The sequence below is a fragment of the Synchiropus splendidus genome, chromosome 18 (genome assembly GCF_027744825.2).
Source record: "Synchiropus splendidus isolate RoL2022-P1 chromosome 18, RoL_Sspl_1.0, whole genome shotgun sequence".
NCBI classification, from domain to species: Eukaryota; Metazoa; Chordata; class Actinopteri; order Syngnathiformes; family Callionymidae; genus Synchiropus; species Synchiropus splendidus.
This window is the reverse complement of record NC_071351.1, coordinates 9,773,760-9,917,938: the sequence shown is the minus strand read 5'-3', so window position 1 is coordinate 9,917,938 and position 144,179 is coordinate 9,773,760. Positions and strand designations below refer to the sequence as shown.

The following is a 144,179-nucleotide window of genomic DNA, read 5'->3' as shown; positions in this document are numbered from 1 at the left end:
TTGTCCACCAAATTTCCATCTGTTGTAATGCGCAGTTAAAGGCAGCCGAGCGCCGCTAATGCGGATTTTGATTGGATTTTTTATTTGTTCTGCTGCGCGGCGTAATTGTGGTGCCAACATTGGCGGAATAACGTCGAGCTCACACGTAAAGGTGAAATATGATTATACTTCAATTATTGACTTCATTATAAGTTGAGCTTCACACAGGAAAACATTAGTGAACTATACAATTTCACCCACTGATATTGGAAGTTATTAGGCAACGCTACGTCTGCGCCAATACGCCGGAAAAGGCATATGCTGTTTAATGCATTATTCACAGTGAGCTGTCGGCAAAGACTTCTCTCCTCCTCCCTCTGATTCATGATCTTCATTGTCAAGATTTCAACATGAATTTGCATGTTTAAGCTGAATATTATTAGCTGGATCACAGATGCAGAAGTCGACTGCTTAGCCACAGAGCTTTGTAATCCTGGCTCCAGATGTTGGAACCATCGATTCTCCAGCTCTCCATTGAATGTTTAAGCACTAACCGGAGTTACTATGTTGAAATAATGAGTGCTTCACAAGAGCAGGAGGAAGAAACTTGGCGGTAAAAACTTTGACCAACTGAATGGCAGCCACTCACTTTGTACTGGACCTTGGGATTTTCAGTGGACGTTGCCAGAATCCCAGCCCAGTGAAAAGGTTCAAATCAATCCACAGACAAATTGGGAGCCAGTAAAGTCCTCATGTCTTGTTAAAACCTGAGCGGTGGCTCTTCGAATGAGCTGAGGGCAGGGGACTGATGGGAGGTTTGGGTCCACGTATAGGGTCCAATTAAAATGGCCCTGTCTGACGGAAAGTTTGACGTTACTCCTGCGCTGTGCTGCAAATCTTCCCCTCGCACAGCTTTGATAAATAAAGGAGGTGATCATCAGCATCTACAAGAGAACAGACAAGAGAGTCCCAGTCTTCCCCATATCTATAGGCTGACACGGCTGTGTGTGTGTTAAAGGGCTCCGTGCGCTGTGCTCTTGCAGCAGCAGCAGTGGAACTCCCAGTGCTGCCTCAGTGAAAAGCTTTGAGTTGTGTGTCGAGCTTTTGAGGCGCAGCTTTGATACCGATAGACCACCTCGTGGGTGGCACCAGAGGAGTCCTCCTACTAGCCCGAACAAACAAACCAACCAAAGCATCACGCACGTCAGAAGTGACATAATGAGGACAATGAGAGAGGTTCTTCAGCAAGTGTACTAGAGGGTGCTGCCGGCGACCAGTACTGGAGAATAGAAAACAAGATACACCGACAAACAAGGCCAAAGATCGGCTTCCATCCAGGAGCATCCTCAGCCTGAAGACCATGGACCTTCCCTTGAGTTAGTTATCTCTTAACCTGGCGTCCAAAAGATGAATAAATCCACCAATAAATGTTTACTTCTGCAGAGAATTATGTAGCAAACACACTGATAGAAGCGTAAAATTTTAGTTCAGCTAGTCCAACTAAAGGCCTCGGGGGCAAACCAAGTCAATTTGAAGGTCCAGAGTGGCTAAAAATACCAAAAACAATTTGATAATAATTTGTCAAAGTTCACCAACAAGATGCGTCAGTATTATGGTGCTCACCACGCTGCGTGGATTGGGCTGAGTTTGACGCCTCTCAGGTACAGGGCACTAAAATTATCATCATAATAAAAGGATTTACAGTATAATAGAGAGCAGCAGCTTTTACTTGAAGCTGAAGATTCTCAGCAGAAATGGAGACTGGGCTTTCCAGCTATACAGGTGAGCAATTTCCCACCAAGGCTGACGGTGGATCTTTGTTTACTGTAATGAGGAAGACCGAAATGATCAGGACCATTCTTTCTTTGGCAGAGAAACGTTATTGGTGCAAAATGTGATTTTTTTTTTTTTTTTGCTGGAAATGATTTTCTGACTTGGATTACAGTTTTTTTTTTTTATTTTGTTTCATTATAAGGAGTCATATTTTTGACTATCTTCATCTGTATGTTCGCATTACAAATTTTAGAAAATATTGGGAAAAGTATTGAAGCTTCATCTGCATTGCAGAAAACCCTATTTAATTCAAAATCGAGCGCATGTTTATGCAGAACCAAAATTTGCTCCTGTTAGCTGCCACAGAACTCTCAGAAGGATCTCTCGCTTGGGAAAAAAAACAATCTCAGATTCAGTAAAAACTGCTTCTTTTCAGAGACCTTGCACTCCCCAGGGCTCTGTAGTTCATCTCCAAATTCCAAAATCATAAATTTACAGTAGGTGCGGAGGGAAGAATTGGAGTGAGAGGTTGTCTGCGGTGGTGTGCTCAACAATTCCCTCACGTCCTGACACGTGGAAGCCAGCCAGTTGCTGAGTGACTCTCACCACGCATCAGCCAGAAGAAAAGCATTTTGTGGAACGTGTCGGAGCAAACAGTCCTCCTCCAGCAAGCTATATATGTTTATGTGGAGAAAGATGTCTACGACCTATATACGGCAACAGCTGCAGCTGGACTAACCTGGGCGCTGGATCACGTGGAACACGCCAGAAATTGAAGTCAGGAATAGAGCAAATCTTTGGGGGAGGCAAAAGGGTCTCATGACGCATGCTTAAGTGCCAGAGAGTGGACTAGCATCTATTATTTATCGCCCCTACCCCCCATTAAGCCTGTAATGAGCTGGTTTAATTCACTGTGCAAACAGGCTTACAGCAGTCATGTATCAATAAATGTTCATTATCCGGGCTCCTGGTCGCCGCTCCCACTGCCACGGCACAGAAGTCCTGGCTGGGTTGCTCCGGCATGGAATTCAATATGCGAGATGTCAATGTAGCATCAAGTGAGGAATGTGGAGGGTGTCGTTTCGACAATTAGGGCCGCCCCCCTTCAGTCTTAGGTTCACCATAATGGAACTAGCCATCTATTGCTACAGCAATGCTGGCTCATCGAGATGCTCTGTCAACAAGACCATCGATCAGGCAACGGATCCCTGTCAAATCATTGTCTTCGGCCGGTGAATTATGGATCAGGCTCTTTTGGATGAAGGTCGTGACCACCTTCCAGGTGTGAGTGCACTTGTTCTCAAATCAGATGGGATGGATAAATTAGGATACTGAAACCTTCATATATTCTTAAACACATCCGTCAGAACTCAGTGGTGGACACTCCCTGCGTTCTACTCGGAGCAAATTTGATTTCAGTTTCACATTTTTGTGATTTGTTTCTGACCAAAACTAAATGTTGAGAACTGACATTTTGAAAAAAAAAAAAAATAAATAATGTATGCAGGATGCAGCTATACCTTTTGGAACACGTGTGTCAAATTTTATGTTGTCTGATGACTGTTTCTGCTGAAATATTGAAGGCAAAGCTGGTCAAACTGCAACCCTGTCTCAACACTTCGTTCATTGCATCGTGCATGGGGCATGAGAAATGACTTTTTTGTTCCGAGGAAACTGGGGGAAAAAAATGAATGGTGCTCCAATTGTGGCACATTCACATGTTATTACATCAAACTGCCGCAATTTATTTGCGCTTCTCCAACCACTGTTACAGCCACATAAGGTACCAATTTCACCACCTGGGTTTGATTTTGGTTCTTTATTCACAGACTCCTGTTCCCATAAACTGCCATCAATCAGTTGCGTCAAATGGAGCCAGCTCTAGCTTGACCTCAGTGACCTTCTTCATCGTGTACTGAATCCGATCAACAAGAGACAAGACGTCTTGCCACTGGTGGGTTGCCAATGGAAAGCCATGTCACTTTGATTTCCACTCCAACAGTTGGAAAGTAGTCTGCCGTCACAGGGGACTCAAACACATCAAATGAGCGCAAAATGAAATGTGGAGCGAAGGAGCCACAGGTGGTAGAGTCATAGGAAATTTGGAACAACAAACCTTTTAGGACGGAGATGAAAGAAGGAAATGTAAAAATAGAAAATAATGATTCAGACAAACACTATTTTGCTCGGCTCAACCTTCAATAAATACACTCCCTGCTTCCATGAACACCGCTAGATAAAGGTCAGTATGTTTTGAAAGATGAACATAAACAGAAATATATATTGGTCTTCATGACTATATTTCAGCAGCTGAATGAGGACGTCCAGGGAATAGTAAAGAATCTGTGCGAGGTCGTGGTTTCAATGTTGCACACCAAATAGTTTGAAAGCCAAAAAAAAAAAAAAAAAAAAGGAGTGCACGACTTTTCCAGCTATTCGATGAGCACTGACATGTTTTCTCGCTCCTCAGGCTGCCAAACAATACTTCCCTCTATAATTATGGCAGCGCTGTATCTGTCTATCTATTCTGAGATGAGTGCGGAGTGGAAGGCAATTAATCATCGTCAAACGCTGGAGACTGGAGGTGTTCATTACATGAACAAATGAATCTTTAATACGGGATCTTGAAAACGGACGCGGCTACACTGAGTCAACATCGACGGGAATCAGTGGGATTTGGCATCAGTGTTTAGCGATGGCAGTAAACAAGAGTTTCAGCTCCGAGGACGGTGAGAGTCAGCGACTTTGGAGCAATGTTTTCAGTCCTGCTCCAAAAAGCTGGAAAATAAACACACACTCAGTATGTAGCCAACTCATGGGTGGTGGGCCATGTCTGGCCGGCCAGTTATTTTTATGTGGCCCACGACATCACGAAGGGCCATTAACTCAACACAGAGTCGTGAGAATTGAAGACTGAATTGATGATTCAAATTGTGTTCTGCGCGGCACTAAACATCAACATTTTGGGCCCTTATGTGATTGAGTGTGATGAATACGAGACTTCAAATGCAGGTAATGGAGACACTGTATGCACTGTAATTCTTATATATTTAAGACTACATGCTTTATTGAACACTTTTGCAGTCAAAGACTTTCACATCTTTCAGTGAACTTGAATGTATTTTAACCACACAGATGTTGACATGCTGGGATCCATGTTAATGTTGCCTTTTAGTGGTCGACTGCTTGAAGGTTTGCAACCATACATATTAAAACTGTGCAGAGAAGCAACAGATAGATTCGCTGTCTGAGAAGATCGCGTCTACGTCACTTCATAAACAACATGGTTCCAATGACTAGGGCTGCAGTTCTTCCTTAGAACCAACTCACTCTTATTTCAAGCTTTGCTTCACTGTACTCAGCCTGGTCACGTGACAAGATGTGTATGACCCAACTGCAACGACCTGACACCTCAGTCATCGGCATCACAATGTAACTTATTTCTTTATCCACACATTGGTCGTCTTTTGCTTTCACCAGGTGCGACGTACAGTATGAGTCCCAACCATCTGGCCTCCTTGACCCGGTAGCTTTGCTATGAGAGTATCTTCATCCTCATCTCTGACTCTTCTGACTCCGCCCCTTGTCTTCATTTCATTCAGCAAACAGAAAATATTCAGTCTCAGATGTGAGCCATTTGGAATGTCTCCACACTCACGACAAAACTGCGGAGTCAATGGCACCCAAAAGTTCAGCAACAAAAGCAAACAAGAAACCAAAGTTGCTGAGACAATAAGGGACCTCGGCCAGGAGGCTCCTGATTTTGCGATCCTTTCCTTCGCACCCTCACCTCTTGCTATGATCTCATTACTCCTCCGACCGTTGTCTTTGCCAGTGGCTGACCGGGTTAATTTTGGAGCAGGTGCTCCGGTTCCGTGACAGGAGCTGCAGCCCCAAAGCTTCGTCAGTGAGGTTTACATAATCTTGCTTTCCAAAAGAATTCCAAAGACTCGCATACATCATCCTCCGCCAGGAGGAGAACACAATCATCAGATCTGCAGGACCAGTCTGGGCCCACTTCCCAGAAACGATACTCCATCAGAGATGCCAAGTCCACACACCATCTGATCACGTTCTAAGCTCCAGATTGACTCTTTAGAAGCTGCTATGCTCATGCACTCGGAACTTTGGATGTTCCAGTGCTGAACATGAGCATGGAAGCAGCTCATCGCTGCGAAACATCCACCACACATTTATCTGCTTCCCTCAATCGAAATCTGCCCATTAATCGTTTCATTTGCATGTCAGTACAGCATCCTGACCTTGTAAGTTTCCAACAGTGAGACAGGAGAACTGAGATAGGAGAGTTTGTCAGGAAGATCGAAAAAGAGACATATAGCCATTGAATCGCAGGAATACTTTTACCTTTTAGATGAACTAAAAATAAAGACCATGAGGGCAGATGTTTGAACCAGGGGAAACAAGAAAGAGAAGAATTGTTTTTACAGTCGTAGAAGGTACAGGTAGTTGAGTGGCAGAACTTGAAGTAGCAATACTAGATTCAAGTACCGTTTTGAGGTTGTACTGCACTAGTCATAACAGTTGAATTTCAATGTGTCGAAAGTAGTAAATCATAGGGGCAGTTGCAGTCGTAACAATACAGCACACTTATTTAGAAGTAGAGTAGTGAGTATAAAAAGCCATAGCCGTATCAGAATATTGTGTAGTTGTAGTAGTAACCACACCTGTACGACCACTAATACCATGGAGTAGTGGTAGTACAGGTGGTAGTACAATGTAGCCTTGGTAGTAGTCAGGATGAAAGTATTTGCCACATGTGGAAGTAGAAATATTAGAGTAGTAGTTGTCAACATCTTAGTCGACCAAAAAATACTGTGAACATATGAACAATAGTAGTGGTAGCTGTTGTAGTAATTCTAAGAAAAGAAGTCACACAGATCTTCATAGTAGCAGCAGTAGTCGTGGTAGTAGTAGTAATTTATTTCAATCCCGCATCTAGCATACAATAACTCTTTCATCTCAAAGGGATCAAAAAGGAGCAGAGAGACGAACTGTTCTCATCATTTCTGCCCTTTTGTTTATGTATGACAGATTCCCACTCATCTTTTCATGATTCTCTCTGCAGTAGCAGTGGTAAAATACAGCCTTGAATTAGTGACAACTAAGCTTCTGATCAAAAAAGAGTTCTCATAACTGCTTTCAGTCTCTCAGCTGGAGTTGTGCGCCTCACCAGGAAAGTTAGCGGACACTAACCTGATGGGACTGAGGTGTCAAACATGCCCCCCCCCCACCCAGCTCGCTCGCCCCCACAGATCTCACGCCTCACTCTTGTTCAGTCAGTACTAGTACAATGTCTTCTGCAATTTTTCGGCAGCTGAAGGCGAGCCGCTCAGAAAAGCCTGATGCGTCTGCACCCACCTTGCCTCTGTCGGATTGATTCAGCAGCATGGGAGGTGATGAGCGGAGGGAGAGGAAGGTTTTACACTGAGAAGGTGAGCTGGGTTTGCTGCCATCTCATCTCTCTATACTCACAGCCACGTCGTCGTCATCTGCACCGGTCTGTTCCTCTAGTTCAAGTGGAGTTCAGCGTGCGACCCCCTGGGCGCCCCCCGCGGTTTCGTCCACTGAAAGATGCACGGCATGATTAGTGGCTCGCAGAGGTGGCTGATGGGAAGACGTGGCGGTGCGGAGTAAACAAGAGGGGGAGAAGTCAGTCGAGGTGAAAATGGGCCGTGAAATGAATCCACTCCTAAATCTGCCTAATTATTTGTTCACAGCACAAAAATATCCCATAATATTTGGAGCAGTGCAATGTCATGGCTGGTGCACCCTTAAACAACAATGTCAAAATCCAAGTCTAATGTTGCGTCGCATCGCGAACCTTGCGGGGTTTGGACGAGTGCTGTATGTGAGTGAGGGTCTGAAGCGTTATATCATTCGTATGAGATTAGGTGTGTAAAATTATTTTCCATCACCAGTGTTTCTGACCTTTCCTCTATATACTGCATGGTTTTCTGTTTGTTTTTTGTTCTTTTTTTTAGCTCAATAACGCAGCAAATTTCACTCTATCACATGATTACATTTCCAGTTTTCCTATTATTTTTGGTGAAAAAAAAAAAGATAGTCCACTTTCCTGGAAAGTCTTTGAGACGTGGCAGAGGAGGAGGAAGATGCTATCTCTTCTGCACTTCATCTTCACTGTACTGAGTGTATTTAGACACTGCCTTCCTTTTCAAAGAGCCAGTGATCAAGTCAACATTCTGGAATTAGCTCTGAGATTTGGACCCAAGGACAGTCGAGGGACGTTCACCGAACAAAAAGTGAGGTCACAAAAGGAACAAGAAGAGAGAAGAGACAATGCTTATAATGGGTTTTTACTTGAGATTAGGCTGCTCTAAAAGCATCTGTGACACAAACATGACATTTTAAAGCGAAATATCACTGTTTTCCTTCAGTAAATATTTATCCTTTTTCATGAATCCCTTTTCAGTGAGACATTTTGTCCCCTTCAGGCCACCGTAGATCAAGCTACTTGCTGTGGGTGTTTATTCCATGTACATCAGGGTCAGGTGTGTGACATTATTAACAATAACAACAATAATATTAAAAATAACTATAGCATGAACACTCTTGATTCCCGTCATGACTCCAACTGCAGCCATAATAAGTTCCTCTTTTACACTCCAATACGAATAGTTTGATGAAAGCCCTGCTCCTTTCACGACAGTAGAATCCCGCTCCCCCGAGGAAAACAAACCTCAGTAACTCAGTAGCTTTACAAAGCTAACAAATCAGTCTGCGTTAGCACATCAGCAGTCGCTCTCCCCTCTTCAAAATAACATTAAATGTTCTATTATACTTGCCGTTTCCTGCTGAGCGCTGCCACCAAACCAGAGGCTATTTGTCACATTTCACAAGCTTTCAACAGGCGACAATTTGAACGTATCGTGAAATCTGCTACCGCCCTGCTGCTGCCGAACAAAAAAAAGCAAACAACAAGCAGCAGGGCTTAATGGTGCAACCCGAGTTAATGTGAGCGTCTACCTGTGGACGCGCCGGTCACACTGACTTGTCCCTGCTGCTGCATTATAGGCCTGTGTTTGTGCATCTGAGTGCAGGTGAACGTTTTAGACGACAGAGAGAGAGAGAGCGCGGCGAGGGGGGGATGAATGCGCCCCTCTAGCCTTTGTAATTATCTGCCAATTTTCCCTCCGTCACTCGCCTTTATCATCCCTTTCAGATCTCACCCAGGGGTCGGAGACTGTCTCTGGGCCGCACCTCTGTCTGTGTGTGCCGGATGAAATGTAGAAGTCCTCACGCTGACCTCTGCCTGCCAGCTCCCGCTTCCCTTCTCCCTCCTCTTCCTTACTCCGTAACAGGAGACATTCGGGAGATAAGGATAATTATCAATCAGCCATCTCAGCGGCTATTTATGCAGACACTGAGGAGGAGGCAACGGATAGGCCTTACATTCTGACACCAGCTCCAGATGGAGTGATAGATTGATGCTTTTCTCGTGGAGTGGAAAACAGGCATCAGATTTGGGTGCGAGCGTCTCAAGGTTGGACTTGCTTTCATGCATGAATTACTTATCAGCAAAATCAAATTGAAAATATATACATTGGTCTTTCCTGATCAGCAGCTTTGAATGAGCTTCCCATTATTGGTATCAGGTCCAATCCTGGCCCAAATGACTGGATGGGGAATCTGAGCTTTTCAATGCATGCAACATGCAAAATGTCTTTTTGATTTTACAATGGTTTCTCAAACAAGGTGCATTTTTGTTTTGCTTCATAAATGAAACCAGTTAGGCCAGGTGCATTATTCACGAATGTAAAACACATACAGCAATACAGTTAAATAAATAAAATAAGGCTGTTTTCAAAAATGTAATACAAATACAGCGATTCAGTTAAATAAATAAAATACTGAAATAAAATCAGGCTGTCTCAAATAGGCACTTAAGCTCAATATAGCAATTCAACAATGAATAATAGAAGTATAACTAAACTATAAACTGTCTACCGTCAAAATCCAACATGATCATTTTTATATTTTTTACTCACAGTCAAGGAGGGTCACATAAATACAAAAGGCCACATTTGGGCCCCCACGCCGGACTTCGCTCAGGTTTGCATTTAAATCTTTTAATAAAGTCAAAACAGCTGTTCACATCCTTGGACGCCTTCTTTTAATACTTCTGAATTTTCTGGCTAGCGCATTCGGCTTGTGTTGAGCGGCAAACACAAATATGAAGCAACAAGTCTGGGAATAGTCAAAACAAACACCGACCAAGAGAGAACCAGAACAGTGCACTGCTTCAGCCCAGCAAGAAAGAGACGACTGTGAAACTAAGGTTCCCAAATCCAAACCCAAACAGTGACACTTCAATGTGTCCGTGAATCTTCAATATGGCTGGTGAAGTCAAAGATGTAGCAAAAGATGATGCAGAGCATTCATTCATGGGCCTGTAATTGACTTGCAGTGATGCCGATCTCAAAGACAAACAAGCCTTTTTAACCCTCCAAAGTAGAACACTGTCATAAATAACACCATAAAAACTTTTTTTTTTTTTTCTCCAGTCAAATCCATTTCATTCAACCATGTCGCCCCCGTTTTCCTCCGGATTGTTTTTGAAGACTCTGAGCAGAAAGGCACTTTAGTTGGGATGAAAGACAAACCTGGTTGGAGAATCGTGCGTCTCCCTTTTGCCCTGGCAGTGTTTGAATCCAGCTCACTTTGTTGGTGTGTTTCTCTGCTCAGCAAGGTCAAAACCGCTGCCAGAGATTTCCGTCTCCTCTATTTATGTGTTTGTATTTTTGTCAGGTCTTTGAGAGCGGATGACTAACGACATGGAGGGATCGACAAGACGCAGCCTCAAGCTGTGAGGAAGATATGATTTATCCCTGTTATTAACCTGCGTCATTTCCCTGCACACTTATTCAAATTCAGGACTAAATCCATCTCCTCACCGCACCTTCCTTCATGTGCCTGATTTCGTACTTGCTGTGATTTGATCCATTTTGCAGGATAAAGATTTGCTGTTTATACAAAGGAGCAGTTTATATGACAGCAGCGAGTGGATATGAATCTCATACGATGATATCTCGATTAAAAGCGGCATGATATGTGAGGCTGTGACCAATATGGAACGAATATGTGGGAGCCTGTTGTGATATGTGATCCTCAGGCTCGGTGCACTGAAAGTGAAATGCTTTGGATCCCTTAACATTCTTATTCGTTCAGTCCCATCTATGCTCAACGTTACATACGGAGATGGATACGGACGGATTCCGGTTTGTTCTCTGCCTTCAATTCCTCCGTATTTTTGCACGTTTCCACAAAACTTAGGGATGCAGGCTGAACAGAGCAGTAACACTGGAAACTTGGGGGCAGTGGTGCTGTTACTACCTGATACGCAGCTCTACTGAGACACGAAAAAAGGCATAATGGCGGAAATTCTCCGTCCTCCAGTGACGACATCTTTAACGGTTAAGTGCAAGAGATACATCATCAACATGGTTGCCATTTTTGTTTTAGAGTTTGTCATGGCCATAAACTTTTGACTCAGGGCTCCTCCCCCTGGTGGATATAATGGTGAACAGCAATACCAATGTAAAGAACGCATGGAAGCATCAGTGTTTGAAACGGACAGCTACAATTTCCTACATAAAGGGAGCATAAATGAGCCTTTATGAGGCTTCATGAAACAGTGTCTTCAATCTCAGAGCCCACTAGAGAGCAATCTCTACTCTAAAATCTTTAGGATTTTAACATTTTTAAACCAACAGCACCATCTACTGAGCACTGAAAATGTGGACACTGTTTCATGAAGCCTCATCAGCCCATCACTACCCGGAACACTTGACAGTGTCACGTGGTCATCCTTCCTCTGAGACATTCAGACTGAACACTAAACATAGCATCTATAAGAATGAGGTCACAAACAGACTCAGAGGGTTTGACGTCGGTAAACTGAAGACTTCTAGAAACTCAAGCCAACAATGTTTGTTGTGCTTGATTGTTTATGAGAGGGCCATTTAACTTCTGTCTGATTCTAAAGTCCACAACTGGGAGGAGGACAATCTCACTTCATCTTGGCTCACAAAAAAATAAGTGTTTGGATCCATTATTCATTTGCAAACCAAAAAAGAAATTCTCAAAAATAATCCAGTCGCAGCAGGCCTTGATGAAATAATAAAAAAGACAACACAAAGGAAAGCATGTCCTTGACACAGTTATATTTATAAACGATGTCTCTCTGCGGAAAACACTGCTTCTTTGTAATCAGAGTACACAGGAGCTGTTAATAAATGAGGCCCGAAATACGGCACGTGACTTGAATATTTCATAAGAGGTAGACAAGCGGCGCTCACAGTCAGAGCGCCACACACATCCCAAATCGATGGAGCGAGGCGACCAGGACACCTCCCGGATCAACTGTGTCGAAGAGAGGAAGAGCGTCTCAGAAGGAGTCGATCGGCTTGACATCCGTTACGCTAGCTGGTGAGGCTAATGCTAATGAACCTGATTCTCAGGTTCAGTGAAATGATCTTGCGAGAAAAACAAACAGGCGATCGTCGCTTCCGCATGATCCGAGTAATTATTCCGAACTCTCGGGCGTCACCAGGCTTCAAGGGTGTTTTGGCGGTCACGGCCACGTTTACCAGGAAAGGCTAATTAACTTGTGGCACCTAATTAATTCAAAGGTTGGGAGGTTTCGATAACGGTGTAATGAGGGAAGGGAGTGTCAACACCAGTTGATACGACTTGGGCTAAATATAGACAAGATAGTGTTCGACAGCTTTACCGCGGGGAACGCAGGAGCCAGATGTAAAAACAGGTGGCGTGACAGGCGGAGAGACGGCGGATTGTTCAACAGTTGATTCTCTGATGTCAAAGTTGTTACAGTAAATACGTCCTCCACTGATGATCATCTTTCAAACCACCTCTTCCCAAACTTCGCGGGCACAACGCTAAAATATTTGCTTTATTAACCAACTCCAAGATGTGGAAAAATGTTTTCGTTTTATTGGAGTTGCTTATGTGCGCACTATACGCCGTTCAGGTTCTTCTGATACGAGATCACGCTTATAAAGGTCTTGGATTTTTCATTAGTTTTTATTTAGTTTTGAAATATTAGAGTTTTTAGAGTGGGTTGGCTAGTTTTAGGGTTTTTTTTCTCCAATATGGGATGTTAGAACCAGAGTGAAGATTGAAATCGGTCACAAAAAAAATCCAGTAATAAAAACAACGTAAGACACCAAGTAAAAAAAAATGTATTAAGTTTGAAAAGATGATACTTTTACTCAATGCCCACCATCACGCCTATCGGTGTTGTCGGGTGACAGCTCACATGACGCCTCACTTCCACTTTGATACTCATGGACTGTCAAAGTTTGCTTTGTGGTTTAGAAGAAGAGAAAGAATAATTGTTTATATGAAGCAAGTTCATGCACAGAATGCTACGGATTTGTGTGGAAACTCAAAACTACACTAAAACAAAAGAGAAGTGATAAAATTATTATTATTATTAGTTATTTAAAGCAAGTAAATGGATAAATCATGACATATTTTGCCATATTGCCCACCCCTTTCTGGACACATTTGAAACAAATGTACCTTAGATGTGGGATTGAAATTAACTGCTACTACTGTTGTAGCTTCAGAGACGAGGAAGAACGTCATCAGTGGATCAGATGAACGTCTGTATAGGATGTAAGGACGTCATAAAACACAAACTAGACGAGTGAATTTACTCCCATCCCAAGTTTTATCTGTCATCATTTTTCAGTTAGAGCGTTTTGAAATAGTGACATCAAGGTTGAATATCATTTGAAAATCTCAAAGCTGGTTTTGAAGAGCCTGTGATCGAGTTGCGCATATGTGGCAATATCAGAGCAACAGCTCCAGATCAGCTGGCACCAGCAGCACTCCTGAATAAATGTTTGATGACCATGGTTCCACAGGTAGCAGGGCTCGCAGTTCATCATCACCAAGCTTGTGTTTCAAACACAAATGAGCTGGGAACTGGAGAGAAGCGACGGGACTTGATCTGCTCTCGGGTAGATTGAGGTTAATAACCGTGAAGTCCACCAACTACCCCGGGTCTTGAGGTCAGACCTCGCCGGCTGGAGCTCCCCGGAATCAGACGGTTCAAGTGTCGATCCCTTTCCTTCCAAACAAAGCCCTTCATTCTCAGCCTCTTGTTTCCGCGGACTTAATGAACAGCTTCCGCGGTTTCCGTGGCGAGGAGCATGTCAGTCGCATGAATGACGTGTCACACGCACGACACGTGGCTGAGTGAACGAGTCACTAATACCCGAGCCAATTAACTCCAGGTCAGATGCAGCCAGACGAGCAGCCTCTTACGCCAAGATTTGAAAAGCATCAACGGTTGAATAATAAGAAGCAGCATTGTTTGTTTACCAGGTATTCAATCTCAGAGGCGATAAACTCTTCCTGACTTGACATGAATTTGTCAGAGTAATTAAAGAGGCTGAGATAGCCATGTGAATTATAGGGTTTGAAACGTAATGAGAAATGTAGAAAACAGAACGCTGCTCTCATCGACAACGCTCATCAACGTGCTCTGCAAACCCCTGGAATTTAGCATTCAATATCGGAATCCAAGCTCTCCACAATGGTTCTGTGTGACACACCTGCACCAGTGATGGCAGCAACACATTAGCACGTCCCACAACCTTCAATTCCATCAATACAACCATCAAACGATACAAAGCTCTTTTGGATTTCATCTGACACAGAAGCCTATCACAGAGGACTGGACAACACAGGTCTCCCTTATCTTTATCTTCACAGGAGCCACATGACTGGAGCCCTCCAAGGGTTAAAAAAAAAATAATCATACATATATATATATATATATATATATAAATATTCCAACAAAACACACAAAGTTAATTCACATATTGGCAGATAAGAACGGTCCATTTGCTTGGTCAAACACAGAAGAGCTTGTGTGTTTGAAGTCATGGTGAGATGTTTCCACTCACGGATACGGACCGCTCTGACTCAATGACCCTGGGATCTCTTTTCGTCTCTCAATCACACGTGCTCTGGCATTTAAAATAAAAGGTGTCTGTGGAGGTTCTGCTTGGGAGCAGGAGGAAATGCCAGGCTCATTGATTGAGGGGGGGAGAAGACTTGTGGAGATCAGGCGCAAAAGAAGCAAAAACTTTTAACAAGCGTGGCGTATGATCAGATGTGACTCCAGCGACGGTTCCTGCCATGACACTGGGAATGTTTCACTCACTCAGTTTCCATGGCAACACTTCTTTCTTGTGCTACTAGGATGTATTTTTTATTTTTGGGCTGCGACTGACATGAAAACTATGGGCAACCTTAATTTCAAGTCCGGACTAACTTTGCTGTGATCAGGCAGGCACCTCACAGCAATAATTCTAGGTCTAATTGACTCACCCTTGACTCAAAAGAGGCACCCCGCCTCCACCACAAAAGCAGATGAAAAACACTGAGCTCCACAAGTCCACAGCCTTTAGGGGCCATTGTTTCTGACCACTTCTCTTGACCGTACCAACAGCATGGACTCAGGATGTGCCCCACATTGAACTGTCTTTCCAGGTTTAGAAGAATATTAAGAGCAAAATGTGGTAGTCAGTGGTCTGACTACTGCGCTCTGAATGGTGAGCATCAGATTTTTCATCTTGAGCGTCTGATGCTGATGAAAGGTGAAACTTAGCTCACCTAATTGAGGGCCGGCTCACCAAGTCTAATCCCTCATTTTTCAATTCCACAGGCTGCAACACAGTCTGAACTGAAGAAGCAGGTGGCCATGACGTTGAGTGCGATTTGGGATTTGTTAGCCTTCGGCTGCGTATGAGTTTTCCAGATCAAAAGCCCAAACAGTCGAGCACATCTGCACCCTGATATAAAGTCTAAACACTGGCACCCAGCCGTACAACCTTCCCCTCACGTGTGGAAGAAGTATTGATAATGTACCGCTTGCACAAAAGTAGGAAAACGGAGGCGGTGATGGGTGAGGCCGTCGGATATATTGCAACTGGAGAATTTACACCGTTGTTTTGTCTTCTTTGTGTCTTATTACGACTAGTTATCAGGTAGTTACACCAACACTGCCCCCAATGTTTCCGGTGCGACTGCTCTGTTTGGCCCGTATCGGTAACCTTTGTGGAAACGTACAGAAACACGGAGGAAATTAACACTGAGCACGGACAGAAGGCTCCGGGATCTGGACGCAACGTTGGACCTTTTAAACATCAATAAAGTGCTCACCTCTCGAGAGGACAAATGTGTGCACTTCCTGCTGCAACCTGCAGCCAATGATTCGTCAACTGTGGGTACGCTGATGTGGCGCAGGAACAAATGGGCGACAAAGTGAGATAAAGTCTCTGCTGTGATGTTTGATTAAACAAATGAGACGAATCGCTGTGAAAACACCGCCTTTTCTTTGCCCTGCTCCAGTTTCACGTGGAGAATGTCAATGAGAAGTCAGTAAAAGAGCTGGCTGTTATTTATAGTTGAGATTGAATGGAGGGTCTATCCCCTCTCTGATCGTAACTCCCCCATCACGGAGATGTTTACGCTCACAGCTACAGAGCTCTGCACCCAGCCACCTCACACAGACAGAGGCAGAGAGGCTGAGGAGGGAGATGAGAAGCAGAAAGACAAAGAGCTTGAGTTATATTTGAAGGGAGCGCCTGTAGCAGGGCCACATCGCCGCAAACAAACAAAGGCAGATCCAAAGTGCGTGTCAGAGCTGGCCAGTGCGTGGGCCAAACTCTTCTTGCGACTGCAGCTCAATGGACAAACCGGATGCAAGAGTCATCGGTGCCTGCCATGGGTAATTACCATAATGAATGTAAAGGTCTGGACACACAGAAGCAGGCACAAGAATAGCACCACTAGCAGAAACCAACATCAGACAAGTCAGGTTTTGATATGTGGCTGCGAGATTCCGGCCCCAGCCTTATTACCAATGACATCTTGTTGATCTGCCAGGCTAATGGCATCCGAGCTCGGAGTTTGGAAACTTGTATCTTCTCCTCCGATATTACCTCTGGGCCCTGCAGGACACCTCTGCAATTGCACCGTCAGTGTTTTTCCAAATGATCTGGGGAGCTTCACGGCTCTTACAGAGGTGCTGAATAATGCATGCTTGAAATTACAGTGGCTGTGATAACTGCCTCTGTTGTATGAGGACATCTCCGCTCCCCGACTGATCGCAGCCGATAATTCCCTGTGTCTAAAGAGGCAAAGGCTCCAATAAGTGATTCTTCTCTGTCTCCCTTCGGGGATAGATTTGTGGCCGCATCTGTGGTCACGCTGCAAGCGCAAATGACTAGCAATCGGAAGGTGTGAGGCTGCGAATAATACCTGTGGAAAGCTCAGACATGAGCACTCAGGATGAATCCAGGCTCCGGGTGAAGGGCTTTAGCTCTCGCACGGATTCAGCCACTGGGGATGTTGCAGGTTTTTCCTCTTTCTGTAAACATGATTTAATAACATGTCGGGACCAAATATTCATGGGGGGCTGGGGACACATGTACGGTCCCAAACGTGGGCCTGATTTCACCTGCTTGTGTTCGTCCTGGTTGAAGACCAGCTGGAGACCATTAACCTTTTCCCTGAACGGTACAGACGAGCCACACATTCGGTCACTCTGGAGAGATTTGCTCATTTTCGTTCACGGGAATCTGCTGCTGTTGCAGTAGCAAACAAGTAAAACTACACAATGAAGTATTTTTGACAGATTTTTGCTAATCTTCCTGTTCTTGGTATGTTTAGCCGTTCAAACATGGGCGGAACCTGTCTCACTGCCATCACAGAAGAGAAGTCAAGATCTTAAATCGTGTCTGAAAAAAGCAGCCATGTTGGTCGCAAGTTTTCAGTCAGACTGTTGTCAGAGCCGGTGATCTGCACAAACTAGTCTCTCAACCAGTAACTTTTTGAAACCTGGCAGCCTGGAGTTCTGGAGGGAGGAGCCCGTCCAAGCCAGACGTATCAGCAAGTTCCATGACCCGTTGGATGGTGTTCCACTCTGGACCAGACCAGATATGCTGCCACCATCAATGGTGATTCAACTTCCTCGTCTTTGAGAGAACACGTCAAAGACCAAACCTGGACCGCTCACTAATACTTCTCTCACACATGATTAAAGAAGTAAATCAACTTCCTGGAGTGTGATCTGCTGCTCACATATGCCACGCTGCTGTGATCAATGCCACCGACAGCACCCCCAAAACAAACACCTCCGTATTTCCTCGAAAACCGATCCGCACGGTGGCAGAGAGCAGAGCCATGGCAGCCCTGCAGCAGTGAGCTGCCAGACAGGAGGAAATTGGTCTCAGAGGACTAGCACAGCATTAATGCACTTTTACTTAAAAATAGGTGTGAAGTACTCCCAACACTTTTCTGAAGACATGACCCAGTTGTGTATGACAAGAGTGTCACATGATTGGCACTGCTGTGTGTTGGATGCTGCGTTTCCCCGTGAATAAATGACCACAAATTAGAGTATCAGCCGTCGTAGTTGGCATGTGTATCGGTGAGGTGAGCACCCGCCCCACCTGCGGGGGTCGCACTCACTGACCTCAGCTTAAGTGATCAGAGTTGTGAAACTGCAACAAGCTCTTCTTCAGGTGGAGGACTGGCAGCATTCTCTTCATTCACCCAGACTTCTTCCAACATATTTTATGAGGGGAAGAAGGAACTGCAAAAAGGAACAAAGGAAAACCTGGAGTGTATTGCGGGCGAGGAAGGTGACTGGGGTGAAACAAGAAGTTCATGCACCACTGTGAGACAAAGAATGACGGATATTGCTATACAATAAATCTAAAAGACAATTGCTGGACTATTGCCAAAACAATAGAAAAATCATCAAACACGCTGCACAGGTGACAACAGAGTGTAGAAATTATCTTTACAACTACAGACAGGAAGAAAAAAATATCTTCTCAACCCAAGTCGAAACAAATACTTTGGATCAGGTCTTAAAATCGCTTCAAGCCAGGATCTGGTTCTGTTTTCTTTGATGAGCCTCACGTGGCCTCATGTGTGTCATTTAACTGGACACTCAAGGTCAAAGCACCATCAACTTGGAACGTCTCTGGACGTCATGCTATGTCCACGGATGGCGCTTCAGATTTTTGTGATGAATCATTGAAGGCCAGGCAGGAATAGCTGAGTTAAGCTCAAACCAGCAGCAACAGTGACATGAGTACATCGTAGTAAAACCTTCTGAAAACCTCACAGATCTGGATCAGCCCTAAAATCAATCCTTCCCGTCATGTTGTAAACATTAATGCAGCCAGGCGGAGGTAATAAATGCTTAGTTCTGTGATGAAACAGCGCAACAGTAAAAACTACAGACCAACAAAAGCTTGATTTGTCTCCCGCCATGTTTATATAAATCGTTATTTGTTTGCCAACAACCTTTATTTCTGAGCCACGATGTCACCAACAAAGGAAGCTGATGCCTTAGGCCAACGTTTGTGGGACAATTCCTTCCTGTGTAACAAGGAACGCAAATTGCAGCCTTTAAAAAAGAAAATACAGCCATCCCTGTGGAGGAAATGACATACAGGGAAAGCTTGATTTCACACTTCGCCTTCTGTAGACTACAATTAGGCTCCATCACAGCAGAAGAAGGATGATGGCGGAGGACAGTGAGATGCTCTCTCGTAATTGTCCATGTCAGGAAATTTCTCTTTGGTGGCAAATGTGCAGGATAAACGGGAAAGCCAAACCTTGATGGATTCCGAAGGAGAATAGGTGACCGCTAATTGAGGAAGTGGCACCCCTGTTGTGTCGCGCTGCATGTCGCAGAGACGATGGAGGGCAAATTGGGTTCCTTGAAGTCATGCGGAAGGAATAAGGAGAGCAATGGAGGCAAATGAAAGGAGGTGATTTCGACAGAGCGATGCAGAGAGCAGAGATCCTCAGGGAGCTGGCAGGCACCAGAGTGAGGAAAGTTAGACGTAGTTTGGTGTTATGAGTCGGAGTCTGTGTCCCCAACTTCTCTGTTCATGGACTGTCAAATCTCCCACTCCAGGTTGTGTTTGACGCTGCAGTGGCAGCAGAGTGGGTGGGAGTCATGGATGTGTCATTGAACCAGTGAGTGAAAGTCAAGCTTGTGTCCAAATAACTAAGACAACTGAGCCAGAGGGCTTTTTCATACTGAGGCATTGAAGTGAGGCGAGCTCTGATAGAGGTGCTCACAATGAAACACAAAAAAAAAAAAAAAAAAAAAAAAAAATCACTGCTCCAAAATGGCGTCAAAGATGGGCGCGACCTGTGCTGTAAGCTAATTAATAAAAAGTCCTCACCAGACGACAATCTGGCACAGATGAATGGCGGCTGAGGAAATCTGTTCACTGTCTGTTGGGGAAACTGCAAAGTGACAGCAGCAGGTTGCTTTTTTCTTAAGTGGACAATCTCGTCGGGATGACGGGAGGAAGGCAGTCGGAGCGTTGGAAGGAAATGAAAAACACTTTTCGTCAGAGAGTCTGAGAAGAGGACAACTGCTCTCATGAGCATTCATTCAGTCATTTAGCTCCAGCGATCATCCAAATGTGCTCAACAAGAGAGGAAGTTAGGAGTATTGCTGCCAAGTCTACAGGCATTTTAAGATGCCGGAGAAGGTTAAGGAGCTACTGCCCCTTTGAGAAGCTGGAAGAGCTTCCACTGAAGTAAGGATGCCGTAAGATGGGACTTCTTTTATCATAGATGTTTACCAGGGCAACAATGACTGTTAGACTCTTAAATGAGTCAGACAGATTCATGAGTTGACAAGTCGTGACATCTGTAACGTATCAAGAGAAGGGACGTGGAGCGGAACCCAGACGCAAGTGGTGAAAGCCACAGCGAGGCAGGAGCAAATTAGAAATAATATTTAAAAACACACAACGGAAAACATCACCGAACTGGGAGAAACAGAGCAAACACAGTAACCAAACTAACAAAGTCCAAACCGAAAGCGTCACCGAACCGGGAGTTAAATGAGCTAACTAGCATGAGAGACCGAAACAATGAGAACCGGGAGTTAAATGAGTTAGCTAGCATGAGAAAACAAGAAGCCGAACAGAGAGGGAGAGACACACGAACCAGCTAGCTAGCATGAGAGAGCGAAACAATGAGAACCGGGAGTTAAATGAGCTAGCTAGCATGAGAAAACAAGAAGCCGAACAGAGAGGGAGAGACACGCGAACCAGCTAGCTAGCATGAGAGACCGAAACAATGAGAACCGGGAGTTAAATGAGCTAGCTAGCATGAGAAAACAAGAAGCCGGACAGAGAGGGAGAGACACGCGACTCGGGACTTACCACGGGGGAATGAGAAGTCCAAAATCCCAAGAAAAGGAAACAACGGGTGAGTCCAAGGAACTGGAAGTGACGATCCTGGGGAACAGAGAGAAGGTGACGATCTGGCACCTGTTGCTAGAGTCCAGGTGCTTAAGTACTCAGTTGATTAGGGGTTAATCGGCTCCAGCCGTGTGCCAAAGGAACAGAGGGAAAAAAGCAAAACATGGCTCAGGGACACTGAGCCAGGAAGCGGAGTCATGACAACATCACAGAAAGCAGAAATGTCCCCAGAGCCATTGCGACAATCAAAGCACACAAACGACACACACTATTCACACCACATTTGCGCAATTAAAATTAAAATATTACGTTTCAGGTAGTTGCCGACCATTCAGCGATCAAAATACTTGTTAGTTGCAGCCCTACTGCTTTGAATACACTCACATTAAATATTAGGAGGTTCATCATAAAATATTTTACGAAGTTCAGCAGATTTTTTCCACTGTGGTTTTCACGACAGCATGGTGTGCGGCATGTGCGGCATGGTGGCATGAGAGGGGAGCAGTGAAATCCTGTGTTTCAACCTGGGTGTGTGTGTGTGTGTGTGAGAGCCCGCAGCTGCTTTCAAGTGTCACTGAAACTGTAAATCAAACTTGATGTCGCTCATCCCTTTAAGAAGTCATGCGGTTTTGCTTTCAACCAACAGTAAGTGCCGTCAGTCACCGCACCAAAGCCAGGCTGAGAATTGATAACGGCGAATCAAACAGATGCAGAAAAGCATCATTTGGCCTCAGATAATCGCACAGTCGGCACTGGAAGGGACTTCTGAACATGAAAGCCCGTATATATTTATTTCTTTCAATTCCACTCAGCAGAAACTGATTACAGTAATGGCCTTGTCCTGCGCTCCAGTATGAAAACACTTGATCCCTTTACCATCGCCGAACATTATCCACCGCCGCGCACACGCTGGAGCAATAAGCACAGATGGGTGTGATGTGTTTACTGGGGGTTTCCAGCCCTGTGTCTCGCTTTATTACGGTTTTTATTACAATCACGTGACACAACCCGCAGGATCACTTGGAACAGTGCAGCCGGAGAAGTGTTGGTGAGATGCTGTCTCCGACAAGGGAGTCTGATTTATCGTTCCTCAAAGCGACATCGGCTCGGATCGGCTAATTCTGTTGTTGCTCCCGTGGTCCCTCCCAATCCCCCCCACTCCACCCCTCTGCATTGAAGGGGGTAATTGCTTCACATTACTGGCTTAAATTCAAAAACAGATTGAGCTTGTCTTATGAACAGAGGAATATGCGTTTGCTCTCAGCGGAACCGCGTGCTATTATAGCCGAGGAAATCAGAGCTCATAAAGACGTTTGGCCGCAACAATCGCGCTTTACAAGGAAAAAGCAAAAAACTTGTTCTTACAGTACTGAAGGGAGTCGCTACAGAAGTTTGGCTGTTATGATGAACACATTTCAGATATTGCATTTTTACTCCCAGCCGCTGAGTTTACTGTGAATTAGAGAAACAGTGTGTCCAATAATGAGATGACACTGCTGCCCAGCAGGGGGCCATCTAGTTCTGATCATGACAAGGAGCAAACTAGTCACCAAAAAACTGCTCAACAGAAAGGGAACATTTTTCAGAATCAGATAAAGCTTTGTTGCCAATTCCAAACTAAAATTCATCAGTCTGGCGGCCGAGGGGAAAGAGCTGTTCCTGTGACGGGAGGTTCTGGTCTGGGTGGACCGTAGCCTCCTGCCAGTCCAACAGTCCTTGACCAGGGTGAGAAGGGTCGGCTCTGATCCGCCCTGCACGTCTCTGGGTCCTGGAGACGAAGGCCATGAAGAGGTGGCAGTCTGCCACCGATGACCTTCTCAGCAGAGCGCACAATGCGCTGTAGTCTGCCCTTGTCGCTGGAGGTGGCGCTGCTGTACCACACAGCGATAGAGAAGGTGAGGATGGGCTTGATGATGGCAGTGTAGAATTGTACCAGCATCTTTGTCAGCAGTTGTAGTTCCCTCAGTTGCCACAAGAACATTTTCCGCCGGGCTTCTTGGTGAGGAAACTGATGGTCGGCTCCCATTTGAGGTTCTTCGTGATGGCAGTTCCCAGGAATCGGAAGTAGTCTGCAATAAAAATGGGCATCTCAGGCATCATGAGGGGGGATGAGGAACTCTGACTCCTCTGAAGTCCACGATCATCTCCAGTCTTCTGGGCGTTCAGCAACAAGTTGATGTGGCTGCACCAGGACACCAGCCGCTCCACCGGATGGAGAACTGCTGCCCAAGTTTATCTGAATATACGGCCTGAGCTCTCATCAGCTCCCTCTCAAACCGATTCTTCAGCTCTTTGTATCAGTTTTGCCGTGAACCAAGGTTCTTTCATTTGCACAACTGCATTCTCGTCCAGATTATTTGTGGCAGCCCTGAAGTCTGAGGACTCCATACAAGTCTGCAGCTCCTCTACAGCGTCAGGATCTTCATGCTCTTCACAACAGGCTTCACAAGCTTCAATCTCTGCTTGTATGTGGGAACAAGATGAGCCATCAAGTGGTCAGAGAGTCCCAGTGCGGCTCGAGGGAGGGCGTTGTAAGCGTGTAACAGTGATCCCTCTGTCCTCTAGTGGGGTATTTTACCAGCTCCTCGCTCAGACTAGCCTTGTTGAAGTCACCAAGCACAATAACAGGGGAGTCTGAGCAACTTCGCTGCACATGCTGGACCTGGTCTGGTAACGCGCTGAGCCCCATAAACGTCCACGCTCGGTGGGCTATAGCCAGAATGGATGAAACGAACTCATGCGGGGAGTAGAATAGCCTACAGTTCACTACAAGACGTTCCAGAGAGGGAGAGCAGTGATGAAAATCCACCGACACGTCCGTACACCAGCGGTGGTTGATGCAGAAACACACTCCTCCACCTTTGGTTCATTCATTTTGTGGTTCATCCAGACGCTTCAGAGTTACTCTCCTCAACCAAACTGACTCCAGTGTTCTAGCAATGGCTCTCCAGTGCCACCAATTGCTTGGTTTAGCTGGGACCGACTCATGTACCGGACATCACGGGAAAGTAAGTGAATGAATAAATGGACTGATTCACAGGTTTATACAGACTATTAGATGTTATTTATCATCTTCATCATCGTCATTTTCATCATCAGCGTGTACAGTGGAGGAAAAATCTTTTCAGAAACCCTTAAAATTTGACTCACAGTCATGAAAAACATGGGACAAATATTTTAGAATTTCAAAAGATGTGGCTATATTATATGGACACATTGTTTATAAGAAGAAACTAGATGAGGCACTGCCTGCTGTAAAATGTCTGGACTGGAACAATGAAGCCAAAGACACCTCACATCATTCTAAATCAAAAGCGCCATCTAGTGGCCTCTGAAAATTGGGACACTGTCTCATGATACCTCATCTACCCATCACGAATCAAAACTTCTGTCACTGTGTCAGTTCTCACCATCATCAGTATCTAAATCAAGTCCTGCCACTAGATGAATGGATGGGTCTCAGAACTGCTTTCCACCACTGTATATCATGTAGTGTGTAGCCAGTAAAGCCAGTTTCGAACCACATCTTTCAAGGAAAGCAAGTCACGACTCACCAGTCTGGACCTCCTGCTTGAGTTCTTGAGTCGCGTGTGAAGTGAGCTCTGTCTCCAGAACCGCCTGACAGGAGAGACCCACACAGATGTTTATCATGGGCAAGTAACAATGCTTACACAGAAAACAGCAAAAATATTTATTTGCGATCTTTAACCTCTGGTTTTGCTTGAGCCTCCACAAATATATGAGCTCATTTATGACACACCACCACAACAAAAAAAAATTCACTCATAATGAAATCAAAAACCATATTTACAGACTTTGTAATCATTAAAAAGAAAAATAATGATAATTTCACAGAGTTTTCTCCTCCCTTCTCCGTCACCAGGAGACATTCCAGTCCTCCACATCCAGATTACTTCATCATCCTTTATTACCTCAAGTGGGTTTCCTCACCAGAGGGGGTCCACTGTGACCCACTTCCACCTCATCTGGATCATTCCTCACTTCCACACATTAAAAGCTCCACAAAAGCTTTGTCATCTGCAGACACTCCGGCTCTTCTCATTTGGGTTTGGTACAAAACTGTTTGACAGGTAGGTCCAGCTCAGAAGGATCCACAAAAGCTTTGTCATCTGCAGACACTTCGGCTCCTCTCATTTGGGTTTGGTACGATTTTTTAACAAATTTTTTATTATTATTTGTTTAATTTTTGCATTATTATGTGTTTCTTGAAAAATAACATTTGTAGGTGGAATATTTTCTTCTTCATATTTTCTTTTAAAAATCTATTTTTTTTGCATCGTTTTGAAAGAAGAAGTAACGTCAATGGACGTCAACAAATTAAACGTATTTGAAACGTAGCGAACTAGGAAGTGGGGTTATATATATATATATATATATAATTTATTTATTTTTTTGCATTATTATGTGTTTCTTGAAAAATAACCTTTGCAGGTCGAATATTTTCTTCTACATATTTTCTTTAAAAAAACATTTTTGCATGGTTTTGAAAGATTTTTTTTCTGCATTAATCTTTATTAAATAGTTTATGAATTCTTCTCAAATTGTTTCATCACGATGGTGCAAATGAGGCGAGAGGTAATTTGTGGATATAATCTACTGAACTCTACAGACCCCAGTTGGCTCTGTTGATCAGACTCGAGTGTGCTGTGTATTAAATTGTTGCTTTGACAGCCGCGGGCCACGAAAAGGAAGGTGAGAATTACTCACCGCCCACTCAGCACTTACAAGTCTCTTATCTAATCCTGCAGCAGCAGTCGGAGATGAAATCCTCGTCTGGATCAAACTCCAGACGTGTTGACCTAACAGGCTCAAAAGGTTTCGTGTGAGTCAGAGTCACATGACGGTGGAAATGAGGCGCCGAATATTTCATAAACCAGACGTGGCCGTGTGATCATGTTAGCGTAGCGTGTCTCATTAGTTTCAGCCACGGCTGGTTGTCCACGCTCCTCTTGCATCTGAGGCACTTTAGTGAAGAAATAATGGCCCCCTAACAGAACATGTGCTGTTTCAGCAGGAGGTGAGAGTGGAGCCGACAAAAGAGGCAGGTCATCCTCAGTGACCGGGATCAGACAGTGTTGGACACATCTTTTTAACCTCGACAGCTTCTGAGTCTGACTCTGTTGAGGCTTCTTCCTCAAACATCCCTGTCAAGTAATACTTTGAGCTATAACACTGGTATTACACGCTATAACTATAACTAGCGTGTAATACCAGATTCAAAAGAGTTAAAGGTAGGCAGCATGCGAAAGAAACTGCCATCCGTGTCTTCGCCAACGTGACAGTGAAGCAACCTCCGCCTTCTCCTCAGTCGCTTTAACCGGTCTCACTGCTGAGAGGCTTCAAAACTCATCCTTCAGTGTTTATCAATGTTATTTTGTGTTTGTCAGATCTTCACTTCAGTGCTGAAAGCCCTTTATTCATGGTTTATTCCAGTGTTTATCAGCTGCCAGGAATAAGGCTGACACCGGGGACAACACCTTTCTTTGAACGCACTTCGGCGGACAGAGAATGAAAGGCCGTGAACGCATCATCATCGTCACAAAACGCGGTTCCATCTGAGCGCACCTCCAGCGAGGTGCCCTCAACGTCGGCTGGTCTGAGCTCTTGATGCACCAGCCACACTTGCCCTCCTGGTGAACCAGAGCGCTCTCCATTATTGATGAAGACGCTCAGGGTCGCAGAGCTGCACTTTTCTTTCCAGGACATTTCCATGGTGAACTCTCACAGTCTGCTGCACAGTCCGCTGTTTCTCCGTGGGAGCGTCCCCGTGGGAGGTGAGAGGAACCGGACCGCGTTACCACCGTGTTCCCCACCCATCAGGGGATTTTCGCTCCGGTTGATTGTTCTGACCGGACGACGCTCTTTGGCTGAGCGAACACCGAGAACCAGGACCGGCGTGTTCGACTGTACACATCAAGGTCGGCTGTGTGAGTCAACACCAAAGTTGTTAAAAAAACACTCAGCTGCTCCCTTAAAGCACAAGAACATTATGAGTCCTGACTTACCTTGTGCATCCTTGCCTGCATTCAAGACATACACGGGCAGTTTCAGGAAACCCTTCACTGAAACATCCTTTATTTAAATATTTATTTTTGTAATGCAGAAATAAATATTTCTATATCTCTATACTTTTAAGTGCAGCACTCCTGAATGTAACAGGTTCCTTCACTCACACCCATGGCAGTGTGCCATTGCATCAGATACATGGAACTCGTAAGAATATATTTAACACATTAAAAAAATAAATAAAAATAAATAAATAATCTTAATACTTTCATTCAGATGTATGGTCACCGTCTCCCTCAAAATCCTATGTTCAGATTGTATAATTATAATTATTATGAATAGTAGTATAGTTGTAGTAACAGTAGTAGTAGTTTTAATTATAATAAATTCTCACTTTTTTACAACTGTATGAGTCAAACAAAGCAAAGGAAATTAATAATTAAAAAAATAATAATAAGAAGAAGTTTTAAGAAAATGAAAATGTTTTTTTTTAACTATATAGAGTGAAGAAAAGTATCGAAGAAAGAAACAGTTGCACCAATTGAAAGACACAATATTAATATGTAACAAGATGAAAAGTAAAATGAGCAGCAAGTAGTAAGTAAAAAGTAGTAAGTAAAATAAAATGAATCAAAAAAATGCTGATAAAGAGTGAAATGAAAAGTTAATTGTGAGGAAAGAAAATGCGCTTGAGATCCAGAGAAATTACAATCCCAGGTCACTATCAACTGTGCAGATTGTCAAGTACAGCGCTTTAAAATTGGGAAAGTGAATCAGAAATCCAGTGCAGGTTGAACGGTAATTCAGGGCATGAATTCAGCATTTACTTGACAAACGCTGAAAGTTCTTGACAGGGGGAAGGGGGCGCTCCCACCGAGGAGTCCGGCTCATGCTGTTTATTTCGGTGAATAGAGGTATCATGTCTCCACAAAAGGTCATGCACATGTCCTCGGAGCAGATTTCAGTGGCAGGCGGTGACGGCGGTAATCTTTCGCTTTTGTTTAGAGGTTTTAACCGGGATGCAATTTTGAAACGGATGAGTGTAATCCCAGACAATACAGGGATTATCTCTCCAAATGACCTTTATCTTGCCATGAGGAAGAGCGGGCGCCTCCGTCCCGCCATGCTTTGATTCCCAGCAGTGTTCAGAAACACCAGGCTGCTGACAGAGTCCGGCACTCGAGAAGCGCTTTTCACTCGCGGCTCTTAAACAAACAACGGAGATGATGGAAGTTTCTCGTGGTGGAAACTGTCAGGGAAATGGAAAGGTTACCTCAGAGGAGATTCACGCACGGCGGTGATGGAGGAGAAGATTATCTGCCATCTTCATTAGTGCAGATTTTTGCCTCATCAAAAGTGGCGTATTTGCCCTCAGATATTGCAGAGAGGGAGCGCGGCTTTGGTTTGGGATAATTGGCGCCATGGGAGCTGGGAGAGGAACAGGAAGTGGGATTGACGGCGATGTCGTCTATATTTCGTGAAACCTTTCCCGGCATGACCAGTTTTTATTGAATGTAAAGTGAAGACCAATTATTTTTGGGGCTGCCGTACACTGCCGTGTTTCATCCGCGCTGGTTTGGCTGCTCCTGGGAAGCTACGTTAACATTTTAATAAGCTTTCGCTGGCTGCATAGCCTCCACTCTGTTAAAACTGAATGCTTAATTGGAACCCAAAGAACTGGCAGTTGAAGATCAATGAAGGTCGTCGGTGGAGCAGTGTTTAGTAGCATGTAGAAAAACATTTATTTCCATTAATAAAATCTGTAAAAAGTCAACAATTCATTCTCTCATAGTATTTACAGACTCACAGGTGGCTCCATTGCTGTCAAAACCCCCCCCACATTTTTTTCCTTTCAAGACTCTCATCTGTTCTGAGTTCTCATGTTGCCACCTGAATCCAGAGTGAAGGTCTTGAAGTCAACTCGGATGACGGGTTGGTTCATGTGATCACTTCTGAGTGTCCGTTGGGCTCGCTGACTGAGCCTCGCTGCTTGTGCCCGGAATATTCGCCGATAAATGAGCCGTCCTCGCTGAATTCGCCACCGTCGCCGGCATATTCCACCAGGCTGTCTCTGCTGATGCCGTCGCCCAGCGTGGCATCACCGTTCAGGGAGCCCTTCAGCGGCTTCTCCTCGCCATCACTGGCAACACAGGAGACAGCAGGCGGGTCAGTAACAAAGGTCTAAAGCTGCTTCCTCACTTTCAACTGAACTATAAATAGTTACATTGCAGTTATTTTTTTAAATACAAATATATATATATATATATATATATATATATATTTTTTTTTTTTTTTTTTTTGTTTTGTTTTATTTTGTTTTTGTTTTTCTTTTTTTTCCAGCAATGTTTGAAAACAATGTTTTTTATTTTAATACTTTTTTTCCCTAAATTTCCATTTAGTTGCATATACATAAAGTAAGGTAAAATAAATGATGATGCTTTTGCATTAAGGAGGAAATCTACTGTTTTAGAAAGTAGATGAGGTCATGGCATTGTGATGAAATCAGCTAAGAAAAATATGTTTATTTTTCAGATTTTAGAGTGAGCTGGGACACTCTCCAGCTTTCTTTCAATATGCTGAGAGAAACACGCAATTTGTCTCCATTGTCGCTCAACGCTCCTAAAAGCTTGCCGGGACGGCACAAGTGTCATTTAGCCGCGGCCTGTTTGAAAAAGGAGCCACCACATTGAGTGTGGTCGAGCAAGTACAGTCAAATACAGACACAACTCATCCGTAGTTAGGCACTCCGACCCCGCAATAACCACTATACTCAACCCAAAGGCAGAGGAGAACCGAACAAGGCAGGACAGGTTAGCCTGACCGGCACGCTTCCTCTAGCTTCTGAGGCGGGAAAAAAGGTCAAGAAAGAAAAAGAAGCCAAAAATTCTTGATCCCATAGGCAGCACTTCCCAGTACTGCTCAAAACAAAAATAATAAAAGAGGTGAGGGGTGTATGGCTTAAGCCACTCCTTACATGTCCAATGTCACAACCAGATGACAAGCTCCAAAAGGAGCTACTGTATATCGTGTATACCACGTGACCTCACAAAGATCCTAGCAAAGATCCTAGCTGGGATCATCAACCCCTTATGTCCTCGCCCTCATCCCAGCCATCCTTTCTGAATGCTGGGCCTGAGGAGTGACACTGTGAGTCATTCAACGGCATCAGAATGGAAGAGAACTAGCTATTGTGAGTTAGGTCTCAGTACAAGGTCAGAGCAGCGGGGAGGCCAAGGAGTTGCTCTGCTCATTACTAATTGCCAGTTTAGTATCGCTGCTGATCATGTGGTGGGTTGCAGGAGAAGGGGGCGGTCGCTGGGGGGACGTGGGGAATATACAATCCCAGACAAACAGCCTGTCATTCCCAGCATTCCCCAGGGCTCCACACACCAGCAGAGGAGATGAGATGCCAATTTGAGGTCAGGCAACTGGCCAGCGTGCAGGTGACTCCACACAAGACGGGGGGTCACCTCGAAGAACACCCGGGATCTTTCTCCACCACCTCCTGTTTACTAATTCTCTCAACCCCCCATGTTAATATTCACGACGGCAGCGCTCTGGAAGGCGACGCTCTGATCCGGTGTACGGAAGGTGTCAAAACTCCATTTTCCCCAAGAGTTTTGTCTGAGATTGCAAATAGGGTCTCCTTCATGTGGACTTTTAATAACCAATCTTATCGCGCCCATTTCAGGCCGTTTGCCATGCACGCCACATAAGGTCCGCATTTCGAGTCTTATCAAGCTCCTTTCTCTGACGACTGGAGAGCGGCGGAGATAAGTGGCTGTTATCACGAGCGGCGGAATGCCACTGACTTGGCGGCCCGCCCACTGTGACTTTGAATACGGCGATAAAAAAGAGGCTGAGTGCTGTTGAGCTGCGACTCTTTCAAGACCTTTTCACGGGGATCCTGCTCTGTTTCAGAGGATGGGGTGTGGGGGGGGGGTTTGCTTTGGAGCGGTGGCTCATCACCTGCTGGAGCGTAATCACATTTGTCTTGCCACTGACCCGTGCTGACTTGGTTTGGGGGCAGGTGCGAGGAGGACTCCTGATGCCCCGCCTGAAGCTGCTTTTATTTTCATCCACTGCTACCAGACTCACCAAGACACGGCAGGACCTTCTTTTTAAACATAGCTGAGTTTCGATGAGAGAGTGTTATATTTGACTCAGCCAGCCTGGACATGTGATGTGGCCTGGAATTATTCACGTAAAAACATTGTATTGGTTACAAATGTATTGGAAAATCAATTGAAGAAAGGAACAAGGAGCACCATTCGCGCTCAAAGTTTTCACTGGCCACAAGAAACGACCGTGGGCCGGAATTGGCCCCCAAGCCTCAGATATATTGATCGTCATAACAAAGAAACTAAAGGGAACACCACATCCATTCGAGTCAGCAGGAAAACTGTTTTCGTGAACTTAATAGAAGCACGTTTTCCAGAAGTCTCCACTGAGTCGTGAACATTTAAAGCGGCGCTCGTAACGAGTCAGGGAAATGCCGCTTCAACCGTCCACACAGCCTGGAAAACTGTGTTTCGATTGCGGTGTTGTGAAATTCGGCGCCTCCTGTGTGCCGTTTTTGGCACAAAATGAGTTCTTCCCAGAATTTACATACTTCCATTAAGCATATTTCCATTTTTTAAGAGCGCGCAAATCCGAGGGTAATGGAACTCACCTCGCGCCGCGGTATTTTAATAGCAGTCATTATGCCGAATATTTCCTGAGGTTGTGCTCAGCTGAAGTGCTCTGACCAGCCTCTGCCGGCGTTGTTAGAAAGTGGAGTTACAAAGAAACGCTGCTTCTACTGTACCGTCTACTTTAAATCATTCAAAGAAGAGAAAAACAAACTTGGATAATTGCATCATAGCTCCAGCCCTGACCCTCCTGCTGTTCCCACCGTGGTCTGAGGGCTGAGGGAGCAGAGAGTGGCCTCAGTGGAGACCCATCTGAGGCTGAATTACCGCTTGTCAGATGCCAAACACATGGAGCAACAGTAGGTGGCCAATTGCCTTCTGGATTCAAAGGGGGGACTCAGCCCTGACTGGGGTCTCTGATGGAGAATAGAAGGCAGAGGGGTCACTTGGGGGATCGTCGACTACTGCAATAAAATGATCTTGGAAGAGGCCGGTACGAATCCACTTCACTACAGCAAAGATACAGGCTCAAATATACCACTACAGACTACTACAGCTTGTTTACATAGGTAGACAACAAGGCTGATAGGTGGTTAAAAAAATGGAACTAATATTTCAACCATAAATTTAATACACAGAGGCAACCTCTGATGTCATCTGGCCTGCACTCTCTTCTTCACCTCCCTTGACCACTGGAGAAGCCTCCCAAAATCTTTTCCACTGCCGTTACTCCCAAATAAAACAAACGTTTCAACTTGTGAATTCCCTTAATAAATCGCGGTGTAATTTGGTGACGCTTTGTTTTTGCGAGTCATCATCCCCATCCCCTCTGACGTCGACACCATCCAGAAAACTATTATGATCACTCATTCACAAAAGAAAAAGGAGCTGGGGAAACAGGAGATTGTTTGTGGCAGGAGCACAACACCATTGTCAGAGCGGCGCTGTCATGCAAACGTATAATTCCGCTGACTTCACTTCCTTGTGCTCGACAATAGAAACAATGCAAATCCACCAGCTATTGTGAATTACAGCAGATGCCTGCTCCCAGCCGAAAAAGCGCTGCTTCCCCCCACACCTCTCCAATCCATTTGTCACGCTCCGTTTATTCCCCTCCGTAAATGTGAGTTATGCTAAGCAAGTGAACGTCTGGAATCAATTTGTCTTAAGTGGGAGTTTTTACTCTGGTAATTGAAAGAGTGGTTTTGTCAGTGCATTTTTCACACTCCGTCGTGGGAATGCATGTCTATCAAGTCTATCTCCCTCCAGTCCGTTTTACGAATTCTACCCACCTGTTGCCTGCGATTGATGAGTCAAAACTGCAGGCGGTTTGATTGACATGTTACCTGTGAACAGTATCACTGATCACTGAAATTAAAAGTCTGTCCATGAGGCTGAATAATCTACAGATATAATCCTTCCTTCTGTTCCAGACTGGTCAAAAAGAAGGGATGTTGCTCTGTTAATGTGGGGTCAAACCCTTGCCCCGCAGGATAGTTGCTTATGGCCCATCAGCAGCTGCATTTATGACGACCATAAACACAATATTTCAACAACACTCGGTTACTTTTGGGAGGGAAGTGAACACACGAGGGCTGACTCTGGCGCACCTTCAGCTTCCACTGCCTGGCGTTCAATGATTAAACAGCAACAATGTAGCAGCCCTGAATATGAAAAATGCATTGGTCTGAAGTGAGCTTGACCTGATTGTGTAGCAGACACACAACTGGATTCATTCACAAACGCTTCCAGTGCTCTGGAACAACTCCACGTCTTGTGTGTGGTTCTGCTGCTAATGTACTAGAAGCAAAACAAACACTGACTCTAGCACACACACAACAAAGCCGTGTGACACACAGAAATGTAGAGCCCGACTGATGAAAGACGACAGTCCCTGTCATGTTTGTAGTTTAATGATGACAACACTGAATACAGGTTGTAGTTACAACACAAACACTAGAAATGGAACTGTGATAATTCCACTTTCATTGGAAGATGTACCACTGGCTAAAAATGGCTAAGAAATTAAAATGATCAATTATTTTAATTTCTTCCACCAGATTTGTCGGTGAAGTTTCAGCATTACAACGCGACATCAGTCGGACTCTAGATCTGTGAGTCTGACCCACAGCTACGTCTAGATGACATGGTTACCTAGCCCCTTAAGTGACGTGTGTACTGGGGTCCAGGCTGAAGCTCATGAATCTGAGCTTTGCTTTTGAGATGGAAGAGAAAACAATTATGATCACATTCACCTGGTTGCGGCTCAGCAACCGTTCCCTGCCGCGCAGCTTACCTGTATTCACACAAGGTGTCCTCGTGAATGGCCTGCGACTCCTCGTCTGTTTGGGGTTCTTCCTTCTCTTTCACTGCAGATGAAGCAGAAGGTTCACTTCAGCAACATCGTGAGCACTTTCATTCATTACTCCTCATTACATAATAAAAGGCTCTGTCGGGGTTTAACTATGCAAGGCTTCACTTCTGACACCAGCGACGGGTCCTGTCAGCGCTGCTCTCCAAAACGGAAACAGTGACATCCGCCTTTTGTTGCTTTTAATCAACCTTAGTGATTTCCTATCAGCGGTGTCTCGGCGACGAGCACTGCAGATTCAGGATTCAAAGTCAGAAAAGCTTTTAAGAATGACTCCATATGACTCGGCAGCAAACACACACTGACAGCTTCTTTGTGTCAGAAGCTAATGCTACACTTCACGGCGCTGCTTGGAACTCAGGCGGCTGAACCAAGAAGGAAGGGGTCATTTCGGATTTCAGGCTATTCTTGGAGGGAAATGATTTGGAAATGGCTCCTCAAACCTGTCACCAATTCCTTAAAAAATGACCCTGGATTTGTTCGGTGTATCGTCAGAGTAACGGTTTCAAATACATTAGCAAAAATAATCTTTAGTTATACTGCATTTGTCACCCTAAAAACAGTTTTGGTATTCACAACTGGTTGAAAGTTTCAGATCTAGTGTTAGAAAACCGGATCCCTTCCCGACCACATGAAAAGACTCGGGGGTCCAGGATAGGACCGCGGACCTTCCATTTGACACCTATTAAAACTATTAAAACTATTTGTTTTGGTGATAAAATCCTCAAATACTGTGCAGCATGAGCACACGCAGGCATTTTTTTTCAAAGCCTAAAAAAGAGGAGCTCCACGAAAAGCAGGAATCAAAAGGGCTGATGAAATATTCAGCGCTGCGTTTAGAAGGCAACCGCAGGAAAGGTCGAGGATTGGCACAGAGTGGAAGCAGAAGAGAAAAAAATGCACGTGGGCAGCAAACAGCACAGGTGAGGGTTGGAGGGGGTCGGGACAGTGTCACTCATCCGGATATAAAAGGAAGGCACTCCGTCATTACGGATGAGTTTCCATGCAAGGAAGCCACATTCACTTCAACTTGGTGGCGCTAGCATGCAGCATCCCCAGAAGGGTGGCGCTCACGGCACACTCGCTCTTGAGGTCAACCTGGTTACAGCCCAGTGGTGACAGGAAACAGAAAAAGGATTGCGACTTTGCAAGAAAATTGAAGCAAACCTATTAAAAAAAACATTTTTGACCCTAAATAAATCTATGGATTAATAATATAGATCAATAAATGTCTAATACATTCCCTTTAAATTTGTTTTTTATTCTGTACACCTTAAATTAATATTTAAACCATATCTTTTTTTTCCTCATCGTTGTAATTCACTCTGCATTATGTTGTCCTACAAAGATGAATCACCCGCCTTTAGTCCCCAAAAACGCCTGTTTATACCTCAGTGGAATGATATTTTGGTTGCCCTCCTTGAGCGAATGCACGGTGAGACCCAACCTTTGTGAAAGATTAACTGACCTTTCTCCATGGAGAACATGTCTGGTCGTCTGGGTGGCGGCGTACCTGCATACTTGCCGCCTTTGTTTCGCCGCAGAAAGCAGACCACGAGGACAATCAGAGTGAGGAGCGCCACCACACACATGGATCCGATGAACCAGCCCTCCGTGGAGATGTTGCTCTGATGGCCGGCGACCCCTGAGAGCAACCGGAAATGAAGTTGAGCAAGTCTCAGGGAGTGCGACTCACAAACTGAAGGGCTTGAGGGATGGTGAGGAATTAGAATATTCAGACAAAAACTCCAGGAGTCAATGGTGTGCATGAGCTGGGCAACAATCTGTTCGCTCACCTCTGACTTTGGTCCGGATAACATCTTCGTATATGCTAGCGTTATCGAACAGCCCTTTGGCCATCAGGCGCACCGTGTACACCGTTCCGGGTAAGAGGCCATCAATAATGTGGAAACTTTGAGAAGCATTAATGGCCTCAGAAATCCGCCAGAAACCATCACCTACACAGCCAAGTGCAGAAGTAGCAAGTGGAGATTAGCAGGACTTGAGAGAGAAAACCCAAGTGTTCGACCTTAAATATCAGTCGGGCTAACTCATATGACCCGTCAACACACTGTAGCTCAATAACATCTGAAGAGTGATGGTGGGAAACACGCAGTTTAGTTGGACTCAGGAATCTCCACAGATAGTGTTTGCTGATGATATAGTGATTTGGAGGGAGAGTAGGATGGAGCTGGAGTCTGAGTGGAAGTGAGACGGAATGAAAGTGAGTAATAGGAAGATAGAATTCACGTAAATGAAAGGGAGGAAGGCGTAAGAGTGAAGATGTAGGGAGTGTGTGGAGATCAAGGGAGGTGAAGGAAAGAGGGATGGTGGAACAGGAGGAGGCAACTGGCGGGGGGTGACCAGTGGGAGGAACTCGGGAGGAAGGGAAGCTTTGTCGGAGAGTCAGAGATGAAGATACAGATACACAGTTTCATTGTGAGTGACTAGAAAGGATCAGGGGGGAAAGAATGGAGACAAATTAGGGAGCCCAGATGGTTTGGACACATGGAGCGGATGATCAAGACCGGCTGAGGAGGTGGCAAGTGTTAGATGTTGTGTTCCCACCCCTAATCTCTACTGATATTTAAGGATGAACACGTCTACAATGTGCTTGAAGAAAAGATGTACACATGCATAGACACAATGTCACCAAAACTGCTATCAGGTTTTGGCAACGCAGAGATGGAAAAGGAGCTTACTGTTATTCATATAAGCCACATAAAGCTGTGAGTCCTGTGGCTCCTCTCTGGCAGTCCAGCTGATTTTGGCAAAGGTGTCACTCGCATAAGAGCTTATGTTCAACAGGGCTGGAACTGATAAAGAGAGAAGAAATAGGAGGCAGGGAAATTGGGAGGAAGGGGAAAACACAGACATGCACAGAGAAGAAGGCAAAAGAAGGCAGGAAAAGCGGATTAACGGAGGCAAATAGGATCCACCCGCCGCCTGAAAACTGTTCAGCTAGCAGAAACCCTTCAAGACGACAGTTCAAAAGGCAACTGTGGGCCTCAGACTTAATTGAGTGGAGCTGGATTTTGGCTCATAACGGGAAGAGAGATCGTGGGCGGGAGTGACATCTAGTCTTCACTCGCTCTTAAGCAAAGCTGGCGGCTCCTGACACCCCCCCCCACAACCCTCGAGCAGCGCAAATCAAAATAGATTGAAGCTGCGCTGGAATCCTATTGTTAGTTGAAAGTTTAGCGACATCAAGACGATAGATCACAACAGCATGTGTTATGATGTACCTGAAGGAGTGGAAGTGCCGGGGAGAGGGGAGGGAGGAGAGCAGTTGCAGTCTGGAAGGAAAGAAAAGCCTCAGATGCGACTGCTCTCACGAGTGAACTATCGAATCGAATTATATCTATTTGGAAACAAACCGGCCCTATAGACGACACAGAGGCAGGATTATAGAACTGCAGGGAGGAATCCTGCTGCTGGAGTCAGGCATACACAGAAGATGGAAATTACCTCAATAAACCAGCAAAGACAGTGGACAGCTACTCATAAAAAACATCACAAACCTGACAGAGACAATGAAGGTTATTATAGTGTTACCTCACTAAATACATTCACAGAACTTTGTTCCCATTTCAAGTTGGGGCTTCAACCTAAAATGACAACCTTGTTTTCGTGAAGCAAAACTACGACGACCAGTCACATCTCTACATCTGCATCTAGCTAGCGAGCGGCTGCGGGTGGAGATACGTACTGCTCTGAACGGGCGGCCCAGCTGGAGTCGGGGACAAGCCTTCCGAGGGAGGAAGAGGGAAATGGAGAACAACAGAAATTTACAACGGGGACATAATGAGGACCAGACACAAGTCGGCAGCTGCAGGTTTTTAGAAGTGACACAACACGTGGGCAGCAAATCCTCATGAGTGCCCACAGGTGGACAGCTGCCAGTGGAATGTCCTTGTTAGCAGGGTTTTTGTGGTCCTCGCTTGTCAGGAGTCGCAGTGACTGATGCTCCAGAGTTTACAATGCAAGAAAACATTTTAGAATACCCCAGCGCAAACTCAAATGAGGTCGCTATATATATATAGCTAAAACAGTAAAAAGTTTGCTGCTCAACTATTGGCCTTGAATGATGCTACTGATAAGGTTTTGTTACGCGGGATGAACCTAACAAATGATCCTTCACCTTCACCACCACGCAAGCAACATCAGTCAGTACTGCTCTCAATCTTTATACGTTATTTATCGGCCGTCTTGTCTTGTCAAGTTAAGCAAGTCTCCACATCAAGTCAAGATACTGTCTGGGTGAGTCTAGTCAAGTTGTCATCTTGTCAAGTCGAGCTTGGCATCAAGTCATCGCCTGGTCAAGTGAAGTCAAGTCTCCATGTCAAGTCAAGATACTGTCTGGTCAAGACTAGTCAAGTCATCATCACTTCAACTCAAGTCTCCATGTCAAGTCAAGAAGTAGTCGCGTCAAGTCGACTTGCACGTCAAGACAAGTCTCTGCGTCAAAGTAACCGTCTAGTTGAGTCCCATCTTGGTAAAATTGTCATCAAGTCAAGTCCTTGTCAAGTTAAGCAAGTCTCCACATCAAGTCAAGATACTGTCTGGGTGAGTCTAGTCAAGTTGTCATCTTGTCAAGTCGAGCTCGGCATCAAGTCAAGGAACAGTATGATTGAGTCTTGTCGAGTCATAGTCTCGTCTTGATCATCAAGCCAAGTCTCCGCAGTCAAAAAAAGTAAGCGTCTAGTTGACTCCCACCTCAAGTCGTCATCAAGTCAAGTCCTTAAGTCAAGTCTCCACATTAAGTCAAGATACCATCTGGTCGACTTCAATCAAATCATCATCTCATAAAGTCCAGTGTCCACATCAAGTCAAGTAACAGCATAATGAAGTCTCAGCATGATGAAGTCATTGTTTCGTTTTGCCCGTCAAGTCAAGTTTCCAGGTCATATCAAGTAACCGCCTAGTCGAGTCCTGTCAAGTCGTGGTCCACTCAAGCCTCATCTAGTCACCATCAAATCAAATCTTGTCTCGTCAAGTGATTTCCCAGTCAAGTCATCGCCAAGTCCTTTCAACATCTAGTCTGTTCTCGACTTGTCAAGTTTTGCCTTTCCCTTTTCTATGTCGCCCCTCATTCTGTTTTGGATTACACCATGGTTGAACTGGTGGGTCAAGAACCAAAAGTGGGTTGCAAACCTACTTTCAGTGGGTCAAAGCCTTTTCTTGGGGAAAAATAATCTGGTTTTGGTTTATAAAACTATGATGAAAGAGTTATATTTCACCACATGTGCAGTCAAACTGCTTATTAAAGAGCTTCATCTCCTCGTCTTTTTACTCTTTCAACACCATCATAACACATTTTTCTATGTTCAATAGCACTGCATTCTTCCGTTTCTTTAACATTCAAACTGATCAGAACCATCCATCCATCCGTCCCTCGCCTCTACCAACAAGGTCACAGCGATAAGGCCACTTGACATTGAGCGAGTGCACCCAAGAACACCGGAGCACAAGCAGTCAATCATTTCTATCTTCAGCATTGCTGACCACCGGCTGGATTTAAAATGAACACATGCTTTTCCTTCAAAGTTATCATGTCACTCTTCCGCGTCCTCGGTCGCAGGGCTCCTCCTCACCTGTCCAGCTCATGCTACTGCTGCCCAAATCACTGCCAAGCCAAACAAGTCCAGGATAACAACTCTGATGTTCCTTCACTAGAAAGCAAATCACTTAGTCTCCGGAGAAGCTGGTTATTGTTCAGTGACTTTAGACGTATTTGCTTCTGCCTTTGTGTAGTTTGCAATCTGCTTCATCTCTGCCTCCTCTGAGACCTGGCGGAGGGAAATAGATATTTTTATCTCCATCTGCCACACTTTTCTGCGCCGGCTATTATCTGTGGCAGGCGTCCCTCTTTTCCACAGATGTTTCACCTCCGCGGCCCGCAGAGGTTTTTATTATTATTTTTCCGCAGCCATCAACCACTCCGGCTCCATTAAAGTCTGGAATCAGCTTTTTGTTCTCGTCAGCTCGTCTTTAATTTGTCCTACTTTGGCCCTGAGTGAATGTCGCGCTGCATTAGAAGGTCAGAGGTGAACATTTGGAAGAGCACATCAATGTGTTCCCTTTTCTTTACCAGGCTGTTTGCCCGTTGTTGGGGTCTAAACATGACTTTGCAGCATTGTGACGCTCACCAAGGACACGACTTCTGAAACAAAACAATTTTATCTGCCTGCTCAGCCTCTGCTGCCTCATGACTCCAGTAGTTCTGCGACATATACAGACTCACTCAGCGATAATAAGGAGCCCAGTTTATGTTTAAATGACGAAAATATCTTGCAGCAGAAGGAGAGGCTCCAATATCAGAAGCCAAAATCCTCCCCTCTCTTTTTCATTTCTTCTTTGTAAACCATTCCTGGGCGAATATAGAAACTGTTGTAGAACAAGCCGAGTGCAATAAACAATCAATTTCAGATCTGACATTTCAGAATCCAGACAAAAAAGTCAATAAACGCACCCACTCCGGCTTATAAATCCCACTCAAACGAGAAGTTTTTCAGCGGCTGCCAGATGATTCACGAGCTGCGAGCCCAAGGTTTCAGTGGAACTACTTTGTCTCCTGTTATCGCCCAGAACAACACATTTGTAACCGCCCGTGACCCGTGCCGCTCCTGGAATTCATCAATTAAAAATATGGCTTTTTATTTTACATGAGAACGCACATATCTGTGAGCTCAAACTCCACAATAGAAGAATTCCATCACGTCTTCTAGTAATGGTCTGAAGGACGGACAAAATATTCATTTTCCTGATGTATAATGTCTTAAAATGAAGCTCACTCCAGAAAGTATGCTTCAAGTTTTTCATGAATTTGAATTACAAATATACAAGAAAAGCCATGCGAAGCTGACCTTCAATTTCCAAACAAACACACATATTAATTCGACATTAATGACACTTTTAAGAGAGCGAAGTAAAAGATCTACAGCGGGAATCAAACCAACTATTATTACAATAGAGAAAACAACATCTGTTGTTCACTTGGCAACACTTCTTAGGTGCAACCATGAAGACCACTGGAATGATGAGGTTTCAAGAGTCGCATTTTCCCAGGCTCAGTAGGTGGCACTCTTCTTTAAAGGATGATAGGAGGTTTCATTGAGATTGTTGTTCAAAGCAAAAGATTGTGCAGCGCACACTGGTGATGGATAAATGAAGTTTCATGAAACATTGCGCTGCGTTCCAGGGGCCACCAGATGGCACTGTCTGCTGGAAAATGCTTGGAACAATGAATTCAATGAAACCTCACATCATTTCGAAACCAAAAGAACCACCTAGTGGCCTCTGAAAATGAGGTCACTGTTTCATAAAACCTCATCTACCCATTGTGAGGCGACACTGACATCTAGTGGCCTCTGAAAACAAGGACACGGTTTCATGAAACATAATTCCAGAATCATGGAAGTTTGATTGTATGCTTCGGTTTCATGAAGTCATGAGGTCTTGCATTTCTAGTTTTGAGTCTCAGATTTCTGTTAAACAAAGCTGGACATTGCATGACGCTAGGATCTTTCAGTCGTCTTCATGACTCCCGCAGGAACAGATTAATTGACTGACTCTGTTATTTCCTCTGGGTTTTGTATGTATATATTAAATATGTTGTTTCAATAAACAACGCATGTTTTGTTCCTGTTAAGGGCAGTTGGAGGAGAGGCACTGGATGTGAGTCTGGATTTCATCAACATCTTCAGTCCCCACCCTCTGACACAACAGCGCTGAGGGCCGTGAGTTTGATTTGCATGAGAAGCGTGTGTTTCTAATGATGTTGCAGCCGCAGCTGTCTATGATTGACATAAGATGTATGAAGGCTTGCCAAGTGAGCCATGCTTGCGAGGGTCACCTACCCCACCGTGCTGAGCAACATGTAAACCTGGATTATCCTCCAATGAGTTTCGCCACAAATCAAACACAAGCGGAGAAGCAAAGGACAGAAGACTCAGCCGTCTGGCTTTCAGTTTTGCTTTACCCAGAAAACTAAATCCCAAATGTTGGAAGAATAATGTGAGAGCTGCTCACACACGCATCGTCCAAGGTGTAGACGGGCTTTCACCCAAAATCCACAAACCCACGCAGAAACTGTCAGAGGATTAGGCTATTAGTCAGTTTCATTGAATTATAAACCCTGGTTTGCCAGATTTAATCCCTATAGGAGGCATTTCTTGACACGTGATGAGGCCTTGGACGTGAAAAAAATATAAACCAGTCTTCAATTGCATCGACAGCGTGTCTTCGATTTAGATTTGAAATGAATAGATGAAGATAAAGATGTAAAACGTTCAAACACACCCACTGTTGTGATGCTTGTTAAAATAAATCATTCAATATTAATTCCAGAAGTGGAAAAAGGAAAAACAGACATTAGTATCCAGATTAAAATTGAGTTGCATCTTAAAAGAGAAATCAATCGGACCGGATTAAAGCTGTTCCCAGTGGCAAAAACATGATCGTCACTACGATAATATATCGTGGTGTTGACTGTTTAGTCTGTGTGCTGTGTTTGCAGCTGAACCGAGTGAGGAAACCTACCTTCATTCCTCACAGTCATTCCAACATAAAGAATTGAGAAGTGACTTCATGGACTCACGTGCTTGAGTGATGGTCTTGCTTTCCCGCACTTGTGGTGGTCCACACCCCGTCAGGGTACAGGCGCTGAGATGGAAGCGGTAAAGGCTGTCGGCCTCCAGGCCCTGCAGCTGCCACTGGGTGGTGTCGGCCCCGGTGATGTTCGTCTCTTGGGAGTCCAACACCTCCAGTGTGGTCTCATTAACTATTAAAACAGTAGAGTGCTGTCATGAAGTGGCCACGCTGCGAAAGAAGTCATCAGCACTAGAACATGTTACGTGTTAAAAGTCCGCAGCAATAATGAGGGTCACTGGGGGGTATAAGATGAAGAGACGCCACGGCAGCTCATACAGCAACTTAATGTTCCAGATTCATGTCATGACAGGTGCGCTCCATTATGATGAGAGGCAAGCAAAGATGAAAGCAAGTCAAGAGCAGAGTGGGAGAGAATAAACACGTGGGGATAAATGAAAGTGAAAGACGAGGAGGAGGAGAGAGAAAATATTCAATAGCAAATTCTAGTAAGTGGAGGGTGCTCGCCCAAGATGCAAGCATTGGAGTTCATCATCCCTGACACATCAATGATTTGATCTATTGTTCAACCACACACACAGTTGTACAGCCCACTCCTGGTGACCCTTCGCACGACTGACACACACTACCTGACCCGATGGTCTTGATCTGAGGAGGGCATTAGTTCACAAAGCTACATCCAGATGGCCAAAAGTTGCTATTGAGGTGCCATCTATGTTTGATAGCCCATGTTCTGCTGACAACTCGCAGTGTTGGGGAACATCAAATTCAACTATTCAAGTATTTGCGAAGAATAAAAAAAAAAAAAGAAAAAAAAAGAATATATATATATATATATATATGCATAAAAAAGTCACGAAGCGAACATAAATGTCTTAATTTTCATATGGAATACTGAAAAGTAGTTAATTAAAAATACAATTATTTAAAAAATGAATGACTGATATATATTTTATCTATCGCTATACAATACAGCCAGAAGTGGAGCTAGCGTTCTAATGATCAGGAGGGAAACAGTAAAAACAAGCAGAGCAGATCACCCAACATGCATAATACATCAAAGTACACTATGTGTGTAGGCAGCATATCCTGAGCTCGACTTTCCTCCCATGTCATTTTTAGGTAAATATGAAAAGGCAAGTCAAGGGAAGATGTGCCAGGCTCTTCGTGTCACTTTAGCACAGTGACATTCATTAAATAATGTTTAATAAGCAGCATTCTGGTGCTGGCTATTGAATCATGGAGGAGTGTGCCATCCAGGGATGGAGCGTGACAAGAGCAGAAGACGGAGGACGCGGCGTGTCGTGCTGCATCCAGACTACGTGGGTGCCAGTGGAGGCGGCGAAGGGCTGGCTCTGCCCTGCCAGCTCACACAAAAGACATCAGAAATGTCAGCCAAGGAGAGAGGAAAAAAGGCAGAGGACATAGTGAACGCCTTGCACGCACATGTTCACCGTTTTTCCCTGTCATTTAACAGAGATGTTTGGAGTGTGAATACAGAGCAAATTTGTTGTTGATCGTTTTGGGAAAATAACCTGCAGAGGAGAGGCGATAAGGAACAAAATATATTTTCTCAAGCGGCAGCTGAGGCGGTGGCGGCTGTCAAGACTGCCATCTAGTGGTAGACTCGAAAGAAGGCCAATACAATCCTGCCTCCAACGTTGGAAAACTCAACAGTAAGTCACGAAAAAGCCTGATAATACGACTTACTGAGGAGGCACTGGAGAAGGTAGCCAATCAGGAAACCGTTTGCTTGCAATGGTGGACCCCACACGAGCAGGATGGAATCTTTCTGGGCATTAGACGCAGTCAGAATGGGCACCTGGTCAGGAACTGTGAAATATACGATGAATTTACACCTCGCATTACATTTACATCACAAGCATAGTCATCAAACATATTTAACCACTTACTGTTCTTGCACTATTCACAAAGAAATATTATTAGGAGTATGTTACCATACCATGAATGAATAAAATAAATCCCCTCACATAATGATTAAAATAAATATATAATAAATAATAAAATAAGATATTGTCAGGTGTCTGTTTTCAGTGATTTTTGTTCACCTCCTTCTGTGGTGTTGAAGTTGACAGGATCACTGTTAGGCCCGTTTCCTTTCTTGTTGAACACATTGACGGTGAGTCTGTACTCCGAAAAAGCTTCGAGGCCCGGAACAAAAGCGTGGCTGCGTTTTCCAGGGAAGGACAGTGACTGGCGTTCATTCAAAAGCTTCTCTGGATTCATCAGACTCCGTTTCCGGACCCAGTGGACCTTTGGAAAATATGAAAGAGTCCAACCAATTCGTCCACATCAACAACAACAAAGTTCACTTATCGTGGTTTGCGAGTGACTGTATTGCTATATGAGCAAATGACATGTGACGTACTTGGTATCCTCGCAGATGGCCTCTCAGAGTGGCAGGCGGAACTGGGGTCCAGCTCACCCTCAGGACGGTGCTGTTGACAACCTCCACGGCAACGTCCCGTGGAGCAGCGGAGGGAACTAGAAAGCACAGGCAAGGATGACCAGGCGAAAATGCGGATGAAGATGGAGGCACAACAATACACAGTTTAACAATCTGCACAACTGACAGTTATCTCAAAGCATTTTTGTAAATTGGGGAAAACATGAAATGCTTTAGGGCTGCACGATGCTACTTTATTGTGTGAAGAATAAATGAGACTATCCCATTGAACCCACTTCTATCAGTGATATTTCAGCGAATATTTTTGCCCTGACAGTGCTGAGGTAAAGCCATACATTTGTCGTCCGACTGCGACAGAAACAGAACCCGAGTGTGCCAACGGAGGTACATGCAGTGAGCCGCAGAAGACAAGCAATCGGTGGATACTGCCACTTACACAGTCTATCTCCTTGCGATAGGCGGATGATTCATGAAACAGTGTCCTGTTTTCCAGAGGCCACCAGATGGCACTGTCCGCTGTGCAATGTTTAGATTTGAACAACTAACTCAACATCATATCATTTCTAAACTAGGACACTGTTTCATCAACCCAGTTATACTGTTTCATGATACCTCAATCTAATATGTCCTGCTGCACCACCCAGTTTTTCTTATAAATGCTTAGATCAAAAATATTCCAAAATATTAAGCAGTTTAAACAGTTACCTTACATACAATCAACTCAACGGGAAGAAGAAAAACGGCATTCATAACGATATTCTATTTGATAAAGCGATTGAACTGACAATGTGACTCGCAAGTGCCTGTCATTGTGCAGCCCTAAACACACTTGAACTCTTCGGTGCAGTGGAAACAGGAGAGGACAGAAGCACAGCAGGCACTAGACAGAAGCAGCCATTGTTTCCATCTATCTAGCACATCAGCGTCTTGTTATCTTTCAAATGCCTTACACCGTCTGAGGCACAAAATGGAAGTCTCACATATCTCAGCTCTACCAAAGGTTATCTGCCACTGCCGGATTCCCGGCTTCAGCGTGTGTGGAGGACAGCACATGTCACTACAGCACAGCGACACAGGGTTGGCGCGGAGGAGGAGGAAGAAAGGAAAGAACTTAACCTGACACATTTTCCCGCAGACAATGCCAAAAGATAACTGAAGATGCGATAACACAAGAAAGTTCATAGACGTTCATGTTAAGAAACTGCAACAATGGGGGGGGGGTCGACGGGACCGGAACTCACCGTCCTCCCCGGAGTAACCCGTGACGATGTTCGGCTCCGGGCCCCAGCCGTAGCTGTTCCTGCTCTGAATCTTCACCTCGAAGGGGATGAATGTGGATGTGTTCTTCACCACGAAGGAGTGTCGTTTCACCAAGTGCTCCTTCCAGGCGCCTTCCACCGCCAGCTGACGGTAGCTCACCTTGTACTCCAGCCCGGGGCCGTTGTGTTCCACCGGCACTAGCGGCTTCAGAAAGAACTCGGATGACTATGGCATATTTTTAATCGGGCGGCGAACTGCACGGCGGTCTCTCACCTCCCAGCTGATGTCCAGCTGACCTGGAAGATGTCCTTGAACCTTGATGTTCTCCGGATTTTTTTCAGGCGCTTCAAACAGATTGGTAACATTTAACATGCGATACAAACGTGGTGGCTCACTGTCAGATATAGAGAGGCAACATGTCCCTGTGTTAACTGAATATTATATGTCACTGTTGGGTCACAAACTAGTGTCCAACAACAGAGTGATGTTCCTGGCTGCCTTCTTCTTCTCACAGTACCTTGGCACAAGTGTTAATCAAAGTCAGCGAGGCTCACCAGCAGGGGGTGTTTTGTATCTCTCTGTGGTCTCACTGGGGGGTCCTGGTCCAATGACATTGACGGCGTACACTCTAAACTGGTAGTTCAGATGTCCGTGAAGCGCCAGCAGGGCTGTTGCCTGGTTACCGGGAACCTTTTGAAGCTCCCTCCATCTACCTGGCTCCCACTGGCTCTCCTCGTACTCCACAATGAATTCTGTTCGAGTGAGAGCAGCAGATTCTTTCACATGCAGGCGACTTCGCTACCAACCCATTACTTCACCCCCCCCCAGAAAAGCAACTGTTTTGTGCATTTGCATAGAAGAAACAAACAAACCTATGATTTCATGCAAGACGGCCCGCACAAATGAGGCAATTAGAATAAGCATAAGCTGACAAAAAGAAAGTGGGACTTTTGTGTTTGTGTGTGGATTAAGCAAATGAGGTAAGACATGTAATTTGGCTTAAGAGGTTCTGGTCTGCAGAGTAAACAGGAGTGTTGAGTCCAAGACAATATTTTGGCTGCTGAAGGCCGTCACAGTGGTCACAAGAACAGGGAACGGTTCGGTCTGTCACAAGACATTTCCGCATGCCAGGTGGGCTTCTGGGGTCGAGACTTCAGGACCTTGTACTGACTTTAAGCAGCTGAGTGACTCAGGTGGGATGAGGATCAGCACCTCTGAGTCAGGGAGCATTAGAGCCTTCAACTATCGGCACTGAGAGAGCTCAACCATGGCAGCCAGAGACAAGATCACAGCTGCCGAAGCAGGAATGAAAGAAAAGCATCACAGTCAGTGTGGACACTCACCCAACACAGAACTGTTGTGATCACTTCCTGGTACCCAGGACAAGCTGATGTTCCTCGGATCGCTCAGCTCTGTGATTTGTAGTTTTCTCGGGGCATCTGGAACATCTGAAAACAGAGCCATTCGTTCAGGGCCCTCCATTATGACCAACTAGCAATGTTGTTTACTGTAAACTTGTGTCCTACCCAGAACTGTGAGCACAGCAGTCGCGTTGTCCTGGTCCAGACTGGTTCTGGCCACACACGTGTATCTCCCCTGATCGCTCAAGTTCACGTTCATGATCTGCAGCATCACATCATCCACCAGGTATCTAGACACAGATTACGTGTTGAACTGAGGACGGAGACATGGTCTATTGAAGACTTCTTTCTGTGACCTTCTCCTGGCTGAGTCATCGCCGCAGTCAACAATAACACAATAAATACCAGTTAGTCACCTGAGCTATTGAAACGAGAAGGTATTCAAAATATCCAAGAGGAATGAAGCCACTGAATGCAACACCTGTCTTGAGTACTAAACTGATTTTGCTTCTTATTGTCTGACACTGTCTGAATTCCATTACCTCTGAACGGCTTTGGACAGTGGGAGGAAACCAGAGTGCAAACAGACCCACAGAGGAGCAAAAAAAACAAATCCAGTTCTAACTTGCCAGTGACTCAGGCCACAGCGCCAACCACTTCTCCCCCGTGAACACACTGTTCTCATGACTGTTTAGAAACCATCATCCAACTGCATGGACTTGACAGATTTATTTTAGATACTTGGTGAATGCGGGGAGAGAATCTCCAAACTTCCTGCAGTTAAACCTGGATGTGTCCGGCATACAAACGAAGCAGGGAAATAATACGGCAAATCTTACACGGACATTTAATAATTCATCACCCAGGAGACGAGGGGAAGTGAAATCCATTTAAACCTCTGCTGCTGATGATGATGAAAAAACAAATCTCCGGTGACTTTTTTTTTCCTGAGCGGAGTGGATAGAAAAATGGAATGGACACATCCAAATAATCGAATAAAACAGGAGCACTTCACCTGCACACACCTGGAATTCTGACTGGAGGAAAGTGGGATCACCTCGCCGTCCTTCCACCACAGCAGCTCAAAGCTTCCCTGCAGGCTTCGGTCGTAATTTGCCTGACAGGTCAACTGGGCCGTGGTTCCGCTGGAGACCTCTGCATTCTGAGGTGCCTTGATGATTTTCGTGGCATCTTAAAACACATTCATACAGTAAATCCTCAGCCGTTTTCACAGGCTTAAAATGTCTACTTTAGTTGTAAGTTCAAACGGAAAAAGAGCAGATGAATAAAAAATTTAAATGAATAAAATTTAGGAAAAAAATATATAAAAAGTTCAAATAAATTCAACATAAGAAATACATTCATTTTTAAAAGTAAGGCGTAAAATGAAAAATAAAAAACTAAACTGAGTCAGAAATAAATTTGGATTTTAAATTAGTGGACAAATATATAGATATGACAGACTGTTTTAAATATTTGCCTGTGATTTCAATTTATTTATCTTTTCTTTTCTTTCTCCAAGGAAGACATTTCTAAACCAAGGTGGTAAAGAAAATTAGGACACGGTTTCATCAACCCTGCAGGACGACTTCCCCTCACAAGTCAAAGGTCTCTGAGTGGCCCCTGGTCTTATGACCACTTGGAATTGATTATTTTAATACTTCAGTGGCTTGACTGCGCCTCAAGAGGATTTTAGGATGATTGTTTTATTTCCTGTTTCAGAAATGAGATGCGATCGTCCCTGAGGGAAGTGAAGAGTCCAATTTGTTCCGACTGTGCAATAAAGCTGTAATCTTTTTTTCATTTGGCTAAAAGCATTGAAATTGACACTAACTGGTTTACCCACCACTGGTCCGACCTCCTAATCATAATCCCGGCCGCTAACCAGGTTTAATGGTTCTTAGGCAGCAAAGCACTTTACATGCTGTCAGGATACCTTTCACACTGAGCACCGCCGTGATGGTACTGCGGCCCTCCGAGTTCACCGCAACACACAGGTAATCCTGGCTGTCCTCTTTCTCCACTCGCAGGACTTGTAAGGAGCCATTCTTCAGCATGGAGAACCTGTCCGGCATCTGCTCTGGGTTTTCATCTCGGGACCTAGAAGAGCGCAATGAAATATATGTTTACTTTTTAACATTCCACAAAATCTGGGCCTGTGGTCACCATGTGGGAGTATATACTGCAGTAGCTCTATTCTGAGTCTCCAGTGGACGACTGAGCTTTGATGACTAAGTTAAATAAAAAACATTTCTTCATGTGTTTGTCACCAGGCAATTTACAAAAACACGGGTTTAAAAAACCTTGAGGTGTTTCTCTTTCATGCTCCAAAAAGTGACCAGTGAACTCTACTTTGGGTTATGCTCAGCAGAACTTGAATTCATTCAGGTTTTCAGGGTGAGGTGACCATCGCTCAGGCGTAACTCACCAAGAGATGGTGGGAGGTGGGGAACCAAAAACGCTGCAGTTCATGGTGAGGTCACCTCCAGTGACCACGGCATACTCAAGATAGTCCTTGGTGAGCATCAGAGGAGCCAAATCTACAGAGAAATGTTTAGGAAACAATGTTAACATTCCACAATCGAGTGCGCTAGCTTGACACACTCACTCATGACCACGATGTTGATGTTGGCCAGAATGGTTCCGTGTCTGTTGGACGCCTCACACTGGTAGACGGCGTTGTCCTCTGGCTTGGTGTCGTGGATCACCACAGTGTCGTCCAACACCCGCCTGTTGCTCAGAGGGTCGTCTGCGATCAGAGTGAATCGAGTGAAAAAAATTGTCGCTGAATCTAAACAGGAATTGAGGAACAGCAAACCTAATAATGATCAGAATTAATGCAGATGTTTGTTTGCTCTCTGAAAAGTAGGACACTGTTCCATCAACCCCGCAGTTCCACAACGAAACATGTATTAATGATTACCTTCCAGAATCTCCCCGTTCCTCCGCCACACTATGCGTGGCTGAGGTGTCCCACTGACTGAACACTTGATGCTGACATCAGCGTGAATCACTGTCAGCTGACTCTGGGGTGGTTCAGGAAGCCACTGAGGAGGTTCTGAAAAAGGAAATAAATTATTCCAAGCTTGGATTTATGAGGTAACATCTTCTGCACAAACCTTCAACAATCACGTCAAAGTAGTGGACGGCCTGCCCTGCGGAGTTTTTGGCACTACACATGTACTTCCCCGCGTCCTTCTCCTCCACAGCAGGGATGGTGAGCAGCTTGCCGAAGTTGTTCATCTTCGCTCGCAGAGACATTTGCTCGCCCATCTTTATCCATTCTACCTTTGGAGTTGGACTGCAGAACACAAGTCAGATACTTCAACACCACATTCAGTGACAGGTGAAGCGTTTGCAGCCGTCGATGCTTACAATCCCTGTGGAATACACTCAAGCTGCAGTTCTTCACCCTTCACCAGCACTTTCTCCGTCTGAACACCAGAGGGCAGCAGAAGCCGCGGTGTTCTCGTCACCGGGAGTTCTAATGAGAAGACGTTGATTTATATTTAAATAAACAACTGTGGTCCTAAAAAGAAGCATTTGTTTAATTAGAACAAACAAAATGACTATAAAGCAATTAAGATTCCACTCTGATACGTACATTTTTAATTACATTTGCAATCAATCTTAAATTATGAATCCAATGAAAAGTTTTCTGTATTTTTGTTCTGGTTTACTGACATTACTGTATTCACTCGGATGATGTAGTAGCTCACGTCAGCATGACACAACCTGTATTAAAGCTGTTATTCTTCATCTTAAAAAGTCATCATCAGTAGCAACTTCAATTCCCTGAAATGAGGTCACTTGCACTGTTTAAATCATAATACAATGATTTATCTTCCAGCATCAATAGAAGTGACTGCACACCTTGCACTAACATGACTCCTGAATTGGACGAGTCATCACTTACCAGAACCGGCGTCGCCAGACTCGTTCCCAGCTGTCAGGGTGACAAAAGCAAAGGTTCTGTGAGAACGATATCAGCAGCCAAGTCCTTTCACCAGGTGCATTTCTCATCAGTTTCACTTCCCAACACTGCAAACGTGACCCGACAAGCCTTGCGACTCGGTATGCAAAGATGGTTTAGAGAGAAACAGGGAGAGAGGACTCTTGAACTCCTCTGCTCTGAGGTTAACTACATACAAGCACTCAACAGTTGGTTTAGATTACTGATAATCACATCAAAATTATGCAACCAAATAAAAGATTCATCACAACAAGAGCCATGAGTTTTTATCTAACCAGTAAAAGTTTATCCCCTTTTTTTTTACTAAACATGTTCCATTCTTGCATCTGCAAAAGACAAACAACCTCTAAGAGAAAGGTCCCGGGCACGCATGTTGGCAACACCGCCACAAGCTCCGTTTCCAAACATGTTGAAGTCACATAAACTCACGTGTCTTGACCACGACAGCCATGGCCGTCTTCTGGACGATGGTGCGTATTCTGGTGAAGTCAGCGAAGCAGCAGTAGTCATGACGACTGTCCTTGGGTAAGGCGTTGGAGAAGTAGAGGTTCCCATCAGTGCCCATGGAAACCCGCTCGTCCTGCGTGATGTGCTGGAGACCTGGGAATGGAATGGCTTGCAAATCAATGACAAGCTTTCATCTCACTTGGCGAACGATCGATACACTTCACGCCACTTCAGCCCATACCCCTCTCTTCATCGCCAACCTGACATTCTGCAAAATATATAGCGCATGGTGTCGAATTAAGACGAACATAAACCACAAGATAATATACCCTCATTAGTTTTTTGTTCAGCCTGTCAAACTGAAATGTTTTAAATAGTAACTACATGCGCAGTTATGGCATTGATTGATGGCTACATATTTGATTTATTCCTTCATTCTCTGCACCTTCAGAGTCTCATGAAGATCTACGAAGCATCTGCAGATGCATGCAAGCATGTGCTCCGTAGGTTTAAAGAACACGATTTAAAAAGTCTTATTCCAGACGGTCCAACATAGAATGCGACTCAGTTTCATCTTTAACAACAATATATTAAGAAACACTGAAGACTCCAGACAACTTGGAGCCAGCAGAGCCACGAGCAAACTGGAATAGCTTGTTTGCATTGCGTAGACCTGTTAATGAAGTCCCAGGTCACTCCACTTCATTTGCGGCATCTTATAAGACATCGCCTCCTGGCATCGCTTGTTAAGTCTTTGCTCGGAGCGAAGATGAAGCTCACATTTGTTTCTGACTTTTCTTAAATGAGCAAAAATCGGGTCACTTTTGCAAAATCCTACTGAAACCACTGTCAGACTTCTATTGGGATAATTCACCGGATTTAATAGGAATCTCACCATGTTGCACTCGCATAGCAACTCAGTCATGGGACACGAGTGAACCTTTCTTTTGATCACACGCAGGATTTTATGAGAGCTCAACATTTAAGAGCCCACAAGGTGAGGTCCGGGCCCCATAAAAACCTGACGTCCTTATATGGTGCTCAAGTTTTCAATTGGTCCAACACTCACACCTGCATCATGGCGCCGCTTGTGTGCCAAGTCATGAGAACTAATCCTTCACACCTTCACTTATCAACATTCATGCACCAGAGCGCCTCACATATCTGCGACGAGGAGCCTGCTCACAGATAGCCATAATTATATCCCACAGAGTTGAACCCTAAATCCTCCAGTCTTCATTTCTAAATTGGAGGACGAGGCGAGGACAAAGTTGGGAAAACAACCTCAATACCTCAATACAGGGCCATGGACTTGTCCTGGCTCAGACCTACCGATGGACATCCAGTGGATCTTGCGTGGACCGACACCGGTGGGGGGGTTACACTGGAGGATGATTGGCTGCCCCACCTCCACAACTACTGGTTCAATGTTCTCTTTTGGAAACTTGGGCATGCCTGGTTCAAAAATGACACACGCTCAAAAGTCGATTCCAGTTTGTGACGTAGGAAAAAAGGAACTTACTGGAGGCCACTACTTCGATTTCCTCTGTCATCGCTGTTCCTAAATAGTTGAAGGCGTAGCACCGATATTTGCCCTGGAATTGAGCAAGTTTCTTGTCGGAGAGCACAATAGTACCATCTGCGTGGTCGGCTTTGAAAGACGTAAGGTGAGGAGGTACAAAGTCAAGGCCATCTTTTGTCCACCTGTACCTGCAAGATTGAAAGAGGACTTCAGTGTTTTTTGAGCCAAAAAATGGATTTCTAATCAAGTTGGTGAGGTCACTCACTCTGGAGGAGGGTTGCCCTTGGCTTCACATCGAATGGTGAGAGTGGTGTCGTAAGGTAGAGCAATAATCGGACCTGATGTGTGTGAAACGATGGTTGGAAGCTGCTCCACTGTGAGAAAGAAAATCAAGGAATAAGGTGAAGATGGTTCCTGAGTGAAAGGGATGAGCACTGTATTACATACTTTTCCACTCATCTATTTATTTGTTTCACCATTTCGCTTTGCTCGTGCTCTCAAGTCGTGTTAAAAAAGTAGGTCAAACTGCTGGGGGTGGGTTTATAGCCAGTGGAAAGTCAAAATAGAGGCTTCAACAGGCAAAACTGCAGTCCTTTATCTGATGGGGAAGTATATTAAGAGCAAAAAATAATAATAATAACAATAAATAAAAGATTTGGTTCCTCCAGAGGGGCACGGTGAGTCTCATTTTTCTATTTCACTTCTTCACAATGACCTTTTCCCTCATTGCGTGTTACACTGGGCTGGGGGTTAATGTGCACTAACAATCTTCTCTTGCCCAGCCATTGAGTTTATATTTCAACTGTCAATTTGAGTGAAGTCCCTGATACACCCGCATAAAGGGAGCACTGGCACATGGCACACTTACCTTCAAGTGGGATCTCCAGTCCTGAGACAGTGGAGGTCAAGGCCAACAGCAGAGCGAGCTGTAGGCTCCGTGTTAACCTCATTACACTCCTCTGGATAACAAAGAGCAGACCAGAAGAATGTTCCGATGCTCAACTGATGTCAGTGGAGGACTGTAAGGCACACAGGACCTGAGAAAACCAAGAGTCAATAAATGCAGGCTAAATCTGAGCCGACAACTGAGCAACAGTTGATGTTAGGCACCAACATATATGGGAGTTGTTCCGCCAGACAGAAAGTTTCCAGGCATGATTTAAACACGCTCTTACAAGGAACTTATTTTATCACTTCCCAACGACCCGCCAGCCCCTTCACCTCACTTAACTTAGACAAGCCACCCCTGAGTCTGGAAGCCTTGGTGCGAGCATAAAAGCACTGACCAAGAGAAACACATAAATAAGACATCAAAGAGGGTCTCACTAAAGGTATATGCAGGGTTGCTAAATATTTAGAATAGATCCTGCGCTCATTCATTCTAAATGTGTCAGTGACTAAACTTTGTTTTACCTTGAAGCAGGATTTGCTATGTTGAAGACAAGAGGGGCGCGGAGTCATGGAAATGTTATGCAAAAAGACTTGACTTCATGTCCAAGGACTTCAAAAAGCTTTGCTCCATTGTTTAGCCATTGCTGTGCTGCGCTCAGTTTTCTCATGTGTTGCACAGTCCAAAATTCTATGCTACAAGCCACTTCCATTCACAACCTAAATGACTTGGCTGCTAACTCCTTTGTGTTGACCTCAGCTTGAGAAGAAGAACGTTTCAGTTTCCTGACTGCGCAATGCTCTCAATGACAGCTCAAATCTCGCCGTCTTAATTAATGCAACATTTCCGTCCGACTGCAGCGACTTAGTGTCAGCGGTATCTAATTGTCGTGGTCATGTAGAACAACGCAGCAGCACGCTTGTCTGGAGATTACCCTTTGAACCGTTGAGCCTGAATGTTGGCACGGCGCGGCGTGCCTACAGTAACGCTGACTGGCACAAACGCGGAGCTGCCCGCTGGAAGAATTGCCAGATCCAAGATGGCAGACAATAAATTGGCCTAAGCCATCAGTATTTCACAGCTTAGTTCTCAACAGAGCAGAGAGTGTGGCTCGGCCAGAAGGGTTCGCCCTCTTGCTAATCCGGCCTGCAGCAGAAAGAACACAGGGAGCCCCAACAGAGCTCAACACTCAGAGGTCTTTCCAGGACATGCGCCTCCTTATAGAGATAGGTAATTGTTGAAGACTAGATTCCAACATAATCTGCTTGAAGTTAGAATCAATTAAACAAATGGTGAGATTGTGGAGAGTCGAATTTGCATTAGGGATTTTATTGTGATTATCTCCGCCGGATTAAATGGTTAACAAAGCTGACCAGTTTGTTCCTGCAGAGTTAACAGACATTTTACTCTTGTTATAGAGACGCAAGCTTGTTGATCTCCTTAGCCTGATGGTATTATACACCGGTGATTCATTCACATGCACGCAATCGCAAACAAGCTTGCATTCCTTGATGCATATCTGACTCTGATCAGGCTTTGGTATCGAAGTACAACCTCAGATCCGATCTGCTTGGAATGATTAGCCGCATCAAACAGATGTTTTCCCCAAAAACTGGAGTGGAGGGCAAGAATCAGCATGGATGCCACCTAGCATGGCACAGAACTGTCTGGGTCGAAGTGTGAACTGCCACAGGACTGTTGATGTTAACTACCTGCACCACCTTTATTGAGCAACAGAGAAACAGAATCTGATGTCATGTATTGTTGGCAAATTCTAGTATGAAGCTCTTCTGTTTTCAGCCTCAAAATACATGAATTGACATCATCCTTCGCCACAGTCTTACAACCCAGGAGACGCCTTGGAGTGCAACTTGCTAGCCAGTCGAAGCTTGAAGACTAATCCTGACATCACTCAGCGGAATAGATTTGACACTTGAAACTTGAGTTTGACACAAAAATCTACTGATCAATTTTTAGTTATAAGGAGTTCATGTTCGAGGAAACTACATTTAAAGGTGTGTTACTGAAAGAATTTGGTCCGGGAAGTGTAAATTCACAACCTTTCCAGTCAAAATGGAAGAGACCACACAGTAGCTCCACCATAAACCAGCATAGTCTTACGACTACAATTAAATCACTCTGAATTTAAATGTGTAAACCATAGTATCTGCACAAATAGTACTGAATACCAGCCAAGTCTCTTCTGTAGAATCAGCTCACTAGCTACCATTCAACGAACACCTCTACTTATTGCTGTTCAGTCAGCCTTTGACTGTTAACTTACTCTATATGCCTCAGACTAGCATATTTAGAAGCAGCAACCTACAGCATCTTTGCTACAAAAAGCATTAGACAGATGCAATGTCTACTCACTTACACTTATGTTTTGCAATGAAATTGAGCCAGGAATCTTGACTTGTTCATCCAAATCAACAAAGTCGAGATAGAGGGAACTGGACTCAATTGTCATGGCGAAACTAACCTTTCCATAATAATGCAGAATTTATCCTTGCATTCAATCCAGTGCAGGTGTAACCCTCCTCACTCATGTCCCCTCCAAAATACCAACACACATTTTGATCAGAGGTCAAACAGGCAGATATAAATGCTGTTAGCTTTTGTGATCATCCGACTCTGCAGTGAGTCCAACCAGAACAAGTCCCACTCTAATGCAAGTCAAACAGATTAAGCCTGACTCTCACATTCACTCTTCAGGTCAAATTACAGTAGTGGGAAGAAAGCCACGGGATGAATGCAGGCCACGACAAGACAATAACGGCAACAACAATAGATGAGATTCTTGTCTTTGCCCATAAATTACAGGTGGTATTGGAAGCTGACTTGCTACATTATTTAAAATGCATTTGATTTGACTGCCTCCTCTGTGCGACCTCTGACCTCTTCATGTGACCTTCACGTTTCATAGGTGATGTGATGATGATGATGGTCTTCACTGACCTCTACAGTTGCAACAGCAGCTGAAAGTGTGAACAAATGTTTGCTCACAACTAGTAAATAGAGCGAGCTCCATTCACAGTCAGACAAGTTTTCTTGTCATTTGCTTGTATTGTGAGGCCACAAATAAGGAAAAGTAGCTACATGAAGAAAAGGTTTGGACGTTGACGTGACAATCTGCGCGTGTGGGCAGATACCTTCTCTGTTCTCATAACTAGTGTTGAAAGGTTTAGTCACTTGGTATTCCATTTGGCTCAAGATGTGTCGTATATTAAACTACATGTGTAATTATCACCTTTTTTTATTTCCTTTTCAATCCAATCCAAACTTCATTTAATCTTTGTGTGTTGGGCTGATGACTCAAAGCGCGTCTGTACGTGAAAAACTACAAAGCTGCCATGACTCAGAGCTGTCATGCATCTCACCTATGTAGCATAACAAGGGTGTGTTTCAGTGTAAACACAAAGGTTTGCTTGGGGAGCTGAAAGATCTAGTACCTCGACACATGGCGGGTCGCAGGAACAAATCCTGGGGGATTGAGTTTACTAAGCCAATGCATGAAAAGTGTGACTACAACAGACCTAATCCCTGTCGTGTAAACACCCCCTCCCCGAAAAACTTGCACGCTCTATTTCATCCAAAATTAAAGTATCTTTTCAAGGACGTTCATCGAAACCATAAGAAACAAACATCATCATATTGCATTATATAATTTATGCTTCAGCATTGGACAAAAAAAAACAGTGAACCCTTTGCATATAAGCACAAATACTTACAGGTTTCTGAGTCATTCTACATCCCAGTTCTCCTCTAGTGGAGGACAGAGACAGCTGCGCTAGTAGTCCATTTAAAAAAGTTGGGGCCCGTCAGGAGATCATGCTAGCGACTGTCTGTGCACTAAAACCTCTGACATGTCCTTCCAGTTCCGCCCAGCTCCGGGTGCACGCCCCACTGCCCGCCCCTCCACTCAAGCGGCTAAAGGAGCGACAGGAGACTCACTGAAGTGACATATGTCGCCAAAGCCTCTCACTTGGCAAAGAAGCTCTAAGCCAGTGACAATGACCGGGACAAAGCCAGCACTGCAGGGCTACTCACCAGCATTCAAGAATGAAGAGAAGAAGTACAGGCATATCTGCCTCTCTTTCTTTCTCTTTTCTCCCAGTTTGTCATCCCGCCTTCCACAAACTACGCCTGCCCATTCACACCCAGCTCCCTGTCCATGATTTTAATGCAAAGTGTCTCCATTGAAGAGAGTCATCTTCTCTCTCAGGCTTTTGAGGGAGCATAATTCCACACACTGCTCCAGGGTATTGACAGATGGACTCAAGAGAGAACCTGCCTGAGACGAACATGAAGCAGTTGAAAACAGACTCCAGGGAGTCGCCGAAAATATGAATTTTGCAAGCAGATTTCAATGGAATGAAATGATAGCAGTAAGCTAGTCAAACTCAAGGCCTGGGGGCCGAGACCTTACCATGTGGCTTCCAGCTGGGACAGCTTGCTTCAAATGTGCAGCAAGACCTTGTGTTTGGAGCTGGAGTGATTTTTAATTTTGAAAGCCCAGACTTTTGACCCCTTGTTTGATCAGGTTTGACGCCCCAGTAAGGGACTTGAGTGGAGCAACTGTATCACAAATACATACGCGAAAATACATTTTGAAAAAGGGTCATTATGAAAACATTCATGGAGTCGTACATCAATAATTAAAAGCTGGCAGCGAAGAATGGGTTTAATTAAGTAGTCTGTGCCATTTTGTTAATTTTACTTTTTTCTCTTTCTTATTTTTCTCCTCACTTCTTCACCTGGGTTTGAACAGATCCACTCTGCTGAAATCCCTGGAGGCGCCTTATTATTAAGTTAAAAAAAACGGCCGAGCTGTTGGACTCTGGCCCTGGTGGTTACTTTTACTGAGATTCCGAAAACCCCACGTGCCATTCTCCAGTCATCTTGTTGACATCTGCTCGAGATAATTCGGATATCTCATAATTTGGATCTTAATTAAAAACGGTCTCGAGATTCCACATCATAGGGGAGGTTTTCTGTGATCAAACACCGCCTCAGATGACCTGAGGTCCAAGGACCTTAAACGGCTCACAGTCTACAAAGCTATTGACATAGCTTAAATTAGAATGACTCGAGTGGTAGTTTAACATGTATATTTAACCTCGCTGCTTCACTCGTTTTTGGTTCAACTTTTCACCATGAAAACACACTCCACAGATATTCACTAAAAACTTTGAGCTCGTGATAAACTACTTAACAAGACAACACTGTTGATATTTCTTAGTATGCTTGATAAAAAAAGCAAACTTCCTCTTCCATGACTCCATGAGAACTGGCGTGACCAGGGAGGTGAGACATAACTGCACATTTCTGTTTGTTTTTCCTTAAAACTGGGGGGTGCATCTCTTCAAAAGGACATATTGCATATTTAACAGATTATGAAGGCAAACACAAGGAAAGCCTAGAAAGGCAGAGCAGCCCAACAAGCCTGTACGGCCTGTCGGAGCCTTAAATGCATCCCAGACATGAGGCCATGTGCACAGCAGATGAATGTAAATATACGGGACAATAGCTGGAACACGGCAGCTTTGTTGGATCTAAGCAAACACACTCCGAGTCAATACAGTTTAGCTGCTCTCTTTTCAGCGATGGGTGTAGAAAATGAACATTTATTGCAATGTTTATTTGATTCTCAATAAATATATCCGGTGGTGTGTGTTTAATCGCCAGCAGAGTTGTGTAGAATCATGAAGAACCTGAGGCCAGAGTGTTGAGCTCGCCAACTCATTTAAAAACCCATTAAAAATGAGTAAGACCACTGGGCTGCCTTTGAACCCCGGAACAGTCCTTGTCTTGATTCAAGTACGGCACAATCCACTATCTTCTCAGACCTGATACCACACTCACATGTCACTTGACACATGTATCACTAACAGACCACAGATAAGAGCCTTCAATTGTTTCAGGATTCTCTGCACCAGCCAACATCAGAAGAGTTGGAAGGCATGACTTGTTTCACCTGCCGGATTTGTCGAATGTCCCCACATCACATGCTGGCCATGTTGACAGAGGCCCTCAAAGTGTTTATGATGATGAAGTAATAGAATCTAATCTGATAAAATAATTATGGACATAAAGAAAGATAAACTGGCGTAAATGAAAATGAGATCATTATTTTGTGAGAAAGATTCACAATAAATCATGTTACTATAATTTCTATTATAATATGTTTAGAATCTATAAACAAAGAAGGAGGAGATTTTCACCTTATGACTTTGAATATTCAATAATAGAAGAAGTCGTAAAAGTTGATAGATTACAATAAAAACAAGAAGAAGACAATATTTGGATAAACAATAAAAAAGGAGCAGAAACAACAGAGTGAAAATAAATATTTGTGTACATTTCATTTGATTAATTGAATTTATTTAAAAAGCTTCTTGTAGTAAATTGGGTCATGAAAACAAAATTAAATTATAATAGAATAATATGAACCGATCGAGTGCCGGACTCTTTGAATATTGCGACAGGAACTTCCAGAACAGGAAACATATGTACCAGTGGTTGAACAAATCAATGCCAGGCCGAGGGCTGGGGCATATGAGAGGGCTGTTGATACCCAGAATGCACCAGGGAACGCGTCGGCCTCTTTGGGAAAGTGAGATATGACTACTACAGGAGGAAAAAAGCCACAATGGGTCTCCATCAAGAGGCTGAAATCAGATCCCGGGTTAGAGTTTCAAATAGGAGTCGCTTCATTTACTGTCTAGACTGAACTGGAAAGGTGAAATTGTGGAATACGCTTTCCATCCAGGAAAAAATAACAATAAAATATGGCAAGATTTCATTTATATTGAATTCAATCATTATTTTAAACTTTAATGAAGCTGGGAAGACCATACACAACAACAATGATGGTCACTTGTTTTGACACGGCAGCACCAGTGTCATTTTCTGATCTATGGGCTCATGCGTTTCTGATATCTGTTCATGTGACAGCTGCATGAACAACATAAATGTAGCCAGATTTAGGGAGCTTTAACGTGAGCTTCGACCGGTTTTATTGTCCTTGTAATTCATGGAAATGTCACGACGAACAAAACCACAACAAAACTCCAACATCACGTGTCCACTTACATATCGAATCACCTGCGGGGACAAGATGAAATAGCTGCACAGCCCCATGTCTTCGACATGATGCATTTCCTCCCCAACAGTCTTCGCCTCTGGTGTTTTTGATAATTACAAGTCTGAAGCTTCATGCGAAACTCTGACGTGCACATTATGAAATTCCTTGGGCGAGGAAAGCAGAATAAAGATTTTTACAGGGGCTTGATAATAGTTAAGAATATGAGTGTTTGCACAATGACAGGTCATGCAAACACAGGATGGAAGGCACACCTTCTTTCGTGAAGCAGAGTGAGTGATCGCGAGTCACGGCTATTGTTAAACACGCTTCAGAAACACAATGTCATTAAGATCTGTCGGCGACAACTGTAGTCACCGAACAAACATGTCGCTTCAGGAATAGAACTACACACCATGATAACAGGGTGTAACGTCATCATGGTCGCTTCTAAAAATGAGGTAAGAGGTTTCAGATGACCACTACCATCTGTTGAGGCTCACAGTGTCAGCGGAACTATGCATTTGTGTTGCTTCTCATTGCTCCAGGTCATCGCCCTTATAGGATATACATAAGAACACTGGACTTCTGAGACTTATTACCTACGTTTAAAAAGAGTTTCTTCACAACAACTGAATTTACATCTGTTTCTACATGCATTGTTATCAGAGGTAAATACATAATAAAAATAAGTAAAAAATAATATGACACAATTTCTAAAACATCAAACGTCAAAACTATATATATATATATATATATATATATATGGTTTCTCTTCCCACAGATGGAAACTTCACATTCACACACTAACTACTGAAACAAATGTGAAGTAAAAGTTTGAATGAAACTCACGAGACAACATGACCTGATGATCACAACACACAGCTGATTGCTGTCTTGACTCAGTAGGGAGCTAAACAAGCCAGACCGAGCTAAAAATGCTGCACATGCTGCATGTCCATCTCTACGATGGCCAGTGTCTCACGTTTCAGAGTCTTAACCACAAACCCTTCAGTCACTTCAACATCCTGAGCCAACTGCTGACACTATAAGTGGACCTCTTCACTTTCAACACTTCACATTTATTGTCTTTCGTTTGAATAACGTGTCAGACTCAAGGCCTTAGGGCCCTTCCAGTCATTTTAAGCTATAAAAACATGGGAATAGTACATTCAGTTGTGTTCTTAAAACCTGATCCCCGCCCAACTGAGTGCCTCATGTGCTATGAGTCAATGGTGAGACCGCTCAGATGCTTTCCACTGAATGTCTTGCAGTCAAAGGTTGGGTCACATTCCCACCAGACACTTTCAAGGTACAAGATACATTCATACGTCTTCAGTTAACCACCGCTTACTCCTGTGAGGTCACTGGGCGAGAGTGTCCAGTTAACCTAGTGAGCATGTCTTCGGGCTGTGGCGTCTTGGACTGAGTTTAATATTTGACCGTAATGATGTCGGTTCTCAAAACCTCAACAGGTCCTTCTCAGAAATCCTTTCAAGTCCGTTAAAAAGAGAATTATCAGAGCAGAGCTGCTAATTCATCTCAGGGCTGCCTATGCGAACAACGACAAGACACCTGATAGAAGCAGGATATTCTAACGCAGATGGTTTGAAAGTGAAATTTCAGAGAGACGGCAGGACCACTGTAAAAACAGTCACAACCAGCTAATAAGAGCGGCACCTGGAGCTTCTGAAGCCTTTTGCGCTGCAAGTGACACACGCTTGAAACACTCACACAAGAGACAAACTGAAAACAGTCAAGGCTGTTTCATGATGCCATTCTTTCGTCTGTTCAAAACACAAAAAACATACTAGTTCCACCAATAAATTGAAACTGTAAACCCTCTTCTCTTTCAAAGGAATTTCAGCATTCACATTCCGTTTGGGTGTTGGTATGAAGTGATGACAATAAGAAGTGGCCACTTAGGTTCACAGCAACACCGCTGCGTTTACCGAGTTATCTATCAATTGAACGGCATCATGGTGTTGTGTGGAAAGAGTCTAAGATGTAATCAAAAGACTCACCTTATCTCCGAGGTCAGTTTGCCTTGTAGTCATTCCTCTTCAGTACAGTGGTGTGTGTTTGTCCCCCGGGCGCTTCCACAGACTAGTAATCATCACTGGAATTCACAAACAGTGCAGTGACACACATCAAAACCTGTGCTTCCAGTATTATGTAAAGAGGCTGGCCTTCGCTCTATTCCATAGTAAAAACAACATGTGGTGGCAGACGCATCATCTAAGGCAACTCTAACCACGTGCCAACTTAAGTATGAAGTGGACCAGAACAGCGGTTTCCTCGTCCTTCATTGTAGACACTGACACATGTTCAACTGCAAACTCTCTGCTGGCGCTCAACTAGTTTCTTACTTGGAACAAGGCAAGGAGATCCTTGAAACGTTGCACGCAAAGAGTTGGCAATCGTTCAAACACTTATTACACCCTCACACTCCTGTCACCTAAAAACACAGGAGCTTCTTGTCACACGCACATGGCAGTGGGAGTTCAACCGCAGCCTGAGATGAAGAGAAGAGTGGCAACACAAAGTCTGCTCCATCTCTTCAACAAGACTCGCACACCTCACGCTGACTTCTCGTGCATCACAGAAGCATAACCACCAAGTCACAACCAAACAGGTAATGACTTCATCTGAAAGGCTTTATGTGGAATTACATTAAGCATTTTGCAAAAATGTTGACCGTCTTCTCGTTCCACAGAAGTGGAATGCTTGACAAGATGTTGAAAGTGTATCCAAAACATCAGTGAACAATAGAGGCCACCTCATGCCGTTGGCATTTGAACCATTATTTCTTGATAATTCCTCTGCAGTAATTACTTTGACAGTTTAGCTGGAGGAGTCGCTATAAATACAGCGCTAAGCTCTGGATTTGTTTCCATATATGAACATTATTGGGCTCTGATGTGTCCACTTGTCTAACAGCCTTGACCAGACTTCCACAAGGCTTGAGATGAAACATCTAAATATAGAATTATTTAGATTAGAAGTCATGATATGATGTTATTATATCTACTATTATTTTTAATAATAGAAAGATCTTATCCTGTACTGCTAAAGGTTCTTTAAAAACCAAACCAGGGCTGCCTTCAATAAGTCCAGGAACTCAACCTTCTGCAGTTGTCAAAAAACGATGGACTAGAATCGTAACACCAGTGAAATAGAGTCCAGCATCTTAAAACAATAGATCATTATTGTTTCTTTCAAGTGACTGGATATCTTTCTCACACTTGACAGCCACATTCTGACACAGCCGGTTGATGTTCACGTACTTCTAGCAGATGGGTCAATAATTCTGTTATTCAGTTAGTTGAGAAGTGAATTCGGACTTCCTAAATGAGTGGATCAACTCCCAAAGCTCAGAAGACAGTACTAAGCACTGTGCATTCGAATGTCCAGCAAAGTCCCAACAGCTGCGTCCAAGCTTCCTTTGCTCGTTCATGTCACTTTTGACACGTCAATATGGCCCTCATATGACAAAATTTAACATCAACCTCCCTCAAAGCTACAGAGACTTTCATGTACGCGGTGACAAGTTGTGAAAAATTCCACTTCATAAAATAGCAGCTGGTCCCTGATCTGCAGGATTAACATTCATTTCCAAAGGGGTCGATACAGACAGAGACGAGGCCTCGCTACACCTGCCCGGTCTTGTTGGGGACCATTGTTAACACCGCACCACATGGCCTCGACGCTCGCACTTTGAAACAGCAGAAACAGCATATGTCACTCTTTAAGTCTCGGCCAGAACAAAAGATCTGCAGGAACGACGATGGATTTCCTGATGATATTAGAAAAGCACTCGCTCAGAGACAGCTGATTCCACTTAGTAGTTACAGTCATGTAGAAACAATCATCAGCTTCACCACCCACTAGTGTGTGACTCACTGATGTTGAATCTGCTGAAACGTGTTGCTGTGAAATACAAAACAATCAGTCACTTTTATAATTTGCTGATTTTATTGCCACATTTCGGCATGTACTGTCAAGTCGTCTAAAGACTTGAGAGACTGCTTTTTTTTTATAGAAAGAGGTCAGTTCTCATTTGATGACAATCTAATTCAAAGGAGACACAAGAAAACATTGTTGCCAAAGCTGAGGCTCGTGGGCCAGACCTGGCCCTAAAAAGCCTTGCGTAGGGACCACATTGGTTTGCAGCAGTTTAACTGTCAATCTTGACAGTTAATGTTAATGCAGTGGTTCCCAATGGGGACCTATGGAAAGGTGTGACAACAAAAATCAGAAGGGGGCGGAGTCAGAGCCATTTCCATCAGCCAGAGGGCATCCACAAAAAAAGTTTGGGAACCACTCACTGCATTTGGATTAATAAAGCAAATAAAAAATCCAATCTGGTTGGTGCATTAAAAGGTCTCAACTACATGAAACACCAATAAAGATTCATCGATTATTCATGCCATCAATATGACAATAAAATATTCCCCTCCCAAACTTAAACAGATTAAGCATGAAAAATAGTCTCAATAGGAGAATTATTGAAGTTCAAAGGCAGAAACACGACGACCTCAGCGTTTTTCATCCTGGTTTGCTCTTAATCTGTCACATCAGTGCTGTGGCTGGCAGCCAATGGCGCTTGAGGCTCATTAGCTTAGTGATCTAAATTACACTTAGGGGACAGCGAACAGGGGAGCGGTACCTTGCCTCACCCTGCGTGAGTGATCGCCTCTCTGCTGCCCAACACGGTGACATGTCAGGGGTACCCCTGTGAAAGTATCAGGGCACTGCCTCATTTGCATTTCTGGTACGGCATGAATGAACGTGTTTGTTCTGGTCTAGGAGCTCATTTGAAAGGGTCCATTAAACAGTGTTTTAGGGGTCCCTCTCTGCTGGGTCGGAAGTTTGGGAGCTGCTTTGTAATAAAAGGTGCCAGAGTGAAGGAAGAAACTGATCGGAAGGTTCAGTAGGTTGGCGAATGATGTACGGCTTTAAATTTGTAGAAGGGGGGAGAACCTATCGACTCGCATTGTAATTCAAATAAATTCTTCAAATTCATCAAAGACCTTATTCCTCAGTCTACCCTGTCTCTTCAGGCACCCCTTTTCATCCCAGCCATCTTGGCTTCGTTCAGAACCCAAGAGGCCAAAGGAGAAATGTTAATGCACAACTTGGTCTACTCAGCAGGACATGACTAGAAAACTTAGTCTTATGAAGTTCATCCATGTGAAATGTGTGTGACATTGCAGATGAGCTAATAAAAGGGGGTACGCATATGTATTTCAAAATAGCTTGAACAAAAAAGTACTATCAAGATAGTAATTGTTAAATATCATTTAAGATTCATCTTTATATAGAACTATTTTCATTTTCTTTAAAAACAAAACAGATCAGTTTCCCCAATCTCGAATGTTCAGAGCCGATGTCATTCCAAGTGTGGAGTCGTGGTTGAAGCGAATTAGCTGTACTGCTTAGAAGACTGAGGTGAGATAGGAGTAGTAAAAATGTAGATGTTATTGTGAACAATATATATTTATGAGACTTGTGCTCGCAGGTCTCTGTTGATCGACACAAATGAATATGTATCTATATTTATGACAATTTTATTGCATATTAAACAGAAAAAGGTTATATTTAATATTAAATCATTATTAAAGGTTATTTTATGTTATAAATTATATATATATATATATATATATATATTGTATTAGTATCTTAATAGTAATAATAATGAGATGAATGTATATAATACAATGCCATGTTTTGGGGTTCAAAAGATCAATACATTACACAGTGTAGACACAACATATTTTTTTAATGTGACCCGAAGGCGGAGGGAATCAGCAAATAAGAATGGACTCCCAAATCAACTGAAGATGTCCTTCAGTCCCTGAAAAAGAACCAGCAGTGGTTGTGAAAACAAGACAGTCTGGCAGAGACTAACCCACACAATTCACTGGAGAACCCAAAGACAATGTAAGCACCGCTGTGTGTGTCTTCTCAGAAGCCACGCTTGAAGAATAACGTGTTAGGCAGGGCATCATGTGGTTCAGTAGCAACACTCCCACTTTATCAGCCAAGGTTATATGAAACCTCTTATCTTTGTCAGGGAACTAGGACTTCTCAGGAAGTCTACGTGACTAGATCCAGATTCAAATCTCCACTCCACAAAATCATCACAGCCTGCCAGCATTGTCTCCCATCACGGCATTTTTCTGCCTGTTTCAGAGCTGAAAGAAGGAAAAAAAACCCAAACAGGGCAAAGAGGGGGGCGAGGGGTAATATCAGACACAGGAGAGAGCAAACTATGGGAATCCTCCTCATTAACATATGAATCAAATTCCAGCCGGAGTAAAGGACAGACCCTCGGTTCAGAGCACGTTGTGGTGAATAGCTCAAGTAGATAAGCAATGTTTTTACTCTGGGGGTCAATAGAAGCTTATCATGGTGGGCTGGTGCAGCAAAGCTTAGCATTTAAGTGCAGAAAATGTGATAAAAATGAAATAGTACCGTGAAAGCCGAATCACAAGCTCGAACATCTCCCTCGGACGGAGGACGCTCACGCATGAGCAGCCTTTATTCTAGTGCGCTGATTAAACACAATCATCTCCATCCACACCAGATAACAATATTGATGCACAGCAAAGAGAGGAATTCAGTAAACACCAGCTTCATTTTCTGGTTATAACAGCGAGGAAAAGTACAGAATATTTACCAACAAGGAAACATGTTTGTTCTAGAATCAAATATAGCTGTAAACACATTGGAGCGTGACTAAAGAGTCGACATGGCTACTGTATCGTCTCCGGAAAAATGCTACAAAGTAAAAGCAATATTTATTATGGTCTACGTAAGTATACATGATTTCTTTTTTCTGTATTAAAAGTTTGCCAGTATTCACCAAAAGTCTGACGTTAGAAAATCAATGAACTCACTCAGTCGCTTCAACCTGTTAACAGCTTTGATTGTTTAAACAGGAACCCCCAAATTCCCACTCTCATCTGCCTTCCCCTCAGCCAGCAACGAACCAGACATTTTCAGGCAAACTTTTAAATGTCATCTTCTTTTCTAGTCATGGATCTCCTCTCCAGAGACTCTGGTGGTTTTAATGAAGACAATAAATCGTTTCACCCGCAGAAAGCGCTTGAAAACCAGGGTCTCCTACATTGAGGGGCTCAGCTATAATGGTAGTGGTGTGAATCAGAAGGTACATGGGAAATTGACTGGAATAAAAAAAACAACTAGCAGATTAATTTATCTGTCACGGCGTGGTTGTCAGCAGAAGCATGTGTTCTAGTTTCCCCTCCAGTTTCCACACACTCACACAGGAAACATGTAGGAACATGGTTGTCGAATTCACAGCCAGCTTCTCTCCACTCACGGAAGGTGTCTCATCTTTATGGACAGACTCCTAACATACCTATATTTTAAGAAGTCCAGCTCCACTTCCCTTCCTACCACGGGGTGCAGGAGCAACTCAAAACAATCTGTGATGATCAGGGGAGAAACCAGCAGGATATTACCCCATGCAGAGAGGATGTTTGCTTCAATGCGGCACAACTAGGACACTCTGTTGCTGTCAACAAAACGACATGCTGCATGTGTCAAAGCGTATTTCTGTATTTCTGTTGCAGAGAGTTCTGAATAGAGCGTCTCCACAGCGAGGCCACTCTTGAAAAGCAAGCGAATGCCGTGAAGAGCCACTTCAAGTGCCAGCGAACCATGTTCCACTCTCCTTAGAAGGAATGTATCCTTTTATTCATTTTACTTCAGGAGAGAGTGGCGCAGGAGGCAGCGGGTGACAGGCGCCTGCTTATGTGACTGGTCTTAAATCCAGACCAGCCTTTCCCTGCTCGCATGGGCAGCCGCTCAAACACAGATGGGTGCAAAGTTATTTGTACCCCCTGTGCAGAAGCTGACTTCACTGAGCAGTTGTCGGCTGGAGCAGTCGTGACCTTTGCTCCCGGTTGTTAGGAACCAGCAGAGCTAAGAGGAAGGCCAGACACCACGGAAACCAGAAGTAATCCAAAATCCCTCACATCAAGTCAATCCTTTAAAGAGGGAAAGTTTCGTTACAGTGTCGGGAAAGTCCTGAGAGGACACGGCAGACAGCCAAGCCGACGGCACTATCAGTCAGTGACAGTGACCTCTCTATTTTGGACCACCATGTTAACCGTGGTCAATTTCTGTGCGAATGACTCCAGTGAATATTTCACAAGCATTCCCAAACTGCCCATCCTCAGCAGAGCACAATAAATTCCAGCAGAAAATACAGACATCAGCACTCGCCCAGTTTCCCCTTCGTGGCGAGCCTCCAATTAAAGCGGCACCGAACATCATTAAATTTTTCAGCTCGAAGGAAAGGAATTCCAGCGTGTCCTCTTATTGCACAGATACTACAAAAGATAATGGCCTCAGCAGGGGAGACCTTGGGAAACAACACGCCGGAGCCACCTGCCGTTGTTTATCACATTTGAATTTTCCAATTTACTCTAATTCTATCAATTAATTTTAATTCGGGTCTGTCAGAGGGTGACGTGTGATGACGCGGCGTAATGGGAAGATGCATGGAAGACAACAGTGGTTAGCATCACAGACTGTTGGAAGGTTCGGAGATCAATCCTGACACGATTGATCTGGATAAAGCAGCTTCACTGATGCCTCTGTTGAGAACCTTGGGCTCCAGTTTCCAGCAAATATTGTTGTGGTATTAAAAGGCTTATCGACCATGTCATGATGTCGCGGCAGTCGACTTCACATTTTTCACCACTGTCTATTAACTTGGCGTAATGAGCGTGTCAAGCTGTAATCCTTGAATGTCTTCGGTGAACTCATCCAATGTATTCATATTTTAATTGAATCACCATGTTGGTTTAGAGACTAGATACCAATTGCTAGTGCAATAATTTAACAATATGTCCATTAAATTCTGCGCCTGGGGGCTCTACAAGGCATTTTTCCACACCTGCAAGTGCTTTAAATATGAATAGCAGACACAAAATTAATGCAATAAAACCAAAAAGTTGATCAGCTGTGAATGATATATTTCACTCAGACTACATTGCTTCAAGTTTTGGAAGGTGTTTTCAATGATTGTTTGTAACGTTATAGGTCTGTAGGGAATTGTAGGGGAGTGACAATTATTTGTGGGGGAACATAGACACATCAGCAATACATCGCTGCTGGAAACACTGACTTTAGAAGTGTCACCTGTCAATCTGGGAACATCCAAAAAAGGTGGGGGATGTTGCTGTTGACTTCACCGGTCCTGACACCAGTGCAGGGAAGGAACAAGAACACTGTTACTGAATGTGCCACTGACACGTGCCTCTCATAACACCGGTACTCCACTACTGGACCTCGACTCCAGACGGAGCCTGTCTTGAGTTTGCAGGAGTTGCACCTCAGACATGCATCACGTTAAACATCACATCCATTCAGATCCGCTGTGTTCCCCAAGATGGTAGGGCAACATTAACCTGGCCCCTCAGCCAATGTCTGCTGGAACAGCGCCAGCCCTTGTTGATCCTGCGACCTCAGGATAAGTGGTTGAAGATGAACGAAGGATGAATGAAACATGAGCGGGGAAGTACTTAAGACGGGTGACTCACAGACTTAACATCCGCTTTCAAAGGCAAGCTCAACTTTTCCTCTGAAAGACATAAATGTCATCGTGATTAGTGTCGTGTATAATTTCATATTCATTCATAACGGCTCATTTAAGGCAGCAAAAGTAATTCTTAAGTAAGAGTTTGGATTTGCTTGACTGACAGACTTGTCCTGGGTGTCTACGGACACGTAACACCTACGGACAACTAAGAGTCACCAGTGTTTTCGGACTGTAAGGGGAAACCACTGCGCTGCTGCAAATCCACACAACCACAGGGAGAACATCAAACACACAACACAAAAAAGGTTCACTCAAACTTCCCTGCTGCAAGCCACTACAGCACCTTGCTGTCCTCTCGAGGGAGTAAAAAACTGAATGAATCAATCAACTGGCCTCCACTTATCTTCACACAAGACGCTGATAAATAGGCAATGTGGGGCTCAGGACTCTTGCTGAATCAACAAATTTGGTGGATTTGCACAAAAGGCAAGCCTATCAAGTTTGTCGAGGGGGTCCAGCGCTTAATCCAGATTAGCAGGAGACCCCATCATTACCCACCTACCATGCTTTAATTCAAATTTGAAACCCAAAAACATATTCTTGTCAACAATAACATTCACGATCATTTTCCTTAGTGAGCGACTACATATCAAGGTAAATAAAAACGTTCATCGTCTGCGGTCCGAAATGTTATTTTCAACATTATTTTCAACATTTTAACATCACAACAATACTCCTCCATCTTGGTCTTCTACCACCAGCTGTTTCTAAATATTCCATTCACGTCAAGGTTTTCTTTTTTCCTTCATCTCAGTGAAGTTTATTTCTTAGATTCTAAGTGGCGAGCATGGAAGCTCCAAACGTACCCCTGATTAAGAGGCTCACCCCCTGCCTGTTAAGGCTCTTACGCAGCACTTGCTTCCCCTTAATGGATAACAACGACCCGCTCAGACGCCGCGAGCAAATAAACATACTGTCACAGAGTATTTACCAGAGAACAATGACGCTCAACGCTCAATCTCTCCTCCACTGTTACATGTGAATCTGTTTCATGTTTTTCACCACACAGAACATGTTGCAAACCTTTTTGGAAAACAACAGAGCTGCCTGAATCCAAATGAGAATTTGGTGATCAATCCCGTTTTCTCTCCTTGCGGGAATCAAACCTCTCGTTTGATTTGGACTCCAGAGGGAAAGTCATTTTTAAGTTGTTCCCCGGTGCATGTTGTAAAGATGAAAGACGTGGATAAGCGCTCATCCAGGACCTCCTTAAGAAGCCCTGCAGCAGCTGGTGTTTTCCTGTCCAAGCACACCTTTCACAGGCCTGCTACACCTTGCTGTTTGACTGGATCAGAGCTGCCAAACTCAGTATACACCAACCGCACCCCACTCAGTTCGCCACATGGTCCAAACACACCAGCAACACCAAACCTCAGCACGAGAGCTGTCCGGTCCAAAAGACACCTGACACTTCACGCTTTATCACCCAATTGATATGGCTATAAACCAGACCACTACAATAAGACACTGTTTAAAGCTCATTTATTCCACTTCTTATGAGCGTCTGACAACCACCTTCATAAATCATGGCCCAAATCTGAATCCCTGAAATTCACTGGCAACTGAAATCAACAGCCAGCAATGCAATACAGTTATTAGCAATGCTTTAAAACCATTCCTTGAATATCATAAAGACGAGGAAATGTCAGCTGTTGTCTGTTTTCAGGTTGAACTTTGCAATTCCAAATGTCTGCGAGAGGTAATTATCTGTGGAAGTGTGGAGGCGGAGACAACATGCCTGACATGTGGCAACACATGCTGGCTAGACCTGTCTCACTCTCTGTGTTTACGAGCTCCGACCCAGAAGGTTGGGAGTGCGGTCCAACAGAACACGATGTGAAGACATGAAACCGCAAGTGTTTCAGTTAACAGTGTCAAAGAACTTTGAGTGTTCATCCATGAATTATATCAGCGGAGACAAACCTCTGAGCAGCTGACATTTAGAACCTCTTATCTCTCTTCTGCATTGAAAGGATGAATACTTTTGAAGTTATTTTCCATGATGATTGTCTTCAACCGCTTATCTGCCATGTCACAGTGAGGAGACATATCAAACATAATCCTTGCACATCTCAATCTCACTCCAGCAGACGATATGTGAGACAGGAATGGTCTGTTTGATACAAACTAGCGATGGAAGGAATATAAACACCAGGCAGGAAGATCTCATTTGAGATTAAATTTTGAGGCATGTGCCACATTTATGGATAAAAAAAAAAAGCGAAATCAGAAAAGATAGTCAGGTTATAAATAATAGATTAAAATCATATAATTTTAAATTAAATAATTGGAAATCTGAAGCAATGTCACCCCACTGAAAAAAAGAGACCATTGAAAAATATACTGGAAACAAAAATCAAAATAATGAAATAAAATAAAACGGAACCAAGAGGAGGAGTTAGATAAATGACAATGAATAGATACTATAGCTGGTTATCAAAACATCTTGTCAGTCATTAAAACAAAAGGTGTTTGGCTGCCTATGTGTATTATTTAAGTAATAATACGAAGTATTATTTACCCTTGTCAAGTGAACTACAGCGGATGCGAAAGACTGATTTATTTACCGACAAACATGACCAGAACTTCACCTCCAGGCGGTTCCAGAACTCTCTGAATGACAGTAGGGCAGAATAAACTAGCAGATCCATCTCACTGCACAGCAACAATTCCGGTTTGATAGTATCAGGCACACCAGTTAGCATTGATGATGGTATGAACAATTCCTGGTGACAGCTTTGGCTCTTGAGCAAGTTTCACAGCAAGAGATCAGTGTAGCATTTCTGTGCGGGTCAATCACGCGGCTGAATGGATCAGGTTTCGGGAGCAGACCAAACGAGGAAGTCCCTCATCACATCGTGCAAATATCTCAGCCAGACGTCTGACAGCATCAGTGATGTTAGAAATTGTGCTTCAGGCAAGCCGGAGTTACAGCAGAAGTCAATTTCTCATACAGTCTGCTATGAAATGTACAATAAATTATTTTTGGTTGATAGCACAGTGATCTATACTATACTAGTATACACAGTAAAGGAAACAGTACCATCCGTGTTTGGCTTAAACTTAATGTACCTTCAGGGACAATATGACATTGGACCTTCTTCATTTGCTTTCACGCAGATTTTCAAATTTAATATGGAGTACAAACCTGATTTTTAATGTTCTCTATTGAGGTGTAGCTTCAGTTAGAGTTGCATACATTGACAGTAGGTTGTTCATTTATGTGAGGAAAAAATTGTTAATTTGCTACAGATCAATATTTTGTAGGATTCTCCCAAGCTACACTCATTAGAAAGTGCATTATATCTTGATAACAGGAAGAAAAGTTGGACTTTTAAAGGCTGTGTCATGATAATAACTTATTGTTATTACAAAATATTAAACGGATTATAATTTCGATGGGTAATGTATACTACCACTACTTCAGACAATACAGAACTGTGAAGAAACAATGATGCCTTCCATGAGTTTTCACTTCAATAAAAACACAAATATAAAAATAAAGACAAAACACGCAGGGTTCGGATACGATGTGTTGCTTTAAACCATTCACGGACATTTAAACATCCCAGTTTCCTAAAACAGCGGCCAGAACTCGATGCTGGAGATGTTTTTTTTAAATTCAGTTTAGCAGTGAAAAGCTGTTCCTTCTCGCCTGCGCTTCAGTGTTTGCGCCGCTGAATGTGGTGAGACAGATTTGATTGTGTTTCTGCACACAAGCGGCCAGCCTATCAGCAAACACAAACTTCAGCGCACCACATGCTTGTCTCCCTTGGCGAGGTCTAAATCTGGTGGCGCGTGTTCAAGTATCCGAGTGTTGACAAGCGCTTCCTACCTGTTCCTCTAGTTCTCCGCAGCCAGGTGAGTCCGGCGCGTCGGTCCCGCCGCTGTGAGCGTCAAAGTAACGTCACATTTTTGGAGCGCTATACATCCGCGAATCAACGGCGTCGACAACTGCGCAAGGTCGTTTGACTATTTTGGAAACCACGGAGGTCAAAGGACACTGAAGACGCTGCGTGCGTGCGAGCGCGCGCACGTGCGTGGCATGTACTATAACAGGCAGTCTGACGCTCTGGTCGAATATGGGCCCCCTGGATGTCCGCGCACGTGGCTTGTCAATCACTTACAATGACGTAAGATCACTCGTTCTTCCTTATAGTGTATTCACATATTGGTATGACCAGTGACTGAAAGCATAGTGGAATAAAACAAAGTACAGAGAGTCCAGACACACAGGCTTGTGCGTGACAGTACTTGAGCAATGTGCTCTACCAAATCTGTCAGCACCACACTTAACATCACTCAGTAACTTCATTAATTCACTCACTGAGTACTCAGCCAGATATCTATGGTATTTTCTGAACCATCTTTTGTGGAAAGACTTGGGGCGACCATGAAACTCATAACATGGCCACTGAACAAGAAAGCATCCGCCACCTTTAGCTCCTTGAATCCGCACTTCCAGTTACAGCCCAAATATGTCCATCAATGAAACTCTACTTTTTCCAATACCTCAGTATTGACCGACATTCCTGCGACTGAACACTTGGCTGAATCCAATAAACCCAAGAACCTGATCGTTGAAAAAAAAGTTGATAAAGATGATGATCGTCTTGTTTCTTCACAAAAGATGAATATCACAGGCATGAAAACAAGCTCCGAGAAATAGAAATAGCTCCTTCTTTCCTCCACAGCTCAAGAAACATCTAAAGGCCCTTCACTGTGTCACTTTCACCAACACACAATGATGGAGAAAAACTTGCTGCCAGGCACGGCATGCCTTCACTCCCACGAGGTCTGGACTCAATTGTGAAGCGGTATGAAAGAAACTTGCGTTCCAATTAGCACCCGGACCGGCAGTGAATACAACGTCTTGAACCTTGACATCACCCTTCTTCCAGAGAAGCTCTGCAGATATAGCCAGGAGATCGCCACCTCTTCACCCATTAAATCTATTGAGCTCCACTGACCTGAGATCTTGACCTCTGTTCAGGTTTATCTCCGGCGTAAAGCACTTTGCTCCTTATAAGTGTGATCTGCAGATTCAGCAACATGTCTCGGTCACAGCCCTCTCCCACAGGTGTGAATCTATCAGGCCAGGTAAATCAATGTCGAGTCTGAATTGATTTTTTTTTTTTTTTGTTCATGAATTGATTCTGACACATGTAATGAAATGTTTTCCAACCTAATCCCGGGAGTTCAAGAAGAGCCCTGCTGACCCTGGATGGTGAACTATGGAATAATGTAAGCAAAATAGACATACCACGGAGAATGAGGTTAAGAAAATCGAGTTTCCATGGTAATTGATGTGCGGCTCAGTTGCTGGCAGGTCTTTCCTCTCGTGGTCGAACGATGCCCCCTAGTGACACCCAGGACCTGTAAACACAGCCAGAGGCTGCTGAATATTCTCAACCTAGCTTCTTTTAAATATGGTTTAAAACTTCTGAAATGTGCCACTTTTGTTTGACAAGGAAAATTGTGATGCAATTTTACTCTCCAAGAAGCCAATCTCTCCTCGATGTCTCATCAATATCCACTGACAGTGACCCTGTGCTCCCAGTTCCCTGCCTATCATGGACAGCCATCGTGCAAGATTTTCTCTTCATTGGATGTTTTTTTTTTATTAATAGTATTTTTCATTCACTAAAAATGCTGAGGAAAATCTGCAAGACATTAGGAGGCTGGTGATTATGTTATGGCATAGTTTGGAGCGATGCTTGAATCGTCATGGAAACACTGGAGGTGAAATGTCCCAGCATCAAGTCCGCTCTCCCCGTGTGAGGTGAGACATTGTTCAGCTGTGTGATTCACAGCTGTGAGGCTAAAGTTGTCTTCATGCGCCGTATGATGTGATCACTGAGGCTCCCATCAGGGGTTGCCAGAGCACGTCAGCCTCCTCCACTGATCATCCTCCATTGACGCTCCTCATCTCACCTTTACCACAAACAGGAACCTCAACCTTTGACCTGTAGCCTCTAATGTTGTCTCTCAGCTTCTCCAGGTGTGGCGTCCCTCTCATACTCATCTGATATTGTTTTTATTTATCCCAATGAAAACCCCTTCATCTTCATCTCTGACTCGTCAAACTCTGCTTCTCATATTTGTGTCAGAGCTTCTGTCGCTGTAAAGCACGTCTCACTACTGCTACCCTTTCACTCAAGAAGCCCCATTCCTTGCCAAGTGCCTCTGCTCTCCTCCTCATCTCCCTTGACCGTTGTGAGTCTTGATTGATTTTCACAACCTCTTCTCCTTCTCTCCTTTTCCCACACCTTGCTTCAACTGACATTCACTTCTCTTCTCTCCAGCTTCTTGTTCGCCTTCTCCTTACTCGCACTACATCATCAGCAAACATCATGTGAGTCACCTTTGAGACCTCCTTTTGCCCACATCACCACGGTCTCACTGAATTCAAACATGTCCAACACAACTCTCGCTGAGCTCTTCATACAATACCATGCTTTCTCTCTGGGATCATGACCTCTTCTTAGATCTACAAAGACACAGTGCGACTCCTTCTCACCTTCATTGTCCTTCTCTATCAACAGACCTGTTCTGTGAGTGAAACCATACAGCTGCTCACCGAAGTTGACCTCCCTCCTTATCTTGAACTCCACAACTCCTTCCCTCATTTTCATGGAGAAATTCTTTTTCAAAGTGATCACCTCGACAATTGTGAGCCTCTCACAGGCTCTTAAGAATTGGTCCCAGAACACTTCACTTCCACCCATCAGGTCTGCTCACTCCACTGCCTTCTCTTTTATGCACTTCCACACATTCTTCTGTATTAAAATACATATATTAAAATACACAATACCCAACACGAAAGAGAGTACAGATCATAAAGAAATATGTAGTGCCTGAGTGGAAAAGTTTATCCAATGAGGTTTTTAATGTGGCTCTTTAAGTTTAAGAACAATAAAATCCTCAAATAAATTCAAAAGCCAATGTGGATGATGTGATCTGCCTAGTTCATGCTGACGTGTAAAGGACCTGACACAAGATCATAAATCCAGATTCATATCGCTGCTTTTATTGGTGAAGAGAATGTGATTAACACCTTTTGCCCCTTTTATTCAAATATTGATGCTGATAAAGATCCAGCTCTTTCACATTCTTTCCACTTGAATCATCTGACTATTTTGTGAGTGTGAATAGAGCAGCACTGATACACCATGCGGGGCTGAACTGGAGCTCGCTGTGTGAACTCACCCAATTATGACACTTTGAACTGGCATATGGGAGCATTAAGCCAAAGGTGTCAAGAGTATTCTCCAGCATTCACTCCCTTCAATTCATTTTTTCCCAATCGAGTGCAAAAGTCAGGTGTTTTTTTCTTCCCTCTCCCTCTGTCTGACTCAACCACCTTTCTCTTTCATAAAGGATTGACAGAGTGAAGGAGGATGAATAGAAAGCTACAGCAGGGATCAACTCTCCATCTCAGGGAGGCAGAAAAAACACTGCCTCATTATGCTGCATGCAAGTTAAAGAGCGATTGCGTCATGTAGGCAACAACGGAGACAGCCAAATGTGAAAACTCAGTTTTGGTGGCTGCGCTGGATAACAGTCCCGTGGTGGTGATGAAGTGGGAATTGATGAAGCACAATCAAATGTATTCATTTATTGACACAGGTCCCGTCGGAGGTTAGTGTTGCAGCAAGACACGAAGAGTTGCCTCATCACCACTTAGCTGTATTGCTAGCTTCTTGTTGGGGAATTGGTGCCCAGGGGATGGATCCAAATAGAAATGTTAAATGGCTTCAACACACATGCATGCTGGGCTGGTGGCCTGGGGTTGCACAAATGTTCCGGGGTGCTCTTCAGGGCTGCGCTCAAAAGTGTCTCTGCTGTTGTTGGGCTTCATTTGGGGCAAAATTAAATCCCATTATACGAGGGACTTATCCCATTTCAAATGCCCTTCAACTCCTGTCCTGTGCGTGGACCTCTCTTTGGTAGGGCAGACAAAACATGAGCTAATGATCTCCGGATGGAATTGGATTGATACTATTGAAGTGGTGCAGCGATTGAGGAAAAGATTCCACCTTTATTCCAGAGGTTAACGCACACCATGCGTTGTGTTCCACTTTTCTGAGAGAATTGGAATTCTCTGTTGTTGTCTGTCCTCAGATCGGGGAAAGCAAACTGGAACAGCACTCCACAGGGACTTCCCCCGCTTAACTCATGCAGCATGTTCAAAGATGTTTGTTTTGCTTACTCAGCAAATATGTGTTGCTCTCACAATTTCAGGGTTTTAGTGAGCTGGCAGTGTATTTCCACGGGAAAACTATAGGTATGATCACACTTTATTGATCCCCTTCTGAGGAAATGCGTTGATCAAAGAACAGTAAGTGAGTGAAGGAAAAAAGTCTGTAGGAAATGCCACGAAGACATGAGATAAACACTAGCACAAAGGTGCGGCAGAAGCATTCAGTGCCCCAGTCTCGTAGAAGATGTCACTGTAGAGGCGACCACCAAGCGCAACTCTCCTACCTCTAGATGGTGACCCGACTTGAGTGGACCGGTGGGAGGAAAGTGGAGTGCCCGGAGAAAACCCACACAATACATCCAAACTCCACACAGAAAGCACCTAGCTTGGATTCAAACCTACGACCTTCTTACTATGAGGCTGCCTCAGCACCAACAAGTGCAACTGCTTAAAAATGAATTCTGATTTGAATGCAAATGGAACACACCATAACACAATGAATTCAACAGTAATGTTTTCCAGGAACTGTCTATCTACCAATATTTAATGGACCTCTGTACAATTCACGTTGCGATTACACATTTGTTGTTGGTGTCTAGTGGCGTCAGTGTAGCTCTGCATAATTTGTGTGGCCCCTTATCATTTCCGCTTCAATTTTTGACCTCCCCTCTCTCACCCTTCCTTGTACGCATATTTATTGACTAATCTAAGCCAACACCAGCCCCTTAACCATGACGAATCAGTTCACATCAATAAGCTGACCCCTTATTAAAGCTTCAACCGACAATTGTCACGGCTCTCCTCCGCCGTTCCCCGCAGTGCCTCCGAAACTGGCAGCAATTACGGCACACGATTCATAAAAACTCATAAGATCTGATCCGATAGCTTTCGTTGGTGGAACAAGTCTGCTGGATACCATTTCAGACAACCAAATTTAATACATAACTCTTAAATTTGATTGTCCAGACAGCAAGAAAACAAATCAATAAGGGAAAGAATTGGAATTGACTCGCATCAGCAAGGTAATGTCAACGTAGCCTCAGGGCTATATTTGTAGCAGTTATTGGGAATGGCAAACGGCGGCAGCTGCTTATGAAAATAGGGCACGTGTGAGTAATTTATAGAGCCAAGGAAGCCCTACATGGAGGCGGAATGATTATACTTGGTGATAAAATGTCGCGTTTATGTGATACCGCTGGTGTGCGCGGTCCCCGAACAATATCCCAACACTTGGCACCAGGAACACTTTAAATGACATCAAGTTGCAAACGACACTCTCCGGTGCCATCTTTGATTTAAGGTGACTTGTTTGAATCGAGATAACCTGGCTGGATGTTTGATGCACACAGAGGACTTTATGAAAGTATCTCTCTATCTATCCAAAGTACTGTATCTATCTATCTATCTGTCTATCTATCTATCTGTCTATCTATCTATCTATCTATCTATCTATCTATCGATCTATCTATCTATCTATCTATCTACTGTAAGTACTGTATCTCTCTTCCTATCTATCTATCTATCTATCTATCTATCTATCTATCTATCTATCTATCTATCTATCTATCTATCTATCTATCTACTGTAAGTACTGTATCTCTCTTCATATCTAAAGTATCTATCTAAAGTATCTATCTATCTATCTATCTATCTATCTATCTATCTATCTATCTACTGTAAGTACTGTATCTCTCTTCCTATCTAAAGTATCTATCTATCTATCTATCTACTGTAAGTACTGTATCTCTCTTCCTATCTAAAGTATCTATCTAAAGTATCTATCTATCTGTCTATCTATCTATCTATCATCCATCCATCCAACCATCCACCTATCATCCATCCATCCATCTATCTATCTATCTATCTATCTATCTATCTATCTATCTATCTATCTATCTATCTATCTATCTATCTATCTATCTACTGTAAGTACTGTATCTCTCTTCCTATCTAAAGTATCTATCTATCTATCTATCTATCTGTCTATCTACTGTAAGTGCTGTATCTCTCTTCCTATCTAAAGTATCTATCTATCTATCTATCTATCTATCTATCTATCTGTCTATCTACTGTAAGTGCTGTATCTCTCTTCCTATCTAAAGTATCTATCTATTTATCTACTGTAAGTGCTGTATCTATCTATCGATCTGAAGTATCTATTTAAAGTACAAAAAAGCACACCTTTATTATATTCTGTATTGTCGTTATTGTAGTGTGTATTGCACAGTGTATTGTAGTGTGTGAAGAGGTTTGCCTTACACTTTGTGGATATGGAGTGCTGCACCAGGTTCCTGGTGCTGCTTCATCCAACACAGTTAGGATGGATGCCTGAGACCCTGAAGAGAGAGGCAGAGTGAGTCGAGTGAGGGATAATATGACATCATTTACATAGTATATTTGAAATGTACTGGTTGGTTTACTGACAGTCATGGTTTTTAAATGCCAGTGAGACAACCAACAGTGATGGGCAACAAGAGGTTTCATGAAACAGTCTGCATTTTCAGAGGCCACCACATGGCACTGTCTGCTGTGTTTCAATTTGACAGACAAATTCAACAAAAGCTCACACCATTTTTAAACCAAGAGCCCCAACTTCTAGCCCCTGAAAATCAGATGACGGTTTCTGCTTTTAAATGTATTGTTATGGATTAAATCTTACAAGCAAAAGGGATACCTGAACCAGTGATTTTTTTTTTTTCTAACAAACCACCATGATTTCATGTGGGGCAATAAATATGTCAAAGGCACATAATCAGTTGTTACCTCACAGTGCTCTGCAGTATTCATCTCCTTGTATACTCACATGTCAGCATGTTGAGGAATCGGTTATGTTAATTAAGATGTTTGAATTATTCATGTGTTTGACATTCGGAGTGCAAAGCTGGACAAAGAAGCCAGCCAGCAGATGTGTTCACCCCAAACCAACTTCTCATCATCAGCAAGAATCTGCTGCTTGTTGTGCTTCTGTAATGAGACAAATTTTCCTTTTCCTCACAATTTCTGCTTCATTGTCACCTACAATGTGCGAGTAAACACAGCATAGTAGCCACTCCAACAAACACCAGATGTCTGAGGTTCTTCTCACACTTACTGGATGCTTACTTGTAAGCTGTTTTGGTTGTTGTTGTTGACATCTGATAGCAAAAAAAAAAAAAGAACACACATCTTAATAAAAACAGGCCTGATGCCTGTTTGTGTGTGTGCAAGCTAATTCCTTCGTAGCTTTTAGTTACAGAGAATCGTTTTGTCATTGACAAGAAGAGAGTGAAAACATTCATTAGGAAGAGACTATAGAAAATCTATACGGTGGTCTGAACCTGAGACCTGAAGATATCTAAAAACCAATCACTTTAGATGGATCCTCTGTGAGAGCGCTGAAGAGCAGGCGAGTAAAACAAATGCTGGCAGCTCTGGGGCTTCACATAAACTTCCAGCATGTGTATTTATGAATGGCAACCTTCTCAGGAGAGGAGATAATGTTAGAGAACCCACTTTGGTGACGTCCCCATTGTTTGCTCTATGATACCGCCCGGTTCAGCGCCGCAGAAGCTTCTAATGCTCTCAAAATGAAAGTAAACACAGGTCCGGAAAAGCATTTTTCTCTCATGAAAGAGGCAAACATCTCCTTTACACTGAGGTGGTGACCAGCTCTCAGTCTCGGCAAGGGGGAAGTGCAATGTTTCAGCATCAATCTCAGCAGAATGAAAATTGTTTCTGCAAGGGGTACAGTATAGTAGAAATAGTTCTGTTAAATTGCATTAAATAAGACAGCAATTTTGCAAAATTTTATAGGTATATTTTTTGCATGGAAAAGCAATAAAGGTAGGGTAGCTGATCTTGAAAGTCAATTGAAAGTCCAAACCTCATTCAGAGGTCTGAGCAACTGGCTGTTGCGTCAAATTATTTTGAAGCGATTAGTTAAAATGGTTCCTCTCCTCTCCTCTTCTCTGCTCTCCTCTCCTCTCTTCTCCTCTGCTTTCCTCTGCTCTGCTCTCCTCTCTTCTGCTTTCCTCTCCTCTGCTTTGCTCTCCTCTCCTTTTATCTTCTCTCCTCTCCTTTTATTTCCTCTCTTCTCCTCTGCTTTCCTCTGCTCTCCTCTCCTCTGCTTTCCTCTCCTCTCTTCTCCTCTGCTTTCCTCTGCTCTCCTCTCCTCTGCTCTCTTCTCCTCTGCTTTCCTCTGCTCTGCTCTCCTCTCCTCTGCTTTCCTCTCCTCTGCTTTGCTCTCATCTCCTCTCCTTTTATCTTCTCTCCTCTCCTTTTATTTCCTCTCCTCTCCTCTTCTCTCCTCTGCTTGGCTCTCCTCTGCTTTCCTCTTCTCTCCTCTCCTCTCCTTTCCTCTTCTGTCCTCTCCTCACATCTCCTCTCCTCTCCTCTGCTCTGTTCTCCTCTCCTTTTATCTCCTCTCCTCTCCTCTCCTCTCCTCACATCTCCTCTCCTCCTCTTCTGTCCTCTCCTCACATCTCCTCTCATCTCCTCTCCTCTGCTCTGCTCTCCTCTCCTTTTACCTCCTCTCCTCTCCTCTCCTCTCCTCTGCTCTGCTCTCCTCTCCTCACATCTCCTCTCCACTCCTCTCCTCTGCTCTGCTCTCCTCTCCTCACATCTCCTCTCCTCTGCTCTGATCTCCTCTCCTTTTATCTCCTCTCATCTCCTCTCCTCCCCTCTCCTTTTATCTCCTCTCCTCTGCTCTGCTCTGCTCTCCTCTCCTTTTATCTCCTCTCCTCTCCTCTGCTCTGCTCTCCTCTCCTTTTTTCTCCTCTCCTCTCCTCTGCTCTGCTCTCCTCTCCTTTTATCTCCTCTCCTCTCCTCTCCTCTGCTCTCCTCTCCTTTTATCTCCTCTCCTCTCCTCTTCTCCTCTCCTCTGCTGTCCTCTCCTTTTATCTCCTCTCCTCTCCTCTTCTCCCCTCTTCTTTTATCTCCTCTCCTCTCCTCTGCTCTGCTCTCCTCTCCTTTTATCTCCTCTCCTCTCATCTCCTCTCCTCCCCTCTCCTTTTATCTCCTCTCTTCTCCTCTGCTCTCCTCTCCTTTTATCTCCTCTCCTCTCCTCTGCTCTCCTCTCCTTTTATCTTCTCTCCTCTCATCTCCTCTCCTCCCCTCTCCTTTTATCTCCTCTCCTCTCCTCTCCCCTGCTCTGCTCTCCTCTCCTTTTATCTCCTCTCCTCTCCTCTCCTCTTCTCCTCTCCTCTCCTCTCCTCTCCTGATACAAACTGTCAGACAATGTGAGATGAAACATTAAAAGGTAATAAATATTTAGACAAGTATCATCACCCACAGCGTTTTTCCATTTGAAATATTAATGGCTGCATTAATAAGTTAAATATCCACACTGCCTTAACAGCACAGTCATGTTTGTAAGTAAATCATTCCAGGCAGATAGGAAGTCAGACAGTGGTCAAAAGTATGACGCCTTCGAATATGATCAGAATTCAGTTGCAGATTACAAGACCAATCAGTACACCAGACAAGATATTCATAAAGTTCATAAATAGCGCCTCCTACAGTTGAGACAAGTTTTGCTAGATAAATATACTGACAATAAGAAAACCTAATTGAAAAAAGTACATTAAGTTTACTTCTTTAAATTATCTCATGATGTGTTGCAAAAATAAATAAATGAAAAAGAGAAGTACTTTGCTTTAAATTCCGCCTTTCATACATGTTATCTCATGCTTAAGTGTAACTTTTTCAGTGGCTGGAAGTGGCGCTCATGGTACAAATAATTTATAAAAAAATTGATCAAGACCTTTTTCATTTACTCAAAATAAAGCAGCTTAATCGAAAAAGTGCAGGAGATCGCTATCAGCGTCTACAAAACACAGACGAAGGACCTTGAGCACTCGCAGCACAAGAAATATTAATTCATTGTATTTTGACTCAATTAGTGAAATATAACTCAAATGTCGAAACCAAAAATTAGCATTTTTAAAAAAATTATTTGACGAGAAAAAGTTACACAAGCTGGGTGGCATCCAAAAATGGGACGTCACAGGACTGAGTCCACTGTCCATTTCAAAGATTCAAAACTATCACATGAAAAACAGTTCCACCAAATGACTAAATCTGGAACCCAATTCAATGTATAATTCGATCAGCATTTTGAGCACGTCAATACAAATGAAGCTCCCAATAAAATCATCATACAAAGGAACACAATCGATCCTGTCCAAGAACAAACAGGTGAGTCATCTTCAAATAGATTTTTAAAAAATCCAACAAAGCAAACAACAAAACACACGCGCCAGGAAGTCTTCAGCGAGTTCCAGAACCCTGTGAGCACCGAGACTGAAATTGGCAACCAGCAGAGAAAATTAGTAAAGAACAGCAAATCAGCGAAGGAGGGAGAAGTTAAAATAACGTCAGGTTACAATGGCTGTAAACACCCAATGTATGGCTGTAAGATAGACCTGTTTTTCTTCAAGAAATCCTGAGCCCCACTCTCAGAAAAGAAGCCCTACGCATCCCCAGCTCCCTTGTATGAGATCACCACCAGAACATCTTTAAAAAATGTCAATTCTTTCCTGTTTTGAGGTCTAATGCTGCTATAAAATTACTGAGCACTAACCTATTCATCCTCAGATTAAACTAGCGGTTAAGAAACACCAGAAAAACATCAGCAATTAAATGTGATCCTGAATTAAAACACAACAATTGACGAAGAGTCCTTTTCAGGGGAAATTGCTTTTAGTGACAACAGCAAGTGTTCACTGCTTTGATGAAGCCAAACTCAATGACATGAAAAACTAATTGAACAGAAAACGCTCTTCTTTTGTTGCTTTCAGGGGAAAAGTTTCAGAGAGTAGAAAATCCTCTGATTAAAGATGTCTTTAAAACGTTTCAGGTTTCATGAAGATTCACTATCACTCTTGAGGGGTGGACATTTACAACTAGGATTTAAAGTGAAAGGAGGTCTGGCTGAAACCAAGATTGACCTCACACGCGATTCAAACCTGCTGCCTCCTCATTAGTGGTTTTGAAAGTGCAGTGTTTTCTCCTGGAATATGAGCCAAACTGCCTTGTTCAGTATGAAGATATGTTTTCTTTAAATTAGAGGAGTGCAGGCTGCACACTCCAGACAGCCCCTTCTCTTTTTTGAGAAACGTGTCCCTACTGAATTATTATTTTTCTTCATTTATAAGTTATTTAATGAAAAATGACTCCTTGATCAATGCATTTCAACTTCAAGTGAGAAGCAACTTGCGGCACTCCAGAACTGTGCCACAGCCCCGCCCACTCCTCATGCCGCACGGTGCACCAGTCAAACAGACCAGACAGGTGTTGAAGCAATCCTCTTCAGCCAGACTATTGTTATTTAGTTGGATATTTTGAAATGTCTCATGAAAAACTGCAACGCAATCCCAGGGATATGACCACTCTTCCACCGTACAGTTGCAGTTTTGTCACAACATACACATTAAAGTTGATCATTTCACCATCGACCTGACCCAGCAACAACAATATATATATATATATATATATATATATATATATATATATATATATATATATATATATATATATATGCTCACTTTGGGCCGAAGTGAAATCAGGTTTGCTGTAAATACAAAATACTAAAGTAAACTTCCACATTTGTATTTTCATGTTTACTCTAGATAGAGTAACAAAGCAGTGAAGTTAGAGTGTTATAATGTCAAATAACATTAAATAAAATACATATTTTGTTTTATACTGTACATGCTTGCCAAATGAACAAGCCAAAAAACATAACATGTGGTCCCCTTAATTCAGTCATGCATGTAACCTGTTTTATTCCAGGCACCACAATGCTTACTGCCTTTGTTTGGACCTAAAATCAAATAGAGAAAATATTTGCTGGGATTGGCAACGAGCGTCGGGCAGTTATTCTCCTGCCACACTGAGGTATAAAGCTGGCGGCAGTTTTGTTTAGATGTGTTGGCGCTGCAAGTTCAGGATATAGGAGCCTTTTATCTGGAACGTGAAAGCAGAAGAGGCGACTACTTCAGTTTGATCGTGTTAAAACCTTCAAGGTGGCCTGGAGGAACTGATACATGATGAAGCGTCTTGGCTCTATGGAGAGAAGGGCATTAAAATTGCATGTTGTGTAGATGCAAACTGTAGAGATAAAGCTGATGCACTTCTTCTTCCAGTAGTTTTAGCACCAGTGAACAAAATAAATGCCTTTTTTGAGAGTAAACCAAAGTGAAATGCCAAACATGAGGCACTGGCATTCGATTGTTCACTTGTGTGGAGTTGTCCTTTGTTACAATGGTTGACTTTGTTGATGCAGAAAAACGTTCCCGAAACAGGAATGAGCACTTCAGTGAAGAGCTGAAGAAGAGACCCTCCTCACTGTCGTTTAAAAAATCACCTAATAGGAAAACAAAAGCGTCTGGATGACCATTAAACTGAAGTTGCACAGCATACTGCAGAGAGGGCATTGTCTGCTTCACCAGCAGCTGTGCTTGAATTTAAAGGCCATGTGGATGGATTTATATGGCTTAAAAATGATGGCGGCTCGAAAAAAGACTGAAAAGGTTGATATTTGTAAAGACCTTTTCACCAAAATGGACAGTTGGCCTCTAAATTGTGATGATTTTGTGTTGATTCACCTGTGAATGAAGAGGGACGCGTTCTAATCTCATGAGGCATTGAGATGAATTTTCCAAAGATACGTGCCAAAACTGATGCCAAGCAGTTGGAGAGAAGGATCAGACTACTCATCTGGGAGGGAAAATGTGCGAAACATTCTCTTCAAAGAACATCTGAGCGGTGCTTTGCTTTTATTGTCGAAATAATGGGTCTGGGAGGGTTTTGGCTGCAGTGACCCAGGAATGTCATCTCTGCTTTTTGCTGATGATGTGGTCCTGTTGGCTTCATCAGTCTGACTCCCCCCAATTTTCCCTGAGGGGTTCACAGCTGAGTGTTGGGATTGAGATCCGTCAGTATCGCAGACTTTCCTTTAGTGAGGAGACTGGAGGGGAACTAATGGAGGTACACCAAAAAGCAAAGCTTAAATGTGAGAAGCTTGGCCATTTGTGAGAGACTCAGAGTGAAGCTGCTGCTCATTTACCCCAGGAAGACAAGGTGGCTCAGGTGTCTGGTCAGGAACCACCCTGAGCACCTCCTCGAGGACAGCAGCCAAGACACACTACAGAGACTGGGGAAGTCTTTGCTATTTGTTTTAGAGGACAACATTGGGTTCTTGGGGGAGAGGGAAATATTAGGCTTTATCTTAATATAAATACACACATTTAATGCGGATTGACAGAGTTGTTCTTGCCATAGCAACCACCAAACCACAAGATATTATAGCATTGTAAGAAATATACATGGATCAAGAGCGTGAATATATAGATTTTTTTTACATTGTTTGCATGTTGCACCAGCCAAAAATACATTCCAAAATATGTGTTCATTTCAATGTGACAGAAAATCCCTGTTTTGTTTTGTGTCCCTTTTGTGTCCAATCAGCTGTGAAAATCCATATAGTACTGCAACAGTTCCACGTGGAACATTTTTTGTGAATGGGGACAAGAGATGAGTCGCTTAGCACCCGAAAAGAGGCTCACATTTAGAGTGACCCTTCTTGTTCCGAAATGTGAACACAAACAAACTGGTCTAGTTGGTGTTCCGGTTAGTTAGGGTGTGACATTTCTTGCATGGCAACTCAACTCAAAATGTAGGGAACACAAGCAAGTGTGCTGTCTAACTGGCAAAACAGAATAATTTCAAACAGCATCTGACAATGAATGTGTTTCACCTAACTGTGAACTGTGTTGAGCTGCTGAGACTACGACTGTGCATACCGCCCGAAAGTGGTGTCCACCCTCTGACTAAAACTATATTGAAGTCAATGGTGTGTGAGCTGAGCCAGGAGGCAGCTTCCACTTCTTTAATGGAATATTTCTAATATCCTTGGCCACTCAGTTGCTCCTGCACTGTGAATAGGTCTGGACAAACACAGGCAAACACTTCATTTCCACCCCCACCTCCTACGCTCCATCACCCCATCAGCAGCTTTGGAACCTACAACCTCCCTCAGACGTCGCAGCTACCCATTAAGCCTCACCAGCTGGTGCGATGCACTCGTGCTCTTTGAATAAAACAGTCAGCTAAATCAAATGTAATGTAATGATTCTCCACTTTTCATCCCAAAATCTAAGTGCATACTAAATAGATGTGAAGAAACTCCCCACTGATCCGACTGCAGTGTGTTCAGACTCACAGGCAGCTTTTAAAAATGGCACTCTCCCTCTCTCCTGCAGGATGAGGATTTATCTTAAAGTAGATTTCCCATTCATTAGCTGGTTGCAAGTCCTCCTCAGCAGTAAAAGAGTAAATTCATGATCTTGAAAAGTAATGGACCTCCTCGGTCATACAACTGAGGAAGGCAATAAAAGCAATGTTGGCCCATTAGTCTTCAATGCGGGGTTGAAAAGTGTCCGTGCTAATGAAGTAACACGACCAGACCGGGGAGAAAGTGGAAAATAAATACCCACAAGGTTCTTTTAAGCAGCGCCGCATGAGCTTTTTGCCTACAGATAACAGATTCTGAGTCGTTTTTAGGTTATTGGGATTTACTATATGCAGATTGACAGGGCTGCTGTTGCCATAGCAACCGCGACACAGCTAGTCTAAGTCAATACAAGTGTCTGCACACTTTATCATTTATTACGACGAGATTTGATTCATGGGAGACGGGTCGTTGTGTAAAATCAATTTCATTAGTGTTAGGAATACAGCGACGTGTGTGTTCAGATGCATTCTGAGTGTCTCGAGTAACTTCTTTCATGTGTCCATCACGTGCTGTTTCTGAGTGTGTGTACCAGTGGTTTGATGTATGAATAATGTGTTTGTCCTCAGGCAGGTTTTCTATCTGTGTGCGACCTGGAGCGTTCAAAAGGGCGGCATGTGCATCATATATTATTGTTGTCGTTGTTATTGTTTCGGATCTACAAGCCAGCTGCTTTGACCAGCCATGATGCCTCTTCTCTCCCACACCAGCAGAGGTGACTAAACTCTGCATCCACAGAAGACGAGTGGAATAAGTCTTCTTGACTTTCGCGGCTTATACGTGCATTAAAAGACACAAAGCTTATTGCCACTCAGCCACTGCGGTCGCACAGTGAAGAAAGCAATACCTTCCGGAGTGTGCTATTAAGATGCTTAATCTGTGAGCCCCGCGAGGAGCGGGATAAAATATTCCAGGAGGAAGTCTCTCACAACAAGCTCCCAGGATCAAGAGCATGAATAAATTACAGGCATAATTAAAGGAAATGTCAAACAGTGGCAATATGGAGCGATATGAACAACACCCAAGCTTAAGGTATCCTGAGTGTGGCTGTAGATGATCACTGCAGGTTTCTCCTGCTCCCTACCTGACTGAGACACTCACAACAACACTGTCTGGGCTCACTGAGGCGCACAACTCTTATTGACTGCTGCATGCATGAGATGAATAGGGGATCTTCTGAGGGAAAAAGGTGATTGTTTTAGAGGAGATGCCAGACTTTCTTTCTGTCTCAGAGAAGCAGCCAGAGAGGGACAGAGGGCGATTCTGAGCTTGTTAGGGGAAGATGGTGAGGATCAAGCGCCGCAACACTTGCTACACAGGTCCTCACCAATTTCACAAATAGGTGAACAAGATGACGCTCTTGGCTAAAGGTGGCTGAGGAGTTTTGGTCTCCATTTAAAGGGCCAGTCCACCAATGCCTTTCGACTGGTCCATTTCATGAGCGCTAAAAATAGCATATATATATATATATATATATATATATATATATATATATATATATATAGTCTTACAAATAGCAATGAAAATTGACACCCGTTTTGTGGAGGCAAGTGGGATGTAGATGGGAATCTTCCCTTTGTGGGAACTAGTCCAGGGAGTGTGGGACACGCTTGTCTATGAATATTTGACGTCAGACTTCAGACTGTGTTGTTTGCTTCTTTTTAGCTACTGCAGAAAGCGTTTTCTTTCTTGGGGTGGTACCCTTCTTTTCTGTGCCCTTTTCAGTTCTATGTTTTGGGCTGGCTCCTCTCATCCCTATGGCACATTGGGCCACTTTAATCTCAGTGGTACTTTTCCTCTGGCTGACTGTGGGTCTCTCTTCCGACTAAGTGGGTCAATTCCAAAGTCTTGCTTTGAGTCTCCCTCCATGCTGTAGGTGTCTATGACAGACTCTCTTTTGTCCACATGTTGATGGCTTGGGAACCTTTGCCACATTATCTGACTCCGGTACTCTATATATCTATATCTATATATATATCTATATATATATCTATATATATATATATATATATATATATATATATATATATATATATATATATATATATATATATATATATATATAGGGCTAAATATAACCATCTTGCTGCCACCTGGTGTCTGTTTGAGCTTCAAAAAGTATTTAAATTTATTGATGAATAAATTTAAGACCATAAAATGTAGCTTTAAAAAATACGTTGTGTGTGTGAATGAGCAGCTTGGCAGGGGTTTACAATCTCTGGTTACTTTACCAGTTAACTCCCAGTAAAAGCTCTTTGTTTCTAATGACCACCAGCTTTCAACTAACATTAAAAATAGACAAAAACACCTTCATAACGACACTTTCTAGAAAGGAAATTGAGCCATTTTTATACTTGCACACTCTAATTTTATTATGCAACATTTGGGTCTGCCGAGAAATCGTATTGTTTCGATCCCTTCAGAGACAGTTCAAGCGCCGTGTTTTTAAAATCCCTCACATCAATTATTCAATATTCCAGTGTTTTATGAGGAATATGATCATCTTCAACAGTCAAGTTTAATTTCACACTCTTCTCTGGGGCTCTGTTTTTACAGAGCTACATGTGTTCCTCATGAATAAATAAAATGATATCACAGGAGATGTGTCATTGAGTTAAAACAAAAATTGTAGCGATTCTTCCTTGTGTTTTTTTTCTTCAGAGAGATTCGCGAAACTACAGCTCTGATTTTGTATTTTTGTGATCCAAGACAGAAGATGAATGTACGCAACTGTGGATGTGAGAAGTTCCAATGCTCAATAAACAGCATTGTGTTTCCCACAGAGCCCGGTTAGGTTCACTTCTCCATAGACAGGAATAAAAACTCAAATGCTTTCTTGGTTTGTGCTGCAGTCTTACATGAGGATGCTTTGATTCTAGCCCAAGGGAACTTTGGACTTTATCCAGGCACAATGCTAAGACAAAGAGTTTAATTGAAGACTATAAATTGTCCTCAGGCTTCTGTGAGAGTGGCCGTGTACGTTTGGGAGTCGATTTTATGAGCAAATGTCCGAAACAACACGTCACCTGGCTAGATTATTTTTTTTAATGCACGGTTCACCACCGACATAACCATTGAGGTTGTCATCCACAAGACCCTCCAGGACACACCCTGCTTTCCCTTGTTTCACGTTCATCCAACAGCGCATCCTGAAGCCTCTAAGTTTCACACCAGCCACCAGGAATCGACATGGAAAACAAGTGCATTGAAAAAACATGAAGTGGGATCTCTTCATGACCTATTTATTGAATGCGATCTATTATTAAAAATTAGGTACAAGAGCAACAGCAGCCATAAAGCTAAAAGCGAACTGTCTCATATTTTTAAGTGGCAATAATCTCATTAATTATGATAAACACTGGAGGAAGGTGCACCAGAAGGAGGGAATATGGACTCAGGCATACACATAATCTGTTTAGGGATTTATATTTACGTGTATATTTGTTTTGCAGGTATCTCAAAGTAATGACAAAAAGCTTTTTAATCTCATTGCCCATCGAGACTGAACAGCGACCAACTTTTTTCAACATGACTCATCTCCTTTCTATCTCACTTATTCCCTTTGACACCACATTTCTTTCAGCGTCCATTCATCTCATTTTCCTTCCTACTGATTCCCTACATCCTTCTCCTCCCACAACAGGACTCATTCCTCTTCTTAGTTTTTCCTCATCAGCCAAGTTCCGCTCCATTTTTCTGTCCTCCTCACATCGCTCTTGCCAAACCTGCCAACCATCTCGCACTGGTCAAAAGATCGCCCAGAGAGCTCCCTCTGTGTTATTTTAGGAGGAAAGTTTCGAGTGAACCAACATGAAGAACTGTTTTTGATCGTACATCACAAAAGAATATTTGCCGCAGCAGAAGACAGTGACGCCCCTGCAGTGCTGCACACCTTGAAAGCTCTTCTCCGCCATTTCACGCACCAAAGTGTTCCTTTAATCTCATGAATTCACAATTCAGACCACTTCAGACCCTTTAACTGTTCCATTCTACCCATTTCATTTCCAAAATCCATGACCAGCTTTTCCCCGCGACAAGAGGCCATCTATTGTTAGTTTGTGTATTTGAGTCCTATAAATTGAAATGGATTCAAAACTGAACTGTTATGTAACAATGAAAATAAAAATGAAAATTAGAACTGAAAAAGATGCACAATATTTTCAATTCTAAATGGACAATTCTTACAAGAAAACTAAACAGAAAATGTGCTAATTTTAAAACATTTGTTCACAATTATCAAATTTAAATACCAACATTCCTGCTGGACATAAATTGATATTCTTATGCGTACCACAACTCAACCATCAGGCTTCAAAAACACACATTCAGCTCACACGTTTTTTAGGATCATGAAAGAAGTATAGATGCGGTCAGTCATGTGAGTACAAACAAGTCAGACGTCTGGCAGGAGAACTACACCGTCAAACTTTCTCAACCCTGCTTTTTGTCACTGACCATCTTTTCATCTCACCCCTTTCCTTTTCAGCCATTCCCTTTGACTCCATACCGCCGTCCTCCACCCTTCATCCAACTCCTCTCACATATCTCTGATCCCTCTTCTCATCACCACCTAAAGTATTCCATTTCTTTTCTTCTCTCCCTTTGCCCTCTAACCCCAAACATCCCAGTTGTTTTCACCTGCCTACCTTTACCCCTGAATACATCGTGTGACATGTTGTATTCTTTAAGAGGACGTAGCTATTGATTCTGGAGCCTTACAAATGTTTTATCAATAACATATGTTCATTCAATCATCTAACTCAATGATGGTGTGAGAGACTTCACTAGTTGCTTCCAAGCATCTCATTCCTTAGCAACATTGCTCAGAATTGGACCTGAATCTGGCTCGTAAAAAGAGAATAAAGCTTTTGCAGTTTAAAGAGAAACATATTAATATTCTGTAGCTGTTTTATGTTCTTCACAACTTGCTTGTTTCCAAGTACTTTATTCTCCTTTCAGAGTCCAAAACTCTGCAGGCTGTTGACTCTAAATGGTCCGTGGGCATGAATGTGAGCATGAACTGGTGCCAGGCTGTCTATTTGGTCCTGCAGTGATACTGGCAGCCAATCTTGGGCGAGCAGAGTGGATTGGCAGCAGCCCACTGTGACCCCGCTACGGCCAGTTTCAGCCACAGTGGATGTGTGGAAGTAGTTACACAATGAATGTATCACCTCCAGTAAATATTTTCCTCAGTTTTGACATGAATAGGTCTTTTTTGTTTGGAGAGCCCCGGTACCATGTCTTCCAAAATCATCATTTTCTTTGTTTTCCAAGCAAAATACTCCCTAAATTGACCTTTTGTTTCTAACTTTCAAATAATAAATCCTTCAATTATTCTGTTAGACGTCTGTTAGATGGATAATATACACTCTAAGCTATATTTGCTCACACGAAATTCAGAATTTCAATCGCTGACATTTCGTTTCCACCCAATTTAGATTTTTTCTTCTCTGAGTCATCACTGAAAGAATCATTTGGAGGGGTCGGATTAGATGAGAAGCTCAGCTTCTGAGCTGAGACGGGAAAGTCTGTGCTTCTTTATCCTGGGTGCTGCCCCCACGACCAGACCTCAGCTGGGTGGGTTGTGAAAATCTAGGTCCAGAGTCATCCATTTCAAGTATATGTTTTAAGAGCGTTAAAAAAAAAAGATGATCAATAGTGTTGTTGTGGCAGTTCCATATTGGGCCGCTAGGAGGGTGTAGTTCTCCAGCAGGTGCGCCCTCCTCCCGCGCACCTACCCAGCCCAGTGCTGCTGGTTCTGACTGCTCCAGCTCCTCTTGTCCTCCGTGCTGCCCACTTCTTCTTCTTCTTCTTCCTCCACCACCTCTTCTCCTTCCTTCCCTGCCCAGATGCGCATCATCAGCGACCGGTCGCTCTTCGTGTTCTCCACTCACAACCACGCGTGTTGGACGTGAGAGGGAAGATTTAATTTCAGCCACCGCAAAACAACGTGGGTGTCGTGCGTGTGCGCGCTCCGGAGCGTGTGTGCGTTTTTGTGATGAGGAGCGAACGGAGGGACATGACAAGCTTCTCGCTATCTGGACAGAACCATTGCACCTGAAAGAACGACCTTGCGCGCCTTTCCATGGAGGAGACCTTTAAAACATCTGAGAGCAGAATCCCGTCCCTGCTGCTGAGAAACACCAGATAAGAGGTGAGATGCACAAACGCACGAGTCTGAATTATTAACGCGCTGATATCAGGTTGCTAAAATATTCATCAGCGTGTCCACTAACCTACATCTGCGCATCCATTGGTGAGGGCCATGCACCTGATGACAATGTGAGCAATGTTTGCTTTAAGCTGGACCAACGTGACGTGCCCTCTCCTCCCATCTGCAGACAATTCCTCCACTCTGCTTCTCGAGCATCCACCGCTAAATCTTTTTTTTTTTTGTATACATATTTTTTTGGGGGGGAAGAGTTTCTCAATTTTAGTGGACAGACAGAAAAGTTGGTGCTAGTCATTGGGTTTTTATGCCACGCAGAACCCCTTCAAATCCAGTCAATCTGGATTTAAAAATGTAAAGCAAAAATATTCAGTGCATTACTATGTAAAATACAGGGGGGAAGACAACTTTAAAGAACTCCTAACTTCTCTTCTGGATGATGTGGACGTCTGAAGGCGAAAGAAACGCCTGCCTCGCAGTGGGTGTGTGCCCCCAGCAGGAGAAACAGGTTGTGGCAGTAGACAATTTGCAGAAGCGTTGAACAGATCTGGGAAGAAGTGATGGATCATTTTGTAATCTCTGCATTGAAAGTGGGGGCTGGTATTTAGGTGCATGATCTGGTTTACTCTTAAATGTCAGAAAGGCCCATGAGAGAAGAATTTGTGTTTTAATTAGACGGCAACCGCTTGTCTCCAATTGCTTTGTTGTTGCCGCCACCGTGCAGCTTTTCAGGGCCACAAATTTGCCCTTTAAATCAGACAGAAAGTTTAATTATATCCCGTAACTCTAGCGTACAGGCACTTTTTTTGGTAAATTAACAAGTGACGCTGAAAAACATCACAGAATTTTAAAGACAAATTAGGGGGCAAATTGAAAGAGTTGTTTTGATCCAATTTGCCAGGGAGAAATATAATGAAGTCTTGCCACGTGGGCGATGGATGACTCGGTTATTTCCTTCAACTTTCTCCCTCCTCAGTCGCGTCTATCTTCTTCTTTTATTTGGCTTCAATTCATAAGGGAAATGAAAATCCGTCTCATATTTGACCTCTTCCTATTTCCACACAAAGTTCTTGCTGAAATAGTTTCACCACTATGGGGATTGTTTTGGAATATCAGAGCGACCATTAAGTCTGGCTCTCGCAGTCATAAATAATTTTAAATTCAGTGGCCCAGATCTACGTCTCTTAGTTCGGTGGCTGAGTTTTCCTTTGGAACTAGCTCCACTCCGGTCAAGTAGAGGACAGTTGAGGGTGATCACATCTGTCTTGAGTCAGTGAAAGTTTCGGTGAGTCGGAGGAAACCTGAGTCAGTTGAACACCGCGAGTTCTTCACAAAGATCAAAACGTTCCGACATGAAAACCACCATTTCCATTTTCATCACTCGTCATGATGTCTGCTCCAATATCTGTTGATGAATGCTGCTCATGCTTTCAAAGTCAGCCCACTCCCACTCTTCCAGCTGGGCTATTTGTTCTACCAGCATGTTGCTTACTAAGATGCTGGCAGTGTGATGGAGTTGGTAGATTTCGTGATCAAACCCAGCGGTGTGTTTTATAACAAGGTCCCCCTCCATGATTGTGAGTGATTCACCCGGTGAGGAGAGCGGCGGGATATCAGGTCAATTCGCAGTACAGTACAATGTTGCTTGATGGTGATAAATCTTGGGTCCATCACAGTCAGTCCTCTGTACGATGAAAGCTCATTTGAGATGGGTAATTAATTTGACATCGTGGGCGGCAACATTTGTCGCCATTCAGCCGATGTTTGTCTTTGATGCGCATCATTGAAACAGCCTTCAAAATCAGTGACGCTTATAGAGGCAGCATGCTACGCTTGCATCACTGCATGCAAATCTCTCACCGACAGAGGGCGCATGCCTCTGCCAAGCTGCTGTGTTTTACTGCCTCCAGGGAAGTTGCAAAAAAGTTTAGACTACTGAAGGTGTGAAAGCAATAATGTCACTTTTATACGCATTCAGTAGCCAAGTAGCAAGCCAAATATTGAGCTGGGCCTGACATCATGTTACCAGGTCCCATGTTGGAATTCATAAGGTAACGCAAATCCTTAATATGTGACCAGTCCGCATGAGTCGCTCGCCTCTTGTCCTGTGTAGCTGGGATTAGCACCCAACGAGAAGCAGCAATGAATGATTGAAGATCAGTCCTACAAGACTTTGCACTATTTTGAGCAACATCTTGTGGCGACCTTTTTAAGGCGGGGAGATGGAGTGGGCTTCCAACTCAAATGTCAAACCGCAACAAACTGCCCTCAGTCCACATCAGTGAGACACAAATATGGGCCGTGCTAGCATCACTTTATTGATGGGTGATGGGTGCATACCATAATAATTGATGGCAAAATTCGGAGACCCAATGGAAAAATCGACAATAACGGTTATTATCTGAACAATAAAAAGGATAAAATGAAGTAATTTAGGGTCAGTCTTTAAACAGAAACAATTATTTAAACCTGCCAAAGAAAATTGCTTTCGTGCCAACAAGTAACATGGAGACAATATTCCACTGTCAGTCATTCATCACGTAAAAAGAAGCGTCTGTTCTCCCTGACTAGCGACACAAGGAGGGAAACTTCGATGCACTGTCTCCTCTTACTCCTCCGTCAGGACCAGTTTTTACTTCTCGAGCAATTCCGGAGCTCATCAGTTGAATCTGAACTTGAGAACCGTTCTTCCATTCCCAGGTGCGTCTGGGACTAAATTGCTGGCTCACGGCTTTTCCCTCTTTGGGCCACTTTTGATAAGAGATGCTCCGAAGCCGCTTCCTGGCTATTACAATTTATTAAATCTTTCTCTGTCCCTTCTTTTGGTCCATCCACTTTTAAGCAGTTCTCAGTGCCTTAACCTGACAGCCGTCATGGCAATATGGGTTTCATTTCTTCTGTAGCAGACTCCGCTAAACCTGATTTTCTTACATGAATCATTGCTCCAGACTTGCCCCACCAAAATCCCTGCATCCCCAAGGTCTCCTTCCTCACATTATTAATTTACCATAAATTGTGTGGAACCGTGCCGTTTGGCTTCCTCAGCTACATTTCTTTTCCCTGCACAGAATGCAACACCTTCCTCTGAATGTGTTTGGGTCTGTATCTTGTATTCATGCAGTATGTACATGTGAATCACTGAGCGATCTGCTCCTGACAGGAGCCGGCGTTTTACGTCTGTGAATGATTTATTGCGGCTGAATTTTAAATAAAGAAGCACATGTGGGTACATTTCCCCCTGCCTCACCACAATACAGCCAACCAGGGCACGAGCAGTGTAACACACACTGTACCCACAACACACGTGCAATCTCACACACACACACACACACACACACACACACACACACACACACACACACACACACACACACACACCAATCTCCAGTTATGAGGTGCCAGCAGTTTGCACACTGCAAGCCTATCACTGAGGTATGGCATGCAGGACTCTCTCTGAGAGGAAGCGTATAAATCCAATTTTGCAGACTTTGGAAAAAGAAAAAGGACCAAGAACACATGAAAGGTGCTGAGGAAAATTCCAGGCTGAAGCCCGGCATGTCTGATTTGACATCCAGGCAGCTGACAAACAATTAGAAGCCCCATAAGTAGCACTGTGAAGCGGGCTTGCCCCGGGATTAGGCCACAAATGAGCCACACATCACGGCTTATGTCTTCTAAATGGAAAGTGAGTTCATGTGTGTGTGTGTGTGTGGAGGCTGGGTGTTATATGAGATGAAAGTGAGTTCGGTGTGTAGGTGTGTGAGTCGTGTGACATTTAGCAGATTGGCGCTATTATCTCTCCCTGCCCTTAATATATCTTGGACACCTCTTAGAGAAATGTGTTTTTCAAAGTGCGGACGAGAGCAGAGCTCATAGTCCCGGCTTGAACAGAGTAGTGTTTTGTTCTGATGGTGATGTTTTACACACGGTAGTCAGTCATACTGCTTCATTAAAAAATGATGAATATTTGTTTTATTTTTAAAGAATATGATAATAAGATTTTATCTTGCTGAAGCCATTATGTTTTTGCCTCATAATTTATAAGGAAGATTAAATAATTAAATTAATAAAAATACATTAAATTAATTAAAATACAAATAAAATAAATAAAGCCATACAACACTCATAACAACTTAAAAAAATGTTCTCTAGAGCAGAGACCTCCTCCAAGTTGCTCACTTCATTTCCACCATCATCGTGATTTTTTTATTTCCCTGCATCCATTTAATCTGTTCAGCATTTGAGATATCATTGATCACAATGACACACACACATATTACAGCACATATATATATATATATACATACACTGTATAAGTCATCTTGGAATATGCCCGTGACATCAGGGAAGAAAAAAATCCATTGATGGAATAACCTGGTCATTCAGTATATTCAGGTTGTCAGCTGGCCTCATTCTTTGAGCACATCATGTTGCTGAACCTAGACCTGACCAACTGCAGCAACTCCATACCTATATGTTGAGTTAAATCCACGTGGCAACTTTTTTAGTGTATGGGGCCAATATGACATATGAAGACTATATCAGTATCTGGTTCAAGGTTCTGCATGCTCATCTGTGATTTCAGGTTACAGCTACCCGAGAAAATCGTGTCTTGGTCCAGTCAGAATGGTAATATGACGTAGGGCCCTGGCACCTGACTTCATGTTCCTGCATGGCATTTCTTAATCGCGTCATTCCGTGCGCCCCCTTGTCATGCATGGCGATTTGTGCCACGCGAGCGGACAGCCACTCGTCCTTGATTATAGACCTGGGTGGAACGTTCCCTCATCAGGCCGTCTTGATTTACCCCGGCATGTGGGGAGACACATGCTGCGATGGGTGGATCTAATTGATTGGATGACACCCAATTCCCAGGTCCAAGTCTCCTCAGGCTGCCGGAGACAGAATCCGTCCAAGTGAAGGATGAGCTTCAAGCTTTGGTCGCTCCTTTAATAGATTGGCACAGGATTCCACCCATATGCCTGTGGTATCACCCTCAGACATCTCTTGGTGCAAGTGGGGTGCAGAGGCCTGAAGACTCTTGAAAATAAAAGTGAGAATGAACAGAAAAAGACGGAGTGTTCCTGCGCGTGTCAATTCTGTCTGCAGCCTTAATCCATTTACTGTTTCGAGACAGAGCATCAGTCTCAGAGGATTGGTGAACTAAATAAAATTTCTATTAAGTAAAATGCACTTAACAGTTTGTAGAAATGAGAGAGGATGCCTCTATTAGAATATATTGACGTGATAATGTCTAATTTCCCTGAACTCTTCAAACCCTAACTCCAGGCCCCAGGGGCAAACATGGCCTGCCCAGTCTTTTTTATGGCCCATGAGATGGTCGGCTCAAAATTGAAGTCAGAGCAGAGTAATGTTTATGTTGACGCTGTGACCTATGAGGACACCAGTGAGAAGCTAAGCTAAGGAACAGTGATTATCAACAACTGTACAGAAAAAAAGGACACGAATGGAAGACAATGTCAGACAGCAGGTAGATATTTAAGCCTTCAGTGTGATGAGTGTAGAAAGTCGCTGGCTGTCAAACTACGTTTTGCGGTCTCTGTCTTGGACCACATTTTAGATTTTGTCCAGTCTTACAACCGCTGTCATACAATCCTAATTAGCATGCTCCAAATTACCTGAAAACCTATTCAAAGTCAGAAGCAAGAAATGTTTTTGGATGAAAATGACTCAACAGTTTATCACAGTGTGTCTGCCTGTGTGATGAGGAGACGACGATGTCACGACCACTGACTACATTATGTCCTCACTACTGACTGCAGCAATATCTGTTTGCCAGATTTTCTTTTCAAGACGTACGAAAACATTTGGCACAGTTTTGCTGAGTAACTGTGCCAAATAGAGAATCCACAGAGTCTATCTCTGTGTGGTCGTTGGTCAGTGCTCCAGTCATTTTATTGGTCACTACACGCACTCGGTTCGACTAGTTTACTGGTTTTTCTTCCTCGTCCTGACAGGTCAAGCTTCCCTCATTCTTATATCACAAGTGCCATTTCAAAGCTCATTGGATGAGAGTCTCATTCGCCCTTGGCTGCCAAAGATGACGTTGCCATGGAAACAGCTTCTCCTGTTATCAATCATCGACTGTCTGGCAGGTGAGACACCTTTTTTATTTAAGAGTAATGAATCCTGCACGTGCAGACATTTACAGTTGTGGAATGATGGAGGTGAGGATGATTAATACCAGCCTGTGTGTGTGTGTGTCAGGGTTGATGGAGTCGCCCAGCTTTTAAAAAGACGCTCCTGTGTTTTGATTTACTTTCACAACAGACACTCCAGACCATCAATCTGATATGATATAGCACTGGCAGTGAGTGGCATGGGTCTCAGAAGATTCTGCTGGAAGTTTGGGCAGGCGAGGTTGAATGCAGCCGTTTGGAAGTGTAAAATTATTCTGAGATTATCGTCACTGAACTTCTTCTTTGCCATGATTTACAATTATTACAGTGAGATGCAGTCGTCGTCCCCACCTGGGATTTTCTTAGTCATGTGTAAACATCCCTGCGGTACAACAGTCAAGTAGCATTCCACTGTGAGTTATACTGTATCTCACTCCAGAATACACATTCAGAACTCACTGTGTCACAGCCCTTACCAAACCAGAGGACGATAGTCAGTAAAAGCATTAACATCATGATCAAACATTTGGTTCCTCTGGTACCAATACACTTGAGTTCTATCCAGACTCGATGGCAGGAAGCAGGAACACTTCTGTTTATTTCACAACTACAAGATGCCGGTTTTTCTCCTCCATCTAAACCTGTCTTGACTCCCCAGCCACACCTATCCCTTTCATGCGCTTCTTTATCGCGCCGATGAGCTTCAGCTGAGAGAATGATATTTCTGCTACAAAAATGCTAACACCATGATTACAGCCTGGCCTCAAGTGCGTGCAAACATCAAGGTCGGCGGTGAATGAATGAGGCTTGATTGTAATTTCTCTGCCCATTCATCAGGAACGATGATCTCCTGATAGATAATGTGAAGTATATGAAGCCATTTCTTTTGTTCGGTGATTTGAAGTGACCCAAACAGCCATTATCCCTTCACAGGAATGGAGAATTATTGAGCGCAGATTCTATCAAAATGGCACATGCTTCAGCTTTAATGCTTGGGCTGCCAATGTTCCCCTGACAGATTGTCTGGACAGCGGATCCTTCCATGGTCCCAAATGGAGGATGGAGCCCGGCGACTTGTTCATCCCAGTGGATTCAATAGAGGAGGAAGCCACGCTGACATGTGATGCCAAGGGCACGCCGACGCCTCAGTACAGGTGAAGCCTCCTCACTTAATCTATTTATCTGAGACATCATTTTCACTGTCGGTTTTCACGTTTGACAATTTGCTTCAACAACCATGCGTAATTGTGCAACACTCCCGTGAGCTCGCTGCCACAAGCGGCAATCAAATGAATGTGTTTTTACACCTTTCACCTCTTTTTTTCTTTCCACTTTTTATTGCCCCACATTTCACTGTGCCACACTAAATATGCCATTCACAAAGGTGCATGGTGATAAGCCATTTTCACAACTCACGACTAGTTTACATGTGAGGGACCTGTTTTTATAGAAGTTCAATTTTAAATGTCAAAACCATTATTAAGTCCTTCAAAAAAATACAAATTAAAACCTTTTCAGTCAACTCATTTGGAAGTTTAAACTTTGCAAAACCAAAAAAATCTCTTCTCAGATGAGTCCATTTGTTTTGGACTGGTGTGATCAGGGTGCTTGGATTCACTCGTGGATGATAGAAAAAGAATTTTCTCCTACCTGGGTCAAGTTCACATTGTGGGTGACGGTAGTGAAGGTCTGCGCATGGCTTCTTCTCCTTCTGCTGCCAAAGCCTGGTCAAGTACAGAGCCGCATAAAAGGTGTGCACTTAAGTCGGCAAATAAAACAGCCAGAGTTACTGTTGTCTCTACATTTCTCACTTCATTGTACACATCGATGCGTAATAGCTGAAACAGTTTCACATCTTTGATGCGCTAGTGGATAATTTTCAAGGATGAGCAACTCACTGAATCACTTGCCCATATGATTAGTAGATTCCTTGACTAAGACTTTCAGCTGAATTGAATTCACAGTATCAACATATTTGATATCATTGAATTATTCTATTATTACAGAATATTACCTAGTTGTTTCATGTAAAATGACAACATTGTATATTTGCTTTGAGGGTGACCTAAATGAATCTGTTATTTCCCACGAAAACTAAAACAATAGAACTCCTCTATCAAGAATGAGGATGAGACTCGACCCAGGACTAGGTAGCCAGATGATACAGTATCTCCTCACTGGCCTGAAACAGCCATACTTTTCTTGCTATATGTAAACTCTCAAAACATCCAGATCTTATGATTGCACCTTTTACCTCTTGTTAATATAAAGACGAACCTTTAACAGTGTTAATAATTCATTCTTATTAAGTCAGGTTTATAAAGATGAATATTTATGAATTCTCATTTTTGTTTGGATAATGAACTGCAAGAAATTCATGTCCTTTTTGAGAATGTTGACTGGCGATACACGAATTAAAAGTGAGAATTAGATACTTGACAAAATACTGATCAGGATGATTCTTTGAGGATGTTATTTAGGTTACATTTCTAGTCATGTGTCCAGATGTATTGAATTTCCTGAGCGTAAATGAATGCACCATTGATGCTGACTGTAATGACGCAGGCACTGGTTTTAATGGCGATTCAAGCTTTAATATTGGAGGCATAGGAGATTCTGCACTCTTAAGCTGGGTAGGAGCCAACGCTATGACAGGAATATAGCAACTGAACTAGTCACTACCTGCCTATTTCTCTGCACCATTCTCATTATTCTAGTGTAAAATGAAATGTTGGTATGAGAAGAATACAGCGGGGAATAATTTCATCTTTTGAATTGATGACTGTATTGCTGCATGTAGATCTGTGAAAAGGACCCACTAGAAAAACAGTTTGGAAAAACAGTTCACATGAATAAGGTGATAAATGGTGCATGACAAACACCCTCGTAGAAGATGTTTTTTTTTTTCACTTGTGGGATAGTTTGTCAAACTGAGAGTGAACAAGCTGCTCTTCAAAATGACTTCCCGAATATGAATCGTTTCTGCCCAAGTTATTTCTGCTATCACTGCACTCGATCAAGAAGTGTGTTGAATGAATAATTATGTCATAATATGAATTAAAGCATTGAAGCTCATACTGTCTAAAACTTTGCTGGTTTGTTTTGGTGACATTTGATGAATGCCAAGCGTTAAGAGAAACCATGCCGATCTCTGACTCACTTCACACTTCTGACTAATAAAGCATGGCGACTCTGTCCCTTATTCTACCGCAGCAATTATAGCCGATAAATATTTGAGAATCTATTTCTTCCTCAATGGTGCTTGATACACAAACCCCAAACTTTCCACCGATCATTAGCTATTCGTCGATCTTGTTAACAAACAGGCTGCGGCGACCTCTCCTGCAAAGGTAAACAAAGCGTCTGCATGCAAACACATTTCGCAGCGATGCCATTAGGCCGCTGCTAATTCCTATTGACTAACATGCCAGTGATCTGTGTCTTGTCTCACCAGATCGTATCTTAGTGCAACACAGCTAGCATCTTAATGATGAACTCTTATAAACAGCGTGACGGTTGCTAGACACCAGAAGTCGTCGGCAGCTGATTATGGCCGTCTTTGCCGTTCGACAGTGGAATTGCTTCAGTGCAGACGAGCAGAATGATAACAGAGTGGCGTGTGGAGCTTCATTATTTCAAGCTTTTCACATTCCCTGCCTAAGACCAGGTATTTCCATGTTCTGATTAAAGGTGAGATGAGCTTGTTTAACGTGCCAGCTTGTCAAGTCGGCTGTGGAGAGCTCTGCCTGCCCCCAGCGCCTCGCTCTTGAAGTGTAAATGGGAGAGCACTTCTACCACCCCCTTCTTCTTCTCCTTCCTGTTTTGTTTCTTGCCTCTGCTGGTTCTGTCATTCATGGAAGGATGGGAAGCTTCCACAGTCGGCTTACTGATGCCGCTTCACTCTGACCCCCAACAACCACCTCTCACTCTGGAAATTAGCCAGACTCGGAAGCAAAAAACCACGCATCTGGATTGGAGGTGTTCCGTTGAGGAAATCACGTGCACGAAAACTGAATCCAGACATGCAGTGTGTAGTAGTTGATCGGCAAGTCACGTAGGCTTTGAGCTTCATTAAATAATAAGCAGCATGTTTGAGTGGAAACTGCTGATTGGGCATAATTGCCAAACTTGCAAATGAAGTGTTAGCAACAGCTATTTGTTTTAGAAGCAGCTGAATTAGGGGTGGCAGCATGGTGGTTTAGTGGTTGGTAATAAGCCCTCGCTGCGAGAACGTCCTGGGCTCAATACCCCTGGTGCTTTCTTCTTCCAAGCAGTGGAGCGACATACGGAGGCGAGTGAGTGTTGGACGGCGTGTCCCTTGATTCCAAAGAGCTTCACCACTGATCTGAAGTTCATATTCCAAACTTAAGTGTGAAACATTCGTTGATTTCTCAACATGCACGTACACACAAACTTTTTTCACTTGCTCAATACAACTTGCTCAATACGACTCTGTGGTCGAAGGCTTTCAGGACAGCACTTCTGACCAGTCATTTTTTAAATCATTCTTATCTATTTTTTTGTGCAAATGAACTAAAATAAAGGTGAAGATATCTGAATCACTTTGAGTTACTTTGGAACCAGAATGTGCCGCCACTTCAATGCAGCAGTGATCAATGATTTACTTTTCTTTAAATGATACATATGCCTTCCAGCAGAGCTGTTAATTATTTTAAAAACAAAAGGCACTTTTTTATGTTTAGGAATTGCTGCCTCCAACTCAAAAACAAGTTGGTGTTGTTCTGTTTCTCCTTGTCATATCTTCAACTCATGCAACAGCTGCCTACACTGGATTTGAATGTGCTTTCGACAGTGAAGGTGATGCAATCCTGCATTTACAATTGCTACTGTCCTGGGTTTGACCAGAGGACTGGAGCTCCGGGTTGCAGGATGACTGGGGCTGCTCAGGCTGTCGGAAAACATGTGTACAGCAGGAGAATCTCAAGCAGATTAATTCAGTTTGAAGTTGTTATTCAATCATCTGCACAACGCTAAGGACACTGCTGAGCAGCCGCGGCACTTCACACCGTACAGGTCATACAGAGGTCATGCCGGTAACTTGCTGCTGAAGCTCACATCCATTAATCTGCCACATTCAACCTTAACATATTGAAAAGGCCATGCTTTCCGTGACCGGTCTTATGTACGAAATCACCGTTTTCAGACAAAAGTGTCATGACGGCGGCGCTTCAGCGTCATCCATTTAAAAATAGTTTGAAGGTTAGATTCGAAAGCTTCTGAATTCGACTCGTGGAAACAGAGCAGAAGAATGTTGCCAAAGGAATGGAATTACTGAGAAGAAAAATGACAAACATTCTTGATCACATTCCATCCATGAACTCCTCAATGGTCCATTTTCAGAGCTTTATGAAAGAGAGCGACAGGGTGACGACGCTAGAGAATGTGATTCTTTTATCACTGGATAATGCGACTTTCTCAAATCACCGAATGGTGCTCAGGTTTCCAAAGTGGTTGTTCATTCATTTGAAAAAGAACAAAGTGATCCTGCAGAGCAAATATTGTAATTTTATATTCCTGCTACGTGTGAGAAGCAATGAAAGAGATCTCAAACACTCAGGCATGTTTTGCTAAATGCCGAGCTCTCATCATGATATGGAATGGAGGCAGGACTAGCAGCACATTAAGTTGATATAATGAGACAGTTAGGATGTGATTCTGGTGGAGAGCGATGATAATGTCTGGAGTGTACTCTAAAATCTTCTGCTTACCAACGAGTCTAGGAAGACAGCGCGCCAGTGATAAAAATGTGAAATGTTTTGTTTCTTGCAGCACTTTAAAGCGCATGCAAAGAATTCAAATGAGATATTTGATGACACATTTAAAATCTCAATGAAGGCAGCAATGGAAATACGCATCGATCAAAATCAGACTGTTGAGAGCACCGACTCCTTAATGGAGTCGATCCAGCAACATACCTCACCCGAACGGGTCCATCACGGCTCATATATAGAGGGACTGCTCAGTAGTTAACCACTGACTGACCTGCTCTGAGCGTGTCTTTCTGAGTCTGCTTGAGGAGAGAAAATTATGCGTGTTTTCTGATGGTGTCTTTGCCCTCCCACAGATGGCTACTGAATGGGACTCTCATAAATCTGGGCTTGGATCCCCGGCGGCGTCTGTCCGGGGGCAACCTCATTATCAGCAGCCTGGACCGGTACCAGGACGGCGGCACCTACCAGTGCATGGCTTACAACACTGTGGGAGCCATCCTCAGCAGGAAAGCAAGTCTTCAGTTTGCATGTAAGTAGAAAATCATTACTGTTCGAAGCATAAAGTGGAGGTGGAGATGTCTGCATTATTTAGCTTATCAACATCAATGGGAAGCTGCATTAAACTTTTAACGTACATGGAAGCTGTAAGCACTAGGGCTGTGTGCCACCACTATGTTACGAACATATTCGTGTATGTATATATATATATATATATATATATATATATAGTGTAAAAGAGTATGTCCAAAAATATTTGTTGCACTGATGCATGAGTCCTAATAGTATAGCGCTTTAAACACACACAGATGCCAAAGGCACGTGGCCATTCAGAGAAGAATGAACGGAGAGACTATAAAAAAGGACTAGACAGATATGAAAGAGGATGGAACAGACAAGATATGTGAGTGGAAAATGTGCAGGTGACAAGTCCAGATAAATGCTGCTTAAAAGAGGAGAGAGTTGTTGAAGTGAAATGGAAGAAGAGTGTTCATGACATTAAAGCTAACAACAGATCGCTCTTTCATTGAAGTCATGAACAAACGATAACACTTCTCTGTCATGATTCAATGACTTGTCCGGGTCTTAACTTCAAACTTAAGTGCAATAATTGCTGTATGCTGTGTTTATCATTCCACTTCCTTTGTGTTCATAGCTGCTAATTCTATACTTGAGCTGAAATATATTTTGCATTAGTCCTTTTTTCCTTTCACGTAGGTGTGCTGAACATCATCAAAGAAAATGTGGAGGACAATAACAACAAATGGTTCCAAGAATATTTACATAATTACAGGCAACCAGCCTTCATTGTTAAGCAGTACAAAGCTTTATTTGTTTGTTGCAAAGCTTGATGGTGCTTTAGTGTACAATGAATTCTAAAAAAGTTCATTAATTCAGCTGCAGTGTTTATGTTGAAACATAGAGCAAATACGATTGTTGCTCTGTGACTTTCTTGATTTTCTATCTCCCAGTTCAGTGGTCTGGCTTTAATTTTCGACACAAAGTTGTGTGAATTTGTCCTCAGATTTCCTCCCTTGATCTTGCAAGTACAGTACTACAGATGGTTCTTGTATCAGTCGTGTCTAAGCTTTTCACCTATCGCTCCTCCTCACTGATGTCAGACATGCAGCAGTGATTTACTTTCTGTTCATCTGTCTCCCTCAGACTTGGATCATTTTAAAGTCCACACCAGAAGCGCTGTGTCAGTCCGAGAGGGACAAGGAGTTGTGCTGCTTTGTGGAACACCCACTTCCTCAGGAGGTAAATATCTCATTATCCAGGACTCTTCATAGGTTACCACCCAGAACTGTTATGACTGTTTCCCACTATAATAAGGAATAATGAAGATAAGCAGCACACTAAGTGCCTTGTTATCAGGAGGATCAGATTTCCAAGTCACTAGTTCGTGAAATTACCGTTTAGTACGTTTTAAAGGTTTGAGAATTTACCCCTTCTTCTGTTAAGATTGGTCTTATTATTATTATTAGAATGTTGTCATATGAGATCACCCACGATCATACACTCGCTTGGCCTCTCAACATCTCATGAAGCTGTTCTTTCCTTTTGATTCTAAAATAGCAATGTAATCTCAAAATATTGAATATTGAAAATCTCTTCTACTCCTTGTCTTCTAGACCTCACATATGCATGGGTCTTCAACGAGTACCCCTACTTTGTTCAGCAAGACAATCGCCGCTTTGTCTCTCAGCAGACAGGAAACCTTTACTTTGCCAAGGTGGAGCCCACTGACGTGGGGAACTACACCTGCGTGGTGATGAACAGCGTCACCAAGGGCAAAGTTCAGAGCTCTCCCACTTCTCTGATCCTCAGGACAGACGGTAAGCACACACCTCAGTGTGACTTTCAGACAGGGTTTTCCCTTTCAAGGTGGCGCCAGTGGACCGCTCGCTGAGCTGCACTTTAGTTATGCCACCGGGTGCTAATGCTTGTAAGTAAATAGTTCTTGCTCGATGTAGGCCAGCAAACAAAGCATCCAAATCGCGTCCTTGCTGACTTGGCTTTCATATAATTCTCTTTAAAAGCTTTCCCTGCGCTTTTACACGGATTCACGGGCCAGCTCTCTCTGGTCTACATGCCCCTCGCTGTTGTGCTTTCATAGAAAGAGAGAATAAAGCATCGGGAATGAATAAAACATGAGCCATACGTCATTGAACCATTACAGTGAATGTGGTACACGGCAGCCCCGCCAGTTACTTCACACTCAGTGTTCTGTTTATGTAGCTGCATTAATTTAACATCACACAATTCACTTTGTGATTGGAGTGTCAGCTCTGAGTGGCGAACGAAGCAAATACAGATACAGTCGACAAGGCGGGAACTGCACACTCAAGCTGGTTTCACATTTTAAACATACTGCCCCATAAAAATGAGCTTTAAATTGTCCCACAATGTTTTGCCAATATAAGGGACGTTATACAAGTGTGTGAATATTTGCTTGTGTTGTTTATCTGCTCTTGTTCGGTGTCTAATGCACACCATATTGCATGTTATCCATGAATAATGGAAGTCTGAGTTGTCGTTCTTCCTCTTCGCAGGAGTGATGGGTGAATACGAGCCGAAAATAGAAGTTAATTTCCCAGACAATATACCCGCTTCTAAAGGATCAACAGTTACACTGGAGTGTTTCGCTCTTGGGAAGTAAGCTGGAATCCTTCAAGCATGTTTTTCAATCATCTGCCTTCTTTCTTTCCATATGGAGGACCTCAGGTTTTCTATAAAGTATAGTTACTGCAATTGTGTCTCTCTTAGAGCCTGGATTGTTGCAAGAATCACAGGAGTCACTTTTTATTGTTGGATTTAGGCTATTTTAAACCGCTTCTTCAAAGACTAGATTCTTTGTTAAGACTATTGCGGCACTGTTTGACTTATAATCCAAGCAGCAACCTTAAAGGGTCCCATTCAATCCCCAAGACAGTGTCTCTTTCTTCACACTCTTCTGGATCATTCTATCATCTACACTCGATAAGAGACTAAAACTAAACAACACGTCAGATGTGGCCACACCTTCACCTTCTATCTGCTTCTCCAGTCCAGTTCCAGAGATCACATGGAAGAGGGCTAATGGAGTCCCATTTCCCAGTAAAGTGAAAATGAAGTATGCCAACGCTGTGCTGGAGATCCCCAGTTTCCAGCAGGACGACACGGGAGGGTACGAGTGTGTGGCTGAAAACAAGATGGGGAAGAACACAGCCACTGGGCGACTGGCGTTCTATGGTAATAATACCTCTATCCATTAACTTATTGCATGGGTGCAGTGGTTCCAGGAGAACCAGACGTCGACAAGGTTGCAGTTATCAGATGGAATTATTACATTTAGACTTGAATTGTTGCTGGAGACGGTTGCAAATTTGATGCTGTTTTCGACTTGTCAGGTACTTTGAAGCTCGACACGTCCACGCAAGGGCACCACAAAATATTGTCTGGCTAAAATATATAAAAAAATACATATTCAATCATCAATAAAAAATCTATTCAAAAGAGGATTGGAATATTTTAATGTTTCAGCCGGGTTAGTGGCCTTGGGCTTCTTAAGTCCCCATTAATGACGACAGGTGCATGCTGACATGGGGAGAAAATACTGCCTTCCATCCCTCATCCCTTTCAGACTGCGTAGCCAGAGCCATCAAGCAAACATTCAGTGAAACTCATAAAAGCAGGGGCGCTTTCCATTATAATTTCAATTGAGCCGTGATGTAACATATCGAGCAGGTACATTCACATAATTCTCTAAAGCCATGGATTTGCTTTTTAGCAGGTACATATGAAGCTCTCAGAATAAAAACAGTAGGAACTACAAACGACTATGAGAAGTAAGTGGTGCAGGTGAGGCTGGGCGACTTATATAGGTCCACTGGCATCTCCCAACCAGCCACTAACACCCTCCTATATCCCATCCATAGTCTTTGTCGAAGCACAGATTTACAAAGCCTCAATGGCTTCTTTTAGCACCAACTAGTTCAGACACAAAGTCTCGCCTCGGGTGCCCAAAAATGTTGCACAAGTCACAAATGTTTCCAGCCTTTGTCCTTCTGTACGAGCCAGCGCCTCACAGGAATACAGCAAGATCAGAAGGACCAATTATGGAAGGCCTGGCCCTTATAACTTCGCTCACATGCTCACACAGTCAGTGGAGATACTAACAACTTCTGCGTGGAGACAGACCAAGGCATCGTTCGAGCGGATCATTTAGCGCTATCTTTTCAGGCACCAACAAGATAAGACCGGTTGAAATGAAGAAAGAGTAAGAAGCAAAACTACTTTTTCAGATCAGTTGGATTTTTACTCTTTTTAATATATCTGAAAGAGTTGCTCTTTCAACTTCATCTGTTAACTATGAAAACCGTCTTTTGGAGCTCATCCTCCCAAAAACTACATTTGTCTTTATGTAATTGGGTTTAGCAGACTTGCAGGGGGAAAACGTCACTTGTGAATAAGCAATTGACAGTTTGCCCAGGACTTGTGAATGATGTTGGCAACAGCAATCTCCCAATGAAAATTCCACAATAATGAGAGTGTTAAAAACAAAACTTTAAGTGTTGTATTGTCAGGTTCCCACTGGGCTTTAACTGTTGTTTTAGCTTTAAATAACAGCCACTTGGTGTTGGAAGACAGAGTGAGGGGTCCGGCCTACGGAGTGAGTGCGTGGTTATTGCTACTTGCTGTGCTCTCATTTATGGATGAGACCTGAGTGAGTCTCCAACATTGAGCCAGGACCTTGCTATAATTCACTGTTATTTTCCAAGCTAATGCGTGTACTGTGGGATAAATATTACCGGGAACATTACGTTTACTTGGACCACATACAATGAGCTTAAGTGTACCACTGATAACTGATGTTGAGAAAAGAAATTGCCAGCTAAAGAACACAACTTCAGCTTTCAGAAGACAAATGTATTACATTTATTGCTAGTATAAAATTAATATATTGCCAGAATGCAGGAGATCTCCATGTCAAATATTTCAAATGTGTGACTTTTTACCCCATTGGAAACATAAAAAAATGCTGAAAGTGTGTTGCGAAAAATAACTAAACTAATTGTAAATAACTGGCTCTTGTGTTGTTAATTCTTGCGCTGTTTTTTTCAATGTCAGAGACAGTTGCGTATTATGCTGCTGCCAGGGTTTGAGCTGCTAGTTTCATAAAGGCAATGCATTAAGGCAGGCTGTAAACTAAGGTGTAAGTTAATAAATCATGGGCGGTCTGTAAAATAGTACTGAGTGAAGCTTTCACCATAAAAGCTGTCTGCCAACTGATGCACAACACAAGATAAAGGTTTGTTTGATCAGTGTTTTAAATTTAAATTTGTCCACGATTCACTTGGGTTTCAAAAATATTTACAACAATCCATCGACATAATTGTAGTAACTTCATGTGACTTTGACAGAACTGTATCATGAGAAGCTTCAGCTGTTTCTTTTACCCAATATTTTGAGGGTGATAATCCCTCGGAGCCCCCATATGACTGTGCCCTGTTTCTTCATCCTCAGCAAAGCCTCAGTGGATTCAGACCATGAAGGACACAGCCCTGGCCATCGAGGATAGATTGCAGTGGGAGTGCCGTGCCAATGGAAAGCCCAAGCCTTCCTACACGTGGCTGAGGAACGGCCAACAGCTCCTCTCCGGGGTAATCTCAGCATCAAACTGGGTTGACTTTCAAAAGATTTAGGTTCATTGTGAGTGTGATTCACATGAGCAGACGGTGTACACATGGTGGCGAGGTGTGCCAGAGATGAGACATGGATGTAACTGTCTCGTCTTCACCTTGGCAGATTACACCGTCTTAGGGAGTGGATCAGTGTAGTCCCCGAGAGATTGCTCCATTTCGTATGAATGGATTCACTGGCTGTTTTTTCATTATTCATGGTGCATATTTAAGCTCCCGCTGATTTAGGGACAATGAGCCTAATCTACTGTGAAATACGCTGAAAAGAGCGGCACACGTTACTGCAGACCACCGGAGACATGCGGTGTGTCTTCAAATACACAGCTCTGAGCCTTCCTGCCTCTAAACTTTTTCTTTTTTCCCATGTGGCAATTAAAACCGCTCAGGTCTTTGAATTAGCTTGTAAATTTAGCCTGATGTTTTTATTAAGAAGTCGTTTAGAGATGATGGTTTCATTAAATTTTAGGAACTTTATCCCATGAATCATAACATTGGCTGAAAAGGACCGCCATCAAGCTCCTGTCATACTTTGCATATATGCTTTATGATTGAATTGCAAATTTATGACGCATAATTAAAATCGCACGCAAAGTACAGGTCGCACTCAGAACTCTGCACCACAGCCGGATGGAAAAGCCCACAGCTTATTTAATATAAGATTTTCAATGTAAGAAAAAAGAGGAATTTCAATTTTCCTGTGCAAACATTTGCCTGGAGTAGAATTGATACTCATCGCATTTACACGAATATTCCACAGTAGTGGGGGGAGGTGGCTGGGTAGAGTCCGTCACTTGCTTCACTTGTCATTACATATTAATTTGCCAAAGTTGTTCGGAAGGATACAGTTCAGTGAAGTCTGTTAAATATAAATAATTAATTTGGTCATAATATTTCACATCATTTTGATTCTCAAACGGTGATCAACCTTGTTGAGTTGTTCATTGAAAAAAAGGACAAAAAAAAAATGAAAACAAATATCTAAATCCTTTATCTCCGCCACAGTGAGACGTTCGAATCTCAGGGACTGTTTATTCATTCACACATGCACACTCATACACTCACACTCCCCCCACTCCTACTTTGTTTGCACGCTCAATGTTAACTCGACACATATGTTTTTTTCTTGTTGTTTATGTTTGTTTTGGTTGTTTATGTTATATTTCATACATAGTTTAAGGTCGTATATGGCACCACATGGACCACGAGTAATGACATTACAATCCTCCATATGCAATGCATGTGGCAGAATGATAATAAACCTTACCTTTACCTTAAAAGTCCTTATTTTGAAAACGAATTTGTTTATTTACAATATATTTGTATTGTATTGTATTGTGAAATTCATTATTTTTAAATTTAAAATATATTTGGTGCATTTCTATTGAATTTTCTGTTTTTATGAATACATCTATTGTATTTATATTTTAACATGAAACACATGGAATAGTATAGAAAGCTCAAACATTTGGGAAAAGACCCTGACTTTGAGCGGGCAGTAAAAGAGAGAGGGACTGGACTGTAGGCGCTGGGCAAACCAGGTCACAAAGTAACAATGAAAAGACAGATGAGAAAATGCAAAAACAAAGGGGAAAAATCAATGAATAAAAGACTGCACACGAGGAAACGACTATGAGCATTCATATTCTGCATGAGTTAAAAAGCATGCTTTTCCTGTTGCAGCATGGAACGGTTGCTACCAATGAATGTATGTTTGCTATGCAAAGGGCTGCACAAGTCTCGACCGAATTCTTTTTGAATGACTGTCAATGGCCTCATCCAGCACTCAATCACCACAGCGCCTTAGACTCTGAGAGTGCAGCCGAATGCATCAGAAGGAACCAGCAGAACAATTAACGTTGCACATGTAGAAGAGGAATTGGAAACTGACTGAGAAACACAACAGAGCTGGAATTGATTGCCTCCGCATCAAAATCCTGGTTGGATCTGTTCACATGGACTGATTCTTGGCGTAAGCCTGGCGCGGTGCGCAAAAGCAAAAGCTAAATCTTGAGCAATAATTGCTTTCTTTCATCCTCTTCTTCACAGGACAGGATCCATGTGGAGGATGGAGTCCTGACGGTGTCGGTGCTGACAATATCTGACGGCGGCATGTACCAGTGTGTGGCCGAGAATAAGCACAGTGTTATATATTTTGCAGCTGAACTAATGGTTTTAGGTAGGCTGGCATTTATCTCTGCCTCAAATCCTCAACTCATTGTTGCTCAGGAATCTTAAAGGTCGTTTTACTGTCATCCTGAAAGGTTGCCTGGATTAGCAGATAACGGGGTCAGTTAAAGTGCGTTTGTGAGGGTCAAAGGGATGAAAAGCAATCCACATATTCTCATTTCCTTTCATGTCCTGAGTGTTACGGCTGTGACCAAGAAATGTATTTCGTTCTTAGATGTGACATGAAAGCAGTTTGTGATGATGATGTATCTATTTTATGTAAATCCTGAAATATTCATCTTTTTTATTCGTTTTGTTGTATGTGCACTATGGCAATTTACAACAACTATAATAATATAACAATTATTCCCCAGCTTTAAGCCACGTGGAGCAAGAATTTTAAATATTGAATTAAGATGTCACATATTAAAAATGTACTTGAAATATGTATACTGCATGTAGATCTTTCATATTTATAAACCTTTTCAATATAACTATATAATAGTAATATTCCATAATGATTTTCATCATAAGATGTAATTATATATTGAAACAGTCCTCTGAAAGATATATAGATAAAATGAATTGTTGAAAGATAAATAAAATAAGTTAATAAAAACAAGCTCCACTGTCGTAGACCAGAGACGATGGTCATGAATCAATTTTTTTCTCCCCTTGAGAGTCCTTTCGCTCTTGTGCTAAAGTCAGTTTCCTGTTTCCCATCAGCTTCTCCGCCAGATTTCACTGGGAATGTCCTCCGAGCATTGCTCAAAGCCAAGGCAGGAACCACCGTGACCCTGGAGTGTAAACCTCAGGCCTATCCCATCGCCAGCATTCTGTGGAAGAAAGGAAACCTTCCTATCCACACCTCTGACAGGTAATCATTGGACACAAAGCCCCTGACCACTTCTCGCAGCTGGATGGGCTCCAAGTGAGGATGCTGGCCTGTATAACTGCCACACTAGTGATTCAAGACGGATAAAATTGTCGACACAAAGCATCATCTTAAATCCTGGCTACATTACATTTCGACTATCAATATCTCGATCTGTGCTGTTTGTACGTTGCCGACATATCGTGTGTTCTCTCCTATAGGATCACGCTCTCTCCAGATGGAACGTTGCGAGTTGCCAATGTGAGCAAATCTGACGCAGGCAGCTACACGTGTTTCGCCAGGAATAGATTTGGCATGTCGAGTACAACTGGAAGGCTTCTTGTAACTGGTGAGTTAAAGACTTAGCGGACTGAGCCAGTGTGTGTACCCCCAGGGTCAATACCTGTTGGGTGGATCATTCGAAATAATTCCCTGTGGAGTTGCTCCAAACGTTCTGTTGGAGTTGCAGTAAAATAATGTATTTGGGGGGCATTTATTTATTCATGGAAGATGGAGCTAACATTTTCATCTTCTGCACGCTGTCGCTTTATTATCCTTTATAATTAGTGAATCCAGCTTGGAAAATATGGCGCTTCTTGATGCTATTCCGGTTCATAGTGGTAACAGTAACAGTATCGTCAAAATTGAATAGATTCACGTCAGGTATGGTTGCCGTGGACTATACCCGAGATATGTCTGTTTATGTAATGCATTATGCCAGTGTAACGTCCAATGCTGCGCTTCATTTTGTATCCCACCTTGAGTTGTGACAGAAAGGAGAAAAGTACTCTATAGTTAGAGTGGTTACTGGACTTGATACCATGTCTGAGTAGATTTGACTGTGCAACGGGGGGAGAGTAGTCTGACAGACACGAGCAAACAGAATTTGTTAAAATGTTGAAAACAATTGGGTTGTCCTATAAAGACTAATAAATATTAGTGACAACACTCCGTGATTTAAATGAGGAGATACAAAGTCTGACAGGGATACTGCGGTGTCTCCATATACTTGCTGTGCCGCTGTGTCGTACACCTGTGCGCTCACATCCCATCTGCCTGTTTAAATGTCACCTCAGTCGGCCAGCGTCAACCTTAGCAACAACTGGGAAGCTCAGCTCTCTTCACCAGCTGTTGATTTAAGCTTGACAATTTATGTGCCACATCGTGTGCCTGCAACCCTCAGTATTAAAAGAGCAGTTTTCACCCACTGAAACTGCTGTAGAATCCACATGAGCCCTCAAATCCGGCTAAGTCGAATACCTGGTGATAATGATTTATTTGGAGGCTTCCACTAGCAAAAGAAGTGTTATTTTTATGCGATGAGTGCAACAGAATCAATACAGTCGTGATCATCATTTGAGTCGTGCAGCCTTGTCATTGTGTAATGCTATTATGCTGCCAACGAAAAGCGTAAGGAGACGTTTTAAGAGGTGATTCAATGGGGAGCGCTTCGCAAGACACTTGTGTGATTCGCTTCTTTTTCTGCGTGAGAAAAGAAAGGTGTAACAAATGGTGTTTTTGTTCATCCTTGTTTGCAGACGCTTTCATTATTAAGTGTTTGTGGAGCCTCTTATTAACTTTACTTATGCGCCCGACATAACTGCATCACACTCACCGCAGGAGCTCATTATTGTTTCCTGACTATTCTTCAAAACCATGGCGCAGAAACCAGCTTGGAGCCGCAACACCTTACAGCTTAAAACAGCTTCTCCATGATCAGTTGCTTTGTTAAAATATGCACGAGCAAAGCCCTCCTTTTTCAGTACTTATGTTCTACATTCTGTGTTTGATTGGGGAGATTCATTATCTGAACTTTTGAAGCAGTGCAGCCTTATCACATTATGGCGACAACAGACTTTGAAGCGGTGCCCCCTCATTTGTTCTGGATGCACACACCACACTTACATGACTTTATCTGCTCCGTGGTGTGTTATAATTGCTATCAAGATTTGGAGAGCTTCGTTCGCCATTGTTAGACGTTTTATTGACTGGAGGGCGCCTGATATCATGTTACTCCTGATAGATATGGACAGCTCTTCTCTGTCTGTCCCGTTTCCGTATTTCAGCAACTGTTATTTGAAACTCTGAAATTGGCGGCCGCTTTCTTTTTCGGTTTCCCAGACCCAACCCGAATCACCCAGGGGCCGGTGGACATGGAAATCATCGTGGGCGAGAGCATCGTGTTACCCTGTCAAGTCACGAGTGACCCCGTTCTTGATGTTTCCTTCTCCTGGGCCTTCAATGGACAGCTCATTGCCAAGGGTGACGGTCACTTTGAGCTAGTGGGAGGGGTGAGTGACCTGCCATTGTACCACTTTAGATAGCGCGAATGGGCAGTTGACACCTCCTCCGATTTTTCCTCACTTCATTTCTACCGTCGGTTAAAAGAAACGCCTTGAGATTTGATAGACAGACGTCTGTTTGAGACTAATATCAGGCTTTTGATTCAGTGTGTCTTGTAAGAAGGAAGTTCTTAAATGGAAAAGATTCCTACGCCGATAGCTCTTAGAAACAAACACCCATTCAAGACACATCCACGCTTTAGCAGGCCTAATACTGGTGACCTTCAAGTTAATCCTAGCAAACATTTAGCTTAAGTGGATGAAAATAAAGTGTCTGGTGATCATAAGCTTCAATCAAGACAGCAGTAAACAAAGCAATTCTTTGTGAACCTCTGACAGACTGAATGGAAAACTGAAGGGCTTCAACAGGAGTCACATTAAAGGTTTTAGAGCAGGGGGAGTGGTGTCAAGAATGAAGCCTGTATCTGTCCAGCCCTCATGAAGTCAGTGTCATACTATAAAAATAGTTCGGGGAACACACATGTTAATATATTATATTTAAATATAACAAATAAACAAATTACTTGTTTATTATGTAGCTTCAAGCTTCTTTTGGAATATTAAAAATACCCCAGCTGTTGATGATAAATATATTATTATTATTTAAATTAATCTTCCAGCAACTACAAGAATCTAAAGCCAGTTGACTATTGTTTTTTTTTTTTTTTATTGAAATTTAATATAATATAATAATATTTTTATATATTTTATTGGTGTTTATGTCCATCATTATTTATGTTAGCATCTGTAGACAGTAACTAACATTAAAATAAACTTTATTATTTTATCTTTTTGTCCTTATTATGACCCTGCTTTTTAAAATATCCCTGAATAATAAATATTTCAACCCCTAATTATTCTACGCCGCTCACCACAGCACTAGTGTATACTGTAATGACGCCCCTATGGAACTTTAATTGCAGAAGTCTGAGACATGAATAAATGCCGGTCATTATCTCTGTATTTATTGTTTAGATTACAGAGCCACATACTTACTGTAGATCAGCCTTGTAATTCGTCCCAGATGTGTCGCAGCTACGCAAGAGCTGTTGTTCTTCGAACTTTGGCCGATAAACCCCATTTCAGGGACACAACTTGCATGACTTGCATCCTGTAATGATAAAGCAAGCAGGAACATCAGCAGTCGACAGCAACCAAACAAAGAAGCCATTCTATCAAAAGTTTCAGAGAGGAATTTGGATTTTTAGAAGGTAATTTGTTTTCTGTTGCTGTTTGTTTTCCCAAAAGCTACTTTCTTCACGAAGACAAAGTTTAATTATCATCCCTCTTTGGTTCTTCTTGTCTCAGATACAACACAACAAATACTCCCCAGACAAATGCTTGAGTCTTAAAAACATAATATCAGCCGGTACATTACTAAACCAGCATAAAACTGCTCACATTTTAGTTGCATAATTGTATCTAAGTCGGTACTAACCACAGCGGTGTTGTCTCTGTCTGAGCCCATGAGCACTGCAGCACACGATGCTGCGGAAAAGTGAATTCATTAAGTATAAATTACTTGAATAAATTTGTGTTAAAATTCAAATCCATCATTATGGAATAAAGATAAATCTTACCATAGAGCTCAGATACACACGACCATGTGTGCCAGCTCGGTACTCTCAGGAGATGATATAGGATATAAGAGCTGAACATCACAAGGAACTTTATATAGCGTTCTGCCTCTAAACATGGGCTGTTGGCTTCTCCTCTGCCTCACTGCCGGTTTCATCCGTCACACTTCTTAGACGCTCAGTGAGTTGAGGGAATACGGACAACGTTCCTGGAGAAAAAAACACGATCATTTAGCTTTTATGAAAAGAAATGGAGTGGTTCATGTCAGAATGCACTTCCCACATGAAAATCAAGCCATCGGTAATGTGACAGTTGTTCAGCCATTGAGACAGATTGGCATCGTTTTAAGTCGACTTCTTTCGCTGAAATTCAGCCTTCTGAGGCAACTATTATCGCTGTCGCTGGTCTTTTCAATTCTCTCTTCTTCATAGCTGCAGCCACACATTATTTAAGGTGTCATTATAGCGAATGAAACCATCTCGAAGCAACAAAACTGTGCGACCTCACACCCTCCAGATCAGCCAATTCTTTTTGTCTGACTGACAGTGTTTGATAAAAAAAAAAAAGAGAGACGCTTTCCCCAGAATTGTTACGGTGTCCCCGGTCCAAAGAGATTATCAACTTAACTTCTGTTGCTTCAAGGAATTTAATTTCCATAATTAAAGCACGTTGGCTGTGCTGCCAAGTTTCACTGCTGATGCCAAGAGAAAGTTTTCAACACTAATTTACCATTTGCCGCTTTTGGGCGTGCTCGCAGAAGAAAATCTTTTTTTCTCTTCAATCGAGCAAAACCCATCTGCTGAACTCAATAGAGAAAGCTTATTTCGGTAATTCCTTGTAGCAGGTCTTGGCGGTCATTTTGTAGCTGCCTTGTCAAGCTCAAAAACACCATTTCCTTCATGGGAGAGGCTCCAAGAATCATCCCTTTTATCCGTGAACGCTGACGTTTTGTCCGATCCTGAGATTCCGGCAATTTCCTCTCACTTACTCCTTGTCAAGACACATGCTCATGGTATATATTTTTGAGAACATGAGTGTGTTCTATCCATTCAGCACCTCTGTTTACCTTTTATATGCTTCACCACTTTCTTTAATAAGCTGTCACACGCTTGGATGTCTTTCACGCCGCACAAAGCTTTGTGTCTCACTCTGCAGAGAGCCGCAGGAGATCTGATGATCAGGAACATTCAGCTTTACCATGCCGGGAAGTATATCTGTGTGGTGGACACCGACGTGGAGAGTCTGTCAGCTGTGGCTGTGTTGATCGTCAAAGGTAAGAGAACCTGGAAAGATATTATTCATCAGAGCTCTGTGTAAGAATTAACTTACTTAAACAACACAATATTTAGTCACTATAGTGGAAGCTATATGAATATTGGAGCCACTTCTAAATGTGTATTTGTCGTGATCAGCCTCGCAAAGCAGTTGCAAAATAGATGCTGCCTTTTTGAGTCAATTTCGCTGAGTTGCAATGTGATTTCTTGTTGTATTTCAAAGTCATAAGTCATCTCTTCAGTCAATGTGTGATTTAGCTGTGAATGACAGCTATTCATCAAGTGAACATCTCATGAAGATTAAGTCTTTTGTTTGTGTTTATCTGTCTGTCTGTGAGCAAAATAGCCTGAAAAGTTGCGTCAGTTAAAGTTGCAGGAATGCTTGAAAGTCCATCAAGGAACAGATGATAGAATATTGCTGCTGTTCTGGGATTTAATAGCATTTGAAGGACACCTCATTCACTTGTATGTCTTCTCAGTGACTCCCTGTGTGACCAAAATTCAGCTCAGAACTCGTTAAAAATAAAAACTTAACCTTATTCTGCACAGCATGGAAATAAGTCACTGAAATAAATACACTTTCACGTGGTTGCAAAATGTCTGGCACATTATGACTCTATTCGTCAAGCAATCGTTTGTAAAACAGAATAACTCCAAAACGGACGAATCTATTTTCAATAAAACGTTCACAGTTTGGCAGGAAAGTGGTTAAGTTAGAAGTGGTTTGAGTTTTGCCGTGTTTTCTCGCTTCGTTTGGATTAACGTCCGTCGTATTGACTTATTTTTCGACAAGAGAAAAGCCGACAATTGACCAGTTTGGTGAAACCAAATGGCAGAAGTCAGACATTTCGGCTAAATAAAACACAACATACTAAATACGTCACTAAAGTTGATCAATTTTCGGTGTCAAAATGTGGCTTTACCTCCGTTTTAAGGTTAGCTTAGTCGTTCCTAGCTGTAGCCGCTTCGTCACGTCTCCCGCGCCGTCGCGCTACTGCCATCTGCTGTTTGTTAGAACCCATTGCACGTACAACATATATTAATAGGACAATAATATTGGGCCCAAAAATCATCACGTAGATGCTAATTGGAAGCATGGCAAAGGAGCGCATGCAATGAAATTTGTTTTTGTGACTTATAATATATATATATATATATATATATATAGTTTGTATTATACTGGGTTGTGTAGACTGGATTTTAGTGTATGTTTTCAAGGCATCATTCATCCAACTATGAGAGATCAAGATTACATTCATTTCAATGTCATCTTTTAGGGTTTAGAAAGAAGGTTGTAATTAAATTTGCCTTCACATTCGGCTGTTTTGAGACAATCTGCGCTTTCCATTTGGTGAGATTCAGATATGGCAGGCTTGTTTATATTCTGTTGCATTTGAGAGAAGCCTCCAATAATAGAAATCCTGCAGAGCAGGCACTGTTTTTTAAAGTGCCGTCTGCTTCTTATTTTTATGGACAATTTTCAATGTTTGACAGGGTGATGTTTACATGCCTGTCTGTGTTTGCTCATGCAGCATATTTATATATATATATATAGCTCCAGTGAGACACAATTGTCAGGAAAAATATTGAAACAAAATGAAACAGAGCAACTTTTGTTTTGATTCCGGCCTGGTCCCTACAGTGTCTGCCGAGAGAGCTGGCGTTGATCGACTCGCTAAATAGCTCGACAAATTGACACAACACAAATATGTTAAATGTCAGACGACGTGAGTGTTGGTTCATTGTCAAGGTTTGAAAAGGTTGGATCCATATCTATATCTTGTGAGGACCGCTCAGCGTGAGCAAGATCTCCTCGACAAATGAGGGTTTCCAAATGACCTGCGAGCGTCTGTCCACAAGCGAAGACAACATTGATCGACCCAAATGAAATGGACACTCGGATTGTGCATTATTAATGGCAGCTGTCGTGGACATCACATTGCTTGGATCAAATGGCTTCAGAAGTTGGCAAATCGTGGAAATGGTAAGAGGAAAACAGGATCAGGGAGGAATTTACTCAGCGATGGTTGGATTGTTCCAAGAAAAACACAGTGGCCACATGGCCATGGCAGCGCTCTAGTGCCGTCAGACGGACATTTTAATGATTTTATATTAATCTGGCTGAGAGGAGATGATCGAGACCCTGCATGGAAGAAGAAATGGCAACCAAAGGAGTTCCTATTCACATGCGTGTCCAGTTTTAGTGCTAATTGTTGGGGCAATCCTGTGTTGTAACATGTTTTCATGGTTCCTCCTCTCAAAAATATGCATCATTCATGACTATAAAATCTTCCCTCTGGGTTTGTAATTCAAAAAAGGCAACAAATAAGTGAAATAGATTCTCTCCTTTTAGAAAACGGCAGTGTGGATAAAAACAAGACTGAATTCCACATGAGTATTAGAAAAGGTTTGCACGGGGTTTCGGTGAAAAGTGGGCAAGGTAAACCAGAGATTAGGGCAGGAACATGAAAGGATTATTGGATTTATTAGGTGAAAACACAAAGACAGAGAGAAGACAAATAGGGATTAAGTCAGGATGTGCAGGTAGTTGGCAATGAAAGAGAGCGTTGGATGTTTCATTTCTCTCCAACTTAGAGACACTAACCCTCATTTGCTTTGAGAAAGAGCCAGGAAGGGAAAACTAATTGCATTGCCTGAGAGTCAAATCTGAGAACAACAGCCCATAATGTCTCCCCGCGGTGAGGAATTTACTGGCTCTCAGATTAATATTAGCCAGTCGTCAGCGCTAATAACATTTTTTTTTTTTTTTTTTTGCTGTAGCGCTTGTAATAGTAGACTTATTAGTAGCTGCAGTGATTGTGGTACATCGTTCGTTCTGCCTCCTTTATTTTTATCTCCATTGTCACACTCAAGGTCAATGGCAGTCACTTCTGACACAAAGAGTCTGAAGTGATTATCTGGGTTTTTTTATTCCTATTTTTATAGAATGGCCATGGAAAAGGCTTGGGTCCCCCCCTTCATGAGCTCTCCACTGCTGGTGTGGAGAAGGTCATGCTATGAAGAGAGCATCATCGTCATTATGAGTCATAAGCATGCAAAGCACTTGTCACTTGTTTGAGAGATTGTATCGTCACCCGGGAAGACTGGGGAGATAAAATCCACCATCATCACTCCACTATTGACATTTTTTTCATATGTTTCTACGATCGAAAGTTGTAGCATTGGTTGTATCTCGACTGCAACTCTCTGTTTTGGTTCCTCAAACCTTTTTTAACGGAGAAAAATAGATTTGTTCAGCACTAAACTGACTGTAGAAACCAAGCCATCCGAACTAGTTTCCCATCTAATGCATCATTCAAGGTTTAGTTCGGCCCATATTGTAATAACATTCCGCTACTTTGTGGTCCAACCTGCAGTTTCTGAGAAGTTTAAAACACATTTAAAATGTTCAAAACAAATTTACCTGTTTTTTAAAGTGTATTTCCAAGTTTGTAAATGTATTGCCAGTGTATGCAAATTTTACTGAGAGAGAGGAGACAATAATACTGGTGTGATCCGGAAGTGGTTGTTGGAAATGTTCTATGTCAACCAATCGCAAAAGCTCCCCATTAATAGTCGTCTTGCTACAGAAAGATATTCTGTCCATTTTGTGAAAGTCGCTTCAGTCAATTACCACGTTTTTGTTTCACATGTGGCCACTGGCTGGAAACACATCTACAAACTGTGAAAACATATTAACAAATTTTGAAATACGCTTACAAACTGAGGAAAATATTACCGGTAGTTTGCTTGAATAAGCTTAAGTTATAAATGGCTTTTACTATTTCTAATTTTGTTTCAAAAGTTTTTTGAACATGTTTTGTAAAGTAAAGTAGACATGTTTTGCATTTCTCCATCACCGTACCAAGCTGGGTCAGAAGTGGGATAACTGAGGGTATTGGAAGCTTAAATACAGTACCTCTGCGTCCGAACATCCTGGACTTCGACAAATTGGAGTTCGAACAAAAATTTCGAGATTTCTTTGCTTCTGAATGAAAATCCAGAACTTGAACGCCCCAGAAAAAAGCCAGAAAAAACATAACGTGCGCTGACCACTCAGCTGACCCACGACGCACCTTGTTAGCTACGTTTACTGACTGTTTTTTCTTCACATTGAGGTGTAAAACCTTTCCTGTCTACGCACTGGACCGTGGTAGAGTGTCACAGGGGAGGTGCTCGCTCTCACTCCAGGGTTTGATGTCCTGTTGTGGGCTGGAGCTGGGACAGGGATGAGGCGAGTCTGGGACAGAGCGTGACTTGGTTTATGACTCTGTCACAGCCAAACTGCACAGAAGCGCACATTCAGAGCTGGACACGCACCGGGCACCTCTTCCCTTCTGGAGAGACGTCACTCACTCGGCAACCCCTCCCACATGCAGCGGCCACACACATAGAGGAACAGCGTACCTGCAGCAGACACTCTACATTCACTCCTACAAAAGACTATTTTAAGGCTTGGAACACATTATGTCTTTTCCCATTCATTGTAATGGGAAAAATCGATTCAGATTTCGAACAAATCGCTTCTCGAACAGCCGTCTGGAACGGCTTGTGGTCAAGAATCGAGGTACCACTGTATTTTCTTTGATGTTGTCACACATGAACTGATGTCGCTTGTGAAGGTCACGAGATGGTAAAGGTTGGTGGTGTTGCGTGAATGAACACTGGTTGTTCCAGGGTGATGGAAACACAAGCACCTCAGCATATTTCTGCGTGTTCATTTTCATGTGGAAAATTCAAGAAATAGTCCGGTAAACTGTCTATCTTTCTTCGCTGGTGACGCTCTGTGTAATAGCTGGTTTGTGACCCACGACAAAGCACGTCTCAAGGAAGTCATCATCAGCCAGGCGACATGAGCCCGAACCTACTTGACGCCATGCCAATGAGCTCGCTCCTTGGTGTTCATTGAGCAGCAGTTGAGTCCATTTCAGGCCAAAAATCTCCTCTCTAAAGCTAGAATCAGTATTCACCATCCATGGTGGGAAGATGCTGAAATAGGTTCCTGTGATTGCTTCTCCCTCGGCCACACAGCGGAATCAAATGCAGTGAAGGTAGTTAGGACAACTAGGAGGGAGCTCATGCATGCCTAACACATCAGGTGTTTGCTCATAGATTACATCTCCGGCGACTAAGGAATCGCAACGTTGAGCACCTTGATGTCTTCATGTGTGAGAATGGGGAGTTTTTCATCCGGTTATTCGGCATCACTTTCTATAGTCTGGAAGATTAAAGCTCATTGCTGCAACAAAACACATCCATTTTGATTTGCTGGAATATAGAGATGTAACATGCTGCGCGTCTCTATTTCCCGTAAATACCAGCGCTGCCGCGAGACTTTGATTTATAGAAATTACTTCTGCAACACTGCAATTCGCCCCCTGGGATCAATAATGCGCTCTATCAATCTGTCTATCAAGTGTCTGGGAGGATCAAGTAAGGAGTGCTGAGGCAAGGGGCTACATGCTGCTCTGCTAACTGTGACTTCCTGTTCTTTATGGCATCGGACCGACGCTAAGATGTGGAATATCTGTTGTTATGTTCCTTTTGATGAGAGCATCCCTGGTTTCCATTGTGTGACATTGTTTTTCTCAACTTTCAGCACATTGTTAGATTTGAAAACACTCATCCCGAACCCTGCAAAAATTGAATGTGTCAGTTATTTTATTTAACTTGGCTTATATTGCAGCCAGGTTTGAATTTGCCGCAGGTCAATTCTCAGTCTGTCTTTATTAATAGCGGATTATTTGAACCCCCGGGAGACACTTGCAGCGCTCTCTTACTCCAGCAAATGGAATATAATTAAGAGGATAAGCGATTGATCCTCGATTTTGTGCCCCATTAATATGTATTAATGAGACCAGAGTATTAGTTTTTTTTTTTCATCTGGAGGTGCTAATGAGGTTTCCAGAGATCAATATCTTCTGAGCTTTATAGGTGAGTGTTTGTGGCCAGAGATTACAAACCCGCGGCAAACAAAGCGTCATCACAGTGGTTCTACATTTCCACCTAATAGCATATTGATCTATCATAAGCCTGAGATAAGTTTGTTTATTCTACCGCAGAAGGGTTCTTTGCTTAGCTGAAGACAAAAAAGATTTCTAATAATAATGTTTTCCTACAGATTAGAAAGCACCGGGGCAGGTGTGTGAGCCGAGCGAGGGCTGTTAATATTCAGCGGTCTGTCTCATTGCTCTCCAGTGGACCATTATTTCGGATGAGCTGACACCTTCATTAGAAGAGGAAATGGCACATGGAGTTAAAGTAAAACAACATGCTGCTTAACTGGCGCGATAATGAAAATAAATGATAAAAGTCTGCCTCTGCTCCCAGACTCGCTTTTTTTTTTTTTTTTTTTTAGTACGAATATATGGATTTCTTAAATCAATTACTTTCAGGGTGATTAAAAGTTTATATGTGAGTATGAATGGTTGCAGTTCTGTGGAGAAGATCACTGTTCCCTATGTCTTTCAATGGTGGAAGCAACATTTTCTCCATACAAAACTTTCACAGCCTGCTGTCGGTGGTGCAGTATGACTGGGAGATATACACCAAGTTAACAGCCATTCAATGAACTGCAAGCATTCACTGTATAGTGCCAAAAACCACACGACTTTGCCTCCCTTTTTACCGGAGTTCATTATCAAATGTTCCAAGTGCTTGGAAGCAAGCTATCTGTTATGTGCTTATGAGAGCTTTTCTCTTTGAGTGTGTTAAGAGTTTAAGCCTCCTTCAGCTGCCATGAGTGTGCACAAGATGCACCACGGCTGTGGAACGCTGTTTCTCCTGCAATTGACTTCACTTGAGTGGTTTTCAACGAATGGTTTTCCACTTTTAATTCTTGATCTTGCGCCATTATTATTGCCCGTATGGTCTTTGCGCGTGTCTGTTTGGAGTCTCACCACGGCTGCTCACTTGCCTAACTCCATTACTGATGAATAAATCAATAAATACATTTAAAAAAACCTTTTTAAAACACAGCATATAATCTCATCGATAGTATATATCAGTTATCATGTCACAGTTTTGTTGAGGTTAAGTCATTTTTAAGGTGTTTTGTAAATGCTTTTCTAGTTTGTAACGTCAAAAATATCTATTTCAGTCTTTTCTGAGTTTCATTGCTTCATTAAAATAATTGATGTCAGAATTGTTTCACAGAAAAAACATTCCTCTGTAACTCCAACGTCTTTAGTTTTTCCTAATTTTGGCCACAATACTGCACAATTCCTGCTGCGATTTACATTCAGTCAACTCAGTCGCGCTATGAGTCACAGAGTCTTTACAACTTGAAATTATGTTCCATTTTCTTGAAGATTTACCAGCACGACTCTGTGTGGGAGCGCAAGGGTTAAAAGAGCTGATTGAAATATGATGTGGAGATAAAGATAATGCAATCTGATGAAATCAGCTGGGTGTCTGGTTGAATTATCTCTCTATCTGTCTGTTTTCCCTCATGGCCTCAGGTCCTCCCAGCCCTCCAGACACCGTGACTGTGGAGGAGGTGACAGACAGCACTGCACAGCTCGCATGGAGTCCGGGAAGAGACAACGGCAGCCCTATAACCAATTACATCATTCAAACCAGGACTCCATATACAGTGGGCTGGCAGAGGGTCAACACAGGTGGGCAGCACTGGAAGATAAATTTGTGCACTCCCGCTCATGTGACCACAGTGAGGAGGGCTGTGGATCCCCTCAGGAGGAATCTCTCATTTCTGCCTTCGATCGGCAGGGAGGTCAGGGAGGAGGGTCAGCGATGGAATCAGGGCTCGGGAGGGGGAGCAGGCGGATTTAGTACCTTGCTCAAGAGAGCCGGAGGTCAATGGGGCTTTTATATGATGTCAACTCAACCGTTTTAATGAGCTTCACGCTCACCTGCGTTAAAGAAAAACCCGGCTGCTGACGTCAAGGTCTCGGATGATAATGCACGGCTGGCTTCCACGGGGGTGAAATGCAGCATTTGATCTTCAGTCTAAACTTTGTTCCTGAAGTATTCATTTGCGGCTCTAGTCGGATGAACAACTAGATCAATCCTCCGAAGGGTAATTTGAGTCTTTTGTCTCACTCAGGCGTCGTAAAAATAGAATAAATCACATGAAATTCATGACCCTGAAAAATCAGAGCAGCTGTGGAGTCGAGGTGAAGGTGCGATAATAATAAATGTTTTCCTATTCTAACAAGATCAAAAAGGATGATGTTCGGGGAGGTGAGGGCAATTATCACCTCTCTCTGCAGCTCTTGTCTCAAACGCCAGCTTCCTGGTCACAACTGGGAAATTAACACTCAAATTCAAAAGCGCTCAGTTTTGTTGGTGCGAGAGCTGTCTGCGGTGCTGAATTGTCAGTGTGACGTTACGCCAACAGTCAAATTGTGTGGTTAATTACTGAGCCTTTTGTCGACGCCAGTTCCAGAGACCATCGACGGGAACACTCGTACTGCCACGGTGGTGGATCTGAATGCCTGGGTGGAGTATGAGTTTCGGGTGCTGGCCCGAAACGGAGTTGGAGTTGGAGAACCGAGCCCTGTGTCAGTCAAGACCCGAACAGAGGACGCAGGTACCATGCCTCTTTTCCTTCTGAGTCGAAAATGTATCACGACATACACTCTTTTACAACCACTTAAACTCTGCGAGCACTTTCCTCTCACTTGATCTGCATCATCTTTTATTCACTAAAACCAACAAGGTCTTTGCAATATGAAGTTGTAAAGCAAAACGAAGCTAGACTTTCGCTACATATTTGTCCATTAAATGTGCAATCAAAGTGTCAGCCGCTGAAAGAAACAACTAAAATCTGATGTGTAAAAGTACTATAATTTAACGTTTAGTGAAGAAAACGGGAATTTTCCTGTTTTGCTGCCAGAACGATTTAACAGCGCCAAGGAGACGGTTGATAAACACAAAAAAAAAAAACGCCCCAAGTTAAATTTAACCATCATTTCTGTGTCTGATAAATAATGAAGGAGATGCATCATAAAATATTACCAACAGTCACACGTGGAGGTTTTAAAACCAGTGTGTGAGTCGGCGTAATTAGATAAGTGCCACTACTTTTTTGAGCGACCTCGGAGCAGAAACGAAAAGGCTCCATCAGTGCTTTCTTATGAGACAGTAAAAAAATGGTATGTGGAATTAATAACGCAGTCGGAGATCATGTAATCCAGGGGTCACTTTAGGCAAGTGTCCGATGAGGCCAGTGGAGTGAGAGGTCTTGTGGTTTTAGATATTTAGATATTTTGCTTCACCCGATCTTGTCATTTATTTGCATTAAAATAATCCTTGTTGGTCATTCCACTTCATGTCTCTGTGAGCATCTGGTCTTTAGAATGTCTATAGACCCGGCTCCTTTAAAACAGACCATAGTCATCCCACAAATGTCTGGCGTGGTCTTGAGGTCTCCCATCATGCCTTTGCAGGACTGAAAGGTCTTCAGTTTGTGAGATTTTTTTTATCCTTCTGTTCAGATGTCATCTGGTCGTGTTGTAAAAATCGAAAATAATGGCAGCGTTACAAAGGGGGCACCTAGTGGCAGGCCACAAAACTGCATCCTGAAGGCCACAAATGGCCCACAGACCACAAGTTGAAGCAGTTGAAGCAAAGTAGCCCAGATACCCCTCTCCCCCGAATACTGAGGTCAACTGTGACATGTAACCAGTCTGGCTAAACATGTCCAGATTAGATTTTGAGCTGACCTTCTCATTCTATTGCTTTGGGGGTCCGGAGGCTCAATAAGGAAACCTCATTTTGGTTGCCTGCACTTCAAAAGCTGATGAAATTATCAATAACTCAAAGAATAAGCACATTAATACACACTTAACCTGATTCTGGATGAGCTTGATCTTGTTAGATTTAAGGCATTTTGTGTCTCCCAGTTCCGGATGCAGCACCGGGAGACGTCGGTGGAGGAGGTGGAAGCAGGTCTGAGCTTGTCATCACCTGGGAGGTAAGTTATTGATCTTAAACTTTAGCTACAGCCGAGTTCTTAAAATTGAGAGAGTTTGATGTGTAGCAGCAGCAGTCTGTGCTCAAGAACAACACTGTGTCTGACATCGAATCACATTAATGAGGCTCGAATAGACGCTGCACAAACAGTGAAGCGAAGCAGCCCGAAGGAAAAGGTGGATATTGAAGGAGCCATTAGCTGGATCAAGTTATCCTGTTATGCATTTTTTAATTTCATAAGCAGACATAACTTTTCATTTTGGAAAGATGTTCTTTTTATTTATTTTTTCCATTTGGCGCCTGATTTCATCAGGTGGGTCACAAAAGCAATTTTCGGGTCATAAACGTGGATGGTGACTGCGCGAGTCTGGCGGCGGGAAGAACGCGAGACGTTTGTATACGTTTTAATATCACTATAGTTTTGTGTTTCACTCTCAGCCTGTCCCCGAAGAACTGCAGAATGGTGAGAGCTTTGGCTACATCATTGCTTTCCGGGCATTCGGCGACGTGAGCTGGACCCACGTGGCCACGTCGGCTCCCGGTGCGGCCCGTTACGTTTACCGCAACGACAGCATCGCACCTTTCTCCCCGTTTCACGTCAAGGTTGGCACTTACAACAGCAAAGGACAGGGTCCGTTCAGTACTGTGGTCACCATCTATTCAGCGGAGACGGGTGAGTCACTATGAGGTCATGTCTATATGCGCGAAAGAGAGTATGACATTTGTCGGCCATTTTGACTCAGGGTACCAAAGCTTTGGCTCCAAAGGTGGATCTGTGAAGCTCAAACTTTTGTGACATTTTAGTGCAATAGGAGGTTCTGTTACATAATAATTCATGACATTGCTTTTGAGAAATGATTACATAAAGCAATGTCATAATGACAGACGATTATGAACTCAGCAGGATGACTAATAATAATCTGTACAGTTCCGCATCTGACAGAAGGAAAAGGACAAATGGCCTACGCACAGCAGCTCTGTTTTAAATTGGCAAAGTGAAAATTGGTTGGCATTTAGATCCATGTTCCGTCTGAAGTGAAGGGTCAGCCTGCAGTGAGAGCGTGTCGGCGCTCACCGGCGGCACCTGCGTGTGCCCGGTCTGCTCACGGTCCAGCTCATCAAGACCAATTCTGGTTGTGAGGAGATGGAAGAGATTTGTTTTCCTTGTCGCTGTCCTCTTTGAAAAATGCCGCAGTGTTCCATTTGTCCACTTTCAGAGCCAAGTGGGACGCCGGTGGGAGTTTGGGCCAGAAGTGTCTCAGCCTCGGAGATTGAGGTGAATTGGCAGCCTCTCTCCTTCACCCCTGAAAGGGTCCTGGGCTATGAGGTACACTTTACTCGTATAAATGGAACACAATTCACCACACTTGTCATTGAGCCTCGCAGACATTGCCACCAATTGCGTTGCCATGGAAACAGTGGTTTCAGTTGAACGTAATTGTATAGTTTTTTGTAACAACGTGACAGTATGTCAACACCTCGAGGAACAAATAAAAACGGGTTTCCCATCATGCCGTTACACAGCAACAAGTGTTTGACGCATGAAACGCGTTGAAGTTTATGATGAATGTCATTTTAAAGACACTACTGTGCATGCAAGAGCAACGTTACTGTTTTTCAAAGAGGAAGAGACTCACCCTCTTAGAATGAGACAGATCTTTTATAAGGTCTGAAACAAGAGGAAATCACATTTTCTCCTGAATGAAAAACATATCAGTCTTTAAACTTTAAGCGTTTAAATGATTGATTTTTGTGCAAACTTAGATGTGAGCCTGTTTTCTCTTTCTACCAGGTGGTGTACTGGGAGGACGACACCAAGCCCGAGACCATGGGCAAGATGAGGGTGCCCTGGAACCAGACCACGGTCACGGTGAGAGGCTTGGCTGGAAACACTCAATATTTCCTGACAGTCAGCGCCTTCAACACAGCCGGCACCGGCCCATTCCTCCCTGCTATCAATGTCACCACCAAGAAGCCTGGTAAGTATCGAGTCTTCCTCAGTCTACAATTATCTGTGTTTAATTCATTTATTTATCTATCAAAATAAAATAAACAATATTTTTGTTTCCGACATGTAAAATCCCTTTATGTGCTTTCAATTTTCATCTAAAACACATGGCGCCAGGACTTGGACTTGTTCCTGGAGTAGTGACGGGCAGAATCAACGTGAACAAAATTGAACGTGAATTGCATAAAAGCCTCATATTCATTTATTCCCTCAATGGAATTGCCGGAGGCTGGAGTCGGTCCCAGTGATTTGGGCCGAGGAAGGGGGGGTTGGTAACATAATGGTCAGAATACTCACTCACACATTAACAGTTTCAGGACTGTGTAGGATAAACAAACTCTGGGTTTGGAGTGGTTCACAATGTGGGGTTCTGACCCAAGTAACTGTCAACATGGTCTTACTCTTTAGATGTTGGACCCAGACCAGACGAGATTCACTGGTGCACAAGTTACACAGGCATCTGAGTCAGCAACTCCTGAAGGATCTGTGCTGTTAAAAACACGCAGGGCATGGAAAACTATTTCATGTCAGGCAAAAGTTTGGTGAGGACAGCTGGTTCCCAGCAGTCATGTAGAGAGAGACCATCAGGCTGCTCTGTCCTACCTCACCAACTAAAAACACCTGGACACTGCTCTTACCTGAAGAATATAATGGAAGTTTGTTCTCAAAGAAATGTAAAAAAGATCAAATTCATCATCCCATTTTGCTTATTCATGTCATACTTAAGGTCTAATGATGTTTCGATGTTTAAAAATCCATTGTCTTTTTTTCGGTTTGAACTGCTATTATAGTCACGAGATGGTCAAGTTGAGATTTTGAAATTGCATCTTGTAAAAAACAATCAAAATCATCCACTTGTAGCACATTTTTTAACAATTCTCCAACCATATTGTCATTATATACCAAGTTGGCCTGTGTAGAAATAGAGAATTAAAGAGGTTTTCGTGTTAAGATGACTGTGGATGATGTTGTTGGGATGTTTTTCAGTCATTGAAATGAGTGACCGAGTCAAGAACAGAACTGAATCGACTGAATTTCACCAAATATCTGTCCCCACCTTGAGTTTCCAGACATCCTGACAAAAAGGCGACACAAGTTCATCAATTATATATATGGGTCGATTGATTAATTCTGGCTGCAGGCACCGAAGTCGGCAACGGAGTGACACAGCTGCTTTTGCTATGGTAATCCAATTCCAGGCTGAGACGAGTTTTACGTCAATTTACATTGCGCAATTAGTTACAGGAGTTACTTCAGGGTTGTGCAGTTCATTGAGACGTGTCCTTTACGTCGCTGGAGATCAAAAGGAGCCAACACAGTTTGCCGTTCTGAATGACTCAGGTGCCTTAAAGATGGAGATTTATTCCATATGATGACAAGCAACGGGTGAATAAGGACGTGTGATGTTGGCGATAGTCTCAGTCTTAAGTGCTTAAACAAGCATGATGGACATTCTGAGTGTCTGCCCACTCAGTTTGTGCCTGTGACTCCAGACAACATGGGGTCTGACGTCGGCTCCTCGCACCACCTCTTGGTTTTTTTCTAGCTTGTTATTTACAAAGAACAGGTCAAGGCTGTCTGTTCCCGAAGCTTTTAAGTTCTTAAAGCGCAGCCCATTAAGCGATAAGAGGATGTCCAGCTGCTCTGGTGGTTCTGATTCTATTGTATTCAGTATCTTTTTATTCTCCTGACTAATGCGAGGCATCCCGTCCTCTGATGTCTTTTGTGTTGGTGTGTTAAATGCCTCCGACTTTTTGCCACGAGTCAGTGTCGCTGAAGTTTTCCTTCCTTTATAAAGTTTGACTGTGTAGCGCTGCGGTTCAAGATATATGGTACAAATACCTCCAAGTCTTTTTATTATAAGCAAAGTTGAAAGTCATTTCATTGTTGAAATGGTGTTTTTCTTTTGCCCTTTTTTCTTTTTCTTTTATTCGTGAAAGTTTTTGGCGATAACTTTTAAATACCACCATGTGATGCTTCAAAGTTTCTTTGGGAGACATCCTTCAAACCTTTGCAAGAGCCACGGCAGGATCAGCCTCAATAGTGGCTGTGTAAGTCTGAAGCCCTATATGACCAAAATACTGAGAGAATCTTGTGGCACTGTGTGTCTTCCCGCTCCACCTCCCTCATCTGGTACACAATGCACTCTAGATGTTCAAAGATAATGGTCTGGGGAGGATCATTAACATGTATTTTTAAATCACAGTGTAATTATTTCTCCTGCAGCGCCGTCCCAGCCGCCGATGAATGTTGAATGGACTCTAATTGGATCACACCTCTCCCTGTTCTGGGAGCCGGTGGTGTCAATGGAGTCGGAGTCAGAAGTCAGCGGATACCAAGTGAGTTGACCCGTTTTAAATGAAATGTCAAAAGAGTTGTTTTGCTTTAGTAATTAAGTGGAAAGAGCCGAAGTGTGTTTGTGGTTAACCGTGAAGATGGAGCTCGCTCTGTCTGTTGAAGAGAGAAATCTAATGGCATGTTTGAATTGAAATAAAGACGTTAAATTGCCTCCTAGGTTTTCATTTATCTATACTGCTGTGACGTTGGAAGTTTAATGCGCACTTCCTTTAAAAAACGAGTGATTTTAAAAGACTCCTCTGAATGTGTGAACGTGTGGGTTTGACCCATCATAACCTTGTGTTTTCAAATCACTTCGCCCACCTTCTTGCAGCTGTCGTTCAAGAGGAGCAAACACAAAGAAGTCAACACAGTCACAACAGTCAACACTACGTTAGTGCTGAATCTCTCCGAGGACGACGACGACTACATCATCCACATCCAAACACTGAGCGAGGGAGGCCTGGGCCCGGCGTCCGATCCTGTTCGGATCCACCAACAAAGTGAGCTCAAAAAAATATGCAAAATGGATCACTCGCAAGTGTGGCGTATCAAGATGCTGAGTAAAGGTTATTGCCTTCGGGACTCTGCTTGTACTGCATTAATCGTGGCCAATGGTTGATAAAGGAACATGCAAGTCACAGGCGAGTGTGCGAGTGGACATTCCTGTTGTCATCACGCCACCCTCAAGACATCTGTGGCATTGTCCTTTGTGATAAAACTGCTCATTTCACTGTGGCCTTTCATCGAGGCCGCCTCGGGCCACAATGAAATAATCATATTGTCTAATCCGCTGTCTTGTTTGTCCACACCTGTGAGGTGGATGGATCATCTCGGCAAAGCCACTGACTTAGAACAGATTTCTGTGTGGATGTCAAAGTGCAGCCCAAGAAAAAATACAATTATTTTCTCTAAAAATACATTTACAGAAATGAAACTATAAATATAGAATTAATCAATGGGTAATGGTATATTATTAAATAATATATTATGACACTTGTTTCAAATTTCACAATGGAAAATGTATTTACTGAGTATAATACAAATATTATTATTGAAAATGGAATAAAATGTATTGAACACAAACAAACCTGAACTGATATGATGTTAATACTAGGGGTGGGATTCAATAAAAAAAAAAAACGAATTAATTCGAGAATTTGTGATGAATTATTCTCAATTAATCGCAGTTTCATCGTATAACAATATGTGCCACAAGAAGCCACAATTTTCAATTTTAATGAATTTGTTATATTACTGAATCAAATGATGGATCATACGTTTAAACAACAAAATCTTGTTTATTTTGCATCAGTTTGACAATAGCACAATAAATCAGGATGGTGGCTATATTCAAGTTTTTATATCACCTTATTTAAACTAAAGCTCTTTTCATGTCTTGAAAATATTTCTATAAGAATTTCAAGTACATTCAGAGTAGTGGAAACCATTGTGGCCATGTGTAGTGAAGTCCCACCACCATAAATACAGTTGCCATTGATAAATTCAACACAAATGTAATGTACTTGCTAATTGAAATGAATTAGTCACTCAATTTTTATTTATTTATTTTTTTAATGGACATTAAAATGGACGGAACGTTTTTATTTATCTTAATTTATTTATTTTTGAAAAATTGGTTAAGGTGTAGCATAACTATTAAAACATTAAAATTGAAAGGAGAAAATGTGATAATTTATTGTATACATCACAGTTATAGTGAAAAATTGTCTTTTGTTGGTATTACAGGACAAGAAAATGCAGATACACCTGTATAAAATAAATATCATATGCATAAATAAATGAGCATGAAAGCTACATGTAATCCTGGGATATACAGACGCACATGAGTAAACACACTAGTCTGCATGGAGCTTATTGTACCAGATGATAACATAGATTAAAAGCAAAAGGAAACATGTTGTTGTTGTTGCTCTTCCCCAGCAGATTCCGACTCTCCTTTCGCTTCGCTTTCGAGTCGGCACAATGATTTCCGAGTCTTGAGCTCGAAACCTGCTGACGCTGACATGTTCCGCAGTATGAAATTTGACATGTGGATTAACAGGAGTCTCCATCTCCCGACCCTTTTTTCAGCTCCTAGCTCCCCCTCAGCCGCCCTCACTTGTAAATAAAGTCACGTCACACTTTTAAATCCTGACAGGGACATTTTGTCCTCTGTTGACTCGCCATTACTGGGTGTCCTGACCGCACCCTCCCCAGAGCTCCCGCTGCCGAATATTCGGCTCAAATATGTGGCACTCGTCATCTGTGTTGCAGGTTGACTTCCTTTTTTATTTTCACTCGATGCCTCTGCTGTCCTAAGGGACTCCGTTGGGACTCGCGCACATCTTTAACTGCTCATTTGAATTGCTGATACTCGATGTTGAATCCCCGAAAACATCAGGAGTGCAAGATAAAATTCACTACTGTTGATGCACCTTTGAATTTGGAATAGAGGCTATTTTTAACAGCTAATTACACTCTGCAGGAGAAGTAGTGACGCTACAGAGTTTATTTACTGGAAGCTCAGACTGTTATTTTGCAAAATGATCTTAAAGCTGCAGTCAGTGTGTCTTTCTTGCTTTTGTCTGCATGGGGAAAGCTTCAGTTACACTTAAAATGCTCGACGTCTTCTGAGAGATCCATGTTTTTCGTCGACTCAAAACTCCTGAACACAGAAATGATAACAGCATAAATGAAGATTATTTTTATTGTCTGAAACTGCTGAATCTATTTGGATAAATCCTGACTGTTTGAAGGAATTTGGGTTTGGTGTGTTCCATTTGTGTTCACAAGTTGTCGCTGCGAGCCGAGGAGATGCCTGATAATCCCTGAACTGCCTGAACATGTGTGTCATTTGTCACTCAAACTTGGACATCAACCACCTGCCCTTTTCCTTCACCCTTCGGGGCACTCCAGTTTCCTCCCACAGACCCTGCCCCGCAGAGGTTAATCGATGACTCAGTGAGGGGGCGACTGTCTACATGTTCCCTCCGATAGACGGCACGTCTCATCTTTTTTCATGTCATCAATCTTCTTGTGTGTTTCAGGTATGAGTGCCCGAGGCTCCCGAGGCACCGCCGGCAGCGCCCCCCCTCTCCCCCTCCTCCTCTTCATCGCAGTATCAACATTCAGGTCGACGTTGTGACACCAGAATAGACTCTGCTCAACTCTTTAGGTGTTTTCTTTTCCTTCTCTTTCCCTCCTTTTGTTGGCTAGTTTGCGGGTTCGAGGCAGCACAAAAGCCAAGCACACTGTCAATCACTTATGAACAGTAAACGCGTTGGCTTTTTGTCCCCCCCACGACGACGATTGCTCTTTCGGGAACAATGCTCCATTTTAACAGTTTATTTCCACTTGAGAATGAGATGCCTTACTTCCATTCATGTGCCAAAGTAGTCTTCTTGTTGTAAACGTGAGAATAACCGCTGCCGTTCTCAACCTTTTTTATTGCTCTTATTGTGGAAGGCGTCTGTGCGCCTTCTGGACAGCCATGATAAGGATTTTTGGAGATTTTTTTTCACTGGAATCGGCCTGTGGGAACGTTAATTCACCTGTGCCTTTGGTGATTATTGTACCAACGTCACTTATTGACACAAGTGAGTGATACATGGTGTTTTTAGAACAAACTGCGGTTCCATTAAGGGTTTGGTTGCGTTCCAGATCAGATTAGAACCCATAAAACACCTCGCAGCAGCAGTGCTCGCCATTTACCTTTCATCGTTTGATTATAGAGATGGATGTATCTCGGAGGCTTCTGAGGGTTTTAATGTTTCCGAGCAGTTATTGAGACGTTCCCGCTGATGGATCGGATTTAACAGCGCATTCATGAACATTACATCTGCTGGTGTTCAGCGCTGAAGAGCGCTGGTATTTTATTCTGCCGCACCAGCGCCGCAATAATCAGTTAATAGACAGGAAGCGCTTGTAAAGCAAAAGAGGAAGGAATAAGAAGCGGGTCCCAAACTCCTGGTTCGTCACCTGCTCGACACTTATCTGTCATAAGGCTACACACGCACCCTGGTCTGCAGAGCACACGTGATTCAGTGCAACACCCGGGCCCAGCAACAACAGCCTGCCATGTCCCATTACGTCTTAAAAAATGGGAAAAGCTGATCCGAGCGCACTATTCTGCTCTCAAACATGCAGAGCTACGTGCTTCTTTAAACGCCTGCTGCCAGCGTTTTCTTTTCCGGCCAGCCGCGAAATAACAGCTGCGATTTGGAAAACTGTGATAAAAGATTCTGACGTTTTTTGATATGCAGAGTGAGTTGACGGACAAGCATTTTCGGGAGCTGGGAGATGCCAGTTGAAGAAATAGCAGTTAGGTCAGCAGAATATAAGAAAATGGCTGGTTTATTAAACTTTTCAGTCAGAATTTTAACATGAGTGAGCAGTCTTAAAATTGTAAATAAAACGACAATTTGCTAAACATATAAAGACAAAAACAAATGCTTTTTTTTGCTGATGCATATTTTCCGACAATAAATAAATAAATTGGACTTTAATTGGAATTAACGCCTGGGAGCTGTAATTCCAAAATCCAGTGAAAAACCTGTGCGTGTCAATCAAACTTTGTTTACAAAGGTATGTGCCAAACGCAAGGCCTGGGGGCCAAATCCAGCTCACTCTGCCACTTCCTGGGGCCCGCAGGAGTTTGGAATTCAAGTCCACTAAAAGATAAAGAAGCTAAGGTTTGGTGGACCTTTGGTGCTGTTATTATGAGTAACACTTAACTCCAAATAAATTAATAAAGTAGACGTAAGCTGCGTTTTAACCAGCATCAATGGTCACAGTTTTAACCAGTTCAATGAAGGGCGTTTTTATGGATCCTGACTTGAGGCCACCCGCTGGATCTAAACCTTTTAATGCAGCACGAAATGAGGGATACAAATATTTAACCTGAGGCAAAGTTAAATATATATGAAGTAACATTGCATCGGCCTCAAACTTTCCGATTTTCAGGACTGCACTCCAACAAATGGGATGTAAAAGCAGCCGAATAATCAGGGGAAACACACTGTTCCCAGGCTGCTCTCACGCACATCATCAGTCACCGCAGGCAAGATGAGGCGTCGAAACTACAGCCATCTGTGTCCGTCTGATCACTGAAGCCTCCAGTTTGTACGGCAAAGTGTTTGGTCAGCTGCGTTTTACTCTTCTGTCGGTCCCTTCTTCTCTCACAAAAGGGGCTTTTTTTTTCACCGTCATAAGTGTTGTATCTCAGCAAAACCCGTGTGCAGGTTCCTCAACCTGCCTGTCTCAATATTTCACACCCTTTAAACGACAGTAGCAGATATCTGTCAGCTCACAACGCAAGAGCTGTTTAACAGCCTGAATGGAGGCGGAAATGTGCCAAGACTTAACAGACATTTACACTTTGGAATAAATTAGAACAGGCCTGAAGGGCATCTGAGCAGTGGCACTAATGACACCCGCACATGAGCGATATATCAGGATTCAGGAAGGTCTAAATCAGGACATCAAGATGAAGGATACGGGTGTATGATGGAGGTCGGGGGGGGCTTGTCCTTACTCTACGTTGCCATCATCTAAAGCTGTTTGAGACCATGCTGACCTTGTTTCTTGTTCTTGTTTTCGGGACACTTGAGAGGGAAGAAGCACCACCTGGTGTCAAAACACCACTCTGCTTTGAAAGCCATGGGACAGGCATCATTAAATTTCAGTCAGAAACACTCGGAAGTATTTTGTGCAACTGCCACCAGGCCAGTCACCAGCACCAAAACCCGCTCACTGATGATCTTCTCTCTCAATGTCATCGCCAAGCTGCATTTGTTTTCCTGCCTGTATGCTTCTTTTTAATGACCTCCATTCATCAGAAACAAACTTGTTGACGATCAAATGTGATCAGATGTTTACTTGGAAGCAGCATCTTTCTAATTTATCGCTCCTATCCTGTTTGAACTGGTGTCTTTTGGGTACATTTGAAGCATTGCCAGCCTTTGTTTTGTAATGTATCAGTACTGTGGAGATGTGTGACTAGCGCGAGCGCCGCCAAGCTCTCGCCACATTGTTCTTACGACTTGGACTTTTTTTCTGATGTCTAATGATGCTGAGGAGTTGACATAGAGGTCAAGTGTTGCTTTCGGAAACAAGCTTGTGAAGACTCACCGTCTTGTGGGGACCTCGGAATGGGAGTCACGGTTTGATGCAAGCAAAGTGGTCAGTCAAGAGGAGCGTTTGGAGTGCATTTTAGAGAGACTTGGAGTATAGCTTTTCTAAGAAAATAATCATCCCTTTTTACTTGATGTGTGAGATATTGGATACTTTGAATCCCTGTTTCACTCAGAGATGAGATAAGCACCGATTTGGCTCTTTATTTGGGGTTTTAAAGGAAAGGTATGAAGTTTTTTCAAGCCTTTATTGTCATTAAAGGCTTACAAAATGTAAACCTATAGTCACCCACGGAAGGTGCAGCAGCACTGTCCAATAGTTTTATCTGAACAGTGAGATAATATAAGTCATATATTTATCAAACTCTCCTGACATTTGCCCCGCCTCTTCCCTGCTCTCACCGCAATGAGAAAGAGTGAGCGAATTGTTGCGGCACAGCTCTGAAGGCGGGGCTTCTGGAGACACTGAACCAAGTGGCTGGTTTTGTCAAGGTCTCTCACTATTTTTGAAAGAAAATACTGTTGCTCATCACAAGTGATGATGTACATATTATAGGCTTCCTTGAATGATTTTCCAGCCAAACCGTGACTTCCAAACGTAGGTTTGGAAAATACATACGAGCATCCGCACACACACTGCATGTGTTCTCGGCCCCCTACTGAGCTCCGTGACCCATTTTGGGAATTTGATTCAATAAAACCCTTTAACACACAGCTGCTATCACACACAGGCTTTTATAACGCAGTGACTTGAGCACTACCTGTTACAAGGTGGTCTGTCAACGCTCAGCTGTTCATTTCGCCTTTTATACATTCAATTTTCTCGCAGTTTTAAAGGTGAGAATTGGGTCGACGTACACGCCACAAACAATATTCACGCGATTTCGGTGACAACGCTTGGCCTTTCTGTCGTGACTATGAGTATATTCGTCGTCCGGCTGATCTCTGTGAGATTGTGGCAGCGAGGTTTTCACATTGAAACGTCATCAGCTGATCTGGACATGCTGAAGCTGTGCATGTATGACATTGTTTGGTGCATTTGTGTTTTTTAAATGAGGGAGTTAATAAAAACAATTCACTGAGGAGCTTGTTTTGTCGCCTGTTCTTTGAATGGGATGATGTGTGGCGCGCTGTCATTTTCGGCATCAGCAGCTTTAACTGCGAGGTAAATTTAAGCAACACCTCAGGGAGCCATCAAAGCTGTGAAATCCAAAATATTATGGGGAAGGCATATAAATAGCAGAAAATAGCAAGCGAGTCTAGTGAGCTTTTAACTTGGGAAAACAGAGCTCTTCGTGTGAAAGGACACCAAAAACGCAAACATGTAAGATTTAGGGAGAAAAGATGAATTGATTTGCTATTCTTTCAAGTTCAGACACCTTAAAAAAAGTAGTTGAACGACACAGAATGGTACTGAAGTATTGATCTGGCCGGTGTTGCAGTGATGCTTTTAAGATAATAAGAGGAAGAAGACCCTGTGAGGGGATCAATAAGGAGGGGAAGTGAAGAAAAGGGAG

The 144,179-nt window shown here is 43.1% G+C and overlaps 2 protein-coding genes across 2 annotated transcripts; one reads left to right on the top strand and one right to left on the bottom strand.

The window, feature by feature from the left end:
* Positions 1-28,465: 28,465 nt before the first annotated feature.
* LOC128749088 (neural cell adhesion molecule L1-like protein) lies at positions 28,466-123,228 on the bottom strand. Its single transcript, XM_053848316.1, has 36 exons — positions 123,171-123,228; positions 122,040-122,256; positions 120,976-121,181; positions 120,834-120,883; positions 120,392-120,506; positions 103,750-103,823; positions 81,780-81,856; positions 63,705-63,799; positions 54,576-54,744; positions 53,973-54,081; positions 53,708-53,895; positions 53,518-53,640; positions 52,168-52,338; positions 51,682-51,711; positions 51,141-51,249; positions 50,885-51,066; positions 50,689-50,823; positions 50,374-50,514; positions 50,194-50,305; positions 49,702-49,865; positions 48,791-48,956; positions 47,931-48,055; positions 47,748-47,852; positions 46,959-47,156; positions 46,678-46,748; positions 46,386-46,608; positions 45,106-45,221; positions 44,786-44,990; positions 44,427-44,549; positions 42,706-42,888; positions 37,816-37,854; positions 36,809-36,922; positions 35,903-36,064; positions 35,575-35,751; positions 34,032-34,104; positions 28,466-29,244 (listed from the first exon to the last, which is right to left on the bottom strand). Exons 9-36 carry the CDS (start codon positions 54,655-54,657, stop codon positions 29,043-29,045), a joined length of 3,828 nt encoding a protein of 1,275 aa, XP_053704291.1. The 5' UTR covers positions 54,658-54,744; positions 63,705-63,799; positions 81,780-81,856; positions 103,750-103,823; positions 120,392-120,506; positions 120,834-120,883; positions 120,976-121,181; positions 122,040-122,256; positions 123,171-123,228; the 3' UTR covers positions 28,466-29,042.
* Positions 95,577-143,735, top strand: LOC128749089 (contactin-3-like). Its single transcript, XM_053848317.1, has 23 exons — positions 95,577-95,944; positions 101,938-102,075; positions 103,118-103,253; positions 108,185-108,360; positions 109,494-109,589; positions 109,964-110,167; positions 110,885-110,987; positions 111,379-111,563; positions 113,838-113,974; positions 116,060-116,189; positions 116,906-117,056; positions 117,275-117,402; positions 119,175-119,344; positions 122,129-122,246; positions 129,708-129,866; positions 130,649-130,798; positions 132,114-132,184; positions 132,622-132,856; positions 133,401-133,510; positions 133,976-134,162; positions 136,418-136,530; positions 136,863-137,031; positions 139,579-143,735. Exons 2-23 carry the CDS (start codon positions 102,021-102,023, stop codon positions 139,674-139,676), a joined length of 3,081 nt encoding a protein of 1,026 aa, XP_053704292.1. The 5' UTR covers positions 95,577-95,944; positions 101,938-102,020; the 3' UTR covers positions 139,677-143,735.
* The last annotated feature ends 444 nt before the right edge of the window (positions 143,736-144,179 follow it).

What these genes read in the sequence shown, in the direction of transcription:
- LOC128749088 (XM_053848316.1), bottom strand. Translation starts at nt 54,657, where the DNA reads ATGAGGTTAACACGGAGCCTACAGCTCGCTCTGCTGTTGGCCTTGACC. An exon ending in TGCTGTGCTCACAGTTCTGG is followed by an intron (nt 47,853 to 47,930) that starts GTAGGACACAAG and finishes CTCTGTTTTCAG; the next exon opens with ATGTTCCAGATGCCCCGAGA. An exon ending in GCCATCTGCGAGGATACCAA is followed by an intron (nt 44,991 to 45,105) that starts GTACGTCACATG and finishes TATTTTCCAAAG; the next exon opens with GTCCACTGGGTCCGGAAACG.
- LOC128749089 (XM_053848317.1), top strand. Translation starts at nt 102,021, where the DNA reads ATGACGTTGCCATGGAAACAGCTTCTCCTGTTATCAATCATCGACTGT. An exon ending in AGCAAGTCTTCAGTTTGCAT is followed by an intron (nt 108,361 to 109,493) that starts GTAAGTAGAAAA and finishes TGTCTCCCTCAG; the next exon opens with ACTTGGATCATTTTAAAGTC. An exon ending in AGCTGAACTAATGGTTTTAG is followed by an intron (nt 116,190 to 116,905) that starts GTAGGCTGGCAT and finishes GTTTCCCATCAG; the next exon opens with CTTCTCCGCCAGATTTCACT.